General features: G+C 44.5%; 9 protein-coding genes, 5 long non-coding RNA genes, 1 other non-coding gene and 8 pseudogenes across 21 annotated transcripts; 14 read left to right on the top strand and 9 right to left on the bottom strand.

Annotated features, from left to right (window-relative positions):
• The first annotated feature begins 4,902 nt into the window (after positions 1-4,902).
• Positions 4,903-7,434, top strand: LOC100831177 (nifU-like protein 2, chloroplastic). The gene is made up of 4 exons (XM_003577721.4): positions 4,903-5,096; positions 5,180-5,276; positions 5,943-6,253; positions 6,937-7,434. Exons 1-4 carry the CDS (start codon positions 5,025-5,027, stop codon positions 7,126-7,128), a joined length of 672 nt encoding a protein of 223 aa, XP_003577769.1. The 5' UTR covers positions 4,903-5,024; the 3' UTR covers positions 7,129-7,434.
• A 348-nt stretch (positions 7,435-7,782) lies between these two features.
• Positions 7,783-7,855, top strand: TRNAR-UCU. The gene has a single exon. It is a non-coding gene; the product is annotated as a tRNA-Arg (tRNA).
• Positions 7,856-10,434: 2,579 nt separating this feature from the next.
• LOC104585049 (BTB/POZ and MATH domain-containing protein 1) lies at positions 10,435-11,052 on the bottom strand. The gene has a single exon (XM_010240961.2). It carries the CDS (start codon positions 10,963-10,965, stop codon positions 10,435-10,437), a length of 531 nt encoding a protein of 176 aa, XP_010239263.1. The 5' UTR covers positions 10,966-11,052.
• A 405-nt stretch (positions 11,053-11,457) lies between these two features.
• On the top strand, positions 11,458-16,213 carry LOC100830870 (short-chain dehydrogenase TIC 32, chloroplastic). Its single transcript, XM_003577720.4, has 8 exons — positions 11,458-11,654; positions 13,461-13,692; positions 13,805-13,884; positions 14,119-14,272; positions 14,365-14,443; positions 15,412-15,493; positions 15,594-15,649; positions 15,794-16,213. Exons 1-8 carry the CDS (start codon positions 11,537-11,539, stop codon positions 15,962-15,964), a joined length of 972 nt encoding a protein of 323 aa, XP_003577768.1. The 5' UTR covers positions 11,458-11,536; the 3' UTR covers positions 15,965-16,213.
• Positions 16,214-17,945: 1,732 nt separating this feature from the next.
• LOC112268518 lies at positions 17,946-19,201 on the top strand (annotated as a pseudogene).
• Positions 19,202-20,632: 1,431 nt separating this feature from the next.
• LOC100832269 lies at positions 20,633-22,851 on the top strand (annotated as a pseudogene).
• Positions 22,852-26,039: 3,188 nt separating this feature from the next.
• Positions 26,040-27,375, top strand: LOC100830561 (annotated as a pseudogene).
• A 626-nt stretch (positions 27,376-28,001) lies between these two features.
• On the top strand, positions 28,002-29,989 carry LOC112268572 (annotated as a pseudogene).
• A 1,151-nt stretch (positions 29,990-31,140) lies between these two features.
• On the top strand, positions 31,141-32,421 carry LOC112268549 (BTB/POZ and MATH domain-containing protein 2-like). Of its 2 annotated transcripts, none has more exons than XM_024462998.1 (2): positions 31,141-31,372; positions 31,463-32,421. In XM_024462998.1, the coding sequence occupies exons 1-2, from the start codon at positions 31,179-31,181 to the stop codon at positions 32,277-32,279; spliced, it is 1,011 nt and encodes a 336-aa protein (XP_024318766.1). In that variant the 5' UTR covers positions 31,141-31,178; the 3' UTR covers positions 32,280-32,421. The 2 variants fall into 2 exon arrangements, with proteins under 2 accessions (XP_024318766.1, XP_024318765.1); XM_024462997.1 differs by having other exon boundaries at positions 31,451-32,421.
• A 378-nt stretch (positions 32,422-32,799) lies between these two features.
• LOC100831668 lies at positions 32,800-34,325 on the top strand (annotated as a pseudogene).
• A 1,552-nt stretch (positions 34,326-35,877) lies between these two features.
• Positions 35,878-44,556, top strand: LOC100831367 (annotated as a pseudogene).
• A 1,802-nt stretch (positions 44,557-46,358) lies between these two features.
• Positions 46,359-49,326, bottom strand: LOC100830254 (methylsterol monooxygenase 1-2). The gene is made up of 5 exons (XM_003577718.4): positions 48,778-49,326; positions 47,665-47,987; positions 47,427-47,574; positions 47,287-47,319; positions 46,359-46,772 (listed from the first exon to the last, which is right to left on the bottom strand). The coding sequence occupies exons 1-5, from the start codon at positions 49,105-49,107 to the stop codon at positions 46,710-46,712; spliced, it is 897 nt and encodes a 298-aa protein (XP_003577766.1). The 5' UTR covers positions 49,108-49,326; the 3' UTR covers positions 46,359-46,709.
• Positions 49,327-51,720: 2,394 nt separating this feature from the next.
• Positions 51,721-52,698, top strand: LOC112272444. Of its 2 annotated transcripts, XR_002966229.1 has the most exons (3): positions 51,721-52,284; positions 52,392-52,488; positions 52,558-52,698. It is a non-coding gene; the product is annotated as an uncharacterized LOC112272444 (long non-coding RNA). The 2 variants fall into 2 exon arrangements; XR_002966228.1 differs by having other exon boundaries at positions 52,392-52,698.
• Positions 52,699-63,769: 11,071 nt separating this feature from the next.
• On the top strand, positions 63,770-65,099 carry LOC112268872. Its single transcript, XR_002960361.1, has 3 exons — positions 63,770-64,234; positions 64,304-64,784; positions 64,871-65,099. It is a non-coding gene; the product is annotated as an uncharacterized LOC112268872 (long non-coding RNA).
• A 2,169-nt stretch (positions 65,100-67,268) lies between these two features.
• On the bottom strand, positions 67,269-67,937 carry LOC104585048 (BTB/POZ and MATH domain-containing protein 1). The gene has a single exon (XM_010240959.1). The coding sequence runs from the start codon at positions 67,935-67,937 to the stop codon at positions 67,269-67,271; it is 669 nt and encodes a 222-aa protein (XP_010239261.1).
• A 1,562-nt stretch (positions 67,938-69,499) lies between these two features.
• On the bottom strand, positions 69,500-70,575 carry LOC112268759. Of its 2 annotated transcripts, none has more exons than XR_002960194.1 (2): positions 70,331-70,575; positions 69,500-70,239 (listed from the first exon to the last, which is right to left on the bottom strand). It is a non-coding gene; the product is annotated as an uncharacterized LOC112268759 (long non-coding RNA). The 2 variants fall into 2 exon arrangements; XR_002960193.1 differs by having other exon boundaries at positions 69,500-70,231.
• Positions 70,576-71,517: 942 nt separating this feature from the next.
• Positions 71,518-73,264, bottom strand: LOC100830761 (annotated as a pseudogene).
• An 850-nt stretch (positions 73,265-74,114) lies between these two features.
• LOC106866842 lies at positions 74,115-81,709 on the top strand. Of its 4 annotated transcripts, none has more exons than XR_002960513.1 (4): positions 74,115-74,845; positions 75,746-78,235; positions 78,351-78,411; positions 79,024-79,220. It is a non-coding gene; the product is annotated as an uncharacterized LOC106866842 (long non-coding RNA). The 4 variants fall into 4 exon arrangements; XR_001407837.2 differs by having other exon boundaries at positions 74,119-74,845; positions 77,925-78,235; XR_002960514.1 differs by lacking the exon at positions 79,024-79,220 and adding an exon at positions 81,458-81,709 and having other exon boundaries at positions 74,115-78,235.
• A 739-nt stretch (positions 81,710-82,448) lies between these two features.
• Positions 82,449-83,860, bottom strand: LOC100830450 (BTB/POZ and MATH domain-containing protein 2). The gene has a single exon (XM_024455296.1). The coding sequence runs from the start codon at positions 83,079-83,081 to the stop codon at positions 82,449-82,451; it is 633 nt and encodes a 210-aa protein (XP_024311064.1). The 5' UTR covers positions 83,082-83,860.
• A 3,680-nt stretch (positions 83,861-87,540) lies between these two features.
• LOC100830139 (7-deoxyloganetin glucosyltransferase) lies at positions 87,541-90,090 on the top strand. Its single transcript, XM_003576175.4, has 2 exons — positions 87,541-88,223; positions 88,896-90,090. Exons 1-2 carry the CDS (start codon positions 87,677-87,679, stop codon positions 89,852-89,854), a joined length of 1,506 nt encoding a protein of 501 aa, XP_003576223.3. The 5' UTR covers positions 87,541-87,676; the 3' UTR covers positions 89,855-90,090.
• A 505-nt stretch (positions 90,091-90,595) lies between these two features.
• On the bottom strand, positions 90,596-101,647 carry LOC100829223 (BTB/POZ and MATH domain-containing protein 2). The gene is given in 6 exon segments (XM_024454603.1): positions 90,596-90,648; positions 91,189-91,663; positions 91,823-92,100; positions 100,498-101,331; positions 101,414-101,464; positions 101,467-101,647. Coding segments are annotated over 6 exon segments (1,797 nt in total). The 5' UTR covers positions 101,573-101,647.
• Positions 94,800-98,448, bottom strand: LOC100829524. The gene is made up of 3 exons (XR_732430.3): positions 97,837-98,448; positions 96,823-96,910; positions 94,800-95,071 (listed from the first exon to the last, which is right to left on the bottom strand). It is a non-coding gene; the product is annotated as an uncharacterized LOC100829524 (long non-coding RNA).
• A 2,643-nt stretch (positions 101,648-104,290) lies between the features above and the next one.
• Positions 104,291-115,603, bottom strand: part of LOC100828925 — an 11,859-nt pseudogene continuing 546 nt past the window's right edge.

Below are 115,603 nucleotides of genomic sequence, written 5' to 3'. Positions count from 1 at the left end.
GACTAGACCGGAAGATCTAGGGTGGACAACTTGTCCAGGGTCCGTGCGCGGGGGTACCCCTGCCCCTAAAGCAGTGGTAATTTGATTTTCTTTAAATGATGGTTTTCCTAGAAAAGTATCTTAAATGTGGTGGTTTTGTGTAATTTTTTCTATGGCGGATGTACACAATTCTTCTTCTAATCGTTGAACTGAGATGTGATCGTTTTGTTTTCTTCAACGTGAAAAAATGTTCGTACGATTATCTTGTCAATACCATCAATGATTTTGGAGGAGAGGTGTATTTCCCGAAGAAACAAAAAGAGGTACCAGAAACATTAAATGGCTTTCGAATTGAAAGTGCTTTTGGAATGAATAGTGAAACCATAAATTGTCACATATTCAACAAAAGAAAAACAATCTAAAAGAGTAAATAAACATGGTTTCTTACATATGCACAAAACTAATCTCTTATTGTAAAACTTTACAAGAACACTTTTATTTTTCGATAAAGGAAACTTTATTGAACTAAGATGTCGTATCAAGACATGTACGTTTGTATGCAAGCCCCCCCCCCCCCCCCAATATATGCATAGAACTTTACGCGAACACTGTGCACAAAACTAATCTCACAAAAGGATGAAGATGGAAAATGAAACATCTAGTAAACAAACGACTGGATTCTAGTTGTAAAGTCGCCGCGCAGTGGAAAAAATTACGTACAAAAACGTCATCCAAAAACATAGCTACAAGCCTCAATAAGCCACATTATCATGCAATGTGGAGGCCGTGACTAGTATGACACCGATGTTGTCTAAATAAATCATGTGCGACCCTCCATGCAGTTTCACTTAAACTCCATGAAAGCCCAAGTGAGGGTAATTTAAAAACAACACATTACTCATCCTTGATAAGAAACCTCTAGTTCTAAGAAAATTAACAACATGTGCCTTGAGTAGCTTCTAGAATGTATTTTCCACGTCATGGTGTTGTGGCACTCTTGCAAAGGTTTGTCGTGCAAATGCCCCTACAGAGATGTTGGCTATAAATAGTTGAATATGTACTGGTGTCATTGAGAAACTTATGCTTTGAGAGAAATGTCGATTAAGATATAACCGCATACTACACCTATATGTACCACTGCACATATGTATTCACACAAATTTAGTGGAAAATAGAATTAGAAGATATCTTGTAAGACAGTACTAACAAATCAACTTTCATGTGCGAAATGATTATGAAGTCTCTGGAGTAACGATTAAAGAGAAGATACCATTAACCTAATACCCAAAATGATGGTATCAGAAAATCAAATCAATTTGCTATATGATAAATTATCTAAAGTACAAATATAAATGGAATTGTACTTTACAAAAGGTTATATGTCGCAGCATGATTGGCCTGAAAACAAAAAAAAACTAATTAAAGTAATGTATTAAAAAATGATAATATATAGGAAAATGAATGTGGGTGTATTCACTGACCCAAAAAGAATGCATTTCTAGTTTGAATTCTTTCACTTCATCAACTTGAATAGAAAATAAGTCATTCGATACAAATGCGAATAATTGAATTATGGATCTTTGGTATTTAGATCGCACAGTTTTTGGATTTTTAAGTATCAATATCTTTCATGTTGTTTTTACATATGCTTCCTATGGAAGCAGCCCATCACATAGTTCTCCTCTCCCATGACCGAAGTCAGTAAGTCTAAGAATGAGGCGTAGATAGATCTTCATAATCTGCGGAAACGGATTGTGTCGCAGAAGTTGACCACAATTATCCTGAGAGGACGTCCCACATCCTTATGATCATGTCTACGGAACCAATATAGTGTATCAAAAGTATCACTGCAGTAAATCCTGCAATAGATCATAGTGATTTTCTGAGAATGAGAATACTTTTGTTGCTTACTCTAATAAATTGTAGGATTACATGTCATCATTATTTTTAGTCACGAAGCCCCTCTGTCCCGAACATCTCAGGACGATTGTCATAGATAATTGATATGTCTATGCACGCTTGCCATTTTTTTCTCGAACACGCCGATCGACATGTCATCTTCATTGAGAAAAAAACCGCAAAAAACAAATACAGACAAATGCAAAATAAAACTAGAACCTAAATTGTAATAATTAGTAGAAACAAAAATACTCCCTCCGCCTGGTATTAAGTGTCGCAACTTTTTTAGATACGAATGTATGTGCACAGTAAAACGTGTCTAGATACATGAGTATCTAGACAAAATTGCGACACTTAAGAGCATCTCTAGCAGATACCGAACTAGGCAGCCCGAACTCGATTTTCAGTTTTGGGCTAAAAAAACGGCCCAATCAGCTACCGAAAACTGGCCTGGCCTGGAAAAATCTTTTCGGGGAACCAAAACGCCACCTCCGAAGCACGTATATCTACGGCATGGAGGGGGATTTTCGGTTCCAAATCCAAAACCCCCTCCGCTGCCGCCCAAAGCCGCCGCCGCTGCCGCACCCCATCTCCAGCGACCTAGACCGAAGAAATGGAGGTTCAAGACTCCTCCCCCCCACCCCGCAGTCCCCGTCTCCACCATTTCCGGCAACCCTAGGTTGACGGAGATGTTGCTCCCGGCCCACGACGACGATTCCTCTTGGGACAGTTCGTCGGAAGACGGAATTGCCGACGAGGACGAGGACCCCATCGAGAGGGCCAAGGAGTTTTGGATCACCCTCATCCTCGATGACGTCTCTTGCGAGACTCTGGACCGGGCGAGGGTGGAGACGGCCGTCAGCTTGTTGCTCGTCCACGAGGACGACGCGGCAGTCATCGAGGCCACGGCGAGGTCCGAGATGACGACGTTCCTGGAGGATCTGCATCGGGCGGAGAAGTTCACCATCGACATGTGCGAGGCTGTCCTCCGCTCTTAGAACGACAAGTAGCTCGACGTCGGCGACGAACCCCTCCGCGTTATTTATTTATTAAAGTATTGTATGAACTTCGCTTATTTAGAACTTCGGTTTAGATCCACCGTGTGAACTTCGCTTAATGTCTATGTGTGTTCATTCTATCTATGTGTGCTCGTTCTGTTGTTTGACGAATTGGAATCGGTTTTGTTGCTATATTTGACGAGAATCAACGCGCGCTTCTTAGTTTTCGAAATGTTCGGATCTTGGTATGGTTTCTGTTCTGCCCCGATGCGACCTGTACTGAAAACGTGAATTCAGCTCAACCGAACTCGCCGAGTTCGGGCCAACCAAGATCGGTATCTGCTAGAGATGTTCTAATACCGGACAAAAGGAGTACTAAAGAGTAGAGGTAAGAAATGTACAATTGATGTTTTTACCAAGAGATCAATGAACCCATGGATTCTCTATGATGGTTCTTTGGCAATAACTCAATGCACTTAATGAAAAGATCTATACTAAAGTGCAATATTTTTTTTGTTAATTATAAATGAGTATAGGATCAAAAACATGGCATTGAATTAAATCTATCCATGGAATGCAGTAATTACATCAAAGGTTTATAAGAGCGTTCCCAAACAGATTTGTGCCAACTGGGATTAAATCTAAAGTCTTATCTTATTTAAGGAAGAGAGAGAAATATGGCTGCTAAACCCATGCAGCAGCCAACAGGAGGGGAGCGTTGATGTAGTGCATCATTTATTAGCTGGACTCACCGTGGATATGGTCCATTAAAGAGGTTTTTCTTCGAAAAGAAAAATAACCTTGGCTTCTGCCTCGAGACTGATGCACACAACCATATATTATTAGGCTGGTCACAGTGCATGGTAACTTAGAGTAGTAACATGTTTTTGCTACTACTGTAAGTTATTACCTTCATAGTGGTTAGTAACATATATGTGGTGTCATATATTATGTCATTTATTAGGTTGTAAATTCATCTTGTTTTGGTTTGTGTGATGTTATGATAACATATCTAATTACCACAAACCTCTCTCTCCTCATTAATAACATGCCACATCACCAAATTTGCTTAGTTGGCACTTATTTTACCACCTTTGTTACTCCCACTATAACTAGCCTTAAAGTCAGGCAAACACAGACAGCAAAGCCGAACAAAGTTGACCAAAAATACCCTCCACCAAACTACCACTAAAGAGCTTTTCCTTTAATCAAACTACTGCATCAAGGATTGCTCGTAGGATCCGACATCGGACATGATACCATCTTATGCAAAACACTTTTGTTGCAAATAAAGGGGTCACCTAAGGCCTTGCTTAGCAGTAGTGTATTTTTTTAGTCACTAATGTTTTGGTATAAGTATATTTTTTTTAGAAGGGGGGTGTGTGTTCTTCCAAAACACTAGTGTTTTTAAAAAAAAAACTAATATGAGAAGTGTTTTAAATTGGTTTAAAAAATGGGTGTTTCGTGGAGAAATTAGGGATAATCTCATCTAATCATTTCCTGCCAAACAACCATTTGAAATTTCATTCTCACTCCGATCCATATTATTTGTCTCAAATTTGCCCAAATATGGATGTATCTATGTTTAAAAAGTGTCTAGATACATGTAATATTTCGACAAGTAACATGTGTCGAAGGGAGTAGTGTTTTTTCGAAAATTGGAGTGAATAATACCTTAGAAAACACCATAAAACACCCATGCTACCAAAAAAGTCCTAACTAGTTTTTTCGTACATCAAAATTCGAAATGACAAAAAAGTTGTAGAAATAAACATGGTAACGGACTTTTTTTGCATCAAGGTGACCAACCTTCTACAGTACTCCTTCTGTTTCATAATTCTCGTCGAAATATTAGATGTATCTAGACACTTTTTAGTAATAGATTCATCCATTTTTAATCAAATTTGACACAAAAATTATGAAATGGAGGGAGTCGTAAACAACCATTTTCCCATCTTTTATGAACGTTGAAAAAGGGTAAGAAAAAGGAGAGTAAGAAAAAGGAGAGAAGAACAAGGCAGAGCACGGGTCTTCACCCAACCACAAACCAAACACATATTCCCCATTCCATCTCCAGGGTCGTCCAGAGTCCAGCCAAGAACCGCCGCGCGCAGGGAAGAACAGGAATCCTTCTTTGTTCCAGCGGCGATGCAGACGGCGGCGGCGTGGGCGCCGAGCCCTTCTCCGTCCACCTCCTCCTCCTACGCCACCCCTTTCAAGGTTATTAGGGTTCGCGCCTCTCTCTCCTTTAGAGGACGATTTCTTGGTCCTATCGAGCTGACGGGTTCTTGTTTGGTCTCCAGGTGGGGATTGCGTCGCCCTATGGGACGGCCGCTCATGCCTCCTCCGCGCCGAGGCTGGTCGCCACGCCCGCTCGCCGCTGGCGCCGGCGGCGGCAAGGTGAGTCCGTTTGGTCATGGCCTGGTCCTGCTTGTTTCCCCCTTGTTCTTGCGTTGTGTAGGAATTTTCGGATTGGTAGTCTAGCTATTTGGGACCATAAAACTAGAATTAAATCGTTGAGACGTACCATGGAATTTTGTTGGAGTAAATCTGGCAATTGCCTCGGCTAAAGAAGAGTTTTTGGCCCCCAAATCGTGGCGCTGTAAAGCTCACCTTTCCATTGGTAAGTACTGTAGATTGTTTGCTTATGTTTCCCAGCTAGGACTAGCTCGTTTGGGCTTACCCTTTGGTTCTAGGTGTTGATTGCAAACCCTCGGTATTATGTGTTGTCTGTAGTAATTATGCATCAATGAAAGTGAATGATGGCACACCTCACAGTTAACCCCTAACACAAAGATTTATAGCAAGTACTTATGTCGAGATACCCCATATTAGGGATATTGGGAGCTTACTGTCATATGGCCTCGAGAGTGATTCTAGCTTCTAAGCCTGTAGCAGCAATTTTAAAAAAGGTTAACCATTCCTGAGTTTGGACCAAGCAGGAACATATCCTAGGTTTGCTTTAGTAAGATACGGGGGGCATACTAGTATCCGACATCCTTGTATTACTGTAACTTAAGGGATTAAGGTGTCACGGTGATAAAACGGAGTATCCTTCTCTGGCAGTTGTTCAGGCTATTGCGAACCCAGATCCAGCGGTCGAGCTGCCATTGACTGCTGAAAATGTTGAGCTGGTGTTGGATGAAGTTCGACCTTACCTAATGGCCGATGGAGGCAATGTCGTGTTGCATGAGATTAATGGAAATGTGGTGAGGTTGAAGCTACAAGGAGCATGTGGATCATGCCCGGCTTCAGTAACGACAATGAAGATGGGCATTGAGCGACGTTTAATGGAGAAAATACCAGAGATCGTTGCGGTTGAACCCATTGCTGATGAGGAGACTGGTCTTGAATTGAATGAAGAGAACATAGAAAAGGTAATTGATTTTATGTTATTTAAGTGGATTTAGTGATTATCCATACTTGAAGACTTGAAAAAAAAAGGTTTATATGCTGTAGGTTGATTTGGTTAGGCAGCTCTCTCTGACCTTAGGTTGAGTTATTGTAAAGATGTTTTTGAACCATGTGAATATGCTTGAACAATTGAAGTATAGAAGCTTGTTATAGTTTTGATTAATTATATTTTAAGCTGAAAACTTAGTTAATGCATTTTCATAAATGTATTGCCACTTTGAACACTGCCATGGTCTCTGTAGTACAAGTTTGACCACCAATTTCTATTACAATCAAATATTAAGTTTGTACAGTAGAGCACGCATTTGGGACGATTTACACATGGGGAGGGAGGGAGTATTCATATTTGTGGTCCATGGAATATCAGTTTATGATGTGTTAATTTGGTTGTTGATACCTTCACTGTGTTATGTTTTTTTCCTGTATAGCAAAGATTTGCTCTGCGCGACTGTTTGTTTCAGAGGCTCTTAACTCAAGTAGTGAAATATACTGATTGATGCCATATTATTTCTTCTATGAGCCTATGAATCCAGGCTCTCACAAAACATTAGTTCTTTGAATTTCATGTTTCACTATTTTGGATAACTATGTTGAAGCAAGAATATTTGGAGTGACCAGCTGCTGACTCCTTTTCACGGAATATCAGGTACTTGACGAGATCAGGCCATACCTTTCAGGCACAGGTGGTGGTGAGCTCGAGTTTGTGTCAATCGAGGAACCTATCGTCAAGGTCAGGCTCACAGGCCCAGCTGCTGGTGTGATGACGGTCAGAGTAGCCCTCACTCAGAAGCTCCGAGAAAAGATCCCCAAAATCGCAGCTGTCCAGCTATTGTCGTAAATCCTTGATTCAACACATTTTAGAAGCTAAGTCCCTACCATGTGATTGTGCCGCAACAATAATCGTCAGGAACGAAGTTGTAATATCTCTGTATGTGTAGCCTCCTGAAGCTATTTCAAACTCTCTATAGCGATGGTAGATACGAAATGTGGGTTCATTCACGACAGTTTTGAGGTTCCTACCTTGTACAATGTGTGAAATGCCACTTCTACATGTACAATACTTGATTCTGCAAAGGAGAGTAGATATTACTGATCTGCTACTCACCTTGCAAGTTTTTAGAAATACTTTAAAATAATAGGTGTATCTGGATTTGCGCTTCTAATTGTCTGATTTCATAGACAACCTAGAAATCTCAACACCCTCGGACAGATACTCGAAGTTTGCACACTTTCTTTTTCCATGCCCATCGTACTAGTAGGCTATATGAGCGCATTAGAAGTAAATACAGTACAAACAGCAAGAACATGGTTAATGGACTCAAATTCAATCCAAGAAAACCATAGGATCTCATCAGGTGGAATCTATGTAGTGCACGGAGAGCGGTCACATCACGTCAGTAAATCCCTAATTAGTTGCACTACCATAGTACCATGTGGTGTTGAAGAGACACAATAGAGATAAATTACTTACTGTCGTATGGTAGACACAAAAGCGCCCGTGGCCTAATGGATAAGGCGTTTGACTTCTAATCAAGCGATTGTGGGTTCGAGTCCCACCGGGCGTGCTTCAATCTTTTTGTGCAAATTTTCCTTTTCCACGTTCGCTAGTTTTTCTCTTTCTTTCAAGTCTCATATATTTAAGCACTTAATATGGTTACGATAAATTTGGGGAATATTTAAATCTCAGTCTTCCCTTTTTTGCGAAAATATTCACGAAAGCTTCAGCTGACTGCGATTATAAATCTGGTTAACCGAGCATTAGCTGACAAGTTTCTTTTATGGTTCTGCTAATTTTAAGTCTTGTAGAATTACGTAAATGTTGATTGCCCAGAATTGCGCATTATGGAATCTGAAAGGTTAAAAAAAAAATACTGACTGCGATTATAAATCTGGTTAACCGAGCATTAGCTGACAAGTTTCTTTTATGGTTCTGCTAATTTTAAGTCTTGTAGAATTACGTAAATGTTGATTGCCCAGAATTGCGCATTATGGAATCTGAAAGGTTAAAAAAAAAATATGCACCAATTTTAACCGAAAACTGGTTAGTTTTTTGTCTGAAGGAAATATATGAACCCAGGGGTGCATGTAAAAGGTTGGATGTGGATTGAAATGCTTTGCAAGGATCTATGCGATCTAAGAAAAAACTATGATGAGCTCAACTCTAATATGTATATATGTAGTATATACACGGAATTATATTCCTCACCTTTTATCTTAAATCACATTCTTTGGAATTCAAATCCGGCAAGGGCAGTACCTGGTACAAACAGAAAAGTGGAAGCAGCCACACGAATATGGATCGTACACAGATAACCTCAATATTTATGTCGGATATCCTATGAAATCGAAAAAAGATATAGCATATCACAATAATCATGTAATATTTTCAAAATCCAACTATACCATTTTCTTTTCAACAGGCAAATATAGACTAGAAAATATTCCGTAGATGATTTCCATTTCATATCTGCAGTTAGCCATATATAGAGGTAGAAGTCAATGAATTAACACTTGCAACACCATGTAGGAAGATGCTATCGAAATCGTAATTGATATTCCACGATATTTGTTATATATGATCTGACCCTCATACGGAGAACAATGGGGAAGCCAAACTTGGATACAAGACAAGTAATTTATTTAAAGGACTGTGCTATGGCGCGACCGGTCGGAACTGTTATCTCACAACTGCGTACACAAACAAAATCAAAAGCATGTTGTCTAGAGTCTGCATGGATGCTAGCTTTGGAAAAATAAATTTCAAAATGTTATAACTCTTAAACCGTCTATTCAATTTACGATCCGTTTTCATGGTTAGCTTTGTTTCGACGAGATCTTTGAAACTAGATCACATGTTAGTATGTTTTGAAAACTTTTTTTCGACTTTATAAGTTACCACACACGAATATATCAAGTTGTCATCCTGTTAGCAATAAGTTACCGTGTTGTAACTTCGTACGAAATATGATGGTAAATTTGCATTAAAATTACCATTCAGTAATATACGAAATTGCCCTCTGTTAGTAATAAAATTAACATCGATTAATATACGAATTGCCACCTTATTAGTAATAAATTACCATCCAATGATATAAGAAACTATCACTTTAATAGCAATAAAATATCATATGTAAATTTCTTACATATTATTGTAGTAAATTGTGCATTAACTCATGGTAACAAAAGAGACTGAAAAAAGTTCATCGAATGATTAATACACTACCGATAATCCGCAAAGAAAATACACTAATGATAAGCCATGCGATGTGAGCAACGAAGACATTCATGTGTGTAACAGACTAATATATGTGCATGCATGCATATACTTTTGTCAAAATTTAACACTCTCAAATGTTTTAATTTCTAAACCGTGTATTCACAAGACCTTCAAAACTAGATCTTGCATTGGAATGTTTCGATAATGTTTTTTATGTTTCAAAGTTACCACCCAATGATAGATGAAATTACCAACCTCGCGAGTAATAAGTTGTCATATGAAATCGTCATACTAAACAGGATGGTAACTTGTGAGTTAAAGTTACCATCCGAGAATATATGAAGTTGCCACCCTTTTCGTAACAAGTTACAGTTACCATCCTGTAATATATGAGTTTACCAGTGTTTATCAACATAGTTGACACATGGCAAATTCTTTTTGGTAGGATAGCAACTCGTGCATTATCCCTTGGTAACAAAGAGTCCGGATTTTTTTTTATCAAAACCTACCGAAGTAAGATCTAAATTTGAAGCACTCGTCGATACGAAGCCAATGGTGAAAACGGATTATGAAGCGGGTAGACAATTTGAGCTTAAAAATGTTTTGAATTTCCAAAATAATTTAGTACAAAAACGCTCATGCATGCTTGTCTGCTTTACATGTTGTCCTACCGAACTCCATGCTAGAGCACGACCCACCGCTACTTTTCGCATGCATGAACAAAGCTGATGGTGACATTTCCTTCGCTAAAATCGTACACGCGTACAGACTAACCTCCGAACGGTCTTACTCCGATGCCACGCTAGATGACGGGGCCAATGTAAACAGTACGCGCAGGGCAACAAAATAAAGAACGTCAGCTCTTTATGATTTAGGTTTTTTAAACCGATTCCATATTACATGTAATCTCAACCATATATCGCATCTCTAACACTTCTTTCCCTTCGTTTCTTTGCTACGGATCCACGCCACAACGGTGATATCGCACCTGATCCTGAAACTATCGCCTCTCAGATGCGCCGACCCCTCCAAATCCTCTTGCTTCACAAAGTTAGCGACACCCCAACCTGAATCTTTGCCTCTGAATGTATGTTCTGGGACTTCATGGCTGCACGACGCCACCGGCTCCCCATCCTTGTCAAGCAGGCTGAACCGGGCTTTCGCTCTCACATCTCCTGCACCAGCCGAGGCAAGAACGAGGTAGAGGGACATGTAACCAGGGACGTAGCCGGCTGCTTGCCTCGAAGAGTTTGGGTAGTACTTGACGACCCAATCGTGGCCTCCCACACTGAAAGGGATAGAGGTCGTGTAGTGGCCGCTCTTGAACAGCTGCTTGAGCTTTGAGTAGCCGTCGATCTTCATCACATGTGTCCTTGTTTCTTCTGAAGCTGCTGCTGTGGAGGAGGTGGCAATCGGACGACACTCCTTGACTCGTGAGGAGCTCAGTTGCGACCCCATTGATAGAGTTTGTGATGTTGCCGTGCTGCTTTGGAATTGATTCTGGCTGCCGAGATCTTAATTTATAGTACGTCTCTGTTCCAAAATAACTGACGTGTATTTGTATAAGAATCTCTCAAAATAAGTGATATGAATTTGTATAAGAATTTCCGTTCCAAAATAAATCACTTATTTATAGACGGATGAAGATTTTTATACAAATTCACGTTACTTGTTTTCGGAGAGAGCGAGCAGTAGATCAAATCAAGGGATTGACTCCATGGCTTTGCTGTATTTGGCTCGTATTGTAAACCGAGTAGGATTTGGGCCGGCCCAAATTCTATGTTACTAAAAAAAACTTGTCGACGCAAACACCGCATCAAGATTCGTGCGATTTTGCTTCCTCCGATGCACCTCCCTGAGCGCCGCTCCTCGGTCGGGCGAGCCAGCCAATGGCGGGGCGCCACGGAGCCGCCGCTATCCATCCTTCTATCTGCTCCGGATCGAGGAGAGGAAGGAGGCCATCAGACGTCGTAGCTATCGCTGCTGCTGACCAGAGAAGAAGAGGAGGCGGCGGCGGCGGGGGCAGGCGATGGGGATCTGGGGCTGGCCGTGGGGGCGGCGAGGGCTGACAGGCTTCGGCTCCGCGTCCACCGCCGAGGATGTCGCCGCCGGCGTTGACGCCAGCCAGCTCACCGCCATCGTCACAGGTGCCCTGCCCTGCTTCTGCACTACTACCGCTCTGTAGTCTGTATTGTTGGGTTAATGACCATGGCCATTTGGTCCTTCATTTTCTAGAGAAAAAAGGGACAGTTTAGTTCCTCGAGTTTTAGAAGGGAGAATTATGTTGGGATTTACTTTGGTGATTAGAGGAATTTTGCATGCATTAAGGCCTTGTTTGGTTGGGTTTTGGCTTATCTAAAAGCAGCCGTGGACTGTCTGCTGTGAAAAAGCAGCGGTGGGTTTTCTGCGTGAAAAAGCTATAAAGCTGTTTGGCAAACTAGCCGTGCAGTTGTGGCTGTGGAGTAAAATGTCTGGAATACCCTTAGGAAGCGAGATTCTGATAATATGTGCTAATTTTCTGATAATACCGTTGAATTAAGCACACGAAAATTAATACCGTTTCTGATAATATGTGCCCCCTTGTCCTCCACTTTGCATGCTTTGGATATTTCTGATTAGTACAACAAAATTAAGCACACGAGCATATACATGTTGAGTAAAATTATTTTAAACAAATAAGAAAACATCATCACCTGAAGATGATTATTCCACCGGTCATCATCAGCTACAATTGTAGACATCGCATCATTCCACCCAAGTCCAGATGCAGCATTTTTCAACACCATGAACTCAGTGTACTCTTTCTTTAGTAAATCCCATTTATTTTTTAGTTGCTTCTTCACCAGCTTCTGACCAGATTGTTTAAAAAACTTCTCCTCAAGGTTCTTGTAACCTTTTCTATCCAAACATCCCAATGGTCTATTGTTTGCTTCTGTCTCCTCTTTGCATATCTCACAAAAAATTCTAGTGTATTCTGCATTCCAATTTGCCTTCTCCATCTATTGCATCCAATACAATGTCCATACATTAACTACAACAGTACATGGCATTTTGAGTGTGGCAGAAATAAACACATGATAGCAGGCAGCAGCATATGCAGAAGCATCATGCATGGAAGCAACATACAAGCACAAGGGTTCTTACCGTTGACATCAGACCAGGCGGATGAGGGCCGAGAGGAGGCGGCCTGGGAGGGGGCGGGCCGGGAGGAGGCGCTGGAGGTTGGAGGCGGCCGGCGGTTCGTCTCCCTCCGGCGGGCGGCGGTGCGTCTCCCTCCGGCGGCAGCAACAAGGTGGGAGAAGGAGGCGGCCAGGGAGGGGGCGGGCCGGGAGGAGGCGCTGGAGGTTGGAGGCGGCCGGCGATGCGTCTCCCTCCGGCGGCCGGCAACGAGGTGGGAGATGGGGCTCCCCGCTCGGCCAGAACCCTAGCCGCCACTCCTCTGTTCGAGTGGAGGGGAATGGAGGAGATGGCTGGTTTGGGAGGAGATGGTTGTGTTTAGAAGGAGTGGCAGTTTTCTCGTAATTTCGTTTAAACTGGCAGGGGTATAAGGGCGTGGGATTTGTTCAAAGCCACAAAAGCACCTCAGGACGTGCTTTGCCTTCCCAGTGCAAAAAAGCCACCGCACTTTGAGAAAGCCTGTGGGAAAGCCACCCATTTGGTTGGGTTGTTGGCTTAAAAGCTGAGAAAGCCAGTAAAAAGCCAAACCAAACAGAGCCTAAGGTTCGAGCTACTAAAAAATTGTTCCATTTTTTCTATAACAGTTAGATTATTTTGATAGATGTACCATTTTTGCAACAGCCACTCTTGTATAAGCATGTCAGAAGAAAAGTCAGTTAAAAATCACGATGAACAGGACAATTTCTAGTACAGTTATGTTCTTCATTTATAGGACAGTACCGTATGATACAGGAGGCAGAGGGAGAAGGGTCGATCCTAAAACTGTTGATATGCAGGAGCAACAAATGGCATCGGGAAGGAGACAGCCAGGGTTCTTGCACTGAGGGGAGCAAAAGTGATCATACCAGCAAGGACGCTGGAGAGTGGAATGAAGGTGAAAGAAAGCCTTTCCGAGGAGGCTCCAAGTTTGAATCTCCATGTCATGGAGATGGATCTGAGCTCCCTTGAATCTGTCCGCAGCTTCGCACGCTCCTTCAATGTCTCTCACAAGCATCTGAATATCCTCATGTATGTAATCAGACATCATCCAACAGTGTGCAAATGTTTAAAAGATTCCCAAGGTGTGGGTGCTGATGAACACATGCGTTGACTAAGTGACGTGCTCTGTCTTCATCTGAAGAAATAATGCAGGTATAATGGCCTGCCCTTTCCAGCTATCTAAAGATGGGATTGAACTGCAATTCGCAACGAACCATCTCGGTAAGTATTATATATTTATATTTAGAATGTAAACATGACTGTTGTCTGTTCATCACTATATTTAAAGAACCTTGTGAGTCGTGACTGTGCCATCATTCATTGTGTTGCACCCACCATCAATCATCATTCATGTAAACATCAGAGAGTTGTGCCATTTCTGACCCTGAGTTGAGATGAGATGTTCAGTAGTTCCAGTTTATTTAAACACCTGTTGAATTTTAAACTCGCAAGCAGGCCATTTCTTGTTGACAAATCTTCTACTTGACAAGATGAAATGGACTGCCAAAGAGACTGGTGTGCAGGGCAGGATCGTGAACGTATCATCGACAGCGCATAGAAGAAGTGACGGCTCTGGTTTTGATCTGAACAAGCTGAACGACCAGTCCAGGTTAGCAATATGTCATCCTGTACTGATTTTGTTGGCAGGAACTCGGCGTACAATCTGGCTGTAATTCCTTTCAATGTATCACAAATTTACAGGTACAGACCATTCAGGGCATACTCGCACTCCAAATTAGCCAATATCCTTCATGCAAACGAGCTATCGAGGCGTTTTCAGGTACGCAGTTTCTCAATAGTTACATCCTTCTTATTCATCATCAATTAAGTCTAGTTAATTAGTTGATTTCTTTGTGCAACTTGGAACCTCCCACTGAAATTCTGGTACTCCCTCTGACCCATATTACTTGTCTCAAATTTGCCCAAATATGGATGTATCTATGTTTAAAAAGCGTGTAGATACATGTAATTCCGGCCGGAGGGAGTAGTATAAGTTTGCATATCATCATTGTTCAAGAAATCGGTAATCAGTAACTGCTCGGTTGGGTAGGGATTAACGACTAATCGGATTTCGCTCGACCATTAATCGGTTGGCCATTATATTATATAGTATATATAATTACATATTCAGCAAGTAAAACTGCAATCAAGGGAATTAAACATGGTAACTAAAGATGATTGATATTTAGCATCTTAACTCAAGGATAGGAATCATATCCCGCAGATACTTTACTTATATAACACCGTGATTTCAGGCATCTTAATTAGTGATTGTCTACCTATAAATTAGTGATTGCCTATTTGCCTTCTTTACTTTCCTTTAACCAAAGGGACAACATCACCTATAAATTAGTGATTGCCTTCTTTACCTTTCCATTTCTCCCCCTACTTCTTCGCCCGCTTCCAGTTTCCCTCCCAAATTTCCTGCTAGCGCTCAATATGGCTATCGGGCGGGGAGATTTTAGGCAGGTGGCTGATTTGGGCGACAAATCAAATCAGGATGTCGGGCGATTAATCGGTTGTCAGACCGATTTATCAGGCCGGCCGATTTTCTATGCCGATAAGCCTTAATCTGCACAGTGCCCTGCCGATCCAGCGATTGCTGGATTAATCGCTGGATCGGCCGATTTCTTGAACAATGCTATCATATTTTGTGATCTGAACCCGATGAAATGACATATTTGCACAATAAGGTCAAGCACATTGTGTCAGGCCATGTAAAGCTAACTGTAGTTTTCGGAAATCCAGGAGCAAGGATGTGATCTGACTGCAAATTCCCTGCACCCTGGCATCATCGTAACCAACATCGTTCGCTATACCGCAACAAACAGTAATGTCACTACAAACTTAGCACATTGATTCCAAGACATAACTGTTCTTTCCAAATCAGTTAAGCAGTACCCCTGAACCTTAAACTGAATGATCTGCAGGTATGCTGATCTCAATCCTCTCTCTGGCCAAGACTTTCCTGAAGGACACCCCCCAGGTAATTGAATTGACTTTCCAAATCAACTATCTCTCACTTCAAATTACATAGGCACCAGTATTAACATGTCACAAGTAGATTTTTTTTAATGAAAACTGAATTCATAAGAAACTTTTTACCTGACAAGATGACCTTGATGTATAGGGAGCTGCAACTACTTGTTATCTGGCACTGCATCCTGATGCCAAGGGTGTGTCTGGAAAGTACTTTGCCGGTTGCAATGAGGCAAAGCCAACGGCCATTGCAAGAGACGCAGAATTGGCCAAGAGGCTGTGGGCGTTCAGTGAAGAACTCGTGGAAAATAGGCCAAAATGATTTGATCTCGTGTGCTGTGAGAGTATATGTTCTTCTTGCATAGGGAAACTAGCCGGCATCCAAGGATAAATACATGCATCGAAGAGGGTATGTTGCTTTTTTTTTGCTGTTCTTGCTGTAAAATGTAAAAAGAATTAAATGTAAGCGAAATTTATAATTTTTTAGAGGTGCTTTATATTTTTTACTCCTACTGGGATATCATCTTATGGATTAATGGAAGAAGCTCAGCATGCCTCCTTGTGAATATCATACTCTTTCGGATAAAGTACCATGCTCTGTTTGTCTTTTTGGATCAGATGCTCTGCTTGTCCTTGTAGGAGAAATATGCCCATACTGTACATGTTATGACTGGCAGTCACGTCTAAGCTATCGTCACTGTAGTAATGCATGCTTCATGGTGTAAATTGGCGCGGCTAACCAGCCATCCTTGGTGCCGCCGATCCTGACAGTAATCTGGATGTTTCACCTAAGGTTTTACAAGTAGTGGTGTTTGAGAATTGAGAAGTGGTCTTTTTTTTCTCTGAACCTAGAAGTACACCTCTGTCTATTGTAGGAATTGCCCCTGAGAGGCTACAGATTTCTACTTTTAATAGAGGAAACAAATAAATGTTCCATCGAGAAGTTAGACAATTTCAGACCCTTTCAATATTGGTTCGTGTCCATGTTGTACTATTAGACCCGTTCGGATTAAGGATTGGCAGGTTGCCGTTTTATATACGGAAAATTGACAGGTAAATCAAGATAGAATTTGGACCTGCCCCAAAAATCATTACCTACTCGGTTTACTCCCTCCGTCTCATATTAAATGGCGAAATCTATACCTATCTAAAAAATACGTACGGACCGTTCCCTTCACCGCGCGGTTTCTTCGCCTGTCAAACCCCCCGCCCCCCCTCTCCCCTCATCCCGATTCCTCTGCTCTCTTCCCTCTCGCCTCTCCACAGCTCGCCACCCGACCCCAACACCGGCTGCTCCCCTTCCTCGACCGCAAGCTCCCATCCGCCCGTGGCAGGCTGCTCCCGTCGCTGCGCCGCCACATCCCCCGGCCCTCCCTCTCCTTCTCCCTCTACTCTACTGGATCTTCACCGCTTGTGCCTCGCTGCCACAGTAAGAGACGGGGTCGACGATGTGGCTGAGCTCGCCGGACACCTGGTGGCGGCGAACCTCCTCTGCGGAGGTGGATGGGTCGCGGGAGGAATGGAGGGTCGCGTCAGCCTGGGCCCGCTGCTCCTCCTTCGTGGTGGCGGCGGCGTCTCTGCGGCCGCGGACGGCAGGCCCCCGCCAGGCGGTGTGCGAGAACAGATCTCGGGTGGTCGAGGGCGAGCGCATCGGCATTGGAGCATATCAGCGGAATTGACAAAATCTCACGGCTTCGAGTTCTGGGTGATGTATCTAGATCATGCAGGACACATGCATTGTTTATCGTTTTCAGATATCAGCACGTTATCCAACTGTGGCTGATGAACCTTCGAGGATTTCCTGCAGCCAATGATGGGAAGTTGATGGATAGAGTGCTGTGCATCATGCAATTTTGTGTTATCTTCTTCCCTGCTGCAATGTTGCTCTTCTTTGCAGTCCAGGGTGATTCTATGAAATTACAGGCTATTTGTACGCTTGGGTTGTTAGTGTTCTATAAGTTGCTTCCATCTGGAAGTGATTACTTACAGCCATTCTTGTTAGAAGGGATGCAGACAGTTAATAACTCTGTAGATGGTCCAACGGATTATGAAGTTTTTTCACAACTTGACCTGGATTAGAACCTTTATCAACCCTGAAGAAAAAACTCAAGGTCAATACACACTTTTTTGTAATCATGCCTTATAATCAGAGTGAAATTTTAAGATGATTGAGTAGTGCAATTTTGTTTTTGTTTTTCTGGTTGTGAGTGCAAAATAGTCTATTTTGTTATCCCGTTGCAACGCACGGGTATTTCGGCTATATTACATATTTGAACAAATTTGAGTCATTTAATATGGGACAGAGAGAGTACAATACAAGCCAAACACGGCAAGTTTGGTACAGGAACGGCCAGATCAGCCATGGAGTTGATCCCTGCATTGATCTATAAATTAAGATCTCGGCAGAACGGCAATATCGCAATTCTATTCCTGCAAAGGCCGGCCGTTAATGGGGTCACAATTGAGCTCCTCACGAATCAAGGAGCGTCCCGTTGTTACCTCCGCCATAGTAGCTGCAGAAGAAAGGACACATGTGATCAAGATCGATGGGTACTCACGAATCAAGTCGCTGCTACAGACTGGCTACTACACGACTTCTGTACCTTTCAATGTTGGAGGTCACGATTGGGTTTTGAGATATTACCCAAACTCTTTCAGTTGGTTACATCCCTGGTTACATGTCTCTCTATCTGATTCTTGACTCGGCTGATGCAAAAGATGTGAAGGCGAAATTCAGTTTTAGTCTACTTGACAAGAATGGGGTGCCACTGCCGTCCTACAGCCGTACACCACAACCGATTGGATTTTCCAAAGCAAAGGTTCAGGATTTGGTTACGTCGACTTTGTCAAGCACGAGGATCTGGAGGGATCAGTGCATCTAATAGGCGATAGTTTCAGGATCAGGTGCGATGTCACCGTTGTGACGAAGATCTGCAGTGAAAAAACAAAGGGTATTATTCAGTATGTGGAGGTTCCTCCAAGCAACTTGCATCACAATCTTGGTGACCTCCTAAAGAGCATGGATGGTGCAGATGTGACATTCCAAGTCCAAGGGCAGAAGTTCCAGCTCATAGATGTGTCCTCGCTGCCCGGTCATCTGTCTTCAAGGCGGAGCTCTTTGGCGGCATGAAGGAGAAAACCGGTGGTTCTATCAAAATCGATGATATGGAAAGTGATGTGTTCGAGTCTTTGCTGCATTTCTTATACACAGATTCCCTTCCTACTGTGATTGAGACCACGATGACTGGGCATCTACTTGTGGCAGCGGACAGGTACAACATCGAGAGGCTGAAGCTGATATGCGAAGAGAAGCTGTGCGACCACATTGATGCACCACTTTGGCTTTAGCTGAGCAGCATAGTTGCCATGGGCTGAAGGAGGCTTGCTTTGATTTCCTTGCTTCTCCTTCCAATTTGGAGGCCATGAAAACAAGTGATGGTTACGAGCATCTAAAGACCAGTTGTCCATCTGTCCTCAAGGAGCTGATTGCTAGACTCCTGCCGGTTGAACTGAAAGGGGTGAAGGATATCATCATGTCTATTTAGTACAAGTGTGTTACTTAATTACTTTGATCTTTTTAGCAACTATCCCTCCGATCATAAATTCTTGTCGTAGTTTTAGTTCAAATTTAGGATTTAGGATAAGAGGGAGTAGCACGGTGCCTGTGCTTTGCTACAGAATCACCAAGAAAAAAGTTTACATGTTAAAGTAACATGATAATCGTCCCTAAGAAAAACATGGTAATCAGACTATGACCTAATGCGACTAAAGCCTGATAATATTGTTTTTGGAGGTGTTCTATGTTTTTTTGTCCTCGAATTGGGATAACACATTTCTTATGGATCGATTAACGGAAGAAGTGCATCATGCCTTGTAAATATCATGCCTTGTAAATATCATACTCTTTCTGATAATTACCATACTTGGACAAATATGGCAATGCTGTCCATGTCATTGCTTGGGCAACACATGCTTCATGGTGTGAAATGTAGCACATTGGCACAGTTAACCAGCCACATCCTTTCTGGTGCCGATCCTGACAGTAATCTGGATGTTTCACCTAGGATTTTACGAGTAGTGTTGTTTGAGAATTGACAAGTACAGTCTTTTTTTTCTGAACCCAGAAGAACACCTCTGTCTATTGTACGGATTGGCCCTTGGAGGCTACAAATTTCTACTTTCAGTAGAGAAAAGAAATAAATGTTCTATCGAGAATGCAGGCAATTTCAGTATTTACTTGGTACAGAAAATTATGGCGTGAAAACCAAACCAAATCAAAATATGCGAACTAGACATGCAACACAACACTAATTAAACAACCAGTGCCTAAATGTTTTGATTTGCTTAAGTTTTCACGCCATAAATTTCTGGATTAAACTAACAAACCGTGGTTGGTGAGATCGACCAAAAAAGAGCGAAGGAACTTGTGTTGTGTACTATTAGACCCTTTCGGATTAAAAATTGGCAGGTAGCCGTATTTGTGTGGAAAATTGAAAAGTTCGGATAGAAATTGGACCCTCAACAAGTTTCCTACTCGGTCTACAATGTAAACCAAATACGGCCAGATTAGTACAGAGGCCAGATCGGACATTGAGTCGATCCCTGCTTTGATCTATAAATTAAGATCTCGGCACAACCAAATCGGCAACCATAATCCATTGCAAAGCAGTACTGCAATATATCGCAACTCTATTCACGCTGTAGCTGAGAAGAAAGAAGGGCTCCACGCACAGCACAGGGCGGCCGTTAATGGGGTCACAATTGAGCTCCTCACGAATCAAGGAGCGTCCCGTTGTTACCTCCTCCATAGTGGCTGGAGAAGAAAGAAGGACACATGTGATCAAGATCGATGGTTACTCACGAATCAAGGAGCTGATCCAGACCGGTTCCTACACGACATCCTATACCTTTCAGTGTTGGAGGTCACGATTGGGTTTTGAGATATTACCCAAACTCTTTAAAAGAATCAGTTGGTTATATCCCTGGTTACATGTCTCTCTGCCTGATTCTTAACTCGGCTGATGCAAAAGATGTGAAAGCGAAAGTCAGTTTTAGTCTACTTGACAAGAATGGGGTGCCAGTGCCATCATTCAGCTGTACCACCGCTGAAAATACCTTCAAAACTAAAGGTTTCGGTTGGGGTGTCGGTAACTTTATCAAGCAAGAGGATTTGGAGGGATCAGCGCATCTAATAGGCGACAGTTTCAGGATCAGGTGCGATGTCACCGTTGTGACAAAGATCCGCAGCGAAGAAACAAAGGGTGATCAGTATGTGAAGGTTCCTCCAAGCAACTTGCATCAGCATCTCGGCGGCCTCCTGTGAGATCGAGATAGGCAATCAGAGGGGGGTGAATGATTGCGCGGAAGCAAATTAAAACTTTTCCTGAAAGTTCAAACCTAAATCATCTTTCTGTCCGTGATAGTAAAACAGCCGTAACTTTTGATTGGATGGACCAAAAAATACGTATGAGTATAGAAAAGAAAGGTATTAAAATTATCTAACCAACGCAACAAGAATCAGCTCAATCGGACTTACCAATCAAAAGATATGATCAAAATAGTAACAGCTGACAGAAAGTTACGAGGATTAATCTAAAACCAATTTCGAAGAATAACAAGAAAGATGAATTAAACGCAATTTTCTCTTGATCTCGTGATAAACCTGCAGCAAAGTATTATGAACTTGTGATGAACCTGCACCAAAGTATTACAAAGATCTAGCACGAAGATTTCACGAAGATCCGAGAAAAACAGAGATGACACCGCCAACGAATCTCTTTATTGCAACGATGTCGATCGATTACAAAAGATGCAACCATGCATCCAAGAACTCTCCAGAATTGATCTAGATCCAAAGTTTTGAGTTCCCTCACGTCCTTACTAAAACCCTAGCTAGGATGCCCTTTATTTATAAGGGAAAATTCGCAACCCTAAACCGAATCCGAATCCAACACGGACTCCTCTGTCCCGGTTAGTATTTTGCCCGTGGGGCCCGCATACGACCTCGGATTGAGATGACTCCAAAAGCAAAGTTGTTCGTCTCGACGACGCGCACAACTTTCATGTGGATCACTTTTCCATCCGACGCCATCTTGATGACGCTACTGTTTAATCTTTAAACAGCTCTCATCCAGCCACGGCTGGACCTACATATCTTCACCTCGATGTCACTTCATGCCATCAACTCTTCTTGTGATGTCTTCAAAACTCGACCATCACGTATCGAATATCTCCAATACCGTACATCTCCAGTATAAACAACATACGACAAACCGGTGCCCTCCCGGATCATCGTAGCCTTCACTTCCATTGTTCCTTCGCACGAACGTCCCGCATGATCTTGATCCTCGACCTTAGCTTCCCAAGCTTCGTCTCTCGATCCCGTCATCGACCACGTTCTTCTAGCTCCGGCAACACCTGAAAGCGAACACACAAATAACCAGTACGAGCACAAGTCCACGACTTGACTCAGGGTAAGTTTCACACAACTCACGCCATGTTTTCACATAAGAAACTAATGGATCAGCACACCACTAGCAAAGCACTAAGTCCAAACAAGATACATGTCATCACTTAAATATCCATATTATCTAAAGTATCCACATCAATGTTTCATCTAAAACACTTGCCAATGTTACACATCACATATGATTTCACACCTCCTAAAGAGCATGGATGGTGCAGATGTGACGTTCCAAGTCGGTGGGCAGAAGTTCCCAGCTCATAGATATGTCCTCGCTGCTCCGTCATCTGTCTTCAAGGCATAGCTCTTCGGTGCCATGAAGGAGAAAACCGGCAGTCCTATCCAAATCGATGATATGGAAAGTGATGTTCGGGTCTTTGCTGCATTTCTTATACACCGATTCCCTTCCTCCTGTGACTGAGACCACGATGGGTGGGCATCTACTCGTGGCAGCGGACAGGTACAACATTGAGAGGCTAAAGCTAATATGCGAGGACAGGTTATGCAACCACATTGATGTCGACATGGTCGCGACCACTTTGGCTTTAGCTGAGCAGCATAGTTGCCATGGACTGAAGGAGGCTTGCTTTGATTTCCTTGCTTCTCCTTCCAATTTGGAGGCCATGAAAGCAAGTGATGGTTACGAGCATCTAAAGACCAGTTGCCCATCTGTCCTCAAGGAGCTGATTGCTAGACTCCTGCCGGTGGAACTGAAAGGGGTGAATGATATCATCATGTCTATTTAGCACAAGTGCATGCTACTTTGATCTTGTAAGCAAAATGTGGTCTTATGACCTAAATTTAGTACTCCCCAATTTCAGTTTTTTGCTAGTTCTTGATATATTGTTGGTAGCCTTTGTTGGAACAGAACTACTTTAAATGAGGATTGCTTTGGACTTTCGGTGCCTGCTGTAGATAAAAATTACGGATCACAAAGCGGCTATTAATGAAAATGACAAATGCGTAATAGTAATTTTGACTTCTTGGAATCATGATGATCGATTAAAACTCTGTTCATGTTTTTGCGGGAACTAAAATCTTGTTAAACAAATAAGTAGGAGTCGATAAAATGGCAAAATCGGTAGTAGACATGCGTAGGCGGGTAAGCACGCACTGATAATTCAGCAAGTAGACACGCTAAACTCACTACTAGAAATCACAGTTTTTCCTAGGGTAAATTTCTTTACCTAGAGCTTTGAGAAAGTGATACTTTCAGTAATTCGTGTAGTCACGGGAATACTTTTTCCACTAATTTACCAAAGTAGAACTACATAAGTACTACTGGTAGTAGAAACTTTTTTTTTCTGAAGTAGGCACAAGTTACCTTCTCAAGTAAATTCTTTAGGTTAGTTTGTTCATGTTCTTCAGTTAACGTGCTATCGGTAACGCTGATTTTGTTTTGTACGAATGCCAGGCTATTTGTATTGAATGAATTGGATCAACAATATCTACTTCATGACCACAGAAAAGTATATGAGGTATTGTCACTGAAGAATTCATTCACTTCTCTGTTACTCAGTAGAATTCATTCACTTTTTTGATATCTGAATATGCGGCGGCCATCTTTTTCTGCATGTTATCAAGTTAGCCCTTCATTATAAACTTGTAAAAAATAGAAATAAAGCCACTGGGATTTTAATCTGGTTGTCATATGCAAAGCCTTGATGAGTTCATCTCCTCAGCCTTCCACTGCAGGAAACTGAAAGATGCGTGGAACAAATGCAAAATGTACCTAGAAAATTTCACTCTTTTATATCTGGCTATTGATGCTTAATTTTGTTGAAAATGGTTCTCATTAGATTCATCAACTGCAAATTTCTAATCATGTAGTTAGACTCACACGTGTGCATGGAAGAAGCTTACTCCGTACATCCCTATCCATACTCCTAAATGGCCATGGATGCAACCATCTCTTTTAAGATGAACTGACTGCTAGGTTTTTATAAAACTTTGAAGTGTCTGTCTCCTTACTAAAAACATGCAACATGCATATGAGATGATTGTTTTGTAATCTTTACATTGCACCTCTCCTCTCCTCAAATGGAATGCATGGCGGCCCAGAAACTATCAAAAATTGTGTGTGTTGTTGTGTATGCATGTCCTCCATTCCATGTTTGTGGTATTTCCGTCGTCTCTCTCACACACAATCTCACACTTCACTTTAATTCAATTCAATACTGTCATTGCATGAGCTACGTCTGTCCTTCACTCCTTTCCTGTCCTTTTCGTGCGTGTCTGAATGATCCATCCATTTTATCGATGCATCCATCAAGTTTGTTAATTATTACCAGGACCTTTCTAGCCAGCTTTTCGATCTCTGGCATTAATCATTGCTGCATGTGTTTTTTAATTGTACTGATGTGCTCTTAATTTGTCATCTTATTTCAGGAGCACAATATCAACTCAAATGTTTCTTCTGCCACGAGCCTGCTGCAGATCAAGATGGGTTATTTGGAGGTTTCTTCAATGAGTCATGCTGCTCATGAGCAGCCAAATGCCAGCAACTGAATAGGTCTTGCTTATGCAGTTTTTTGGTATTGCAAACTCTATAGCTACATACTCATCCGTGACAATAGTTGACATGTTGAGTCATGTTATTTGGCTTAGCGAACTCTTGCCATTTATTGATTTGTTATGGATGTAATGAGTTTGTTTTTTGGTGTAGCTACAACATTGGCTACTGATCATGAACGTGTTATTTCCATGAAGAGTGAGATTGATTGAAACAATTTGTGTTTTGTGCCGTTTGTATTGGTTATTAATTCTGGCCCCGTTTGAATATATTTGAATTATGGTCATTACGAATTTAAATATGGTCAATATGAATTTATATACGGTGAATATGAATTCCAATATGGTTTCCTAGAGTGTATTTTTCAAATTCTGATTGGTAAAGTCCACTAGGGAAAGATGATGATGTGGCATATGGAGCACCCATGTGATATCTTTCCCTAGAGTTCAAGCCCCTAGGTGAAGAAATGTTTTCCTAGAGCTGTCGAAATGCCCCTAGGTAAAGGCCCATTTTCCCACCATACTATACCTAGGGTTCTTTTCCTAGAGCAATCCCTAGGTGAAGCCTTTACTTAGGGTTTTATGCTTTCACCTAGAGTATTTGGCACTAGGGGAAACTGTGTATTCTAGTAGTGACTGACAAGTATGACTTCGTGATATATGTGAAAATGAAGCAACTTTTTTAGGGACATTGTTGTGTATTGTTAAATTTCTATTTACTATATTGATCAAAACTTTGTCCTCGTTTATATGCGCGTGAAAAGTAGGTGCAATTTAGAAAAAGAAAGAAAAAAAAGTTAGGGGTACATGTGTCCATTTATTTTTGTACCGGTTTTCTTTAGGGTTCGTTCGGTTGTCTATTTCCCGGTTTGGATCGGGAGGGATTAACGGGAATTTGTTCTACAATCTTGAAAATCCGGTTGATCCCCGCCGGGCTGGGACGAAACGAACGGGGCCTTAGGGTATTTGGAGCGAAATATGTATCATCTTGTGGATAAAAGAGAGGAAAAAAAACATCTTCTAAAGAAAATTAAATACGTGTCCTTAAAAAAAAAAGAAAACTAAATACAGGAAACAGAGCATGCAGCAGTGGATTGGTCGAACTCGGCCCAGTTTGGCCCGTTATTGTGCTCGATCGTCCTAGGGCCTATGTCATCCTGGATATCCAATTATCCATGGATATCCAGATCGACCAAAAAACAGTGAAAGCTGGGAGGATCGTCCAGGTTGCCACCGAACTTGGGGACTTGTGTTGTGTCCATGTTGTACTACTACGGAGTAGACCGTTCGGATTAAAGATTGGCAGGCAGCCGCTGTTGTATGTACGGAAAGTTGAGGAGTTAATTCAGGTAGGATTATAATTTAGACCGACCCAAAAACGTTTCCTACTCGGATTAGTACAACTACAGAAACCAGTTGGGCCATGGAGTCGGACCTTGCAATTGATCTACAAATTAAGATCTCGGCAGAACCAAATCGGCAACCAGAATCAATTGTAAAGCACTGCAATATCGATCGCTACTGTACTGTATTGCCTCCAAGCACAGGACACTATTCTCGTTTGACTGGCTTCCCACAGACGCAGCCAGATCGTCGGATCGATTCTAGGCAATCTTCCTATCTTAGGCATAGCTCACAGGCCCCAAGCTAGGTCAATTTAATGGGACAATTGTGCTCCTCAGGAATCAAGGAGCTTCCCATTCTTAGATCCTCCATAGTAGCCAGAGAAGAACGAATTAAGGACACATGTGATCAAGATCGATGGGTACTCACAAATCAAGGAGCTGCTCCAGACTGGCGAGTACACGACTTCTATACCTTTTAGTGTCGGAGGTCACAGCTGGGCTATGAGATATTACCCAAACGGTTGCCGTGAAAGAGCTGGTTACCTATCTGTTTTTCTGGTTCTCGACTCGGCTGATGCCAAGGATGTGAAGGCAAAAGTCAGTTTTGGCCTACTGGACATGGATGGGGTGACATCGCCGACATACAGCGGTACCTTTGAATATATCTTCCAAAACAAAGGTTCAAGTTATGGTTTCACCAAGCTTATCAAGCACAAGGATCTGGAGGGATCGGTGCATCTAAGAGGAGATAGTGTCAGAATTAGGTGCGACGTCACCATTGTGACGAAGATCCGCAGCGAAGAAACAAAGGGTATTCAGTATGTGAAGGTTCCTCCAAGCAAGTTGCATCAGAATCTCGGCGGCCTCCTGGAGAGCATGGATGGCGCAGATGTGACGTTCCAAGTCGGTGGGCAGAAGTTCCCAGCTCATAGATATGTCCTCGCTGCTCGGTCATCTGTCTTCAACGCGGAGCTCTTCGGCGCCATGAAGGAGAAAATCGGCGGTTCTATGAAAATCGATGATATGGAAAGTGATGTGTTTGAGTCTTTGCTGCATTTCATATACACAGACTCGCTTCCTGTGGTTGAGACTGTGATGGCTGGACATCTACTCGTGGCAGCTGATAGGTACAACATTTAGAGGCTGAAGCTGATGTGCGAAGAGAAGCTGTGCAACCACATTGATGCCAAAATGGTCGCGACCACTTTGGCTTTAGCTGAGCAGCATAGTTGCCACGGGCTGAAGGAGGCTTGCTTTGATTTCCTTTCTTCTCCTTCCAATTTGAAGGCCATGAAAGCAAGCGATGGCTATGAGCATCTAAAAAACAGTTGTCCATCTGTCCTCAAGGAGCTGATTGCTAGACTCCTGCCGGTTGAGTTGAAGGCGGTGAAAGATATCATCATGTCTATTTAGTACAAGAGTGTGATACGTACTTTGATCTCTTAATAGTGGTATTATGATCCAAATTTAGTACTATTTCCTTTCTTTCTAGATCTCATTGTATATGGAATTCGGTGCTGATAAATATAAAGTAGTCATAATTAATTAACCTGATAAATATGTAGGTGTTGGTAAGCCGTTTAGGCATGAATAAATTGGCAAGTTGGTGTTAATGAATCGACAAGTAGTTACAGCTAAACTGACAAATAGGTTTGGATGCGGTCGGTAAGTAGGTGTGGATAATTTTGTAGAATTGTAAGTAGGTTTATCGTGTTGATATTTTTTATATTTTTATAGAATTGTTTTGAAACTTTTATAGGTGATTCTTATGAAATTTGCACAGTTTATACAGAATGAAGGTTTTCACATGATAGTCCGCTTGATTAGAACAGGCTGCACGCATATGTCATTTAGATCTCCCCGCCAAATTTTTGTCCAAATTGTATAATGTGCCGAAAATAAGTGCGATTGCGGAGAACAAGAATTAAAAAGGGCTAAAAACAACTCGTGCAGGAAGACAGGCCCCACGCTGCTGGGCCGGACCATACTGTTGCAGTGCTAGTGGGGTGCGTGAGGATTGGTCAGTTTAGCCCATTATTGGCTCGATCGCCCTCGCCCTAGCTAGATGGTCCATCTTGCTCTTCGCTCCTTGCACACCGCCACCCGCCGCCGCTTGTTCCTGGTCCTGGAGGAGCCGCCGCGACATCTCTGATCTTTTTGAAAAGGCGACATCTCCGATCTGTCTGTTACATCTCCACGACACAGGTCGCCGTCGAGAGTCGAGACCACCCCGGCGTCCAGCCTCTCTCCGGTAAGCCCCATGCCGGACGCTTCCTTCTTATTCTTCTTCGCGTGATCGGTTAGACGGTTGTTCCGGCGACCAGGTACGGCGCTACTAAGGAAACAAGTGACGGCAAAAGGCGAAGATTATACGGAGTGCTACCACAAAGCACCGATTTTGACTTGCAGCTTAGGCTGCGTTTGGCATTGCGGTGGATTCTTGTAATTCCGTTCTTTTCACTGTTTTGACTGGTGTAGCTTAGGCTGCGTTTGGCTAACTAACTTTTCCCTATTTTTGTGTGTATTTTTCACGGCAGATTATAAAATAAGTTCAGTGGAACACAATTCCGAATTGCCAAAGTGAACATGGCAAAGCGTTGCAAGATTTCTCCTTCAATCGTAGCAGAATCTGAGCAGAGGTCATACGTGCTCAAGGTAGAAGGATACACGATGGCCAAGAAGCAATTCGAGACGGGCAAGCCTGTGGTTTCTGCACCATTCAACGTCGGAGGCTACAGCTGGGTCGTGAAATGGCACCCAAACGGCGGCCGCACCGAGTATGCTGAGTTCATATCTGTCTATCTGGCCCTTCATTCTGCCCATGCCAAGCATGTGAAGGTGAATTTCTGGTTTAGTGTGCTTGACAAGGCTGGAGAACCGGTGCCTTTGCGCTGCCGTCCCGTCGTCGGACATATCTTCTCAAGCAAAGGTTCAAACTGGGGACACCATGATTTTATCAAGAAGGCGGATTTACAGGGATCAAATTATTTAAGAGTTGATAGTGTCAGCATCAAGTGCGATGTCACTGTCTTGAAGCATATCCAGAAAGGTAGTAAGTTTGTGGTGGTAGCTCCAAGTGACTTGCATATACATCTCCAAGACCTTCTGAATAGCATGGATGAAGCAGACGTGACCTTTCATGTCGGAGGCGAGAGGTTCTCGGCTCATAGGACCGTGCTCGCTGCTCGGTCATCGGTCTTCAAGGCGGAGCTCTTTGGTGCCATGAAGGAGAAAGCCAGAGGACCGATTGAGATCGATGATATGGAAGCTGACGTGTTCAAGTCCTTGCTCCGTTTCATATAGGCCGACTCGCTGCCTTGGACCACTCGTGAAGGCGATGCACGCGGAGATGTGGTGATGGCTAGCCATCTACTTGTTGCGGCAGACAGGTACAACATCGAGAGGCTGAAGCTGATATGCGAGGAGAAGTTGTGCAACCACATTGACTCTGAAATGGTGGCAACCACTTTGGCATTAGCCGAGCAACATAGTTGCCTTGGTCTCAAGGAAGCTTGCTTTGAGTTCCTCGCAAATCCTTCCAATTTGGGGGCGATGATAGCAACTGATGATTATCAGCATTTGAGAAAAAGCTGCCCATCTGTTCTCAAGGAGCTGGTTGCTAGACTCTTGCCTCCTGAACTGCATGCAGCCAAGGATATTCTCATGGCAATCTATTAGTTTGGCTAATGATCGATCATCGCCTCTATACTACCTTAGTATACATGTTTTTACCTACTCTGTATGGTAGCATTCAGTGGCACAGCCATGATTCTATTAAGCCCTGAACCATTGCTCTAAATCACTAAAGTTACCAAGCAAGACTCGGACCAAAACTTCGAATCACCAAAATTTACGAAGAATCAGAACTGGCTTCTGTTTGTTGCACTCTATGTTATTTTTATTTTTTTATTTGCTGGGCTGCTAATTACTTGATGCAAGTTATTCTCTTGCTTCTTGTTTTGTGTTCAGAATTTCAGATTGCAGCCCTCTGGTTGCCCTCTCCTAGTTAAAAAGCTGTATTATCTCATCTGTGTCTGAATCATCCATGATATATGATGTTTCTTCTGGACTTCCAAGTCTTCATTCTTGACCGGTCTATTGAAAATTAGTAGTAGTACCAACTACCAAGTAATCTTGGTATTGGGTCAGATCAAGAAAGCATTTGTTTCCCCGCATCTGAAATTGGTAGTATTACGAAAAGTTCTGAAGGATTGAATTTGTTTGACATTCTAATGTGGGGACATACGACTTCTTATCAGTGACGGGCACACGCTATGGCTGCTGCTGGAATTAGTCTCTCCTTTCCAAATTATAAGATTTTCTAACTTTCTCATAAGTCAAACTTTTTAAATTTTGAGAAAAGTTATAGAAAAATATACTTATATCTACAGTATCAAATAAGAATACTATGAAGATTTATATCATAACAGATTTAATAATACTAGTTTATAGCTGTAGATGTTGATAGATTTTTTTTTGTTAAATTTTAAGAAGTTTGATTTAGAACAAAACTACAACGTCATATAATTTGCAACTTAAGGGAGTAGTAGATATGGATCTATTAGAAGGATATCGTGTCAGTTGACTCACATAACTATATGAATATAAGATGTTGTAGCTTTATACTATGCTCGACTAAGTTTATAGATATATATGGCCTCACCTAAAATAAATCTACCAGAGAGGGGAAGTTAAACTTCTTCCTTTTCCTCTGCATGACAGCCGGCCGCCGGCCGATCTACCACCTACCCCCAAGTAAACTCCGCATCCGGCTCCAGTACTGAAGTTAAACGTAGAGTTTAACTAACCTCGTACTCTCTCCCTACCATATTAAGTGACTTTCTATTACATGTATCTAGATGCTTTTTAGGCATAGACTTATCCATATTTAGTCAAATTTTCAGTTCAAAAAAATTATTTGGTAAATTTGAGTCACTTGATACGTGACGGAGAGAGTATTAGCTAGTCAGCTTCAGCTTCACTTATTAGCAATCAGGATTATATAAATATACCGACAAATATTGCAGTCATTGTCACGACATTTTCCTCGATGCACAGCAGCCGCCTTTGTTCCTCGAGGAACCCGCCGGCCGCGACGTTGTCGCATCTCCATTCTCCTTTGGCAGTGGAACTTACTTCTTCTTTGCTGCTCCCTTCCACTGCTCAAGGTACGTCAAACTTCCAGCCTACAGTAGTATCCATTATCCAACACGAACATGGCAGAACTTCGTTACAATATTTCTGCGGCCGTTGTGGCCGAAACTGAGGGGAGTTCATACGTGTTTAAGGTAGATGGGTACTCAAGCGCCAAGTGGAAACTGAGGAATGGCGAGCCCTTGGTCTCTAAGCTCTTCAGCGTTGGAGGCTACGATTGGGCTGTGGAGTACTACCCAAACGGTGGCCGCTATGAGTATTCTGATTACATATCTGTCTATCTGGTTCTTCATTCTGATTCAGCCAAGGATGTGAACGCGATTTTCACGTTCAGTGTTCTTGACAGGAATGGGCATCCGGTGAGTAAGTACAGCCGTACCATCATCGGACATACCTTCTCAAAGAAAGGGTCATCTGGGGGGTACCATGATTTTATCGATAGGGGCGATTTAGAGAGAGCGCTTTATGTAAGGGATGATAATTTCAGCATCAGGTGTGATGTTAGTGTAGTGGTGAAGGATAATGATCAGCAGAAGTGTAATCAGTCTGTGGTGGTGGTGGTGCCTCCAAGTGACCTGCTTCGGCATCTAGAAGGCCTCCTGAAGAACATGGATGGAGCAGACGTGATCTTTCGTGTCAGCGGGGAGGAATTCTCGGCTCATAGGGCCGTGCTCGCTGCTCGGTCGACGGTCTTCAAGGCGGAGCTATTCGGCGCCATGAAGGAGAAAGAATGTGGTCTGGTTGAAGTTTGTGATATGGAAGCTGATATTTTTAAGTCCTTGCTCCATTACTTATACACCGACTCGCTGCCTGATGATAGGACATGTGGAGATGGTACCATCGGAGATGTGGTGATGGCTGGCCATCTACTTGTTGCTGCTGATAGGTACAATATCGAGAGGCTGAAGCTGATCTGCGAGGATATATTGTGCAGACATGTTGACTCCAAGATGGTGGCCACCAGTTTGGCTCTAGCAGAGCAGCATAGCTGCTATGGTCTCAAAGAAGCTTGTTTACAGTTTCTTGCTTCTCCTTCCAATGTGGAGGCGATGATGGCAAGTGATGGTTACGAGCATCTGAAAAGCAGTTGCCCATCTGTCCTCAAGGAGCTGGTTGCTAGATTTCTGCCAGCTCAACTGAAAGCGGTTCTTATGTCAATTTAGTCGCGTGTCTGTATCCATATAGCGAGTAGAATGTGGATTGATTGGGTGCCTCCAATGAATTCCCTGGGATGAATACATGGATGTCTGTATTTAGTTTCTGCTTGGTGCAGTTTCTGTTATGTTTTGTGAGGTCTTCAATTGAGTTCTTTCTTGTCTGATGATTTATGCTACTGCTTTTGGACTGCATATGTTCAGGTAGGAACTCCTCTGTACAATACAAACTGAGTGCGTGATAATCTGATTCTGGAATCTCTGTTTATTTTTATTTTTCCTTTAGTGCGATACAAATTCTGGTTGAAAATAATCTTGCCAAACGGCTGTGCCGTGCCAGCCCATGGGCTTAAGGTAGAAGCCTTGGTACACCCAGGCTGATCACGGGCCGGCACGACCCTCATATTATTCCCAAACCGGGCCTGGCACGTCGGGCCAGTGGGCTTTTTTTAAGGCAGGGCCCAGGTGGCCAGCCATACCTAAAAAAAAACCTAGGTCTCTTTGCTCCTTGTACACCGCACCCGCCGCTTGTTCCTGGAGGACATCTGTTCCATCTCCAAGAAAAGTCACCGCCGAGACCACTCTGGCGTCCACCTTCCGTCCGCTAAAGTCTCCGCGGCGTCCGCTTCCTTCTTCTTGTCATCGCTGGATAGACGGTTCTTCCAGCGGGCGCCAGAACGCGACGAGGCTGCCGGAATTTTGGCCGGACAAGGCAGGGCGGCACCAAAAGGAAGACTATACAGCGGCCAAGCACGAAGAAGAAGATGGCAAAGCGTTGCAAGATTTCCCCTTCCATCGTAGCAGAATCCGAGCAGAGGTCATATGTGCTCAAGGTAGACGGATACACGACGGCCAAGAAGCAATTCGGGACAGGCAAGTATGTGGTTTCCGCACCTTTCAGTGCCGGAGGCTACAACTGGGTCATGAATTGCTATCCAAATGGTATGAGCACGAAGTATACCAATTACATACTGTTTATCTGTTTCTTGATTCTGCCCATGCCAAGGATGTCAAAGTGAATTTCACGTTTAGTGTGTCCTTGACAATGCTGGAGAACCAGTGCCTAAATACAGCCGAACCGTCAGCGGACATGCTTTCTCAGGCAAAGGTCGAAGCTGGGGATACCATAATTTTATCAAGAAGGCGGATTTAGAGGGATCAGATTATTTAAGAGATGATAGTTTCAGCATCAGGTGTGATGTCACCGTCTTGAAGCATATCCAGAAAGGTAATCAGCTTCAGGTGGTACCTCCAAGTGACTTGCATCAGCATCTCGACGACCTCCTCAAGAGCATGGATGGAGCAGACGTGATTTTTAATGTCAGTGGGGAGAGATTCCCTGCTCATAGAGCCGTGCTCGCTGCTCGGTCATCGGTCTTCAAGGCGGAACTTTTCGGTGCCATGAAGGAGAAAGACGGCAATCCGATCCAAATCGATGACATGGAAGCTGATGTATTCAAGTTTTACTCCATTTCATATACACTGACTCACTGCCTGAGGCAACTCGTGAAGGTGATGCATGCGGAGATGTGGTGATGGCTGGCCATCTACTTGTTGCAGCGGACAGGTACAACGTAGAGAGGCTGAAGCTGATACGCGAGCATAAATTGTGCAAACATGTTGACTCCAAGATGGTGGCTACCAGTTTGGCTCTAGCTGAGCAACATAGCTGCCAGGGTCAAGGAAGTATGTTTACAGTTTCTTGATTCTCCTTCCAATGTGGAGGCCATGATGGCAAGTGATGGTTACGAGCATCTGAAAACCAGTTGCCCATCTGTGCTCAAGGAGCTGGTTGCTAGATTCGTGCCAGCTGAACTTCAAGAGGTTCTTATGTCAATTTAGTAGTGTGTCCAATGATCATTGATCATCAGGTCACATCTAAACTTATTTAGTTTATCTATTTTGCCGCTGAACTGTGAGTGGCAAGGGTTATCATCGTAGCAATCTAGTAGTGTGGGTGTGGCTCATAATCACCGCATCTGAACTTAGTTAGTATACATGCATGTTTCTACATTATACTTTGTTCTCCATATATTTCTCAGCACAAAACTGTTATCTTCTATATCCATATTGCTAGTTGACTCTTGTGTCTCGAACTGTGAGATGCAAAAGATATTATCAGTGTGCGTTGAGTGAATGTGCGTTAAGTGAGTGTGGGTGGCCAGGTCGGTCAGTGTGGTCCTTAGTGCGGTCATGTTCCATGATGGCGTTATGGACATCTGTTACAATTTTTGCCCGGTTTTCCATTGATTAACAACTCTATTCTACTGAAATAATGGATCGAGTCCTTCGGACTCCGGTTCGAAAAGAAGAAGAAGAAGATATTATCATGGTAATCTAGTAGTGTGCCTAATGATCATTGCATCTGCACTAAATTAGTATGTTTGTTTTTACTTTTTTCTCTATTGATAGTTTTTCTAGGCTGCATATCCGGTGAAGAGCCTCATTCAATACAAACACCATACAAATCATATACTTCCTCCATCCAATATTAGTTGTCTCAAATTTGTCCGAATATGGATGTATCTATGCCTAAAAAGCGTTTAGATACATGTAATATTTCGACAATTAATATGGGACGGAGGGAGTACAAAGTTTTTAAAAAATCCACAAAAATGCCATATGTTGGAGGTATGGTGCTATACAAACATGCAAAATTCAAGTTGAAAATCAAATGCATTCGGAAGTAATTGAAAAGAGACGTATACGAATGAATAATGACAAACAGTGAAGGACCACTATTTATGCTGAATTTGTTTTTCTCGATGCTACCAACTGCAATTGAGTTTGGACTTAAAAATCTATACATATATAAAACATTACTTCTCTAACAAATATAATTTTTTTTGAGAATTTTTTAATAATTTTTTATGGATTTTACAACGGTTTGCACCGTAGAGGTGGTTTTCACCTGATTTGCCACCAAATATCTATCTATGTCCACATAGCAAGTTGAAAGCGGACTGATTGGGTGCCTTCTATGAAATTGCTGGGACAAATAGATGGATCTCTGAATTGAGTTTGTGCCAGAAAGATAACAAAATCAGATGATAGAAGTTATCCGTGGTTTCACTGTCTCTCAACACCAAATTGGTTGTCAGAGATGAGGAAACTATCGAAGATCAAATATTTCTCCAAAACCAGTGGTTGGGGTTTTTCCGTCTTCTTCCTCACTCAACGTTTTTGGAAGACAAGTACTGTCATATGCTACCTCCCTTCCTGTATATATAAAATATTAGTTTTGTCCCAAGACGAACCTTTTCAAGTTTGACCGAACTTATAGAAAAAATAGTACTCCCTCGGCCGGAATTACTTGTCGAAATATTACATGTATCTACACATTTTTTACACATACATACATCCGTATTTGAACAAATTTGAAACAAATAATACCGATCGGAGGGAGTAATATTTATAATATCAAATAAAAATTACACGATGTTTTTAAGTTTTTATATAAATTTACAGAAAAATCGATTTAAAACAAATATAGAACATCCTATATTTAGAAACGACAGTGCAGGAAATAGAGGTTTTCGAGCAGTAGCGGGCTGGGCTAGGTCGGCCCAATTTGGCCCGTTATGTCACAGCAATTCGGCGCCGTAGGTCATCGTGCTCCTTTGCTCACAGACGACACCACAGCCGCCTTTGTTCCTCGAGGCACCCGCCGCAACGACATTGCCCCCATCTCCATTCTCCTTCTTCCCCCCTGCGCCCCACCAAGGTAGCTGCTCAAGGCCCGTCCTCGGCGACGGGAAGCCAGTCGCTTCTTTCTCAGCTCCGGCAGGGGCGCCTCACGCCCGCGTCGCTGCGGATTCGTCTCCAAGTCAACCTCAGCCGCAACCCCTGGTAGCATTCCGGACCAACTATTGCTGCTGCTGCTGCTGCTGCTACCGTGTTATATATACCGCTGCAAGAATCGGTCTCGTCGACTGTTCTAACTGGCCTTGTCCAACACGAACATGCCCTTGCCCATGATATACGATTTTTCTTCCTCCGTTGTGCCTGAATCTGAGGGGAGGTCCTATGTGTTCACGGTATATGGGTACAAATGGACCACCAAGTACGTACCGGCGCCCTTGGTCTGTAAAGTCTTCTGTGTTGGTGGCCACGATTGGGTTGTGAAGTATTACCCAAACGGTGCCCGCAAAGATTATGCTGACTTCATATCTGTTTATCTTGTTCTTCATTCTGCCAATGCCAAGGATGTGGAGGTGGTTTTCACGTTTACTTTACTTGACAAGGCTGGAGAACTAGTCCCTTCTTACAGCCGAACCATGGCCGGGCATACCTTCGCAAAGAAAGGTTCATCTGGGGGATACCATGATTTTATCAAGAAGGTGGATTTAGAGGGATCACTTTATTTAAGGGATGATGATAGTTTCAGCTTCAGATGCGATGTCAACGTACTGAAGCATAATCAGCAGAAATGCGACCAGCCTGTTGTAATACCCCCAAGCAACTTGTGTCGGCATCTCAAAGACCTCCTGGAGAGCATGGATGGAGCGGATGTGATCTTTCATGTAGGTGGGGAGAAATTCTCAGCTCATAGAGTCATGCTTGCTGCTTGTTCATCAGTATTCAAAGCAGAGTTCTTTGGTGCCATGAAGGAGAAAGCGAGCAGTCTGATTGAAGTTTGTGATTTGGAAGCTGATGTTTTTAAGTCCTTGCTCCATTTCATATACACGGGTTCACTGCCTGAGACAAATAATGGAGATGCACTCGGGGATGTGGTGATGGCTTGCCATCTACTTGTTGCAGCTGACAGGTACAATATAGAGAGGCTGAAGCTGATTTGCGAGTATAAATTGTGCAAACATGTTGACTCCAATACGGTGGCCACCAGTTTGGCTCTAGCTGAGCAGCATAGCTGCCATGCTCTCAAGGAAGCATGTTTACAGTTTCTTGATTCTCCTTCCAATGTGGAGGCGATGATGACAGGTGATGGTTACGAGCATCTGAAAAGCAGTTGCCCAACTGTCCTCAAGGAGCTGATTGCTAGATTCCTGCCAGCTGAACTGAAAGCTGTTCTTATGTCGATTTAGTAGTGCGTCTAGTGATCATCGTATCACATCTAAACTAATTTAGTGTATCTATTTTGCCGGCTGAACTGCGAGTGGCGAATGATATCATCAGGGCAATGTAGTAGTCTGGCTAATTAATCTTTGTCACATCTGAACGTGCTTAGTACAGATGTTTACTTAGTTCTCCATCTAAGGTTCCATGTATATATCAGCACAAAACTGACATCTTGTATATCCATATTGCTTCTAGATTCTTGATTCTGAACTGAAGCTGCAATATGGTAATCTAGTAATGTGGCTAATGATCGCATCAAAACTAAATTAGTATATATGTGTTTACTTTGTTCTCTATCGATAGTTTCATGTATATATCCATGCAAAGCTGATATATATTGATCTACATGCATATAGCAAGTAGAATGTGGATTGATTGGCTACCTTCTATTAGTTTGCTAGGGTGTATACATTGATGTCTGAACTGAGCTTCTGCTTGCTGCTGTTTCTGATATGTTTTGTGATGCCTTCAACTTCTCTATACCGAATTCGTTCCGGCCTGATGTCTTGTGTTCAGATTGAACTTCCCTAGTTCTTCTCCGCTAGTTAAAAGATGTGTGTATCTGAGCCTGACCGAGCCATAATTTATGCTACTGCTTTTGGACCACATAAGCTCGGGTGAGCTCCTCTGTACAAGGCAAACTGAGCGCATGATAATCTAATTCTGGGAGCTCTGTTTTCTTTAATGTGATACAAATTCTGGATGGAAACAATCTAGCTTGTTTAACAAAGGTTTTGGAATGAACTTTTTGAGTCAGTTGCATGCCTTTGATTGAGTGCAATTGCAACCATAAAGTTATTGACATGATTAATGCAAGCATGCTGGTGTGGATGCAGGTGAGGTGACCTGTGATACCTCTTGGCAAGAAAATTTACGCCAACAATCATGCCTGTGAGAAAGGCAAGCCCATGGCAGAAAAACCAGTGAGAAAGGCAAGCCCTGAGCCCCATTTCTTCCTCTGTAAATTAACACACTACAAAAGTGATGTACAGAACCGTTCAGGCTGTTGTGCCGAAACAGGACAAAAGGGGATTTGTACGGTGCTTCATCACACATAGCAGTAACTTGATTGGATAACTTCATCATACAGAATAGCGGGGTTGAGCAGGATTTCGAGGTTCGCAGTATGAAAATTTCGTTACTAAATAGATCATTATTATGTTATACAAAGTTTTCTTTGAATTGGGCTACCCTCTTTGCCATTTGTGAACTGAAACAACGGTCTGTCGTACAAAGATCCTTAGACGATTCTTAAATATTTTTGCCAAAATAACATAAACATAAACCTGCATTTTTGCCAAATAATAACTGGCTATTTATGTGTTTTTTCACTCTATATTGCTGATGCAGTGATCCCTACGCAATTTCATATAAAACGAAATTCTGAAAGAAGCAGAGTGTGTCTTCACAGTTTTCTCCTTGTTCGGTTATTCATTCTTAAATATCTCAAAACTGTTGCAACAGTATTTTGTTGCTATGTGTTTAACTGATAGGTATTTTTTTTACGCAGTACCTTATTTTAGTAAAAATGAGTCTATTTATCTTTTAGTAAATGTCACAAAATCCAACAACTTGGAAAATTTATGATTGATGCAACACGATGTAAGCAAAAGACGTCTCATAGTGCATTTATCGGATTAGAATGGAAGTTAAAAAAAACTGTTTGCATAGTTTCAATCTTGGATATCAAATACTCTTCCGATCCATAATAACTGTCTCAAATGTAGTACTTTTTCCGTCCAACAAAGAATGTCTTGACTTTTACTAAGTTTAATGTATATATACACTAAGTTATATGTCTAGATACATCCAAATTTTGATAAACTAGAGACATTTTTTGTTGGACGGAGGGAGTAAAAAAGTTGTATTAAATCTGAGACGCTTATTATGAATCGGGGGTACTCCCTCCATCCCAAAATAAATGACGTGGATTTGTATAGATTCTCGTATAAATGCACGTCACTTATTTTGAGACCGAGGCATGAGTAATTTAGACTGCTCGCAATTTAGTAATTGAGAGAATCCCCCAACATCCATTTCCTACGGATATGGCCCTAACGACGCGCCGTAATGATGATAATTGTAAATCGAAGTAGGAACAAAAGTAAAAGCAGATAAAAAGCCAGGCGTTGCTGATGACGTTGCTGCTGCATCAATGTCCGAAATCGCCGCGAGCTGCTGGTTGAAGAGCCGAGCCGGACCGAGCTATGGCTGCCCGCGAGCCACCAAGGGGAACTCGGCTCGTCGGGCTCGTCCGAGCCGACTCCATCTCGGCCCGAAGAAAAAACGAAATGGTTTTGTGGGCTTACCTCGGGCTGGATGATTGATGGGCTTGGGGCGATCTAGGCCGAGCCGCGACAAGCTCTGGTGGAGCCCAAAAGCTCGGACCTAAAAAAACACCTTCAAAAAATAAAATGTTTCTCCCGTTCCTTATTTTTTTGTTGGAGCGAACTACGGAGCGGTGTTCCCCACATAAGAACCCCCAGCAGCACAGTGCGCCCGCATCCCACGCACGCGGCCGCCTAGCCCAGCGCTTGCTCAGCCCAGCTAGGAGCTAGCCTAGCAGTGCGCCAATGAGGCAACGAGCTCATCTCCAGCCCAGCCCTTCTGCTGTCCGGCATGCTTTTTTTTTTTAGAAAACTTGAGCTTCACCAAGAACACGTCAAAGACCATCATTACTCGTTAAAAAAGCACATCGTTACACTATCCAGCTCATCCCATCCATTAACTGGATACCAACGCAAATGTGTAAAATAGTGTACCAATTGTGCGGTGGGAAAAAATGACACGACTCAACAAGCAATTAAGGCCAAACAACATGGCAATTAGGACCAAAATACATGGCAACTAATAAGTAAACGACATGGTTTGTGCGACTCAACATTATAGCAACTAGGTAGTACACGATATCCCGACTACGAGCATCACATGGCAATTAGGACGAAATAACATGGCAATCATGCATACTTGTCAGGTTACCCTTTGCCAAAATTTTAGGTTACCAGTCCCTAAATGACAGATTACCGGTTCATATTTGTCAGGTTACCGGTACATACTTGCCAGATTAGCCATGCCTGATTGACAGGTTACCTTTGCCTAAATTTTAGGTTACGCGTACCTAATTGCCAGATTATGCATACATACTTACAGGTTACTGGTGCCTAATTGCCAGGTTACCGATGTCTAATTGCCATGTTGCATGTGACTGATTGCCAGGTTACTCGTGTCTAATTGCCAGGTTAGACATGTATACTTGTTAGATTAGCCGTGCCTGATTGCCAGGTTAGTCGTGCATACTTGCCAGGTTAGCCTGGTCTGATTGCCAGGTTATCCATGTCTCATTGCTAAGTTAGTAGTGCATACTTACCAGGTTAGCCCGACCTGATTGCCAGGTTAGTAGTGCATACTTACCAGGTTAGCTCTGCCTGATTGCCAGGTTATCCATGCCTCATTGCCAAGTTAGTAGTGCATACTTACCAGGTTAGCCCGACCTGATTGCCAGGTTACCCATGCTTCATTGTCAGGTTAGTAGTGCATACTTACCAGGTTAGCTCTGCCTGATTGCCAGTTTACCCGTGCCTCGTTGCCAGGTTAGTAGTGCATACTTTGATCAAATTTGAATGCATCTATATAGTAAATCATGTCTAGATAAATCCAAAATTTGACAAACTTGTGACATGTTCTGTTGGACGGAGGAAGTAGCAACTTTTAGTGAACAAAATTTTAGTGTGTGAACAACACGTCAATTACGACCGGCATCAGCGTCGACACGGGCACGCCAATCTTCACACAATCATTTCCTCAAACACCTTACTTGCAAATATATTTCCTTCCTCAAACACCTCTCTTGCACAATCGTTTTCTCATTTCTCGAATATTTTGCTTACACTTTCTAGTTGCAACACCGTCAAGAAAATTTATACGAATTGCTCGCCAATCATTAGTTTTCTAGCAGCCGACAGCATAGTTGTAGGCTTGCATGGGCATCTATCTCTACTGTTCTCTCTCCGGAGGCGGCGCGTGCGAGGCCCTGGACGAGAATGACGGCACCCTGCACCAGCAGAACGAGGATGAAGGTGCTACCGGTGGCCTGCGCTGCCGCGCCTCACCCGCCGTGGGCCGCTCCCCGTCGCCGCTTGGCTTGAACCTGGGCTGCGTCCTCTGCCGAACAACGACACGAGACGAGGTAGCACATGTTGTAGGAAGGAGGCAGATAGGGAGGAGCTGCCTGGCTAGCTTGACGGAGAAGCCAACGGCGAGAGCGGTGGCGGCGATGGAACCGAACCCTGTAGTGACGAAAAGGGAATCCGCGGCCGAGTGGGGAATCAGCGGGGCCGAGAGGGTTGACGAGGGAGGAATCGATCGGGGAGGACGAGGCGATCGGACTGGCAGTGCAGGACGGGCTGGACGAGGGATGGTCGGGAATTCAGGAAGGGAATCGGTCGGGTAGTAGAATTTGGCCGCCGCCCCGTAAGACTATGTGGGGCATGTGCCCCACATAGATTGTCCCTTTTTTTTTCCCGTACCGTGTTAAGTGATCCGATTACCGTCCTGGCGGCCAGAAGACCAATTAATCGACAGAAACGGCATTAAAACTACTGGTACAAAAAAGTAAATTATCTACTTCCTCCGTACTGAGATTCTTGTCGCCGCGGCATTTTTGCAAAAACCTCCCTATGTTTTTTACAGCTGAGCACCGCAGTCCCCAACCTTATATACTCTCTGTGCCCTCATCCCCCCCCCCCCTCTCCCCCCCCCTCCTTTCTCCGCCCCGCACCACCGGCCCCCCTCCCATCTCTTCCCCGCTCTGCCGCTCCCCCTCCCATCTCCTCGCCGCTCCCCTCCCCTCTCCGCCCTACTTTGCTGCTCCCCGGCACACTCCCCTCTACCTTCCCCGCTCTACTCTGCGCCACTCCCCTCCACCTTACCCGCTCCCCTCCGCCTCGTGCCAAGAAAGCCATCTTTTCATGGCGGGAAGCCCGGATCCGGTGCTGGCGAGCATGGATCCGGTGGCGACGAGCCCGGATCGGGTGGGGGCGAGTCCGGATCTGGTGGCGACGGCGCAACAAGAGAAGGGGAGGAGGAGCAGCAGGACAATGAATTCCGAAGTCTCCCTTTCTGGGCTGTAATTATGTTAATTCCGAGGATGTTTTTGTAAAAAGGTTTTTGTGAAGTGGTTGCGACAAGAAATTCTGAACAGAGGGAGGAGATGAGAACTCCGTAGTTGCCATCGCCAAGCCCTAGAGGTTTGAGATCTTTTCCAATTTCCATGACTGAGGTATCCGCATCGGTTCAGATCGACGTGGGTCATCTTAACTCAGAATTCCTCGGGCAGCAAATAAAACGTGTCTGCAATTTGGTGCAGTTCAGCGATTGGCCCTGCAAAAATTACATCTACCGCTGCCAATATATAGCTAGCATATCGACGACTGATCTCGACGTAAAATCTCCCATGGCGTCGTCGGCCAAGCGTTGCAAGATCTCCCATGACGCCGAAGACCAATCGGAGAAGATGTCAGCCGTGCTCAAGATAGACGGATACACGCACGCCAAGGAGATCCTGAAGAACGGCGACTGCATCAAATCCGCCACCGATTTCTCCGTCGGAGGCCACCGCTGGGCCGTGACGTGTTACCCCAACGGCAGAAAGCCGGAGCACGCCGACTCCATCTCCCTCTACCTCCGTATCCTCGATTACTGCGTCGTGCAAAACGTCAAGACCAAGTTCAAGTTCTCGCTTCTCGAGAAGACGGCGAGCCCGTGCCGGCCTACAGCTTTGCCAACAATGTGCATACCTTCTCGACCAAGAGCTCGAGCCGGGGCCACCCTGATTTCATCAAGAAGGCTGATCTCGAAGCCTCTCCGTATCTGACGGATGATTCTTTCAGCATCAGGTGCGACTTCACCGTCGTGACGATCAGCAGCAAAAGGAGTAGAGGTGGTAATAAGTTTGTTGATGTTCCTCAGAGTAACCTGCATCTGCATCTCGGCGACCTCCTCAAGAGCCAGGAGGGAGCAGATGTGATCGTTTATGTTGCCGGGGAGAAGTTCCTGGCTCACCGGTCCGTAGTCGAGGCCCGGTCGCCGGTCTTCAAGGCGGAGATCTCTTTGAGCGACACGGCATTCGTCAGCGCTTCTCATTCTATTGTTGAAATCTGTGACATGGAACCTCGCATGTTCAAGTCCTTGCTCCACTTCATGTACACCGACACGGTGCTCGTTTTGCCGGAGATGGCTCGTGGGAAGAAGAAAGGCGAGCCGCGTGGGGATGTGGTGATGGCTGGAAATCTGCTTGTCGTGGCGGACCGGTACGGCGTCGAGAGGCTCAAGCTGATATGCGAGAGGAAGCTGTGCAACCACATTGGCTCCGACACGGTGGCCACCAGCTTGGCTCTAGCCGAGCAGCGTGGTTGCAGTGGTCTCAAGGAGGCTTGCTTTGAGTTCCTTGCTTCTCCTTCCAATTTGGAGGCCAGGGTAGCAAGTGATGGCTACAAGCACCTGAAAAGCACTTGCCCCACTGTCATCAAGGAGCTGATTGCTGGATTCCTGCCGGCTGAACACAAGGCGGCCAAGTAGATCGTTATGGCTATGGCTATTTAGTAGTACTTGTTTTTGTGTTTGTGGCAGTATAGTGCAGCATTCAGAAAAGCAGTTGCCCTTCTTGCGTTTGTGTTATGCGTTTCAGAAAATTCAGAATCCTGTCTTGTGAAACTAGTATTTGGGGACAGGAAAACGGTTCTGTCTGTTATGTCTGACTCTGGCTAATTGCGTCGTGCAGGTACACAAGTTTGAAAATTTTGACAGGCAAAATCTTCATCATATTATATCCGCCGTGTTTTATGTCTTTCTCCAAAAGGGCGCCCCCTTGGGTGAACGCCTAACAGATAAAATCATACTAGTATGAAGTACCCAATTCTACATTTGAACTTTGAAGCATGAGTTTAGAAATTTCTCTGACTTCTGGACTGCATAAGTTCGGTGATCTCCTAGTTGCAAATTGCAACAAGTGGTTCACACACAGTTCCTGTCTGTTCTTATTCTGGAAGTGAAGGTATCATGTATCCCTCTTCTCTTTCTGTATTTTTTTCTTTTTTCTTTTTTATTTAATGTGACATCACCAAGTTCTGGATTGTCTAGCATAAAATTCTATGAATTTCAAGGCAATTACACTCCTTTTGTTGAGTGTGACTCCAAGCATAAACCTCTCGACCTGATTGTTGCAAGCATGTTCTCCTCCTGGGATGCAGTTGCAGCTATCTAACTGAATCTGTTTCTGTGGGAGCAGTTTTTCTGTTCAACTTCAGAAACCATAGCGAGTGCTGGCTGGGCTTTTTTTTTTTATCTATGGGCTCTAATTGCTCTGCAAGAAAAAAAACGTTTTTTAAAAGCGAATGTCCCGGCCTCTGCAAGAAAAAAACGCAGTGCCAACTGTAGAACTGGAGTGGTAGTGTTCATAATTCAGAGTTCTGTCTAGTAAAAAGAGCGTGTTCAGACTGTGGTGCAGAAATATGCTGAAGGAGGTGCATCAGCAGCTGTTTATACATTGTCGACGATAGCTGGAAGAGCAACATTATGCACTCCCTCACACATTAAGTGCCGAAATATTACATGTATTATACGTCCATTTTTAAATAAATCTGTGTCTTTAATATGGAACGAAGGGAGTGATTAATTTGGCGCCACCACGAACGATTAACTGCTCCCAAAAAGAAAAACTTAGCCATCGATCGTATCACAGTAAGTTAGCTCCGTCTCGTTTCCCTTGGAAGTTGGCGCCTGAAAACAGTGATGTTATTGCGAAGTTCTAACTGAAGGTTGTTTGACAATTGACATCTCGGCCTTGATTTGCTTGATCGATCCAACTGATTTGATCTTACATGTTGTCACGGTTTGGTTATCTGCTTTTTGCCTCCACTTAAGTGGAAAGCACGTTGGTAATTAATTATGTGGCTGTTTCAAAGGATAACCCTCATGTGGCTAGGAGGTGCTTTTGAAAATGTAAGGTGGACGGACAGCTCCATGCTCCGGCCTACCAGCAGCACCTAGCAACTTTCGCCACGTATCCTCGTCCTTGCCAATTGAGAACATACAAGGATAACGTGTGTGTGTCGCCTGTATACATCACATAACAAGATAGAGTAGATTAGAAACCGTAAGCTTTTCTGGAAGAGCTCTGGTGGAAGCTCTAGTGCCGAACCAAAACTGTCATGATAAGAGACTTATCCACCTGCATGGGCCGGTGAACTCTGCACTACGGCTAACCGACCTTGCGTAAGATAACCAAAGAATTATTTAGCTCATCCATCATTACACTTTGCGTTAATCAAAGCAGGAATTGGGGGGCTCCACGCTGCCTGTCGATGCCACCTACGTTTCCTCTCATTGAACAACAACGTTACTCTCTCCCACCCATATTACTTGTCTTAAATTAGTACAAATATGGATGTATCTATGTTTAAACAGCATATATAGATACATGTAATATTTCGACAAGTAATTCCGGTCCGAGAGAGTAGCTTTCACATTCTGCTAATAAAACCCGTGACCCGGCGTCGCATTTACGGCGTCAAAAAAAATGGGTTCCACGCACACTGGATTGCAACAAGGGCAGAGGGCAGAGGGCACTGTCAACTCAATCACACGCCATGACCATGAAGATTATATATATACTACTCCTACTTTGAAAGAAAAAAAAATAGCAGGGTTAACATCCCTTCCTTTGGTCCATCCGTCCATGGATAGTCGTCCCGGGCTCACATTTTCTAATCGTATATGCTTTATGTATATTCGCATTTTCTTTTTCTTAATTTTCCAGGCCATATAGCTTTCACACCCTGCTACGTGGTACACACATTAATTTGCCCTCTCTGAGTCTCTGTGTACTAAAAACACCTTGAGAGTGACACAATAGATGGGTGTCGGTAGGACGGCGAAAGTGACGCAATATAGTACTACTCCGATTAAATGTAGGACGAAGATTTTATATTTTTGAAAGGCATAGGACGGAGATTGATTCTCCAATTATGTTCGCGGCATCTCATACTAAAAATACAGAGGGAAATGCTCTCGACTACATCTTAAATATTTTTGCACCTGTAAGTGTTCCCTTGTATACAGACACTTTTGAGCACATGCTATGGCTTATGATTGAGTACACCATTAGTTACATCCGAAAAGCAGTGGAGCACAGGAAGTTATTAACACTTGGAACTCTGCTGATGGCTGTTCACGAGTCACTCAACCTTGATGACTGGCATCAAACAAATTATTTATGCTAGTTTACTCCATCATGGGGATATCAGGAGCTTACATGAATTTAGGGATATTATATCTTGGCAGCAAATGAGCAAGATCGAGTCCCTAATCCTTCTTTCCACTGCTTAAATCTTCTTTCTGGACGTTGTTGCCTGCCAACTCCTTCAGCTGTTCCATCCAAAAATTTAAGCAAATATAAAAAGAGGTGTTAAAATAATAGTAGGCAGGTGCTCTGTTTTTCTTCTACTAAGCATGTAGTTACCCTTGAAAACAAGTACTCCCTCTGTGTCCCATATTAGGTGATTCAAATTTGTCAAAATATGAATGTATGTATGTCTAAAAAATGTCTAGATATATATAATAGAAAGTCACTTAATATGGGACGTACAGCACAAGAAAAATTTAGCCTGCAGATTTTGCTCCTACATACCTGTTGAGTCCGTGTAGCACAAGAAAATTTTACTAATATCAGGAACTATTCATAACTTAATTAGGAAACTGAGAAATTAGTGGAAAGTCACACCGTGAGAATGACACAAGTTTTTAAGCAAACAGCCAAAATGTCGAAATCACACAATTGTAATGGTTGGCCCTGAAGCATTTATTATGTTCTATCATAGATAATGTTCTTTGTTAGACATGCTTATTTGCAAAGAAAAATAAATAAAGAAGAAGTGGCTACCTTTGCTAGAGTCGCCTTATGATATCTGTAGCCCTGAAAAAAAAATGAACAAATTGAGATGACTTAGTGTATATATCTCTCACATGAGCGCTTAATTCACATGCATGGTTTAATGTAAGATTGCACAAGCCTGTACGCACTTTGTCGGTCCCGTAAATGTAGTCACAGTGGGTGAAAACGGGAGCAAAGTTGCTGTGGCTCTGTCCTCCAATGTAGTGATGGTAGTCGTGATGTTCTGCTCCTCCATAGAATGGTATATAATTCTCAAGGTTGAATGGCAGCTTAAACCTGTAGTTTTCAACAATCATTCATGTAAAGCCACACAATAAAATTTTACTCTACACAATCAGATTTTGAAGTGTGAGTGATGTTAATTACCCGCTGTGTATGTTGAGGCTCTCTACCAAACGGGCTACAAACCAGATCCAGAGCGTAGTGACATGGCATGGCACCATGGCCGGTCCTGCTAGGGAGGGGACGGCAAGTATGAGCATCTCAGCCCAGTGTCCATACCAAGCAGCATAGGCCATGGGCGCCGTGAACTCATGGTGAACATGGTGTATCTTCTCGTAGCACCATTTGGTGTGCAACAGCCGGTGGAGCCAGTAGTTCAAGTAATCCTCCACCAGAAAATACACTGTCAATTGGGCCAGTATCTCCCCCATCGACGGGAGCGGCAGTCCCGTTCGAATGTCCATTATCTAGAAAGGAAAAGATGTATATGTGAGTTGAGTTGTTTTGTCTAGGAATTAAGTTTTGTTTATGCACTTGAATAAAATATCATAGCATACATGGGCGTTAATTCCTTTGCAACTTACTCTTGATTAGTGTTTTTACCATGGTCATTGATTGTGATGTCTAATTAATTAATTACATTAGCTAGAATTATTGTTATGCATCACATCACTTGGATGGATAGATGTTCCATGTATCTGCCAATTTTAGCTAGTTAGCTAATGTACTTGTGTAGATAAAAGGCCTAAGTGACATCTCTGAACCTTTATCCAGTGAGGCCCAGACTGCGGTTGCTGAACTGTACTGGGATGGACTTATTCTATAATCTTCTGCGTACAAATAATCACAAGAATAATAGGAAAAAATTGTTAGCCAAATAGTAACATCATAATAAATCACTCCAACAAAAGATTATAATATATATCTTCAGTATATTTGCATGCCCGTTCAATTACGTGTCCATCCAGTGAATTTTCCAATCTATAAACCAATTAAAATTTCCACCTCCTGATTAAAATTAAAATTAACTCACGCAAAGCTTCCAGTACTAATTAATCCACGTGCAATGTCCAACAGCACTCATCCAGTTCCATTTATTTATTACTATTTCCCCTAAAGGAAACAATTATTAACCGTTCATTAATTTTCTTCAAGTTCTACGGAAGCCATGTTTAATTAACAAATTAATTAATCACAAATGGGAAGGAAATCAGAAGAGACAGAGTGCATCAGCAGATAAATTTTAAAAAAAAAGACCTTGGCGGCAGGGTAGGAGATGAGCTGATACGGCCCGATGATGAGCAGGGAGACCTTGACGGCGTCAAGGTAGCACCGGAGGAACGCCGACGGCGGGTGCTGCACCTTGGGCTGCAGCTTGTAGGGCGCGGCGGCCCGCGGCGCCGCCAGGTCGAGGATGGCGAGCGGCAGCGGCGCGAGCGTGTAGACGACCAATGTGATGGCGATGTTGGGCCAGTGGAGGTAGCGGTCCGGCACGGCGGCCGAGTAGCGCAGCCACGCCGCCTCGGCCCACGTCAGGGCCCGGCCCAGCGCCGCCTCCGCCTCCCCCGCCGTCGCGTACGGCAGCATCCCGTATGCCCGGTGTTTGGATCGCCGGTTCGCCGCCGCCGGTGGGTTAATCGGGATATTATCTAGGGCGATCCGCTCTGACCTTTTCCAGGTCCTGGGGATCTTCTCTTTTTTCTGTTGGGAGTAGTTCTGCGGGGAGAGTTCCTCTGATTTGCCAAGTGTGTGTATATATATCAGCTCCACGGGACGTGACGGGGTGAGCGGGGTGGTTGCATGGAGCCCGTATTTATAGTGCCTCGATTCGTGTTCTTGTTGCTCTTCTTTTCTTTGCCCAAATTTAATTAGTAACATAATTAGTTGCGTAACATAATTAATTGCGTGGCTTGAGAGGTTAATTAATTGGCTCGGTTCGAGTTGATCGCCCTGGCTAGGATAAGTACCGGCCGGACGGTTTTTATATACTCCGTATTTTTGTTGTTGTTATAATAAATAGATAATGATAAGGATCGTCATGGGATGTGGCCGTCTTTCTTTAATTAGCTTGTGGGATGATGACCATTTTTACTTTACGTGTCTAACTAGCTAGGATGTATGTTACACATAGAGAGCTTTGCCACATGTTAGCTCTTTTTTTTTTTAGTTTGGCGTCATTCGTAAGGGTGCGTATTGAATGACACATAAAGACATGTGTGTGACATAGATTCCTTGGTGGTCAAAATTGTCTAGATTTTTAGCAACCTCCTAGTGTGTTTTGAGGATGATGTGATCGAGGGAGGTTTGGCACGCGTGGTAACCGGGTCATCACGAAAAAATAAATTATCCAAAATGGATGAATCAGAAGGAAAAGGAATATTCCAGAATGTTTAGTAACTTTTTTTTGGAATATGCCAGTTTTTTCTTTGTTTTTTATTCTTTTCTTCACTTTTTCTGTTTGCTGCCAATTGTGCGAAGCATGCAGCCACTGTCAGTGGCACAGGGATTATGTCTGTATGGTTTTGACACTTACGAAACCAAAAATATCTAATCTGGAGTGTTGATAGACCAAATTTAGGCTTTGGCAATAATTGAGAGAGGAAATTAGACTTTTTCCATTTTTAGTGGCAATGTAGTGATGTTCTAGTGGTAATAAAGGAGCATTACCATCTCTATCACCAAAAACGCCTTTAAGGTCCAATTATACTGCACGCCATAGTAGGTAAACAAATCATCAATTGTTTTTAACCAAATGAGAGACCATTAGGATCTTGGTAAAGTAGAGATATTCTTGCAGCAATCACACAAAAAATCCTTGTTCGGAGCACTGCCATGTGGGTCATGTAGCCCTGTAAAAAAAATGGTTTTACTATAGAGAAATTGACTATTTCTTAGCTAGAGATAAGTCGATATATGTGCAGCCTGTTAGATCTTAATCCAATTACAGCATGTGGGAGATTGGAGAGCACGAATGAAAATCAGATCATAATCGAACAGCATGTGAGAGTATACTTTTTTCCATTTTTAGTGGCAATGTTGTGATGTTCTAGTGGTAATAAAGGAGCGTTGCCTTCTCTATCACCAAAGATGCCTTTAAGGTCCAATTGGCTTATGGCATCCGCAATGGCTGACTCTTAAATGACTCTTCTTAAATGACTCTTATTTAAAATTAGTTGATGTAAGGAAAGAAAAATAGGAGAGATAAGAATTGATTTTTCGTGAAGAGTCAGACTTTTAAGGAAAAAATCAACTAAGAGTTAGCTAAGAGATAGGTATGAGTCAACCTTTTAACCATTGTACAACGTCACATTTAATACTAACAAATCATCCGGAGTCAGTTTAAGGACACAAGCCATTGCACATGTTATTTCATCGTTGACTCTAGATGACGTGGAGAGTCAGTACTGACTCTACTATTGCGGATGTCCTTATACTGCACGCCATAGTTGGTAAACAAATCATCAATTGTTTTCAACCAAACGAGAGACCATTAGGATCTCAGTAAAGTAGAGATATTCCTACAGCAATCACAAAATTTCCCTGTTCAGAGCACTGTTATGTGGGTCTTGTAGCCCCGTAAACAATGGTTTTGCTATAGAAAAATTGACTGTTTCTTAGTTAGAGATAAGTCGATATATGTGCAGTCCATTAGATCTTAATTCAATGACAGCATGTGGAAGATTGAGGAGTGAGGATGAAAATCAGATCTTAATCAAACAGCAATAGTGCGTCAACTAAGATTTATTTTTCTCAAAAATCAAACGAATGAGAAATAATCACAAAAGAGAAAATCAGTAACCAGTATGCATGCTGCTCTCATGTCACCTCAAGATTGTGATGTTCTTTTTACATCGTGAAAAAAGAAGATTGTGATGTTTTTTTACATCATAAAAAAGAAGATTATCATGTTTTTTTTTCTACTTTTGACAGTCTTAAATGTGCTACTGCTTTGCAATGACAAACATATATATACTGTTTTCTTAAATAAAAAAAATATGAGTAATACGTTGCGCACGAGGACGAGCTACCATATCTGAATCCAACTCCATATCTGAATCCAACTCCATATTAGCATTGAATATGTTACTTCCTCCGATCCATATTACTTGTCTCAAATTTGTCCAAATATAAATGTACTTCATATCTATGTTTAAAAGTATTTAAATACATGTAATATTCCGATAAGTCATATGTGTTGGAGGGAGTATCAATATCTGAATCCATGCCCCTGTCTTTCTGGAAAAAAGAATAATTATGGTAGCGAAGCCGTGAACAACTTTCTTTTTTCGAAAAGGGGAGCTTTCCGGCCTCTGCACACAGCCAGCCGTGAACAACTGGCCATAAAATACCCTGAGCGAAGAAGCTCTGGGGGGAGAGCATGTTCTCATCGTCCAACCAGCGGATTTTCTCTCCCTAAAAAAAACAGAGGATTTTCTCTGAAGTTTAAACGCGCAAACGCTGGGAAGAAGAAGAAAGAGATCGAGATGGCATCCGGAATGTCCGAATCATTCTCTTTCGCAAATGTGAGAGCAGACGTCCCCTTCGCTCGATCCAGGGCTCGAGCAACGTCGCCCTCCGTCGATCTCCGGCGACGTAGTTCTGTGTGGCCTAAGCAAAGCCGTGGGGGACACCTGTCCGGCGGCCATTCACCACTGCGCAGATGTCGACGAGGCGCCCGAAGTCGACCGGGGCGGGGACGAGTTGTCGCATGCACGGCCACGTACGATGCATCCGGACACCGACCGGCCTGCTCTTGGTTTCCCGGTAATGGCTAATCCTCTGCTTTCACTTGCTAACAGGCAACACAATCTCAGCAAAAGTAAATTCAGGACGCACTTCTGAACTCGCTCTACCGGTGTACCAATTTTCAGATTTTACTAAATCCTGTCTAAAATGCAGCCGAAAGGTGAAGTCTCTGACAAATTTTAGGGGGAAATGCAGAGGCAAGGAGAAGTTAACCATAATAAAGTACGGTGAGAATATCTTTCTCTTTTCTCCCCCCCAGACCTTTCCTGATGTCTATTGCTGAAAATGCAGGTACCCATCACGCATTGATTTACTCTTGTCATGGACTAAAACAACAGTTTTGCTTCTCAATCACGTACACTTGTCTCACGTCAGACACTGATCTTTTATTTCTTAATTTTCTAAGTAATAATGGGTCGATAGAGTTTGATACTGATCTATCTATCGCCTGCGCGCGCACAAAGTTACAACAGACAGCACGCCGCTCACCCTTCACTGTAGTACACATTGTACCGTATGAGACGTACAGTAGGGAACAAAAACGTCAATTACTTCAGAAGAAGACATATCAACAGCGATCTTTCGTTCCCCGTAATTGCAATATGTACTTCAAAGATATGGTAAAATATGGTAATCATTGAACGAGAACGGGAGTGTCACAAGGAAAGCCATCCATTAAGTGGACCTTGAGAACGCCGGCATGGACCGTTGGATGTGAAATATAAGACCGAGATGAAGCCGCCTGTTCGAGCCACCGTGGCCACATATATATAATAGTTTACATTAGACCGCCTTTTCATCGTGGTGATTTGCTCCCTTTTTTTACAAATTATAAGATGTTCTAATTTTTGCCTCGAGTAAAAATTCGTAAAGTTTGATCAAATTTATATAAACATTTATCAGCATCTACGACACTCAATTTTTTTTTCATGATATATATCTTCATAGTATATTTATTTGATATTCTAGATATTGGTACACATTTTTTTTATAATCTTGATTAAACTTAGGAAATTTGACTTAGGCAAAGTTAGGACATCTTATAATTTGAATATTTGGGTTCACAAATATTTAAAGCAACATTAGGGTGCACGGGCATAGATGATTATGAGACGCGCCACCGTACGTAGCCCCTATCCGAACCTGATAGGACGTTTCGTGATAATAAAACTTGTCGGCTAGTTATGTTGGTTGACGATCAAATCCAAAGATTAGACTCGTGTAACAGTATCTTTACCTCCGGTGAGGCACGTAGCGGGTGCTCGTACACCTGGTCGTCTGATAGGCCTTCATTGGTCGTGAAGGGACCAATGGCGTTGAAGGTGGAGCGTCGTCGAGTCTTTTCTTAACGGATTGAACAAGATCCAATAGCTTCTACTCTCGGAAAGTGGCAAATGAGCTAAAGTGGGACGAAGAATGGTCTTCGGATGGCCTCTTGCGTGTAAGGCGTCACTTGATTGCAAGTGTCTACCTAGTCATTGGCCCTCTATAACCATCGAAGTTCGGGACTTTTCTCTTGTTTCTTCTGTGGTGGTGGTTGTTGTTATTCGTTCACTCTAGTCGATTTTTTTCTTCACAAGATTGTCCGTTTTACATGTTAACCTTGATTTTTTTTTTCTTTCGTGGCTGAGTTTCGGCAACCAATTTATTTATGAATAATATGTTGCTACAAAATTACAATTTCATCACGAACATTTGTAAAGCATTTTTTACATACTTTTTGTACCAATCAAATAAACATTTCCTTTCATGAAAATATATTAAGAAAAAGACATTTTCGGGTGTAGTCAAAATCAACTTTTTTTTCTTCCCAATATAACTTTTAGGCCGACGCCACCTCTTCTCCTCCTCTCGCAGCCACTCGAGCCAGCACCTGGGTACGGCTTGGCCACCCCAAACGCTGCCCGAGAAGCCACAGCCAAAACCCGGGGTCAGGCCTGGTGGTCGCTGTCCCGGCTGTACGTCTCCACGAGCTGCACGAGCCCGAGCTTGTCCTCGAAGCCGCCAGATGGCCTCCGCGTGTCCTGGGCGACAAATGGCTCCGCTGCCCGCAGTCCCCACACTTGCGCACCTGGCGGCCTCCCAGCGATCTTATCAACATCGAATACCCCGGAATTTTGGCCGAATCGGGCCGCGGCATATTCCCGGCCTCTGAGAGACTGAGATCCATCCAAGTCGACCGACAGCCCCGCTTTCGAGGCCGGAAGAGACGATTGGGCTGGGCCCCAGCAGGCCTGGCCTGCTGCCGGCCTGGAGCGGAGCGGCATGCATCGTGGGACTGAGGCGTCAGTACGTGGTACTGGCGTTTGATCGGGATGCGATCCCGGGTTCTCGGTGTGGGTGTGATGACAGGGTATTTTTGCGTTTCCGGTGCGTGGAGTCGCCCTCGCTCGCTCTATCCGTGGTGCGACGGGGGAAAAAACGCATGCGGCCTGCGCGGCCGCCGCGTCGCTCCGTTTTGTTTTTACGTCGCTCTCGACAAACCTTTCGCCATCGCCTTTTTTTTTTTTCACTAACTGGAAGGAAAATGCTCAGATGGCGAATGCCCGGGTTGTTCCATCTTACGTACGGATAATTCAAGCATGCAAACTAAATAAATGGATGAATTACTTGTGTTCATCTTATGTTTAAGCGCCCTTTTTATTTAAGCAACCAGAACGCATGGCTAGCACGTAAAAGTAACAACTGCACGGCAGTACAAAATAATGGATGGGAGATTCTATAGTAGGTTTCAAAGGGACAATTCAAGAAAGCCTGCCTATTGACAGTAAAAGTTAAGGTTCTCGGTAAGAATATATATGTGGGAAAAAAAGCATTATCGAAACGAGAGAGCACAAATTCATCGGCGATTACTACGAAACAGACCACGGGCCGTTGAAGGTGACAACTACTGCAGCAAGTAAAACAGAGCCGTTTGTCGAAACAAAAAATTACTAATGCTTCGTTTGGATGTTGGTATTGGGCTTTTGGAATTGAATTGGAATGTAATACCAAATCAGCTTGGTATTAAAATGGACTATAATTTCAATTTTGCTGTTCGGCCGTATAGAGTATTGCTTGTTGAAATCAGCGGAGGACACAATTTCATTTTCTTGTTTGGATGTAGAAAGCATTGAATCTGCCTTCTTCCTTCCTGCACCTCACGAGCGGCTCCTCCTTGTTTCCAATTTCCCCATGCATCTGACCTCCACAGCAGATTTCCCAGGCCTAGCGAACGACCTCCCAGACGGCGCTGCAGCTCTGGCATGTTCCCCCAATGATTGTCCTCCTCCCAGACCAGACACCGGAGGCTAGCGGTACGCCAGAGCAACAGATCCATGGCGTTCTCCCAACGGCCGACCTTCTCCCCCGGCTGCCGACCTCGTACCCATCGCCAGAGGTGGAGAAGACGGCGGAAAGAAGGAATATGAGATGGCGGCAGCGAGAGGCGTCCAAACTCCGGGAGTGGCGACCGACCTCGTACCCAACGCCGGAGGTGGAGAAGACAAAGAAAGGGATGAACATGATATAGCGGCAGAGATGGTGGCCGAACACCAGCAGGCGGCCAAACTTGGCAGCTCCGTGGTTGGTAAGTGGTGGTGAAGAGGTCGGTCGTGCTCAAGAATTGCAACAAGATATGAGACGAAGCCAATTCAGCCCAATTTGGAGGGGTCGGGCTCGGTTTTAGGGACTGGCTCTCTTAACTACGGTCAATTCCGTGGAATTGCCTTTCAATTCTATCTCCCAATTCATGAAACATCCAAACGGTAGAATTGGGAAAACTCAATTCCAATTCCGAATTCTGGCCTTCAATGCCAACATCCAAACACACTGTAAATGTTTTCAATTTTGGTACCCCCCCCCCCCCCGAAGATTATGCATGTCGATGATCAACGCGATGCTTCAAACAACAACTGAGATCAAGTTTGTTCACTTCTTGGGTCAAGTTTTTCCCATATCGTTCGCAATAAAAGGAAACAACGACATGAAAGAAGAAACCACCATGACAATCACGATGAATCAAAGATCACATATCATACAACCAATGGACCATGAAGGTCACTGGTTCGACGATAGGGACACAAATTATGGGTTAACTTTTGAAAAAGCGTTGTGGTCAATTATTATGCATCCATATATCATCTCCCGCCATCACTTTGTGTCAGAGATGCCGTGTGTAACATGCACTTTGTTCTAGAGTATAAGCATATGTTTTGTTCACGAATATAAATGTACCCTTATATGGGAAAGTAGTGTGATGTTTCTTCTACATAGTATCTCCTAAAGATGCGGTGACTACATTTATGCTCTCTTTTTTGGCTTTGAATATTAGTTTTTTTACATTAGAAACGCTTTAATATTTTTATGGATATCCATGACTTAGATAGATAAAAACACGAGAGAAGAGGACAAAGGGACCGATGTGGTGCTTCATGCATTTCTTGACTACAGTTCTCTTCATCTATTTTTCATGAATTTTCTCTTGGTACTAATTAAAATTCGTTGATATTATCTTATTGCCCCATCGGTTTTCATAGTTTCTCAGTGCACTTTATTTAAGCAACCAAAATTACACGGTTAATAAAAATACCTTACAATAAAAGTATCTGCAACATGTAAACAAGAAAGTAAAGCAAAGAGATATATTTAGGTTTTATAGGGGCAGTTTGGAATACCTTGCCTAGTGACAGTGAAAGTTACATGGTGTTCTTGGAAGATAAATGTGAAGGAAACATGCCAAATGTTACTAGAAGAGTGTAGGAAATCATTATTGGTGTTAGCAAATGGACTATGAGGAACATGACAACTAGAGACTACTGCAATGAGTGAAACAAAGTGGACAATGTTGAAATGGAACCTAAATGTTCCCAATTTTGGTCTTGTTTGAAAGATCATGCCAATGATATATAACAGGATACCGTAAATGAGTCGTGATCTTTTTTAGTCCTTGTCAAGTTTTTATAACATCATAGTCAGTGCAAGAAAATTACCATATGAAACAAAGAAATCGTTATCGTTACAAAATTAAACAATCAAATATCTTATGACTAGGAACACGATGGTCCTCGCTTCAACGATAGGGACTCAAATCATGGGCTAACTTTTTGAAAAACGTTGCTCAATTGTCCTGCATTCTTACTTTGTTCTAGAATATAGGTAAATTATTTTCTTCATGAGTTACATCCCTATGTTTTAGTGAAAATATTGTCATATTTATTCTATTTCTCTCCTAAGATCCGGCTGACTATATATATATGCTTTGAATATTAGTCATCTGAAAGATAATTACTTGGAATTATTTAACTAGCTCAGTTAATTTGTGGTTGCTTGATCAACTATGATATTTGTGACTTATTTTATAGTCTGATATGAAAGGATACACACGAGAGCAAATGAAATTATCTAGCCAAACAATAAGATATAAAAGTAGGTGGAACGGATGGTATCCACCGCAATAAAATCTTAATATTCTTTTAACGTATATCCTTGACTTTGACTGGTAAAAACAACATAGAAAAGGAGAACGGAACCGATGGTGGGACATCGACATTGGTGCTTTAATAATTTCTAGACTGATATCTTATTTATCTATTTTCTTTGGGAACTCATCTCTTTTGTCCCGCAAAATAAAAGGAGAGAATAGGATATAGTTTTGCTCTAATCGCAAAACCTTTTTTCATAATAAAAAGATGTTTTACATTTTAGCAGGAATGCACTATTTCATTAATAGTTTTCATTAGAGAATGGATATGCTTTTCTTTCTAAAATAAAAAAATAGAGAGGTTCATCGGATCCTCCTCGAGAAGGGTCAAGACGGCGAGTAGCAGTGTGTCGATCATGAGCGAAGCACAAAACTAAGTTGAGGTAGTGCGAATTCGTATAGAGGACATATATATCATTCAATGCTTATTTTATGATTGCAAATATGAATTCTAATATGTTTACTTTGTATTTTTTTAATAATTATTACAACGTTTTGTTTTTTAACATTCAATATTTGTATGGGTGGATTTGCTTTATTTTTAGGATCCAATTTGATATTTGAAATGTTTGCAAGCAAGTTATACTATCCTAATCTCATGCAAGTATAAACGGTGTGTAATAATCTTGGTGATATGTATCTTTTATCCAGTTAGATCTTTATAACAATAAATATATAGTTATTTTTGTTTTGTTTCCAGAAGCATCTCCATACTTACATACTTTAAAAAATAGATATTCGGATTTGCTATATATAAGTCGAATGGTTTTTGTTAGAGATAAGTTTATTGTTCTGCCGTTGGATCTAGATTGTTTTTTTATATTCAGAACAAAAGAGAAGGGAGTGGCATTGGTACTATCGACTACTCCCTCCTTTCGCGAAAGAGTGTACGTTTGGGGCTTTCCAAGAAAATTAAGCATTGAGATAGAAAAAAATTCTAGTCTAAAGTGCTTTGGAAAGAGAGAAATACATTATTTTGTGGACAAATTTTGAACCCAAACGTACACTTATTTGTGGACGGAAGGAGTTAGAATTAAACCTTTTGCTTAAAAAATCAGGAGCTTAAGATGTGGACACACATAATAGATATTTGGCATGGTAAATAGATGTTTCTCAACATTGATATTGTTACATTAACAACAGTACAATAAGTATATCACAAACACAAATATGAGGCCTTGCGGTGGAAGATGCTTTTTTTGTCATCGACCTTGCGCGAGTGGTGAGATATCTCCCATCCATAGCGCTTGAGAAGACGACTGGCGGCGAGGAGGGTGAGATTCTTCTTGAGGAATGGTAGCACCGAGACCAGGACTGTGTCCACACAGAGGCCGACCTTGAAGAGGCGGTCAACCCTTTCGACTGCATCCGGGATCAACCCATGTTTAATTTCTCCATCCTCTTCTGGAGAAGTAGGAACAGAGTTGGGGCGTGGCGCATCTCCACGAAGACGAGCCTGACGACCGGGCGAGTGTTGACGTGGGCATCCATGTGAAGCATGGCGTCGTAGAGGCTTTTGATGAAGATTGCGATTGTGGTCTCCCCGCCCGCCACCGCCCCGCCGGCCCCGCCGCCGTCGGCCTCGTCGATGGGGACGAACACCTCGAGGCCTGATATCTTCTCCTTCTTCAACGCCATCGGGAACTCTCTATCTCTACTTCTTTTGTGACTCTTGATGTTGTGAGCGTGAAGAGAATGGGGAGCAACAACGCAGGCCTAGTTTTGTAGGTGCCTTGACTTTTGTGGAATGCACAAAACTGACCTTCCGTGAAATGCACGAAAGTGGTTTTCCATGGACTTTGTTTCGGTGGAAAAGAAAGAAAAACATCTTCACGAATGAAAAACCTGAACCGATTCCATGGTAGTGCAAGCATCCGAAATTCATAACCACTATTTCAAGCTTCTTTGTTAGGCCCAGGTTTAAAATAAATAGATAAGTATTAAAGGACAACTATCTCGTGGTGCTTTAGTTTGTGAAGGTAAATTACCGTGGACCACAAATTATTGTAAACGTATAGAATACTATAATATGCACTACCTACAGGAGCCATGGCTAGTGGTGCTGAAATTTCTCAACAAACTTGGAAATAAACATGCACTTACTTGATTTTTCACCATCAAAGGGCTTTATATATGAGTGCATATACAGCCAAAAATGCACTGTAAAAAATTACAGAAGCTGTTCATGCAAAGCTGAAACAAACTGAACACACCACACCACCGTGGACAAGAGCGGACAGCTCCGCAGCGAGCCCGGCGGCCGAGGTCCTGACTAGAGGCCATCGCACCACTCCTAGCACTGGCAAAGCTCGCCGAACGCACCGTGCGTTCGGCGCCGTAACCGCCCCACACATAGGATCTGACCACACCAAACCAACCCCAGATCTGGCCACACGAGCAGCAGAACAGGACATCATGGCCATGGCCTGCCAGGCCCAGATCGGCCCCGCGCCTGCAGGACCACACTCCTCGTGCTGCCTCGTCCCAGCGGCCTCCTCGCGCTGTCGCGCCCTGCCCCTCGCCCATAGGACAGCCGCCACCTTGCGCCAGGTGCAACACCGAGCGAAAACGAGAGAACTCCACCCCGTCGCCACCATCCCTGGGCCGGCACGTCCTCCGGCGACGGCGATGCGTGGGAGGGAGGGGAGGGGAGCCTAGGGCCGGCGACGGCTAGGGTTTCCCCCGTCGCCAAAGGAGGGTGACATGGGGACTTCCTGCTGTAGGGTGTTCAGATTTTAAGAATTTGTAAATGCAAATGCCGGCACGTCCTCCGCGATGCGTGGGAGGGAAGGGAGGGGAGCCTAGGGCCGGCGACGGCTAGGGTTTCCCCCGTCGCCAAAGGAGGGCGACACGGGGGCTTCCTACTGTAGGGGGTTCAGATTTTTAGAATTTCTAGATGCAAATGATTTTTTTTAGGAACACGGTACAACCGCAGACGCTCAGAACACGCACGTACACTCACCCCTATGAACGCACACACATGCACCCTATCCCAGGCGCCTCGTTATTGACAGGTATATACGTCACCTACCACCGAAAGAATAGCGCCAGTTAAATCCTGGAATAATCCAGAAAATGTGACACCCATGTAAGTCTAGGACTTGAACCTGCGTGGGTTGGTTCCACCACAAGGAACCAGACCACGTGAGGTAGGCTCGGTTCACAAATGCAAATGATTTCTAATGGTGCTTGCTTTCATTACAAAGGAACTGAGCAAAGACTAACGTTGTTTGGTTCATCTTTGTACAATTTATTGTATGGAAGCACATAAGAATAAAAAAATAAACCTATTTGTTCCAATGCAAAGGATTGAGCTGCTTTGAACTAGGTTTTATATTAAATATTGAATTTATCAGGTATTTTTTCGAACTGAGGCCATCCCCATTTCCATTGCCGAGATAATGGAAATACAGAGTTATAAAAAATGCAAACGGCAAAGGAAACACTAGAAGTAGCTAGAACAAAAGCACCTAGAAACACAGACTACACTAGATTCTACCACAAGGTAAGGACCCTAACCACAATCTACTGCCAAAGTACCACATATCATTACAGAAGATCAACTCAAAACACAGAATCGCCAATATCTTCACCTGGAGGCGTCTGGATCTTCATCTCCACCTTGTGCTGAGGCACGGAGTAACTTGAATTCACCAATCAGCATTTCAGAGTAAAAAAAAAACGTAAAGAAAAAAAGAATTGCATAGTAAAATCTCGAGACACAGAACCACCAACAGGCAACAGCTTCACTTGGAGGACTCTAGATCTTCACCTCCACCTTGTTCTAGTTTCGGACTCGCTTGATGTCATCAATCTTCTGATTCTGCTTAGCAAGAAGCTTCACTGCCATCTTGAGCATTGCACTAACTCCATCAATCAACACTTCTTCATCCTCTCCATCATAGAGACATGCCCATAAACGCATCAGAGCACCAGCATGACGTACAGTTTCTACTGGATTTTGAAGCAGCTTGACCTCAAAGCAAGCATTATTACTGGCTTTCCAAATTGCCCAACTTTGCAATACCAAAGACGAATAACTTTTTTCCTTAGGTAGTCATTTCTCAAACCATCTCCAACTCTGTTTTGGTGAGCAATGAGCATCAAAAGCTCCAATTGCTTGAGCAACCATGGCCCAAACAACTTCGGCCACACAACAGGTAAAGATAATATACAGAATCTCTAGATGATCACAGAAGTATCGCCCTTCCATTTTCTACTAAGCCAGTAACCCTTTGTGAATATTGCATTATTCTCAACAGCCACATAAAGATTTTTATTTTAGCAGGGATCTTTCCTTTCCAGATATGTTTGTATGAATGTACACTTTCATTATGAGTCAATGCATTATAGGTGGATTTGACACAGAATTTTTCATTCTTACCCAATTTCTAGCCAATCGAGTCATTTTCCTCCACCAGATTGACTTTTATAAACCAGTTAAGATGCTTGTACAGTCCTTATTTAGTTCCTCATTAACCATCTACTGGTGGTAATGTCGTACGGTGTTTTTAGTGTTTTTGCTGCCGGGGAGAAGCAACAACAAAGCTAAATAACATAGTTGCTCAACTATTCCGCATCCTTACGTTTGTTCCAAAATGTTGGTATATATTTTTTTGTAAGCCATATCAGTACAAGAGTGATGGGAACATATGGGTATAGCTTCCTTTCCACCCCTTCATCGTTGCCCCCACTATAAATTTTATCTGCTGTTTTTTTTTAGGTGAAAGACTGTAAGCAAAAATGCGTACAGTCATATATTAATAATAAAAGAACTGTACAGAAAAAAAGATTACAAGATTATCTAAAATGTGCCAGCCAGGTGACAAAAGCAGCAGATTCTTTTCTTTTTGCCTTATGAAAAACAAGATTAAGTTCTTCTTTAAAAATCTGTCTGCATCTTAGAGACTGGGAGTCTTCATGTTGAAAATAAAATCATTTCTGATCCTCCAAATTTTATCTGCTGTTCATTTGGAGACATCTGATTTTTTGGATGGTAGGTATGTTGCACCTGAATATGCGAATAGTGGCATGCTGAATGAAAAGAGTTGTGTTGTTGGAACGTGTGACAGCTAGGGATCCAGTTGATTCCAGTAAACCTGCAGATGGGGTACAGCTTAGAACTTTTCCCATTTCAAGTAATTTGGTCAAATCGGCCTTTGTATTAGTTCTTACACCTCTTTTCTCTGTTGCCTCAGGCGAATCTTGTAGAGTGGCTTAAGATGATGGTTAGCAATAAGAGGTCAGAGGAAGCATATCACGAAGTACTTTTCTAATCCATATTCTCTGTTCTTGTGCTTCCTAATTGGCACAAATTAGTTTCATTCTTGGAGCTTTTAACTTTCATATCATTACATAAATAACTACATGTTTTTTTTTGGTAAAGGAAGGACCTGAAAAAGCACAGCCAGATGGGCAGCATTGATATCGAGTCGCAGCAGTCATTAGAGGAACTGTCAAACAGTGCCGGCGTCTGAAGCTATAATTCTGAACAAGCGCACAAAAATAGGGCTCCTGAAGTCATCTCTACTATTATAAACACACAGTTTACTCATTGCTCACCGTCCACTGGTTATGAGCCGTCGGATCTGGTCCACCCAACGCCTCAGATTAACCCGAAGAACTCCGGAGCGAACGGAAAAAAAAAATCTGTCGAAACAACCCGCATCACCGCACGCACGCCCTCTAGCTCTCTCTTCCTCCAACCACCACTGGTCGCTGCGATCCGCACGCCACCCACCAACCGCCGGCCGCACGCACGCCCGTCTCTTCATTCGTCTGCCGCCGATCACCCACCCACCGCATGCCCCGCTCGCAGATCGAGGGACGCCGCCACCACCGCTGCCCTCTTTGCGCATCGCCGCCTCGCCCGTAGATGGAGGGGCGCCACCACTGCTCCCTCCGACCGTCGCCTCTCTTCCAGCACAGCTTGTGACGGACTCACCCGCAGATGGAGGAATGCAGCCGCCGCTGCCCCCTCCGACCGGCGCCTCTACTCCGGCACGACTTGCAGGGTGGCTCTAAAGGTAAGGAGGATGGGAAATTGGGAGGCCATGAGAGCAGGAGAAATTCCTGGGGCTTCAAACATAAAAGCAGATTAAAACATCATCAAATCCCAACCAGTCAGGTGAGACCTTGTGGTTGGGGGCACGAAGAATCTGAATAGAATTCTCGCATGCTGAACAAGGAGCTGCATCAGACCTTATACGGTTAATCATTTGTGAGGTAGACTGGGCTGATGTGCGTGGCATTAATTATATGAATAAACTTCAGATATTGCTGCTTAATTTTATGAGTTTGCATTGGCAACTTTTACGTGATCATGCATGCGTACTTCACTTTCTGCTGTTGTAGACTGATACATCAATGGCTCTGGAAGCTAAACCATGAAGAGGTAGGAATTTGATATTGTCGATCAAACTTCATCTTTAATCTCTTCTTGTTTCTCAGGAAATCACTCTGAGAGTCAGATCTCGCAACACTGCTTTAACAATACCTCTCCTAAAGGTAAAACTGTTGCTCATATGCCTTCTTCTTGCCTGCAAGTACAACCTATTTATATGCTTTGCTTTACAGGATGTATTTTATGATGCTCCAAATGACTTGTTAACACCCAAATAGGACAGCCAGAGTGTACAGAGCGATGATGCATGATGACTCTAGAGGTTCAATGTGTTTAACTTTTTTTAATTTTTTAATTTTCTGGGTGCAGCAATTCAGATTTTTTTATCGATTACCCAGTGATGGTTTATTTGCTCTCCAGTTTCGCAGAACTGGAGTTAGATTAGTCTGTAGTCCATCTTCTTTAAACTGTAGAATTTGTACGCTTATATTTTGTTGTTCCTTAACTTTATAGTTTAGATATAATTTCTGACTTTTGTTACTTGGAGAGCGTGAGGGTGCATATGGCAAATGCACTTGAAAATGCCACTGATGATGGATTAAATGTATCTGTTGGCTGGAGGGCCATAGGGATCACAAATCAGAGGGAGACCACGGTTATGTAAATATGTGAAGAAAATCCACAGGCCTTCTGCTGTACAAGCTCCATTTGCAGGTCTTATTTTTTCCATCTTCCATTTTATGTTAACGTAGTAGTATTATGTATTGCTTTTTATCAGGCTTGATGCTTTGCCTCTTTAGGAAATTGGAAGATAAGATGGTGGGTGGTAGAACACACTTTGTGGAGACATGTGGATTACCAATCAGTACCTATTTCCTTGCTCTGAAGCTATTGTGGTTGATGAAAAATGTTGGTGCTATCAAAGTATGTAGTTCAGGCTAGTGATTAATTATTTTGCACGATTGACACCTGCCCGATATGGAATCTTTAGGTCATAAAACTTTCTGGAATTCCTATCAAAATTAAAGCCTTTCGGGAGATAATTCCTAACTTGGTTTGCCCCAAATTCTTTTCTTTACCCGAATATAGTAATTTGCAGCATTGGTTCACATTTGATTACAAAAATCTGCATCTTTGTGTAGTATCTTTTGTACCTTAAGGACAGGGAGAAAAACTATATGTGTTTTGAAGATTAAATACCCATTCAGGGTGAAGGATCCAATCTTGGCATTTTTCCTAAAGAGGAAATTAATTTCTTTGTTGGTTTCTCAAGCTTTTCAGTTCAGACTTAATTATCTAAATAGACCGGCCTAATGTATTTCATTTATTGATGTCTACATGTATCGTGTTTTGCAAAGTTGCGCTGCGTGGGCGGCAACGTGAACATGGCGAGACAAATCTTTGTGTAGATTTCCCTAAAACAATAATCTTTAAAAAAAATTGCGCACAAAAAAATCATCTTTATGCAAGATTTGATTTTAGTTAAATGGAATCGTTTGTGGTGGCCAGAGGAGCATGGTGCATAGTGAGTTACTCGAAGCCCACGAGTGAAGCTATACACTATCATTCTATTTATGGATGTTCATTGTTGTATCAAAACACGATTCAAACAAAATCTAGATAGTTTGTTGTACAATTTAGTGGTGACGTTTGCACTACATGTTTCTACATGATGACAAAATGGAATGGTTTGTCAACTACGTTTTGAAAATAAAAAATGTTGCCGCTTGATGGACATGTGTAACGTATATTTCGCAATTGACAGTAGCGTGAATTATTGGAATATTTGTGTGTCCGTTGCAACACACGGTCACTCAGCTAGTTTGGTAGTAAAACTGCTGATTTGATCGATGTTGGATACTTTCATTTTCTAATGTATAATTTTTTTATATAAAATCATATTAAATTAAATCGTAGGATGCATTGGGCCCGTATACTGGAATGGTGGTAGTACTAATTTGGTGGCATCAAAGCTCCGACGTGGTGCGCATCAGTAAGCACTAAGCACCCAGTTGACAGTTTTCGTTCTGATGTTGGCAAGTACCATACCGGCGTAGTAAAAATTGTTTTAACATTTCAACAGGAATGCAACAAGAAGTCATTATTATTTTTCTGTTGGAGGATGAATATGCTGTTTGTCCGGCGGTTCTCTCTCTCTTTTTTTTTAGGAAGTCCGGGGTTCTTCTCTCAGGTCTCAGGAGGACGAGGAGGGGATTCATCTCGGCCCAGCAGGCTAGCAGAGTGCAACAAAACAGAGCTGCTGAATTCTCTTTAGATCCCGGCAGACTCACTGCCCATTTATAGTAATCTAAAAAATTGTGGCCTACTCAATACAGCCCCCAAGCGGGACCAGGCCTCGTAAGGTCTACAGGCCCGAAACGAGACAACAGCCCAGGCCAATGCTTGGAGGATGCGCGGCCGCCGTTGAGTGCTTTTTTTTTCGAAGAGGAGGATGAATCTCCCGGCTCTGCATCAAAATGATGCACATATTTTTTTGTTATACAATAAATCTGATAAATAAATATATTGATCAACCCAAAACAATCTTTCTGACGATAATTGTCGGAACACCAACAAACTTGACGAAGGAGGTGACCATGGTCGGGCCTCATGCACTGACTACACATCAACACACATCATCTAAATCCATTAGCCACAGCAGGGCACAATCAGTCCAGCAGATCCTTAGCGTGCACCGCATGCGCACGCTTCAGAATGAGCCGCCACCATATTCTACCGACCCATCTTCAGGACAGGGATCAAAGCATTAACCTTGCCAGGCCTGCCATCGACGTCACCATGATGCAAGACAGCGCCACCGCCCTGCACGCGTGCATCATGCGTCCGCCACCGAGACCCCGCTGCACCACTCTGTCGAGACCCTCCGTCATCGCTGCAGAAGCTGCCACGCTGCTCCACCTTGAGACCCTACCAGCTAGCCCTGCTCCAAAACGATGCCCGCAGGAAGGAGAAATGGTGCCGAGCGTCATCATCGTCCGATCCGAGGAGACCCAGATCCAGGTTTCCCCCGGAGCAGCCTGAGCAAGCGAGGGGGCGAGAATTGTAGGAACGATGCCTTCGACAAGGTAACGGCGCATGGACGCCGCCATCGTCATCCATGACCAAGGTCGGCTTGGTTTTCACCGGCGGTCGCGCCTCCCCAAACGCACAAATCATCCTGGACGGTCGAGCACCGTGTCAGGATGCCGACAGCTGGGACGCACGACGCGCCCAAGAACTGCGATGCAGATAGAGCACGGACCGATGAGCCGAGAACTTCTCCCCGGCAACATAGAAGATCACATCGGCTCCATCTCGACTCTTCAAAAGGTCGCCGAGATGCAAATGCAGATTGCTTGGCGGAACATCGACAAATCTCACACCTTTACTACTCCTCCTTTCGCCGGCGATCTTTAGGACGGTGACATCACACCTAATACTGAAAGAATCCTCCCTCAGATACGGAGACGCTTCGAGATCAGCCTTCTTGATGAAATCAGGGTGACCCCGGCTCGAGCTCTTGCCGAAGAAAGTATGAACATCATTGACAAAGTTGTAAGCCGGCACGGGCTCCCCATCTTCGTCGAGAAGAGAGAACCTGAACCTGGCCTTGATGTCGCGGTAGCAGTCGACAAGGCGGAGGTAAAGGGAGACGGAATCTGCGTGCTCCGGCTTGCTGTCGTTGGGGTAACACGTCATGGCCCAGCGAGGGTGATCTGATCCCACGGTGAAATCGGTGCTGGATTTGATGTAGTCGCCGTTCTTCACGGTCTCCTTGGCGTGTGCGTATCCTGAGATCTTCAGCACGTATGAGCCTTTCTCGGAGTGGGATACGGTATCGTGGGAGATCTTGCAGCGCTTCGCCATGGGGGTGCGGTGTTGCGGTGACTGTCATGGTGGTGTCACGGCAGATGTCATAGGATGGCTTATCTTGGGGCCAATGGACGAAGAAGGATCCGGATGTGGGAGGACGTGAAGAGAAACACGCACAAAACACACAAGCACACGCAGATTTACCCAGGTTCGGAGCCCTCTTGTCGAGGTAAGACTTCTACTCCTGCTTTGTTGTATTAGCCGAGATAAGCAAGCTCTACAATGGCACTCCTTTAGCTGTATTCTTGGGAAAGAAGAAGAAGTAAAAACCCTAAATGCCTAAGTGTTCTCCTCCTAAGCGCCCCCTTTCTCTACAGAGGGGTAAGGTTTTATTTATAGACCGTCCATGTCACACTGACACGTGGGCCGAGTCTAACGTCATCTTCCTTGGGCCCTACGGGGCATGCGGCTTGGTTCCCTCCAAGCAGTACCGTAGGGGACAAGACTTTACTTTTTCTTGCCAGTCTGCAACGGGTACAACTATTCTCTACCGGTTTCCGTCAGAGATTTTCTTTCGGTGCTTCTCTAGCGTGGTCACCTGACACCGATACGCAGACGCTGACCGCTTTTCTAAGATAATGATTGCTTTACTTTAGTTTGCACCGCGTGGTCACGATAAGACCGTTGAGAGATCTCGGCTATCGTCGAGATTAAAGTGCTCGTTCTTATTCTGCAAACTTATAAGACAAGATAGTCATGCCGGCATGCGCTCGGGATGCCGGCTTAGTATTAGTTTAATTTTATGATGCCGGCATACGTAATTATGCCGGTTTTGCCTTCGTTATCTCGGTTAGAGTTGTGTCGTCGTGATCCTAGCTGGGTCATCCCCCGACGGTGACGAAGATGCAGTCATCGAGATCGTCCATGGATCCGGTGCGTTTGCTGGAGCTGTTGGCAGCGGTGTATGTAAGCGGTAATTAAGCCCGAGGAATTCTGAGTTGGACTTGGAGTCTTGGACGACCCTCGGATGTGTATATCGTATATGAACACGCATAGTACGTGACCAGGAAATATACGACTCGATCGGACTCCACGTCTGGACCGATGGGGATACGAAGAGCTACTACCAGCGGCAGAAACCTTTTTGTTTTTCTGGAAGTCTTTTCCTTTCATGGATTATTAATTTAGCACAATAGGTGTATCAGATGCTAAAGAAAATATAATCGTTCAAGATATATCAAATTTTATGGCGCGATGTGTATATTCATCATATGTAAGCTGAAAAAGGAAAAACAAAGAGAAAGCACGAAACTTCTGGTTAAGCATGATACTTACTCTAAAAGCGTTTATACTACTGTAGGATTTTATCTGATGCGTGTTTATACCGCGCTAGAAAAGAGGATTTGGACTGTTTTTAACCATCGGCAACTTGATGTACTCCTACTTACTAAAATTACCATCCAGCCAAGCTTTAGGACCAATGGCATATTAAAACTACTACCAGAAATTAAAACTAGCAGAAATTAACACCTACACCCAACAGGCAGATCAAACATCGTCAACCAGAGAACAAGTAGAGCAAGTATATCATGGCAACAACATTAGAAATCTGTAGATTTATACCAAAAAATATAGGCATTTAATCAGCCTGACAGCGATTGATCGGTCTGACAACCGATTAACTGCCATTTAATCGGCCTTACCAGCTAATGCACTTGCCGAGTAGCGATTAACTGGCCATTTAATCGGCTACTCGGCCGATTCTTGAACAATGCCGACAACCTCTCCCCGCCGACATGAAAGACCACGTCTGCTCCGTCCATGCTCTTGAGGAGGTCGTCGAGATGCCGATGCAAGTTGCTTGGAGGAACCACCATAAACTGTTTACCTTTGTGGATGTCCTTCTTTTCCATGGCGATATCACACCTCATGCTGAAACTATCGCCACATAAATAAACCGATCCCTCTAAATCTGCCTTCCTGATGAAATCTTCGTACCAGTCATGAGAACAACATTTGCTTGAGTAGGTATACACAGGGGTGGTAAAGCCGTGTGCCGGTAGTTGCATGTGCTCCGTCCTTGTCAAGCAGACTAAACTCCATGCTCACCTTCACGTCATGGGCATCAGCAGAATCCAGAACCAGGGCAACACTGATGTATTCTGCATCTGCAAAGCCGTTTGGGTAGTATTCCATAACCCAAGTGTGGCCTCCGAAACTGAAAGGCGCGGAAGCCACGTACTCTCGGGTCTCGAATAGCTCCTTGGCTCTGGAGTAGCCGTCAATCTTGAGCACATACGACCCCTGCTCGGATGCAGCTACAGTGGCAGCAGAAATTGTGCAGTGATCTGCCATTCTGGAGGAGAAGCTTAGGATGGAATAGATGGAACAGTGGCAAGATGGAAGATTTTTCTGCGTCTGTATCATACAGAATCGAAACGAATCACCTGCGTCTGAAGATTTATCTTCGTCTTTCCCCGCTGCAGGCAGGGTAGCTTCTCCCGCGGAAGACGATGATGGTGAAGTCTCAATGGGTTGGGCCGAGATGGTTGGTTGAATGGCGCGCCGTGGGCACCCGATGAAGGAAGTGCTGTCGCTCGTTGCCCGGCACGAGTCCTCGCCGGCGCGAGCAGAGGAGGCGGCGGGCGGCGGCGGCTCGGGGTGCTCGGCCGAATCGGGGGGAGACGAAGGACTCGGGTGGGTCGGCGGTTTACTGGGGGAATCGGAGTTCCCTAAGTACCTAAACGGGCTGGGCTGGGCCAAGCGAAGGAAAGGAAGGCCCACAGAACCGTATGTTTCTGGGGAAAGCTGAAATTAAGCCCAAAACCATGGGCCTTCAAAGGTCCACGAAGCTTTTAATCCCCACACATTACCAAAGTACTCATGCTGATGCTGCTCTAGGTTGCACAAATTTTCGGATCACAGAAATTTTTAATGAACCTAAGACTTTTACTCCCCATGCGTTTTTTCTTTCCATGCCTGTTCACCACTCATGAAGCATTTTCGGATCTAATAAAAAATAGATAAAAAAATCTCATCTTCCTGTCTCCTACTTCCTGCATGGATTGTAAATCGAAGACTGGGGTGGATAAATTTCTGCAGGTGCACAAGATATAGTCCGTTTATCCTTTGTCCATGATTTTCTTTAACTCGAAATAGACACATAGGTGAGGAGGAATTAGATTTCAAAATAGAGACCGGGTTGCAATGAGAACACGTTGCAGTGGACACAGAAGAGACCTACACAGCAGTTAAATTGTGCACAATCCAGGCATCACCCACACCACAAAAGGAAGGAGCCACCCAGAAGCAGACATTCCACTCTTGCATCAGCAGAAGACGAAATGCTACTAGTACTAAATTTGGATCACAGCGATCAGTTTAATTGTTCACAATCCAAGCATATTGACCCAACAACAGAAATTCTACTTGCATCAGACATTCAGTACAGACATATTCAAATCGATAGAAGTTTTGTAGTAGCTATAAAAACATGCAGACATACATGCATTGAGAACTAGGAGAAAACGAAATACGGAGTACAGTACTAAATTTGGAAGACAGCAGCATACTCTTTCACAAAAACCAGGCATGCTGACATGTATGCATGCGATATTTTTTCGACAATGATAGATTTACTGAAATATGTATGCATACACGGAGAACCATCAGAAACATAACTAGTGAATATAGATAAGATTATAGCAATATCACATACATAAGTACTAAATTGACATTATGATATCTTTGGCCGCTTTGAATTCGACAGGAATGATTCTAGCAACCAGCTCCTTGAGAACAGATGGGCAACTGATTCTCAAATGGTCATACCCATGACTCACCATCATCGCCTCCAAATTGGAAGGAGAAGCAAGGAACTCAAAGCAAGCTTGCTTGAGTCCATGGCAGCTATGTTGTTCGGCTAAAGCCAAACTTGTGGCTACCATGTTGGCATCAATGTTGCCGCATAACTTGTGTTCGCATATCAGCTTCAGCCTCTCGATGTTGTACCGGTCCGCCACGACAAGTAGATGGCCAGCCATGAACACATCTTCATGAGCTTCACCCATGTTGCTATCCATCTCAAGGACTGACACGGAGTCGGTGTATATGAAGTGGAGCAATGACTTGAACACATCAGCTTCCATGTCATTGATTTCAATAGTATCACCAGAATTCTCCTTCATGGCACCAAAGAGCTCCGCTTTGAAGACGGATGAGCGAGCAGCAAGGACAATTCTATGAGCTGTGAACTTCTGCCCACCGACCAGAAATGTCACGTCTGCTGCTTCCATGTTTCGTGAGGAGGTCACCAAAATGTAGATTCAAGTTGCTTGGAGGAATAGCAACAAACTGATCACCCTTTGTTTCTTTGCTGCCGATATCTTCGGTAATGGTGATATCGCACCTGATGCTGAAACTGTCATCTCTTAGAAGCACTGATCCCTCCTCAATGAAATCAGAGAAGCACATATGAGTTGTTGACCTGTTGACAGTTTCTGCCAAAAGTAGGTACCACCATTGACTAGTGGTACTGGTACCCCATCCTTGTCAAGTAGACTAAACTTGGCCTTCATATCCACATCACTGTCATCAACAAGGGTAATAAGGTGAACAGCAATGTACTCTGTCTCATCGTAACCGTTTGGGTAAAATTCCAGAACCCAGTCGTGACCACAAGAACTGAAAGGTTCAGAAATCACGCCCTCTTCTTTGTTCGCTAGCATCTGCCATCTTGAGTATCCATCTATCTTGAGCACATGAGACCTCCTTGTAAGAACCCCATGGCTCTTTTCCTCGCCATCGCCAACAGCGGCAACAGAAAGCTTGCAGTGCTCTGCCATTCAGCGGAAACCCCATTTGGCTCTCGGGATCCAGTGCTCCCTGTAGTTCAAACATCACGAAAATTATGTTTTGAAGTTTCAAAAAAATCTGAATTTTCCATATTCATTCAGGTGGTACCTAGGATGGATGGAGGAGGCCAGAGCAGTGGGGAGGACCGGAGGAGGGAGGTGGTGCGGCGGCTGCTGTGGCAAGGAGAAGGTGGTGCGGCCCTGAAATCCGCGGAAGATGCGCCCCAGGCGAGGGAGCGGGCGGTGTCAGGGAACCGGAGAGGAAGTGGAGGCTGCGTGAGGGAGAGGAAGGCGGCGGCGGTTCTACGATCCAGCAGCAGGAGAGCCCGACGGCGGAGGCTCCAGGAACCGCCGGCGGAGCAAGAGCTAGCTTCGGGAGACGGCGGAGCAGGGGCTTCAAGCGGCGGCGAGGGCAGGCCTTCCGTCGGCTCGAGAACCCTAGCCGCACGATGAGTGACGGAGGAGCTAAGGGATGGTGGCGGATGCGGCGGCGGCGTCTGCGGAAAGGAGGCGCACCGGCGGCGGCTGCTGCTGTGGGAGGGAAGCCCTCCGGCGGCGGAGGCTTTTTTTTTGAGAGAGGAGAAGAGTGTGAGAGAGAATTAGAGTGGGTTTGGAATATTGCTGGACAACAGGCCGACTCAGGCTGGCCCGCGTCTAACCAAGCTTAGCCGACCCGTTAGGCACGTTTGTAAATGGACCGTGCCGTGCCGGCCTTCTCCGGCCGAAACCAGGCCCAGACACGGCACATTAGCTCGGCCGAGCCGGTCCGGGCCCGTTTAGCCCAGTGGGCTAAAAAAACCCGATCATATCTGCCGTCGAGCTCCATGCATCCCGCCGTCCGATCCGCTTTCTTCTTTCTCTTCCTCCAGCTCTCGATCCGCCGTCGAGCTCCACCTGCCTCGTTCGCCCCGCCTCTGATCCAGATCGATGGGGATTGGGGGGAGCCTCCTCGCCCCAGATAGGGGGAGGGGGGCCTGAGCTATAAAGAGGATGGGAGATGAATGGGCTGGGTTGGGCTAGAAAGAGGAAGGAGATGAGATGGGCTGGGTTGCGCTGAGAGGTAAAAAAATAAAAAATGCTAAACATGCCATGTGGTGCCGGCCCACAGGGTCGAGAGAGAGGCCCAGACACGGCCCCGAGCAGGTCGCTAAGTTGATAGCCACAACACCGACATGCCTAGTTAGAGACCCACCGACGGGTTTGGTCAGCCAGTCGAAGGTGGTGCCTCCAGTCTCTAACTAGGAATAAGTTTCCGTCGTCGGTCCGTGCGTCTTCGTCCGTGTCTGGCGCCTTCGTACAGACAAAACGGATTTCGTACGTCGTCGTCCGTCACGTTCCACCGCGCAAATACGTTTCCTTCGTTTGCGAGAAACCTCACGCGTGACCGTCTCCTTTTTTCTCTCTGGCGACTACTCCTTTCAGAATTGACCCGCGCGGGTTCTTTTCTCCGCGGCCTCCCCCTGCGAGCCGTCATCGTGGGGCTCCTGCCGGCCGGCCGCTCCTCTAGCGCGGCGCTGCTGCTCGTCGCACCTCCCCTTTTCACTTGCCGCGGTAGCCATAGAGCAGGAGGTACATGTTTCCGTCGTCCGGGTGCCTTCGTACGTCAGCAGCGTTCCTCCCGGTACCTCCTTCATCGGGCTGAAATCGCCGCCGGCGGCAACCACCCAGCATCGTCGAGCCCGCCGAGACCCACCTCGCCCCTCCCAGACTATCTCCGAACCGATTCCATGCCGAAATCGAGGCGGCCGGCAGCGCGCCCGAAGGCCACTCGAGCTTCACCGTCCCTGCCACGATCGAGTCAGTCGCCGGCCCGATTCAATCCGCCGCCGCCTCGATTCAGTTATCCGCCACACGATTCAGTCCGCCGCCAACTCCGACGTCGTCCATGTACTCTTCCGCTTCGATTCAGTCCTCTAGCGGTGGCGCGCCCAAGTGGGAGGCGGCGGGATGCGAGCCCCCGACAGACGGCATGCTCGGTCAGGCGTGCGTTGGGCGTCGCCGCGTCGGGTCGCACGCACGGGTTTTTCTCAGGTGAGAAAAAAATCTAATGAAGAATCATGGCGGCTTGCGGTCAGGCTGATGGTGCTCCCCACAGAATCATGGCCACAGGTAAGCTTGATTTACTATTGTCTTACATTGCATAATTCATCAATTAGCCTACCTCCTGAGACCCACAGGCCACACCACATGCCTGAGATTAGTATACTCCACACCTTTTGTCGAAACACTCAGTGTTACCAACAACGTTTCTATCAATTGAGAGTCTCACAGACTGGCTGTCTTCTGTGACCATGTGCATTTACAAATTTGTTTGGCACTCTGTTAACGCAAAAAAACTTGTAATGCTTGCTAAGATTTGTCAGATCCAGTCTGCAAGTGTTTCGTTTGCTTTGTTCGAACACAGAATTGAACCATAGCTATGCCTAAAAGCTTTGCAAAAATTTTTATCCGTTTTAGTTTATATATTACATTGAATCAAATACTCCTCTAGAGAGTAGGCAGGAGGCATCGCAAGAACACACGACAACTAATTATGGATGACTGCAAGAATTATACATCCAGTAAGAACTTGGTCTACAATTGTGAATGGGCAGACTAGCAGTACTTTTATGTCAAACGAATTAAACGTAAATGTGGTTCTGCATCTTTTTCCAGCAGCCGGCACACCACTGAAAATAAAATCTTATCAGCATAAAAGTTGAACTCTATGCAATATCTCATTTGTTTTGCTGCTCTCTTGCATTACAAACTTGGAGTCTTTTACTGTATTTGTTTCAAGTAGATGCCAGTTCAAAATTGAAACAATCTTTAGTACACAACTTTGACAACAATTTTTCTATCGAAAGCACAAATGATTTAGCTAATTCCATGTAAAATGTAGTGTTTCCGTAATAACCATACCAAAAATGGACCAGACATCGTTTCCACCCTTTTTAATTAGCTCTATCTTCAGAAGAAGTGAATTGCTACAGCTTAACTTGTCAGTTAAGACAACATTTTTCTTCTTAGGGGAAGCTGGAACGATGGCGAGTTATTTTATCTGTCGCTATGCGACTTCGCTGTGCTACGTGTCTCTAGATGAGATAGAAAGATGCATGGAAATAGGACTACTGTGCACCCAAATAGAGCGGGGAGACAGACCCACCATGCCGGATGTTTTTGAGATGCTAAATCAGTAATCTGCAAGAATAAAAACAGGGCCTGATCAGGCAAATTGATTTTACAACCGGGGTCGCTTGTCCTCCTTGATTGGGAGTACCACTCAGCAAAATAAAGATCTCGCTGGGATATATTTGGAACCTGGAAGGATGTGTGTGAAAAATAACACTTTTGGATGATAATTTCATGCTATGTAGGAGTAGAATACTTCATCCCATGACCTGCTTTTAGGATGCAAAGCTCTGTTTTCCCATCAGGAAAACGAATATATATTGATACCGTCTGGAACATATTTTTTATGTAACACAACACTTTTTTTTGCGAGTATTTATGTAACACTTTTTATGTATAGGAGGGAGTATAATTTTTTTTAACACAACACTAACAAATTGAAATGGAGTTTTAATGTTTTGGAATACTATCAGGTTATCTTTTATACACATGTGAATTTTCACATTCATTATGCGCGATCATCATCGTATATGTGAAACAACTGCAGGGTAATATTTGTCGCAGCCGGTTATAAGCGATCAATGTTTCTATCTGTGATTCCGTCGTTCCGTAGCAACGCTCGGGCATTGTACTAGTCAGTGGCGGATCTAGGTTTTTGAGACAGGATGGTCCAATGTATAAACTTTTATCCCAATATAAATTATAACCAACAATTTTTTTACCTCAAACATACTACTAGTAGTATTGAATTTGGGGAGAGAAAAAAAACCGGCATTGGAACAATTTTGCGATAATTTCAATTCAATCAATGAGCAAATCTTAATTCGATTCATTGAAAGACCGAGAAAAATGTCGCCGGCTCCATGTAAGCTACTGCCCCGTCGCATGCTCGCGCTGATGAAGCGTATGTTTGCCGTTCGCTGGCAGTCAGCGATGATGATGACGAGAAATACAATGCGATGTTAGCTGCTCATGTTCGTCTGCTCGGCAAAAATACGATACGATGCCAACTGCTCGTGACGATCGCTAGGCTGCTACAAGGCCCGATCTGATGTGGTGATGCACACTACACAACAGAAAGAAAACGAGAACTGGCCAGGAAGATAGGCTATTTGCTCGGGCTGATTTTGCTTTTTTGGTGGATTTAAGATACACTAGTGTATATGTATGCGGGCTATATTTCCAGGGTGGTCCTATGGATCCGCCGGTGGTACTAGTCACCACTTAGGATCCTTATACATGACATGCCATCAATGATAAGGACCGTCAATGGTAATAGGTCATCAGATTCGTGCCATTGGGAGGTGGCACAACCACTCACCATTGCAATTTTACAATAACCACTGACAAGCTCAGCCCATAAGAAATGAGTCTTTAGGCGAACGAGCTTCTAGCCTAATGGCTAGAGGTTCTAGTAGCACCCCTTTGGTTCTGGGTTTGACTCCCCATTGGAGCGAATTTAGGGTCTAAGGCCGGCTTTGATTTCACGTGGCGCCGCGGTGCCGCTGTGTATGGGTGGGCACGAGGTTCGAAGATTTTCCCGGCCAGTGTGTGAAGGCTTCTTCTTTCATGGATACCAGGGGTTTCTTCCCCCCGCAGGCCTAGTTTTTTTTTAAGACGAGTCTTTAGTGACACAATGTTCTATAATAGTAATGCACTTGCTTTTGCCTGTAGCATGTACATTTTTGAAAGAGGACTTTTACGGTAGGGACTAGACAATGTGAGCCATCCATCAAGCTAATCCAAAAAGGCCTAGATTTATCAATACCAGAAGGCAAAGAGAGTAGTAGTATTTGTTCAAAGGGCAAATATAGGAAGAGATCCCTGGCAAATCCTACAGATCCGAGAACAAAAATTATTGAGGAGGATATGGTGGTTTTTTCTAATTAGTATCACGTCACCTATTTTTACCATATACCATATGTAGTTACTAATGGCTAGAGATTCAGTGTGCTGACTTCAGGGGGGTGTCGAGGTCTTATGAAAATTACATGTGTTTAGAGTTACAGGGTACCATTGCCAGGTGGCAAGAACCAGAAATTGACAGGTTTGTTTCAATGCTTGTTGGAATTTGCAGGTTGTGTGAAGGCTCTGGATGGATTTCTTGAGGGAAAAACAGTAGGCCAAATGACCTACCGTAATTAAATTAAGGGAAAACCAAAAATTGTCAAGTTTGTTTCAATGCCTGTTGGAATTTTAGTTGGTTCCCCTTTGGTGTCCTGGCCTGGCATCTGTTCTTAACTTTCCCTACAGATCTTTTACTGATTATTATAGAGTGCTAATTATGGTGCTAAATATTCTCTTGGGTAGTGGGTGTGCTTGTGATTATAAACTGTTGATTGTCGCCTTACTCAGAACTAGCAGTTACAGCAAGAGCAACAGTCCAAGGTATATTATTTTTTCTTTCTGATTTAAATTAATGATAGCACGAAAGTATCAAATGACTCTTAATTTGATTCATGTACTAAGTTTGATTGTTTCGTATGCATGCCCATGCGCCTAGCTTCTTCTGCAAGGCTGGTGCAGCAACATAATTCCTGTCTTCCACTTTGCGCCAGACCAAGGTGACAACACATCCAATATTTTTCAGGTTCTCATATGTATGTGAAGCATCTTTATTTTTTATCGAATCGTTGATGTTTTCAGAGCATAATTTTCCACTGAATGGATTACCATTTGCTGAGACTAATGATTTAAACTTGCATAAACAAGTAAAGAACTTTTAACCATTACCAGATGCTGACACTATACAGATCATGTTGTTTAGTAAAACTATCGTAACAGATGCAGGTGGAGGGTCTTTAAGTAAGTAACCACCTAATACCATTTTTATTGAGATCCATCTTTCGTCTAAGAAGTTCTGAAGATGGTCAAAAACATAGTTCAATAAAATCATCTGCTTCTGTTGACGCTTCCCTGTACTATGCCCAAAGTTTGTACTGAGTGTTGCATATGTTTCTTTAAACGTTTAGTTCTATGTCGTGCCATATCATGCTTATCATTAGAGCACGACCTGAATGTTTCAGTTGAACTATATATCAACTTGTCTAAAGAATGCTTACATAAGGTATATCTTGATAATTATACAGTTTTTTCTTTCCAAACGACCTTGCGATTGGATTAGATAATTACATAGTAGGCGCTAATTTCTGTTCTTCTGATTTGAATAATTTCAGGGTGATTTAGAGAAGCTCACCAACCAAAATGTGCCTCATTTCTCTTTTTTAAAGGTGTATTTGCCTTTCTGTTTAATGCAAATAGCTACCATGAAGAATGGAATATGAATCTAAAAGTGAAAATTGCAGTTGCTGAACGGAACATGAGCATGCTAGGAGTTGACCTTTATTTTTTATTGCTAAGGTGCTTTGTTTCAGATTGTATTCTCACTCAAGTATTTTTATTAGGCAAACTAGCTCTATTTCTTATGGATACTTAATTCCTTATTTATTAAATTCCAAGTTAGGGAGCCTGGTCGTTGTCAAAATTTACTGTTTTGGAGCACTACGGCCTGAATAGATGTCATAAAAAGGAAAAGAACACTAACTTATTGCTTTTTATGCCATGATTAATATTGGAATTTTAATTTTCTTTACAGAAATAAGCCTTCTAATTATCTTTAGGATTTAAAATAAATTTATTGTTTTCTTCTTTCTGAACGAATCTTATAGCCTTGTGTTTGTGAATATTTCTTTAGACTTGAACACATCTTAATTACTTTGTGCATTTACCCATATCAAGTGTCAACAAATCCCTGTTCCTAAAAAACCAGCAAGTGAGATACCAACAAAAGAATATCGTGTCGTTGGTTCGCAAAAATTTCAGCCAATGATGGAGTTTCCTCTAAATTTTCAAATTAACCAAACGGAAGAACAAGACTTGACTTATAACAAAACCATTTGTTTGAACTTTCAACGTGGCCTGAATTCAAATACCACCGAGGGATTGGAATCAATGGATTTTACACACTGTGTGTCAAATACTCGACCCCATATGATAATCAAACAGGAAATCTGCTAGAAGCTTGATCGCGCATCTACCTGCTAGCTCTTTGTTGGTTTAACGAAACACAACAGCTCCGTTGCATATGATAATCAAACAGGAAACCTGTTAGAAGCTTGAGCGTGCATCTACCTGCTCTGTGCCACCTCTGACCGAGGCCAAGGACCACTCATGTTGTTGTCTTCCTCTGTCTTAATTCCTTGCTGGGCACAACCGTGTGCCGCAAACCTCCAACGATGCGACAGAGAGATCATGACGCCCGCTGCTAGGATGGAGTTTGACATAAAAAGAATTATTTGCCCCATCAAATCGCTAACCCGTCTATTTTCATGTCAAGTTTCTTATTTTATAAACATGCATATGGAGACCTGTAATTATAGGACGTGCGTGCACGTGCATGCTTACTAGTCAATAAAGCACTCCTAATGCCTCGCAAAGTCTCAAGTCGTGATCCGCCGTTTTGGCTCGAGAAAATGGGAGGAAATTTTAGGGATAACACATATCCACGTGGAATCTTCGGATATAATTTCGTTGGAAACCGTTGGTTAGCTACTTGCGTAAAGTCTCGCGCACATCGCCTTTTTTTTTACCAGCACCATACATCGCCTATACTAGACCGGAAGAGCTCACCAATACACCCACCGAAATGTTGGATATGTCATCGTACGTGTTGAACTTTGTACGCGGGAATGCGGGATGACGGATCCTAGTGAAGTGCGGCCTTTGGTTACTTGCTCCAAATTTGACAAATTGCACATTCGGATCGATGCCTTTTCTCTCCGTCTTAGTTCTCTCGATTCCTCAAATAATCAAAGATTGGTTATTATGTTTGCCATCTTTACATGTACTCCCTCTTGTACCCTTGATATCAAAGACAAGACTGAAACTAGTTATATTATTGCGGTTTTTGTCTCAAGTTTCTCACGAAACCACAGTTAAGACTAATGTCTCAAGGAACCACAACTTTTGGGCAAACCTTCTCAGAAAACCCTAATATGAAAGATTAAACCATTTGACACGATTTCCAAACAGATGTGATCCATTGTCAGGTGTGTCACGTGTCAGCCCTAACCCGTTTCATTTAATTTGCCACATGGGCTTTTGATTTTAGCGGGTCGGGTCGGGTCGACATCATGACGGATATGTAGAATATCATGTACTCCATCTGATCCATAATAAGTGTCTCAGAGCTAGTGGTGATTAGTACGTGAACTAATTGTGGCGCGACGACGTATGCCACGTACAATTATCGTCCACAGTACCGAAATTTCTCACAAAATAAGCAGGAAATGTTATCTTTTTTCTTCTCTTTCATTAAATTTTGTTTTCCTTCGCAAAAAAATAAAATAAATTTCGTTTTCCTTTCATAGTCTTTTTTTTCTTTTCTCACGTTTCCTTACCTTTTAAGGTAAAAAAATGTTTAGTTTTTATTTATACTTCTTCTTTCATAATTCTTTTCGTTCCTTTTAAAGTTTCTTGTGTAGTAATGTTTCATCAATATATATTTTCTGCCGGCTGATCTATGTAATGTGATAAGCAACCCTAATTTTTGTATATGAATAAAAATAAACGCAATATTTTTAACAAGGGTATAAATATTTTCTTATACAGATAACAAATCTCATGGATGGTAGAATCTCACGTCTGAGATATTAATGACCTAATTAGCTTCTTGTGAGAAGACCAACAAATCTAGAGATGGAGAGCCTGATGGAGAATGTCTATATATAATACAGATCGAATCAACGTTTGATCTGAATATACTACTCAATCCTGGCACAGGTAAATTGTACCGTAAAAGTGCTCTACTGCTCTTTTGAAAGGCTCTTTTTAGTTCTTTTTGTGTAAATCTAGTCATCTACCCTGTCTAATAGCTGAAAATTTTATCTCCTCCAAATTCTAATGCCTAATGTATCCTAGTGAAATGTCCTCTAAGCAACATGTGGCACCTTTGTATTAAATCCAAATTATGAATCTGAGGGAGTAACAAAAAAGGGGGCGACATAGAATCCCCATCGGCCCATTGTACTGTTTGCTCTTCCAGCCGGGAATTGGACCATCACCTTGCTATGTCCCATCACCGGAAACGACGTAGTTGCCTTGTCGGTATTGTCTTCTCTTTTGCCGTGGATTGCAATCGCTAATTATACAGTTATCTGGTGGAACTTGTGGAAACAACATATACATTTGAAAACAACGCGCTCATGGGCGATGTTGTCGTCAATCTCATCAAGGAAGAATTAAAACAATTTGTTTTAGCTCACAACACGCTTAATGATAGTAGCACGTAAGTACGTTGCAATTTGTTTGGTTATAAAACTCTCTGCGTACTTTACTTGCGTGGCGTGCAATCCGAACAAAAGATCACGAAGGGCTGAAAAGAACGACACTCATCTACACACACAGAGCCGTTTAAATCTTCAGAATCCATAACTCGAAACACAAAATGCAGAAAATGTTCAAAACCCATTCTACTTGCAACAATAAATCAATGATAGATAGTTTACAGTTTCATTCTGACAGACAAGCAACAGACATGGAGAACTAGCGGAAATTGAAATACTGCTAAATTTAGATCACAGCAGCACATTATACTAAATGTCTAAATTTCCATGATAATATCCTTCAACGTTTCGAACTCATCAGGCAAGAGTCTAGTGATGAGTTCCTTGAGAACAGATGGACAACTTTTTTTCTCGTAACCATCGCTTGCCTTCATTGCCTTCAATTTGGAAGGAGAGGCAAGAAACTCGAAGCAAGCTTCTTTGAGTCCCTTGCAGCCATGCTGCTCAGATAGAGCCAAACTGGTTGCCACCATGTTGGTGTCAATGTGGTTGCACAGCTTTTCCTCGCATATCAGGTTCAGCCTCTTTATGTTGTACCTGTCTGCTGCAACAAGTAGATGGCTAGCCATTGCCACATCTCCATGAGCTTCACCTTCGTTGCTAGTCATATCAAGCACCGGAACTGAATCAGTGTATATGAAGTAGAGCAAGGACTTGAACACGTCAGCTTCCATGTCATCGATTCCAATAGGATCGCCAAGATTCTCCTTCATGGCACCAAAGAGCTCCGCTTTGAAGACGGACGAGCGAGCAGCGAGCACAGATGTATGAGCTGAGATCTTCTCCCCACCGACATGAAAGGTCACATCTGCTCCATCCATGTTCTTCAGTAGATCGCCGAGACACCGATGCAAGTTGATCCTAGGAACCACTACAAACTCCTTATCCATTGTTCCTGCGCTGCCGATATCTTTGATGATGGTGATATCGCACCTGATGCTGAAACTACCATCTCTTAGATGCACTGATCCCGCCTCGATGAACTTACATACTCTCTCTGTCCGCGAAAGAGCGTGCGTTTGGCTCCATCATTTGTCCGGAAAAGACTATACGTTTGGATGTCAGTTTTGCGTTTAGCCTCCCGTCACGATTTCAGCCCAGCCAAGACCATCCAATCCATCCCCAAACTCTTCTTCTCTCCACCGCATCCTCTCTCCCCCGATCCAAATCCTCTCCACCGAATACTCAGGCATCCAATCCGGTCGATCCAACATGCAGTCCGTCGATCCGGCCTCCAATCCAGTCGATCCGGCCCTCCCACCCAACGATGTGGCTCTCATCCCCACCCATGGCAGCCACTGCGGGGAACCCCATGCTCCCGGCTTCTCCTCCCCAGCGTCTCCGGCGACGCCCGCAGCAGCTCCTCCAGGCTATACCTCACCGTCGTCACCCCGCCGCCACAGAACACTAGCTTCCCCCATCCTGCCCTCCCGCTCCCATGAGAACTCCCTGTCCGCCGTTGATGGTGGTGGTGCTGCTGCTATTGGTGGCGGCAATGGCCACGTGCTGCTTGCTCCCGAGCCCTTGCTGTGGTCCTCGTCACCGGCCACGCACTGCCTACTCCCACACCCCCGCCGCAACACCATTATTACCGCCGCTGCTAACACACGAGCAACACCACTCCAGCCACCGTGGAGCTTGCAACAATGGGTGCCTTCTTTCTCGCACCTGCGGCGGCTGCTGCTGCTTGAGGAGGAGCCGGGCAGAGGGAGCGGCGAGGAGGCTGCCCTGGCAGGGGAGAGCGGCACGGCGGCGTCGTTGCAGGGCATGGGGAACGGGGGCATGGGAGTAATTGAGGGGAGAAAGGGAGGAGGGTGTTTTTTGCAAAGTGCTTAATTTTCTTGGAAAAGCCCAAACGTCTACTCTTTTACGGACGGAGAAGTACAGCGGTTGAGGATTCCAGCCAGTATGTCAATACTGGTACTGGTATACCAAGTAGACTAAACTTGACCTTCACAATTCACATCCACATCATCTGGGGGGTCAGGAGACAGGAAAACAATAGGGTAATCTGTAGTAGCGAAACCCTTTGGGTAAAATTTCATAACCCAGTTGCGACCTCCAGAGCAGAAAGTTTCAGAAGTCACGCAGTCGTCCTTCTTCTTGCATCTTGAGTATCCACCTATCTTCATCACATGAGACGTAGTTTCAAGAATCGCATGGGACTTCTTCTCGCCACAACAGAAAGCTTGCGATGCTCTGCCATTCAGCTGGAGCAGCTAGGATGGATGGAGCAACGGGAAGATGGAAGATTTTGCTGCTTGTGCTTCTGTTATAAGGAGTGTCCGTGGGAAGTTTGACCGATTTGCTGTCATTTACTACTCGATTGTTTATCTTCACGATGAGACGCAATTGCTCTGCTACTCGTGGGAACAGCCGAACAGGCCACGATGGAGCATTGGGAGATGAAAGGATTCGCTTCTTTTTCTTGGTATAAATAAACTAAAGGAGTACTAGTAGATGAAAGGGTTTGATTTTGTGTTTATACGGTGCTAGTAGATGAAAGTGGACTAACCAGTCGATTTGGGTCGTAATTTCTTCTCAGAAATGTAGTTCATTATCGTTTTAGCCCGTGTCGGTCTTGGGCTGGGTTGGGCCGGGGTAGGGCCATGCCTGCCTGTTCAGCGTCACCACCGGATCCGTGGTCATTGGGGCCCCAAATGAGTGTTGGCTCTCTGGATCCAAGGCGCGGGTTCGTTTGTGGCTCTCGTGGCTTCCATTCTGCTCCGCCATGCGTGGGCTTGTTGTTGCCGGGAGTTGCTTTGACGGATTTTGTGGAGATGCTTGGGTGTGGGCGAGCCAACGAGGGTGGCCAGTTGCGCTTGCCGCTTGCTCCACTCGGCTGGGCTTTCTAAAAAACCCGCTGGCCGGGCCCGGCACACGGCTAAATGGGTTGTGCCGGCCTGCGACCTGGCTTAGGGCGTGCATGGGCCTCGAGCCGGCAGGCCGGCATGGCCAGATCCTTTTAGCGTTTTTCTTTTATATTTTTACATTTTCCTTTGTATTTTGCATGGGCCCTGCCGGGCTAAACGAGCACAGACTAGACCGGCTGATGGGCCTGCCTTCATCCACGGCACGGCTTGTTTATATGCCCAATTAGTAGTGGAACGGGCCGTTGGCAAGCTATACTTGCTGGTAGCGGAAGAGATTGGTGTTTTGGATGCGAAAGAAATTCATATTTCACCCTCAAATATATTTCTGTAGCCGTATAACCTCTTGAAGTCCAAAACTGATTATTTAAACCCCTGAATTTCGTAATACCATTTAAATCACACCCCTCAGTGGTTTTGGGCCGACGTGGCACATTTGGAGAGGTTTTAGAGGCTGAGTAGGCAAAGTTGGTTCTTGTTTGACCGATGACATGGCGCATCAGGATCTCCATCGTCATGAGGTCGGTTAATGTCTTAACCTCGACGACGCACATCCTGACCATGGCCACCGCGAACCGGCGCTCCCCGAGCACACTCACCCGCGCGTTCTCCTGCACCATCCCCGCCGGCGCCATGAGCGCCGCATCGGAGTCGAACAACACCTCACACCCCAGCACGTTCTCGTAGTACCATGCATCGAGCTCGTCAGGGTCTTAAAATCCTCCATCACCATGGACTCCCCGCTCCTGTTGCAGTGCGCCCGCAAAGACCTCACGAGCTCCGGGTACATGTCCATGGCGGACGCTGGCTCAGAAGCGTTGGGCGCGGCGAGGTGGGTGGAGAAGGAGGAGCAGCGTCCGTGACCCCCCACCCCATTCCTCCTCAGAATTTTGGCCGGCGGCGACCGAATCCCGCTCCCGACGCCGCGTGCCGCTGCTTGCCCCCAAGAGATCCGCGCCGCTGCCGAGCGCGAAGCCGTCCTTTGGTGCTCCAGCGCACTGGAGCGACCCCGCAGCGGAGCCCTTCGCCGCCGGCTGGACCCATCATGGCCAGCCTCCTCCCTGCGCCGGGTTTCCATCTTCGGTGCCATGCGCCTCTCCGTGCCGGCGAGCACACGAGTAGCACCCCCTGCGCGACTCGCCCTGCCCCGGATCTTCTACCCCAATCTCTCACGGCTTGCACCTCCACTCGATTCCATCGGCTGGGAGGTAGAGGGTGATTACGCGGAGCTCACGGGCTCGGTCTTGAGGCGCAGCGAGGCCTACGGCCGGGGCAACGCTTGGCGGCGGTGCGCGGGCACGCTCAGGACGACGTCCATGCCGCTCGCGTTCCGGCTAGAATAGAGCACATGAGGAGAAGCAGCTAGCGGCGCTAGGTGAGGCATGCCTAGGAGATTGCATTGGTGCGTTCTGTAGGTCGAGGGGGAGCACGACGGCATCGCCAACAACGACGGAAGGGTTGGCCAGAGAAGCCAATGCCACAACATCGGTCAAACAAGAGCCAACTTTGCCTACTCAGCCTCTAAACCGCCCCAAATGTGCCACGTCAGCCCCAAAACCGCTAAGGGGTGTGATTTAAATGGTATCACGGAATTCAGGAGTCTAAATAACCGGTTTTGGACTTCAGGGGGTTAAGCGGCTACAGAGATACATTTGAGGGTGAAATATGGATTTCTTTCTTTGGATGCCGGGACGGCAGCCCTCGGTGGTGGGCATTGCGGCGATTGGAGGGCAACAAGATAGGTGACCGTGCATGAGGTAGTCGGTCGTGGTACATGTGTTGTTTTTTCGTTCGACCGCTCCTATCCCGATCTTGGGTCCTTCCTCGTCATGGTTCGCATTCTAGGATATAATTATAAAATCAGTTTTGCTGTCGAGAAGTGGCCTGTATTTTAGTTAGAGGTCAGTCAACACAGTTGGTTGTCGGATCTTAATCCAATGACTCTAATTCGTTGACCTAGATTTAAACCTTTTTCTTCAGAACCAAACCACGCCCTTATAAATTTTTTAAAGAACTGATTTGTGGTCAATCTTAACTTTCAACATAACGGACAATTTTTTGATGTTGCCATCAACTTTGCTGCAAGAAAAAGTAGTTCTCAAGTAGTAACCACTAAGTTGATTGTCAGTTTGTCACCTACTTGTACTACTACTGTATTGGTGAATTTGTTTATGCATTTTTGTCAAGCTTGATCTGCATAATTTGTGGAGAAGATATATATATATATATAGGAAGCAGACTTAGTGCCGTTAACCCACCCAGGGACGATCTATATGGGGCAGGCTCGAAGATGGATATCGCTAAAATATTGGCGCATGCATGCATGTCAGTTTTCCCCAAGTAATCAGATCTTGAGCATAATTTCCTTGTCGAGCGTCAGCATCAGCATGGACCACGCGCGCACATGCACCCTTCCAACAAAACATGAATATATGTACGCCGTACAAAGAGAAATATCAGCACAACAGTGTACGTGAATCTCGAGGCAACGATCTCAGATCGGCCAGCGACAAAGCTGTCGGAGCCATGCATCCCCTTTTGACCAGCTCAACCGAAGCAAATCGAGAAGTGTGAGAGCAGTTCAGTACTTGAGCATTAAGCTATAGCCATAAGCCATGGCGTCTTTGCCGGCGCCCGAGAGCGAGAGGCCGCCGCCGCCGCCGCCGCCGCACGCCGTGATGATCCCGTTCCCGGCGCAAGGCCACCTGACTCCCATGCTTAACCTTGCCAAGCTCCTCCACTCACGAGGCTTCCACATCACCTTCGTCAACAACGAGCACAACCACCACCGCCTTTCCCGCTCTCAATCACAGGGGGGCGCCGCCGACGGCTTAAACAGCCTAGTCCCCGGGTTCCGCTTCGCCGCCATCGCCGACGGCCTCCCCCCATCCGTCAACGAAGACGCCACGCAGGAGATCGTGCCGCTGTGCTACTCCACCATGAACCTCTGCTACCCGAGGTTCATGGAGCTCATCGGGAAGCTCAACGAGGAGGCCCCGCCGGTGACGTGCGTGGTTGCTGACGGGATCATGACGTTCGCGCTCCGGGCTGCGAGGGAGCTCGGGCTTCGGTGTGCCACGCTCTGGGCTGCCAGCGCGTGTGGCTTGATGGGGTACTGGCACTACAAGGATCTGGTGCAGCGCGGACTCATTCCTCTCAAGGGTATGTGCTTTCGTGGTTTCGTCTGTTTGATTTTTCTTGGGGCTCGATTGGGAGGGATTTTATTGCTTTGGGTAAAGAAGAATAGTTTTCCCTTCACAAAAGAAAAATAATCAGCAGTGAGATTTACCTCGGTCTGGAAGTTAAGGTTTGCTATCTTTAACTAGCAAGCAAAGAAGCAGAGCAGTAGAGTTTCTTTAGATATCTCTGACATATATGTGGTTCAGATCTTGGTGTTTCTATTTAGGCCTAAGCACAAGGCATTTGGGTTTTGGTAGAAATTTAATGCGGCTATAGCAGCAGCCAGGGGTTTTTGGCTTATATCTTGCTCGCATAACAATGGTCTGATGTTAGTCTTTTGTTTGTAAAACCCCACGTAGGATAATTGGTGACATGAAGGTACTACTTCCGTTTAATAATTTTTGTCTCAAATTTGCTCAAAAGTGGATGTATCTATTCCTAAAAAGCGTGTAGATACATGTAATATTTCGACGAGAATTATGGAACGGAGGGAGTATTTTTTTTATGCTGGCCTCTTGTAGCTAAGAGATGTTCTTTTAGCCATCGTCATAAGCATTTGTCTCCAATTACAAGGTGTCATCTTGTAGTGACACATCTTGGAGTAAAATTTAGTCATTGAGTTGGGTTTAACATAAAGAGGTTCTCCTTCCGCAGACGAGGCACAACTGACCAACGGATACCTGGACACGACCATTATCGACTGGATCCCAGGGATGCCCAAGGACCTGCGGCTCCGCGACTTCCCAAGCTTCGTGCGAACAGCGGACCCCAATGACTTTCTGCTCAAATTCTGCATCCACGAGGCGGCCGGCATGTCGCAAGCGTCAGCTGTGGTCATCAACACCTTCGACGAGCTCGACGCTCCACTCCTGGATGCCATGGCAGCGATCCTGCCACCGGTTTACACCGTAGGGCCACTCCATATAACAGTGCGCAACAACATACAAAAGAGGAGCCCGATTGCCAGTGTTAGGTCTAATTTGTGGAAGGAGCAGGATGCGCCACTCCATTGGCTCGACAACCGTGCCGCACGCTCCGTCGTGTACGTCAACTTCGGGAGCATCACCGTCGTGTCGAAGGAGCATCTGTTGGAGTTCGCATGGGGTCTGGCAAACACCGGCTACACCTTCCTGTGGAATGTGCGGCCGGACCTTGTGAAGAGATCAGATGGAGATGGTGATGATGAAACACTGGCGCTACCCGCGGAGTTTAATGCCATGATAGAGGGGAGAAGCATGCTGTCGACATGGTGCCCGCAGGACAAGGTGCTAGAGCATGAGGCCATAGGGTTGTTCCTGACGCACTCGGGGTGGAACTCGACGCTTGAGAGCATCTCGGCCGGTGTGCCAATGTTGTGTTGGCCCTTCTTTGCGGAGCAGCAAACCAACTGCCGGTACAAGTGCACGGAGTGGGGAATTGGGATGGAGATCGGCGACAAGGTGACAAGGGCCGAGGTGGAGGGCTTGATACGGGAGGCCATGGAGGGTCGCAAGGGGCAGGAGATGAGGCACCGGGTGATGGAGCTAAAAGAGGGCGCAGTAACCTCCGCGCAGACTGGTGGCAGGTCCATGCACAATTTTGATCGTCTTATCGCCGAGGTGCTGCTCGCATGAAGGTTCTATGTGTCGGTTCTTTGCGTCAATTTGTATATCCGAGTGACAAGATTTTCTTTAATGTAATGTATGTAGCTTTTGGCTATCTTGTATGTTTGCTATTATTCACTTAACTAGCAGAGTGGCCTGCACAATTGCACGTACACAATTTTGATGTCTTATACTACTCTCAACATAGAAGTTTTGTAAAGTCATCTGATTTACTCTATTACGTGTCTATCCGTATTTTTTCCTAATTTTTAGTGAACATCAATCAAATTGTGAACCTTGTCTTAAGCCACATGGCTGTCGGATGAAGTCCACATTGAGATTGCGTGATAATTTGTCGCTTCAAATTTGGCCTGTCCTTTTTGGGAAATAAAATTATCTGTAGACGAAGTAATGACCAATAGGTAAATATTAAGTTCCTCTAGTTTCAACATTGTGGGTTATGAATAACAGAAAAGCAGTGTTTCTCTCCTTGACATTGGAAAACCAAAAAACGCTGTTCAATATGCATTCCCAACTGTCCATGGAGAAGACCCAATATTTTATATCATGAAATTACTTTCCAATAAAAATTAAGCATATCTTACTTTTTAGTGCTCAGTCTAAATATTTTGGAAGATATAAAGTCAAAGCTACTAGAGTTTGACTGGACTATTGTAGAAAATGTCATCTTTTTGCTAACTCAACGGGCACTGGTCAGAATGTTTTTTGAAGAACTGGAGGGTCGATCTCCGTCATTCGATTAGACACTGGTCAGAATGTGAGTAATTGACTCAAAATCTTACCGTACAAACAATATTTAAGCAGGTTTAGGCACATACAGTACAAACTTCTAACTAGAAATAACAACCTCCGCATAGAGCAGTTTAACTAGAGATTGCAATCTGAACAAAGGATCACGACATGCAAAAAAAGACTAATCTCCACCATAGAGCAGTTTAAATGTTCACAATCACAAATCACAATCCAGAACCCAAAATAGAAATGCAGGCAGGAGTCTAGGCACATATACTCATTCTACTTGCATTACTAGATATGGATTTGTAGCAATTTAGTTCCGAAAGAGACGAGCTGCCATGCGCTGAGAACTAGAAAAAAACAGAAATAGTGCTAAATTTAGATTACTATTATTTTCAAACTATACTAAATTTAGATGACAGGAGCACATTTTGCTCAAAAGATCAGAGTAGCAAACTTCTACTAAATATCCATGCCGATATCCTTCACCACCTGCAGTTCAACTCGCAGGAGTCTAGCAAGCAGTTCCGTGATAATAGTGGGGCAACTCCTTTTCAGGTGCTGGTAGCCATCACTTGCTACCATGGCCTCCAAATTGGGAGGAGAAGCAAGGAACTCAAAGCAGGCCTCCTTGAGACCATGGCAACTATGCTGCTCGGCTAGAGCCAAGCTGGTCGCCACCATGTCGGAGCCAATGTGATTGCATAACTTGTCCTCGCATATCAGCTTCAGCCTCTCGATGTTGTACCTGTCCGCTGCTACCAGTAGATGTCCAGCCATCACAGTGTCAGTCACGGGCAGTGAGTCTGTGTATATGAAAAGGAGCAATGACTCGAAAACATCACTTTCCATGTTATCGATTTGGATAGGACTATCTGTTTTCTCCTTCATGGCGCCAAAGAGCTCCGCCTTGAAGACAGATGACCGAGCAGCGAGGACATATCTATGAGCTGTGAACTTGTGCCCACCAACTTGGAATGTCACATCTGCGCCATCCATACCCTTTAGGAGGTCTCCAAGATGCTGATGCAAGTTGCTTGCAGGAACCTCCAACGGATTGCACTTTGTTTCTTCGCAGCGGATCTTCATGCCGACAGTGACATCACACATAATCCTGAAACTATCGCCTCTTAGATGCGCAGATCCCTCCAAATCCTCATGCTTGATAAAGTTACTGAAACCCCAATCTGAACCTTTGCGTGGGAAAATATGTTCGGTTGTGGTACGGCTGTATGACGGCACTGGCACCCCATCCTTGTCGACTATATTAAAACTGAATTGGGCCTTCACATCCTTGGCATCATCCGAGTCAAGAACCAGATAGACAGATATGTGACCAGGGATGTAACCAGCTGCAGCCTTGGAACCGTTTGGGAAATATTTCATAGCCCAGTTGTGACCTCCGACGCTGAAAGGTACAGAAGTCGTGTACTTGCCAGTCCGGAGCAGCTCCTTGAATCGTGAGTACCCATCTATCTTGATCACATGCGTCCTTCTGTCTTCACCGGCTACTAAAGCAGAGGTGGTCACGATGCCACGCTCTGCCATCAGATTTTGGGGCGGGAGCTCAGCTGGCTAAGATTCTGTGTATGTAGATAGAGGCTTCCGTGGGAGATTGAGACACGATGGAGTATTGAAAGATGAAAAGTTTGGTTGTGCTGAGTGCGGCCTGGAGTCGAGCTTCAAGATTGAAGCTCGGGTAGCATCTCCCGCGGAATGGAATCGAAGACGGTGATAGCGAACTCTCCTTGGGTTGGGTGGAGATGGTTGAACGGCGGCGCGGGCACCCGAGGAAGGAGGAGCTCTGTCGCTCGTTGCCCCGCACGAATTCCTCGCCGGAGGGAGGGAGGGAGGAGAGCGGCGGCAATCGCGCGGCAGCGGTGAGCGTGTGGAGATCGGCGGCGAGCGAGCGCGGTGTGCAGCGGCTGGAGGGAGGAAGCAGCGGGCGGCGATTTATTGGGCAGCGGCAGTGGCGGCGGCTCGGCTGAATCGGGGCGAGACGAGTAGGGTTGTCTAACGAGCACGCTCGGTTCGTTAAGAGCTCGGTTCGTTAAGATCGTTATCGTTAACGATCCGTGACCATTGTTCGGTTCGGTTCGTTAAGAGCTCGCGAGCGCTCGTTAAGCTCGTTAAAAACTTGTTAAGATAAATAGATGGCATGTTGGTCTAAATTTTTTGGCATTAATTATGTGTTTGGGATAAATTTTGATAGCAAACAAAATATATCAAAATCCGAACAACACTATAAAGATCGGAAATAACATAGCAAAAGAGAAATAACAGCAAAATTCCAACAGCAAAATAAATTCGAGTAGTCATTCACAAGTGACGTACGAGACGAGCTCGCTTAACGATTTGAAAAGAAAGTCCTGTTTGGTTCTTTAGTTAACGAACCGAGTCCTTAACGAACCGAGTTAGCGAGCGTTCAATAAGATTGTCGAACTTCGATCTTTTTGTCCAGGCCTAGAGACGAGAGGACTTGAGTCGGGTCGGGTCAGGCGGCCGGTACATATACGAGATGGGCTGGGCCAACAGAAGGGAAAGCAAGGCCCACAGAACTTTGTGTACGCACCGAGCCGAGCGTGCTTGTGGGGCTGCTGGACTGAGACGAGTCCCGCTCAGCCCGACGTGTACATTTCGCTCAAAAAAAACGAGCATGGATAAGATAGTTGTTCGCTAAAAAAACGAGCATGGATAGATTCTAAAAAAAAGAAGCAAGATAAATGATGACACGGAAAGAGATTTTTATTTTTACATGTTGGAGCATGTACAATGCAAAATGCTTAGTAAGGTGCTTAAAAAAATTATCCTTTTTTTTAAGCACGCATACTTATTTATAGTAGCCATCTCTCCTATACAAATAAGCACCGGTGCTTACGTAGATGTTTGGTTTATTTTCGTAAGCATCCGTCTAAGCATCTTTCATTGTACACAAGCAATGCAGGTGCTAATTAAAACAGGTGATTAGAGAAAAAACCGGTTTATTCTTAAGAAGATGTTCGCTTAGCACTCGTCCCAAGGCATTATTTTCCCTTGACTTACAATGTGTCATCTTGTAGTAACATATTTGTCGGTTATACTTTAGTGACTAAGCTGGGTTTAACATAAGAGTTGCTCTTTCCGCAGACGAGGAACCACAGACCAACGGATACTTGGGCACGAACATGTTCGACCATCGACTGGATCCAAGGGATGCCCAAGGACCTACAGCTATACGATTTCCCAAGCTTCGTACCCACCGCAGACCCGAACGACATCCTGCACAAATTTTGCATCCACGAGGCGGTTGGCATGTCGCAAGCATCGGCGGTGGTCATCAACACCTTAGACGAGCTCGATGCTCAACTTCTAGATGCCATGGCATCGCTCTTGCCACAAGTTTACACCGTAGGGAAACCCCATCTAAGAGTGCGCAACAACAAACAAAAGGGGAGCCTGATTGCCAAGCTTTAGGTCTAATTTGTGGAAGGGGCTGGATGTGCCACTCCACTGGCCTGGCTCGACAACCATGTGTGGCACGCTCAATCATGTACGTCAACTTTGGAAGCATCACCATCATGTCGCGAAGGAGCATCCGTTGGAGTTCGCATGGGGTTTGGCAAACACCGGCTATGCCTTCCTCTATGGAATGTACGGCCCGACCTTGTGAAGGGATCGATCGGACGGCGATCAAGCGGCCGTGTTGCCCGCGGAATTTTACGCCATGACGGAGGAACGAAGCATGCTATCGACATGGTGCATGCAGGAGAAGGTGCTAGAGCATGAGGCTGTCGGGTTGTTCCTGACGCACTCCGGATGAAACTCGACGCTTGAGAGCAGCTCGGCCGGTGTGCCAAACTGCCAATGCTGTGTTGGCCCTTCTTCGCAGAGCAGCAAACCAACTGCCGGTACAAGTGAATGGTGGGGGTTGGGATGGAGATCGGCGATAAGGTGACGAGGGCTGAAGTGGAGGCATTGATATGAGAGGTCATGGAGGGTCACAAGGGGTAGGATATGAGGGTGATGGAGCTGAAAGAGAGTGCGGCAACCTCTGCGCAGACCGACTGCCGAGAGAAGCAAGAATTTACCCGGCAGTTTGCTCTCATATTCCGGCAATCAAACAGCCCTCAATTAAATTCCAGGCAGTTTTGGCTCCCAACTTCCAGTACACACCCGATTCTCTCACAGATTCACAATTCAATGTAATTTTCAAAAAACAGATATCATTCACGCACACTGCTCATTGACAATCTCAGAACTTCATTAATTAATATGGTTTATCATCCAAAAGTCACATACATAATGTTCCTGGAAAGCATACATGCAAGTACTGTTGATCCCAGAACCAAAAGTACAAGTTCACATCAGACTCAACAACTCCACAAGCTATTACTGTTGATCCCAGAACCAAAAGTACAAGCTAAGATCAGGCTGGGAACCAAATGCATGAGAACTTCAATGATATTGAACCAAATCATCAGCAAGCATCAATCAGTGACTTGTGTTGTTAACCTGTAAAAAAGAAAGTGAAATGAGAGCTAATAATGGTGCAAGTAAATGGCGAGAAGTTAGTGTAGAAAAATGAAAAAAAAAATTGTGCAACCAAGAGTATTTGTATTTGTCAATGCTAACTACTAGCCAGATACGCACGCTTCGCCGTGCCGTTAGCTGATGTTAGTGGTTGTCCCGAGTAATCCCAGCCTTGACCGTATGCATGAGTTTATTTTTCCCTTTTCCTTCTATTCAATCAAATTGTTGATGATAAACATGTGTATAACCAGAAATCATACTAACTGACCAAGAGGTATTACTAAGTACGGAGTACTTTCCTATAAACCTTTCTAGACTGATATCTCAACAGAGTGTAGTTAGTTCTTAAATCAACATAACGTAACCACACGGGGAAGAAAATTTACAACGATGATGGAGCCCCGTCCCATACAAACAAAAAATATCATCTCATAATCGAGATGTAGGCATGAATTCTACATAGATCGCTAAATCGTGCACACAAACACTATTAAGTCTGCAATTAATTGTGACATGCTTGAATTAAATGGCAGGATAATTCCATTTAGCGCTTGCATCAAATACATTCACAGCCTATCTATATGCCCACGCCATCCCAACAATTTTCTATGGACCTCGAGCTCGCAGGCAAAATCTCAGCAAAACCTGAACCTTTAAATATTTTAAAATCATCACTCGCAGCAAAGAACATGAACCACCCAAAACAGGCAGTGGTTCACTTGCAACATCATTGGATCTCATATACATAGATAATAAACCATAGTTCAGTTGCCACAGCAGAAACAAATGGGTAATGGGTAAACCATGGAAAATTATGTAGTGCACATGCTTATGAAAGAAATGGCTAATCAGCTTGAAAGCTCACTTGTTTTGGCCAAAATGCATTATACTATGAGCTCATAATTAATGAGCATTACAACAATTAAACTTAATAAACCTAGTTAACTACCAGCAAATTCAACTTTATATCTTTTTGCAAGGAAGAAAAGACTCCAGGGAACTGGAGTACTCAACGCGAAATCCTTGCCAACCATAATGAAAGCTCACTTGTTTTGACCAAAATGCACTATAGTATCAGCTTTATAATTAATGAGTATTACAGCAATTAAATTTAATAAACCCAGTTACCAGCATATTCCATTTTATCTTTTTGCAAGGGACAAAAGACTCCAAGGAACTGGAGTACTGAATGTGAAAAATACTTTTCAGAACAAAGACACACACACACCCCTAAACAAATGAAAATATTTTGTTTTAAAGGGATATGGGCCTTCCAAAGATCCAGCATCACCAAATCACGCACCCCACTGTCCTTCATAGCTCGATAAAGGGAGATAGTCGAATAAAGACGATTCCTAGTTAGGCCCCAGTAACTGTAAGCACAGTCATTTTCCTCGGATAGCTGAACTGAAGACAGCAGCCTACACAATTTATCCCAGTCGTGTACTCACACATATATCATGACCAGTAAGCACAATCATTTTCCTTGGATAATTGAACTGAAGACATCAGGCTACACAATTTATCCCGGCCCAGTTGTGTACTCACACATATATCATGATAAAAACCAGGCAATTTGACGATACAAACAGAGGTACACACAAAACATGGGCACAAGTAATACTACTAGTTAACTACATATAGTAGGAAAAACCACCAATCCATCACCATGCAACAGCAGCCAAAACCAGATTTTAGAAACCACCATAACATCATGAGAAGAAGCTACAAACCTTCAATACTTCCAAGGAAACGCACTGAAGTTCAATCCACTTGTGGCGGTGAAGCCGCCTTAGCCATGGACTTCTGTTCCACCTCGAGCTACATATGAAATAAACAATATCTAAAATCTTCTACTAGCAAGATGTATATACCAGATGCTGCTATCAGCCCCAACATCTCTAAAATCTCTGTACTACTACTTCACCTTTACCCCTCATCAATCTACATTCCCCTTTTAACAGTCTTTTGTGCTATGATGTAGTCTGCTTGGTAACAGAAATTTTCAAGATTAAATTAACAGTAAACAGACATAAAACCCATATATCTCTGTGGGGATGACAATTGACATAATAGATGTATATCAGAAGTAATATTTCTCAACTGTTAACACAAGCAGAAACTGATTCAACTGTTCAACATTAAATGAGAAAATTATTGATTGTTATACTACTACCTTGGTGTTACATATTTGTATTGCTATACTGCAAAATGTACTTAATGGTAACTAGATGCCAAAGTATACTGACCGTTAATGTACTAGACAAGCTAATGACTTCAGAGGCAGTTCACAGAACAAGCTAATGAACACTTTATTATTGATATGCTCAATTTAGAAGCACAACTTGACTACTGCATTGTGAAGCCACTAGTATAATGGTATTGTTACTGACTGTTAGTAGACAAGCTAATGACATGACTTCAGAGGCAGTTCACATCACAAGTTAATGAACACTTTATTATTGATATGCTCAATTCAGAAGCACGGTTTGACTGCTGCTTTGTGAAGCCACTAGTATAATGATATTGTTACGATGGTCTTGAAATGCATGCTATTAGATCTAGATAATACTCCGTATACAGTTTCATATCAGTACTATCCCACATGTATTTTTTGCAGATAACACTGGCGGATAACATAGTTTAGCCCCAAATTTGCTGCTCTTCCTTCATATATCATAGAAAGACACTGCACAATTGATTGGGATACGAATTTCCATTGAAAAATAAATCAACCCATTCCTGACCTGCTAGCCGGCGGAGGAAGTTTTGGAGGTGCTGGTGGTGGTGGAAGATGACGAGGTCCACTGGGAGGAGGAAGCGTAGTCTGGGCAGCAGGGCGACGGTGAGCTCAGCTTCGTCGACGTGTTGACGACGAGCCTGGATGGGGGGTTGGCGTCTCAGGTTCCTGACTCGACGGCATCACTCGCCGTTGCTGCAGATCTATGGGTGTGGTACGGCGACAACAACGCGCATGGTCGCCTGGTTCGCAATGGGGTACAGCAGGGGCGGCGGGGGGCAGAAAATGATGGGCGCTACGGCAGCTGTGGGAAGGGATGGGGCGGCAGCCGTGGGGAAAGGAAACCGCAGCAACGGAGTGGAGGACGGAGGCGGGGACGACGTAGATGAGGTTGGAGGCGGTCGCGGCCGTGGGGAAAGGAAGCCGCAGCGACGATGTTGAGGTTGGAGGCAGCGACGACGTAGATGAGGTTGGAGGCGGCGACGCCCTGGGGAAGGAGGCGGCGGCGCCCTGGGGAAAGGAGGCGGCGGCTGAAACCCTAGATCGGGCACTGGGGTTGAGCACGATGAGACACAGAAGCGAAGTGTGGCCTTGGAGTTTCGGAGTCCAGTTGGAGCTTTATCTTTAAAAAAAAAGCAGCTAAAATTTTCTGGACTCCACATAGGCATGTCCCGGCGGATCATCTGCCCTTCACTAGTTATGCCGGCAGATGATTTGCCATCAAAAACCTATACCATTGCCGGCAGTAAACTGCCCCTGTTCCTCAACTTTTACCGGCAGTTAAACTGCCCTGGCATATTTTTGCCGGCAGTCCAATTGCCTCCATAAACCTACTTTTCTCGGCAGTTAATTGCCCTCATGTTTGGTCCATCGTGTAGTGTAACTAGCTAGCAGAGTGGCCGACACAATTGGGAATACAACACTTTGATGTCTTATGGTACTCTAAGTATAGAAGTTTGGTAAAGTCATTCGACTTACTCTATTACGTGTCTATCCATCTTAATTTTGTCAAATTATGTTGAAGAGTAAAATGCACCATAGGTCGTAAAACTATTCGGGGTTGTGCCAAGTGAGTCCTAATTCTATCAAATTGCATAGTTGTACCCTAGTTCTTTGTAAGTTGTTCACGCGTGGTCCTAATCGAGCCCGAGCCACTGCTGACAGGCCATGTGGCAAGTTGACTGCCACGCTGGCTAACTGCTGGGTCGCTGAAAATTGCAAATATATAGGCCCAACCTTTTCATTTTACTCATCCCCGCGGTCCTTTCCCCGATTCTTCCCATCCCACTTGAAATTGCAAAATGGAAAGGTTGGTGATGTGGTTGCTCCACGGCAATGCCCATTGTTATGGACTTGTGTTTTCGAGAGAAAGAGGTGTGGTGGCAAGTTCGTCTGCTAACAAGGAGACAGGGGCATGATTTATCTAGGTTCGGAACCCTCGTGCAGGTAATACCCCTACTCCTTATTTGAGCTGGTATTGATAATGAATTACAAGTTCGTCGGGCTATGATGCGCAGATTGGATCTGGCTTGATGTGAATGCGAGAATAGATGGCCTTCCCGGTTCCCCCTCCTAGTCCTTTATATAGAAGTTTAAGTCTCCAGTATATAACCCGGCTTAGTTACATCTAAAGATAAATCATAAGTTGGTTTTCTTATCTTCACCCGCAATCCAAGGTACCTGGGCTTCGCGGATTGTAATGGGCCTCCGAATGGTCTTCCCGTTGTGCCGTAGCAGGTACACCAAATGTGAAGACCCGATATGGTGTAACCATGTCAGTTGGGCCTATTTGTAATTTCCAGCGACTCAACAGTTAGCCAACGTGGCAATCAACTTGCCACCTGGCCGGTCAGCATCGGCTCGATCACTATCGCCGGGCCGGCCGCCTCGTCGAAGGCTCTAGCTCCCTGCTCCAAAACATCAGGCAGGCGCGAGGGCGCCATCACCTCGGTCCTTCTCCCAGGATGCGTACGCATGCTCCTCCCCCGATGCTTCTTATTTGGCACAGGATAAGGAACGAAAACGATTCCTTGTTGCGAGCGACGAGAGGACGAGCGAGGGACGTCGGGCGGCTCGATCGGCCATATGGGCCTGGGCCGAAATTTCCTGCAAAAATGTATTTTCTTTTGGGATTGCTGATTTTTCTCCTCCACCTGCTACTACTCGGTTTTGATAGTCCTAATTTTACCATAAGTACAAATCAATATGAGCCTTAGGATCTAATAAAACGGATGGCTCATATAGATTTAAAGGTACCGTAAAAGTCTTCTTGGAAAAAAAATGTCATATTTCCTAACTCAACGGGTGCTGTTATGAGTGGGAGTATTTACTCAAAATTCACACCGTGCAATATTAAGCAGGTGTAGGCACATACAGTACAAGATTTAACTAAAGAGAACAAATGGAGGATTGCAATCTGAACACAGTATCGCAACATGCAAGAAAAGACTAGAATCGCAGTCCAGAACCCAAAATCAAAATGCAGGAGTTCAGGCACATGTACTCATTAATTCTACTTGCATTACTAGAAATAGATTATAGCAGTTTCGGTTCTAACAGTGACAAGCGACCACACACTGAGAACAAGGAAAAACTGAAATAGTACTAAATTTAAATGATAATAGCACATTTTGCTGAAAGATCAGAGTAGCACATTTCTTCTAAATATCCATCATGATATCCTTGGCCGCCTGCAGTTCAACCGGCAGGAGTCTAGCAAGCAGCTCCTTGAGGACAGAAGGGCAGCTGTTTTTCAGATGCTCATAACCATCACTTGCTTTCATGGCCTCCAAATTGGAAGGAGAAGCAAGGAAATCAAAGCAAGCCACCTTCAGTCCATGGCAACTATGCTGCTCGGCTAAAGCCAAATTGGTCGCGACCATATTGACATCAATGTGATTGCATAACTTGTCCTCACATATCAGCTTCAGCCTCTCGATGTTGTACCTGTCCGCTGCTACGAGCAGATGTCCAGCCATCACGGCGTCAGTAACAGGCAGCGAGTCTGTGTATATGAAATAGAGAAAAGACTCAAACACATCACTTTCCATATCATCGATTTGGATTGGATCGCCAGTTTTCTCCTTCATGGCGCCAAGGAGCTCTGCCTTGAAGACAGATGAACGAGCAGCAAGGACAGATCTATGCGCCGAGAATATCTCCCCACCGACTTGGAACCTCACGTCTGCACCATCCATGCTCTTTAGGAGGTCACCGAGATGCTGATGCAAATTGGTTGGAGGAATCTCTACATACTGATTACGCAAAGTCTGTTCGCTGCGGATCTGCATCACGACGGTGACATCGCATCTGATCCTGAAACTGTCACCTCTTAGATGCGCTGATCCCTCCAATTCCTTGTGCTTGATAAACTTAGTGAAACCCCAATCTGGAACTTTGCTTGTGAAGGTATGTTCGGAGGTTTGGCTGTATGACGGTACTGGCACCCCATCCTTGTCCAGCAGACTAAAACTGAATTTGGCCTTCACATCATTGGCATCAGCCAAGTCAGGAACGAGATAGAGAGATATGTAACCAGGGATGTAATTTGTTGCGCCTTTGCAACCGTTTGGGAAATATTTCACAGCCCAACTGTGACCTCCAACACTGAATGGTATAGAAGTCGTGAACTTGCCAGTCTCGAGCAGCTCCTTGGTTCGTGAATACCCATCGATCTTGATCAGATGCGTCCTTCTTTCTTCTCCAGCTACTATGGTGGCGGTAACAACTGGAGGCTCTGCCATTAGATCTTGGGGTCGGGGGGCCTAAGGTAGGATACGGAAGATTGGCAGGATGGAAGATTTTGCTGCGTGTCTGTTTATATAGAGGCGTCCGTGGGAAGTTAGACCGATTACTTTCACATTCAGTCAAACGAAAATAATGCCCTACTCTATGGCTGTGCCTGCCCTCCATCTAGTACTACTCGTTTATCTTCACGAGGAGACACGATGGAGCATTTGAAAGGGTTTGGTTGCACGTTCATACGGTGCTGACTAGCGAGAAAGGGGGTGAAACTGATCTGTCGATTTGGGTCCTACAGCAGTATCTGAAGTGAAACAGTCACCGGTGTTTTGTTTTTGTTTTTTTAGAAAGACGAGACCGCCTACTAAATTAACTGTAGTCTCTTTCTTTTTTTATGAAGAACCGCCTACTAATTGTATCTTGATATATTTATAACTCATATGTTTTTTCAAAATAGTTAAAAATATCTACGCCATGAGTTATTTGCCAAAGAAAAAAGTTCAATTTTAACCGTCAAATGTAGGTCATCGGTTACATAACTGCCCCTTGAAATCCTATATGGTTAGATCTGAAACCTGAAATCCTTCAAACTGGATTCACCCTTTAAAACGGCTTTAATTAGTGGCACATTTGAGGCAGTTTTAGAGCTGATTAGGATATGCTGACTTTTTTTCTAACCACATGGCACATGGCAAAATCAGTACCAGAAAACATTACTTTGGCGTGTGACCCAAGCTTTGCCGAGGGCCAACGAAGAAGCACTCGATAGAGCACTCCCGAGACAAACTGGGCGAGAGGCACTCGATCGGCAAAACCATGGCCAAAGAAAAACTGGCGTGAGGCACTCGGCAAAATTAATAAAAAAACACTCAACAAGGAAAGCACATGACAAAAGGTCGTGTACACCTGTCCCGGACAGTCGTGTGGTTGACGGCAAGGACAAGGGGAATCCATCTTTGCCGAGTGTGTAAAGGATACTAGCTCGGGACTGTTCGTTACATTTTTCATTTATGCAAATTATGATGTAAACTACACATTTTTTTTATTTGAAATTTTCACTAGGCCATAGTTCTTTAGCATTAATGATGCGTAGTGTGAATTAAATCGCAACTTCTATGTAAAAATAATAATTTACCATTTTCTGTAGTTGTTTAATAGAAAAATGATATACTAGTACTTAAAAATTGGTGGCGTTATTTACTTAAACACCATAATATATTTTACACCATGCTTCCTCTTACTGTGGTTGTTCATATTGAGAAATCTAGTAGAAAATTCCTTTGGAGTGGAAAGGATATTAATAGGCATGGCAGGTGTTTAGTGAAATGGGATCAAGTATGCCTCCCGAAATCTGCAGGTGGACTTGGTGTTCAAAACCTCAGAATTCAGAATAAAGCCTTGATCATGAAAAATCTATGCAAGTTTTTTAACAAACTGATGTGCCCTGGGTTCACCTTATCTGGAATGCTTATCTTTTATATCTAAGTAGAAGCAACCCACTATTTGATTTTTTCTAAACATGCAAGCATGTCACATCATCACATAATTAATTTGTTCAAAATTATTTAGTGGAAAACCTCATACTTTTGCACATGCATGCATGTTACTTACAATTTTATTATATGTTTTCAAATTTGAATACTCTTTATGTTAATTAAAAATTTCCGCAACAATGTGAGGGGCATCGTCTAGTTATGGCAATGGTGACCTCCCTGACAAATATGTTGGCTCTTTTTGGTGGACGGACCGTTTATCACTTTTGGACAGCTTCAGAGATCTTACCACTTGCAAGGTTTCGTCTGGTGACACTACTAATATTTGGGATGATCCCCTCAAAAAAATAATATTTGGGATGATAAGTGGACCGAGCCCACAATCCATCACAGCTTTCCATAATTACGTTCTTTTGCTAAGCAGCAGATCTTGTCAGTTAGTAGAGCTAGAGAGCAAGCAGTTGAAGATATTTATGAGCTTTTCGATACTCCATCATCTAGATAGCTGCTCAACAATGTCAACAGCTCTTGGCATATCTTAATGATATGAACCATGATGGTAAGGACACTTGGTCATTTGACTGGAATGGTGATAGATACACAATTGCTAAAGTTTACAAAGCCATGATCAACGCCATTCCAGCTGAACGCCATGATCAATTGCTAAAGGAAGTTCTTATCCTTGGATGCTGGGCTTTGTGGAATCATAGGAATAACATCTTCTTTCACAATGGCATCAGCGATTCCAACAATGTTTCTAATCTATTCAAGGAATAGTTTTTTGATGGTTAGGCATAAAGCCAAGCCTAGTTTGACGGAGGGCATGCAGGCCTGGCTCGACACCTTATAATTTGCAATTCTTTTCCATTGTAAATAACCATTGTACATAACCATCTTATATAAATGAAAATGACACAGCAAGGAAGGACCTTCCCTGATAATATATTTTACGGTTTTGCTATTTCTAAGGCGACCGAGAAATACTATTTCTAAGTCGATACTAACAACCGTCTGAGATTCGTGAAAGATCAATACAAGTACAAATGATGAGAAAATCTTGATCTTATGGTTATGATTGTTGAGTGATAAATAACTATTTCTAAGTCGACTGAGAAATAGACACTTCCTGTATTTTAAAGCTACTTTTTGCAACAAAAATGAAAGGTATTTTTTTAATGATTCAGCAGCCATGTACTAAGCATTGATAAAAACTTCTTTCTAGTAAATTTATACTCCGTCAGTCAAATATTAATTGCAAAAATAGTACATGCATCTAGACTGTCACTTAATATGAAACTGAGCCGGAGGGAGCAGTATACTACTCTCTGTAAGGGGGTTCAGGGGTTAGATAGCACAGCTTTTAACAACTCTCGGCAAAGAGCAGATTAAGTTTAATTGTTCACGGTCACAATCCCATGACTCAAAGACTAAATGGAGAAGTAGCATGAACTGAAATGGCACTAAGATCATAGTACCACTAGCACATCTTGCTCAACAAAACCACCGTACCACTCCGGTCCGTACTAAATGGACATGACGATATCCTTCGCCACCTTCAGCTCAACAGGCAGGAGTCTAGCAATCAATTCCCTGAGGACAGCCGGGCAACTGCGCTTCAGGTGCTCGTAACCGTCGCTTGCCACCATCGCCTTCAAGTTGGAAGGAGAAGCAAGAAACTGCAAGCAAGCTTCTTTGAGACCATGGCAGCTATGCTGCTCAGCTAGGACCAAACTTGTCGCCACCATGGCAGAGTCAATGCAGCTGCATAGCTTCTCTTCGCATATCAGCTTCAGCCTCTCGATATTGTACCTGTCCGCTGCTACGAGTAGATGACTAGCCGTTACAACATCTGCTGGTGTTGCACCTTCATCGGTTCCTTCACGGGTCATCAGGGGCAGCGAGTCTGTGTATATGAAGCTGAGCAAGGACTTGAACACCCAAGCTTCCATGTCATCGATTTTGATCGGATCACCAAGATTCTCCTTCATGCCACCAAGGAGCTCTGCCTTGAAGACGGATGACCGAACAGCGAGCACGGATCTATGAGCCGAGAATGTCTCCCCGCCAACATGAAAGGTCACATCTGCTCCATCCGTGCTGTTCAGAAGGTCGCCAAGATGCTGATGCAAGTTGCTTGGAGGAACCTCAACAAACTGATGACATTTCTGAGTAGGATCCTTGAAGACGTTGATTTTGCACCTGATGCTGAAACAATTGTCTATTAGATGCCCCGATCCCTCTAAATCCCGGTGCCTGATAGCATTAAGAAATAAGACCTGATCTGAAGCTCGGAAGACACGTTCGACTGTGCTACGGCTTAACGGCGGCACCGGTGTTCTTCCATCCTTGTGAAGCAGATTAAATCTGACTTTCGCCCTCACCTCATCCTTGGCATCAGCAGAATCCAAAACCAGAAAAAATGATATGCAACCAGATGCGGTCCTGCCGTTTGGGTAATACGCCACAAACCACTGGTGACCCCCAACACTGAAAGGGCTAGAATTGACGCTCTGTCCGATCTCGAGCAGCCTCTTGGTTGCTGAGTATCCATCGATCTTGATCACAAGAGACCTTTTCTCAGCTACAACGGCAATTGAAATGTTGCTGCGCTCTGCCATTTGTGGGAAACGAAACGAGAATGCCGTAGGCTCCTTGTAAACTGTCGATTCGGGTCATAAACTCTGTGCAGCTCGCAGCAGGTCCTCAGCAGCAACAGGTCACGCAACAGGACAGCAGCAGGCAAGCAGCAACAACAACCTTCAGATTTCGGGGGAGGTGGGGGGAGCTCCTTGTTTGCCGGCGCACGCGGATGCGCCGCCCGGGTGGCGGCGGGTGGATGCGCGCGGGGGCGGAGACGGCGGGTGGATGCGCGCGGGGGGCGGAGACGGCGGCTAGATGCGAGCGGGGCGACGCCGGCGGCTGGATGCGAGCGGCGGCGCCGGCGGCTGGAGCGGCGCCGGCGGCGGCTCGATCACAGCTCGTCTCGTTCGATCCTTTGGTGCGTCGGGACTCGGGACGGGGGATAAAGAGACAGAGGGCTGTTGGGTGGGCTAACGGGCTCTCAGGAAAGAAAGGAATGAAGGCTGTCAAGTCAACCCAACGGATCTACTTGGGAAGCCTGCGAGTTTTGGGTCGCCGAGTTGGGCCGGCCCGATGCTGGCTCGGCCCGATGTGCAAACGAGCACAGAAGGCCGAGTCGACCCTGGCCGAGAGAAACCCTAGCCGTCAGCCGTCGTTGTTATAAAAAATTCAATCTACCCGTGGTTCTCCTGACAAACGATCTGACTTTGAGAGGCCAGAAAAATCACAGATCAACTTCTGACATTTGTTTTGTAATTTTTCTAGTTAAGTTTGTGTGTTTTTTAGATTGACTTCTGCGAGATGCTGTCAAAGAAATCAGAAATTTCATGATTGTTTCTTTTACGTGCGGCTCCATCATACCTCTGATTGCATCTGAAAGTAACTGAGTGAGTATAACATGGTTGTCGTTAGACTTCATGCCAGATAGCTTGTGACTCTTTATGTCAACTAGATGCTTGATGCTCGACGAATAGTTCGATTGGATTTTAATGCCTTGCAGGCACTGGCACATCCTATGCAACTCGTCTTTGTATAGGTTGTAACATGCAAGACGACACCGCGTGGTCACCGTCACGAAACCATTCACGGCTGCCTTCACTTGATCTTTGCTCACAACTCTTTTCTGATAGACATGAGTTCCAGGTCCTTCCGTGCATTGGGTCCATCTTTCGTCTTCTCTGGAATGTTCATCAGCAATTCCAGCACGCTATCGCATACATTTTTCTCCACGTGCATGACATCTATGCTGTGGCGGCATTCTAAATGTGCCCAGTACTTCAGGTCCCAGAATACGGACCTCCTTTTCCACATAACACTTTCAGGTTCCTTATATTTCATCGTAGCAATCTTTCCCATCGTTTTCGCCAGCTCTGGCGTTTTCTTCTTGTATCTCAATGCACCGCATATGTGGCATCTCTCATGGTTCTCGTACTCTCCAATGTATACCATGCAGTCGTTTGGACATGAATGATGTTTCACGCAATCTAATCCAAGCGGACATGTAATCTTCTTCGCATCGTATGTGCTCTTGGGCAACTTGTTTGGCTGTGAAAAACCCGAAGTAAGATAACTCAACAAGTCCGTGAAGCCCTTGTCTGACCAGCATGATGCTGCCTTCAGCTTCAAAAGTTCGAGCGTCACTTCGAGCACGTTGTTTTCTTCGCCAGCTCCATCATGCAAGGGTGTGTTTGCGTCCTCCAACAATTTTTTGAACTGAGCACACTCTGCCTCATCTTCGGGGTCCTCTAGCTGGTCCTGTAGGTACGGGTCATCTAGCATTTCAGCAATCCTGCCACGTGGAGCTCATTAACGTTCCACATTAGCCTCCTTATCGACACTTGTTTCTTCCTCGGAATCATTCGCCAGATCATACCGCAGGACATCATCATCTTCGCTACCGCTACCGACATCAACCGCATCCTCCCCATGACAAGTCCAGCGAGAATAACCTTCCACAAAATCCGATGCCAGCACGTGCATCTGAACATTTTCAGGTTTCATCATGCATGTGTTTTCGCATTTCCGACATGGACAACGCATCATCATAAGTCTTTTTCGCTCCATATCACCTTTCGCGACTCCAAAAAAGACCGTCCATTCGGTTATCTATCGAGCATTGATCTTTCCTTGGCGTACATCCAAGAACGGTCCTTCGATCTACAACACAATACACAAGAAAACACAAAGCAAAATAGTTAGCCTAATCATTGACAACGGGATTAAGGTGTTAATTAACCGGGGCTAATTAAAAATTTGAAATTATAGACATTCGGAGAGAAATTGGAGGTCCGTGAGAAAGATCGGGAGGGAGAGAGAGAGCTCGCAAGGGAGAGGGAAGCTCCGGGAGACGAGGAGGAGGCCGCATTTTGGACGGTGGCGGGAGCTCAAAAAATTTGAAATTGGGGAACTTCGCAGAGAAATTGGAGGCCGGCGAGATTGATCGGAAGGGAGAGAGAGCTCGCAAGGCAGAGGGAAGGTTCGGGCTCGAAGATCGGAGCTCGCTGGCCGCCGGAGCTCCAAAATTGGAGCTCGCCGGCCATGCAGATGGGGGCCGTCGGCGCGTGCGGGGGGAGAGAGGAGGAAGGGAGAGGGGTACCTGTGGGGCTCGCCGCCGGCCAAATCGGGCATGGCTTCGCCATCACCAGGGAAGAAGGGCCGCAGCTGGTCTGTTCCGATGCGCAGCGCGGCCAGCTGTGGCTCTGTCCCGACATCAGTAACGGATGAGTGATACATCAGTAACGAGGCCGCCTTTTACTGATATGTACCACACATCAGTGGCGGGCACGTTAGGGTGACCGTTACTGATGTGTGGTACATCAGTAACGGTCGTCTCTTACTCGACCGCCATTGATGTCTCTCGCGAGGTATGATGGTACATCAGTAACGGTCGCCTCGCGCGACCGTCACTGATGTATGGCTGGGCGGGGACGGGCAGACCCCGCTTTGTTTATCAGTCACGGTCGCGGCAGCGACCCACCGACACTGATATTAATCATCAGTCACGGTCGTGCCGGACTCGTTACTGATGTGCCGTGACATATAGACCGTTTTGTAGTAGTGATTCTTTTAGTGAATTTCTTTCCTTACATTGTTCTTGTTAGTAGAAATGTGCGGATAGATGGTCTAGCAGCTGTGTGTTGGGCCATTTGGAAATTACCCAATAGAGAGTGTTTAGAAAAGAAGGTGATATCATCCCTAGATGAAATCATTTGTCTGGGGCTGGACTACAAGCTAGTGTTGACGGTGACATACTGAGAGAGGAAATCGACTGGCATTCTGCAAACCCATCTCAAGCGGCGTTGGATGCGGGAGGATGATTGGAGAAAGACAGCCTGACACTACGGGAAAACATGACGTTGCCGACGGCAACACGCTTTGCCGGCTGCTTTCTATCGGGGCCCCGGCAAAGAGGCATAGGGTGGGCCGCCGGCAAATCCTCAGAAAGGCCGTCGGCAAAGGACGGCTGCCGGCAAAGAGACCCTGCACGTGGGCCCGCGTGCGAGGTTAACGGCGGGAGAAACGGCCGGCGCACCAAAAAAAGCCGCCGGCAAAGTGATTCGTTTTTCCCACGACGTTCCGTTCAAATTTAGACACACGCGTACGAATTAAAAAAAACAGAAATAACACTTTGTCGGCGGCCCTGATAAATAGCCACCGGCAAGGCCAATTTTTTGTATTTTTTTTCCCAAAAGTCTCCCGTTCGAATTGAACCAAACGAAAATAAAATAAAATAACTCTTTGCCGGCGGCCCTGATAAATAGCCGCCGGCAAAGGCCAATTTTTTTTATTTTTTTTTCTAAAAGTCCCCCGTTCGAATTGAACCGAACGAAAAAAAAGAAAAGAACTCTTTGCCGGCGGCCCTGATAAATAGCCGCCGGCAAAGGTTGCTTTGCCGAAGGCGCGGAGAATAGCCGCCGGAAAGCATTTTTTTTCCTTTTTTTGTTTGTTTGTGATGTAAATCAACCATATTGTAAACACATAGAGCAATATATATTTTTGTTTAGATTGAACCCAATTTGCACTTATAAAATAAAAAAAACTAATTACTCTTTGCCGGCGGCCGTGAGTTAATTGGTTACGGTCGGTTCATCGACGCATGAAATGAGGAAACAAATGGTTTCCCGGCTTTCTCCTTGTGCATGGTGTGCCATGTATATGTAAATGAAGGGCGTGTTAATGGTAAAATCAAATCGATAGCCCTGATGTGGCATTTCCTTTGCAAACAATACTAGCGAATGTGCATGAATGTTCCACACTTGAGGGGAAAAGTCTCAATTCAAACCGACGGGACATAATTTATTCGGTCCATGGGGTAAATGTTTCTTTTTCATGTTTACATGTCCTAATACAACACTATGGTATAGTAAAGTGACATGAAAACCCAAGTTTTGGTGAAAAGCTAGTAACAAAACAATAAGGAACATTAAAACCCAAACCCTAGTGAGGAAAACACGCAATTCGGACGGAGGGAGAAAATTTTGTGAGGGCTTTGGATAGATTTTTTGTTTTACATGTGCCCATGTGGTAATAGAACACCAAGTAATAGCAAAACATCAGGAAAACCAATGTTTTGGTGAAAAGCTACCCCGTAGACGCCACGAGGCCCGCAGGAGGGGTCGATGCCTCAAATCACACGACGGATGGTCTAGAGAACTTGGAATCTTGGATGATGTCATAAAATGGGTACCTAAAGATGGTGTTAAGAGGAAAACACAATCCAAGTATCTGAAGTTGCACTTCCTTCACAAACTAGACTAATGCGCACGGAAGTTCCAGACTAAGGGGGGAAAGTCGCAATTCGGATGGACGGAGCAGAATTCTTTGGGACTTGGGTAGCTTTTTGGTTTTTCATGTCCCCCAAGTGCTAGTAGAACACAAAGGTAGAGTAAAGTGACTTGAGAACACAAGTTTTGGTGAAAAGCTAGCCCGCAGACGCCACGAGGCCCGCAGGAGAGGGCGATGCCTGAAATCACACGACGAATGGTGCAGAGAACTTGAAATCTTGGATGATGTCATCAAATGGTGGTACATAAAGATGGTGTTAAGAGGAAAACACAATCCAAGTATCTGAGGTTGCACATCCTTCACAAACTAGACTAACCCGCACGAGCGTTCTGGAATTAGAGGGGGAAAAGTCGCAATTCGGACGAATCCCTAGAGTGAGGAAAACACGCAATTCAGACCGAGGGAGAAGAATTCTGTGAGGGCTTGGGGTAGATTTTTTGTTTTACATGTGCCCATGTGGCAATAAAACACTAAGTAATAGCAAAACATCAGGAAAACCAATGTTTTGGTGAAAAGCTACCCCGTAGATGCATTTTTTTTTGCCATTTGGCACATTTATGCGACCAAGGCACCATCTTGGAGCCAAATGAGTCATACTCGCTCCAAAATGGTGCCTTAGTGCCATTTTTTGAGCCAAATGAGCCATATTTGCTCAAAAATGGTTCCATGGTGGCATAATGTAGCCAAATGGCTCGTTTTCGAGCCAAGATGGTGCATTGGTGGTATTTTTGGGCCATTTGGCTCATTTATGTGACCATGCCACCATCTTGGAGTCAAATGAGCCATAATAGCTCCAAAATGGTGCCTTGGAGCCATTTATGGCTCATTTGGCTTCAAAATGGTGCCTTGGTGGCATTTCTCGTCCATTTGGCTCATTTATGTGACCATTACACCATTTTTGAGCCAAATGGCTAAGTTCCGCTTCAAATACTACAATTGTCACTTCAGTGACTTTATTTATATCTAATTACGCTATTCCAACTCTATTTCATAGGTTTCTACTGGTGCAATAGGTGGTGGATGTTGAAGGTGTCCGAGTCACCTTCTTTTCATGTATGAACACTTGTAATATGTTGCTACCATGTGATGAATACTTATAATACTTTTGTTGTGAGATATGTGATGTTTTCGGACTTTCATGAGATGTTTATATGCTTGTGATGTGAATGCTATATGTGGATGCGTCTATGATTTTGTGTGGATGTATTGCTGTGATGTGTCTGAATATATATCTATACATATGTGCTGTCAAAATATTTCTAATTGCTGCGATAAAGAAAAATAAAAAAAAACCTTTGCCGACAGTCACAGTCCTGGCCGCCGGCAAAGGCTGAGCGCGGGCATGCACCAGATCGTGCCGCGTGCAAAACCCGATGCCAGCACGTGCATCTGAACATCTTCAGGCTTCATCATGCATGTGTTTCCACATTTGCGACATGGACAACGCATCATCACAAGTCCTTTTCGTTCCATATCACCTTTCGAGACTCCAAAAAAGATCGTCCATTCGGTTATCCATCGAGCATTGATTCTTTTCGTGGCGTACATCCAAGAACGGTCCTTCGATCTACAACACAATACACAACAAAACACAAAGCAAAATAGTTAGCCTAATAATTAACAAGGAGATTAAGGTGTTAATTAACTGGGGTTAAGGCGCTAACTAAAAATTTGAAATTAGGGACATTCGGAGAGAAATTGGAGGCCGGCGAGAAAGATCGGGAGGGAAAGAGATCTCGCAAGGGAGAGGGAAGCTCCGGGCGACGACGAGGAGGCCACATTTTGGCCGGCGGTCGGAGCTCAAAAATTTGAAATTGGGGAACTTCAGAGAGAAATTAGAGACCGGCGAGAAATATCGGGAGGAACAAAGAGCTCGCAAGTGAGAGGGAAGTTTCGGGCTCGAAAAATGGAGGTCACCGCCGCCGGAGCTCCAAAAATGGAGCTCGCCGGATGGGGGGCACCGCCGGCCATGGAGATGGGCGCCGCCGGCTGGGGTAGAGAGGAGGAAGGGAGAGGGAGGAGAAGAGGCTACCTGGGCTCGCCGGCGGCCATCGCAGCCGATTTGGGCAGCGCTTCACCGTCGCCGGAGAAGAAGGGGCCGCAGCTGGTCCGTTACGATGTGCAGCGCGACCAGCTGCGGCTCTACCCATTGTATTTAAACCGCGACAATCATCAGTGGCGGTCGGGACATGGGGGACTGTTACTGATAATAGGGGATACATCAGTAACGGTTGCTTTAATTTGGCCCGTTATTGATGTACCACACATCTTTAACGGTCGGGCCAAGAGCGACCGTTACTTATATGTACGACACATCAGTGGCGGGCACGTTAGGACGACTGTTACTGATGTATCACTCATCAGTAACGGTCGTCTCTTAATCGACCGCCACTGATGTCTCTTGCGAGGAATGATGGTACATCAATGGTGGTCGCCTCGCGCGACCGTCATTGATGTATGGCTGGGCGGGGACGGGCAGACCCCGATCTGTTCATCAGTAACGGTCGCGATCTTGTGAGGAATGATGGTACATCAGTGGCGGTCGCCTCGCGCGACCGTCACTGATGTATGGCTGGGCGGGGACGGGCAGACCCCACTCTGTTCATCAGTAACGGTCGTGAGATATAGACCGTTTTGTAGTACTATCGTTAGCCCCCCCCCCCCCTCGTTCTCCTCCTCTTCTCCTCACTCCCCCTCCTTCTGACTTCTGCCGGCATGCTGACTTCCGCAACGAGGAAGGAGACGGCTGCCATCGGGATTAGCGAGCGAGCTGCTCTCCTCGCCGCTGCCGTAGCTACCCCTCTCTAGCGAGAGCCTCCAGTTGCTGACCACGCAGCCGGAGCGCCTGGGCGGCGGCGCTGAGTGGGGTGACACTGTGGCGTCGGCGACCATGACCGGGCTCCCGTGCAACCTATGGGGGAACACGAAGACCACGCGGAAGGGACCCCCGCGACAGCCGTTGTCCGCTGCGCAGACCCTGGCCCCGTTTGCGTCGCCGCCCTTGAACTCGGGGGGCGCCGCCACGCACCGCTGGTAGCCCGTGATTGGGGTCCCAGACGAGGAGGTGGTTTCCGCGATTGCCTTGGGCGAAGACAAGCGCGTGGCCGTGGCGGCAATCGCGCTGGACGGGGACGGCGAGGGGGAAAGCGGAGGCGGTGGTGGGGACGAAGCTAGGGATGCGGTTTCGAAGAAGTTGTGGAGGAAGCCCATAAGAAGGGTCTCCCCGTGGCGCGTGTGGAGGAGGCGGAGGATTTTGGGGTCGGAGAGGCCGCGGCGCCATGGCTTGCAGACGGCGGAGGTGCGGAGGAGGCACGCCGGCTCGTCCGGCGGGAGGCGGAGGAAGATCTTCCTCGAAGAGCTCGTCGGGAGCGCCATGACCTGGCCTGTGGGCGGATGAGGAGCGATGGCTGGATTTAGGGTTTGGGCGATTGGATTCGGGGTGCGCCGGCCATGGGGAAGAACGGGGCAAAACGGGGGGAGTGAGGAAGAGGAGGAGAATGAGGTGGGGGCCTAACGTGGTGGAAGAGAGAAGAAGACATGGTGTTATTTACAAAAAAATGTTCCACGTCGGCACCTGACGAGTGGGCCCAAATAGGCACGTAGGCACTAGGCACGCGCCAGAGCCACCATAGTACCTGGGATGAACCAGTTATGAAACAATTAGGACTCACATGTGCAGTTTCAAAGATTTAGAACTAATTTGGGACATTTGTGAAAGAATTAGGACCTCTGATGCCTTTTACTCTATAGGAAATTGTGATAGTCACAAATTTGACGATAACAGATTTTTTTTTATCAGAGATATTTTTTTTGTTGAGAGGATTTGGCGACGATAGATGGGCCTTTGGAGGGAATAGTGATCCAAATTCACAAATTTTATTTTACAACGGTCCAATATTGCCCAGTATGTTGTCTTGGAAGACCCCCAAAAGAGACATAATTTCTGCCCGATAAATCTCAAAAAATGTTTAGAAGGCTATAAGTAACAACTTAACAACGTCCAGAATAAAATCACCATTTTATAATATTTTAGTATTAATATGAATTACTCACATAACTTAAAACCTTTTCTATTTTGATCGAATACATAATTGCTAATATTTGAGAAGCCTGTGTAGAATACAAAAGCAATGTTGTCAATTATCTAATTCACTAATTCTCAGTTCCTGGAACTTTGGAAAATCTTAGCCCCGTGAATTACGAACACTAAAATTAATTGCACATTTTGAATATGTGTAACTTTAGTAAAATGGAATGTAGTTTTTGGTTCCAACATTATTAAATTAACAGTTTTTTTAATGGGCAAACTCTAGTCTAGAAGAAGGATATACTTTGCCCATGCTCCATTGATCTGCTGGCTCCAGCAATGATTCCACACGGTTCATGTGGTGGCTTTGCCCTAAGGATTAATCGCAATAAAAATCACACAGGGATGATAAAAGAACTTTTGGCCAAAACCCAACCTGTGCTTTCGTTTCTAATTTCCCTGAACTCAACATCTCAATGTTCGACAGAATACAGGAAGTTTTGTTCCGAGAGACATGCATCCAACCATACATGGAGAACTAGCAAGACTTAAAATGGTACGGAGTACTAAATTTAATTTAGATCATAGTAGCACATTTTGCTCAACAAGACTACAGAAGCACACCTGTACTAAATAGCCATGACGATATCCTTCGCCACCTCCAGCTCAACAGGCAGGAGTCGAACAATAAGCTCCCTGAGAACAGCCGGGCAACTGCTTTTCAGGTGTTCGTAACCATCGCTTTCCATTCATCGCCTTCAAATTGGAAGGAGAGACAAGAAACCGCAAGCAAGCTTCTTTGAGACCACGACAGCTATGCTGCTCAGCGAGGGCCAAACTTGTGGCCACCATGGCAGAGTCAATGTTGCTGCTCAGCTTCTCTTCGCATATCAGCTTCAGCCTCTCGATGTTGTACCTGTCCGCTGCTACGAGTAGATGACTTGCCGTCACATGGGTCATCCAAGGTAGCGAGTCTGTGTATATGAAGTTCAGCAGGGACTTGAACACGCAAGCTTCCATATCATCGATTTTGATGGGATCACCAGAATTCTCCTTCATGGCGCCAAGGAGCTCTGCCTTGAAGACGGATGACCGAGCAGCAAGCACAGATCGATGAGCCGAGAATGTCTCCCCACCAACATGAAATG

Source organism: Brachypodium distachyon, chromosome 4 (genome assembly GCF_000005505.3).
Source record: "Brachypodium distachyon strain Bd21 chromosome 4, Brachypodium_distachyon_v3.0, whole genome shotgun sequence".
Classification (NCBI taxonomy): Eukaryota; Viridiplantae; Streptophyta; class Magnoliopsida; order Poales; family Poaceae; genus Brachypodium; species Brachypodium distachyon.
The sequence above is the reverse complement of the archived record's forward strand: the minus strand, read 5'-3'. Positions and strand labels throughout refer to the sequence as shown.

Coding starts and splice junctions, on each gene's coding strand:
- LOC112268549 (XM_024462997.1), top strand. CDS start 31,179: ATGGCAGAACTTCGTTACAATATTTCTGCGGCCGTTGTGGCCGAAACT. Junction 31,373..31,450: donor CCAAACGGTGGCCGCTATGA/GTATTCTGATTA, acceptor TTTCACGTTCAG/TGTTCTTGACAGGAATGGGC.
- LOC104585049 (XM_010240961.2), bottom strand. CDS start 10,965: ATGGGGTCGCAACTGAGCTCCTCACGAGTCAAGGAGTGTCGTCCGATT.
- LOC100830254 (XM_003577718.4), bottom strand. CDS start 49,107: ATGCTGCCGTACGCGACGGCGGGGGAGGCGGAGGCGGCGCTGGGCCGG. Junction 47,988..48,777: donor TCTCCTACCCTGCCGCCAAG/GTCTTTTTTTTT, acceptor TTTCCTTTCTAG/ATAATGGACATTCGAACGGG. Junction 47,320..47,426: donor ACATTTACGGGACCGACAAA/GTGCGTACAGGC, acceptor TTTTTTTTTCAG/GGCTACAGATATCATAAGGC.
- LOC100830139 (XM_003576175.4), top strand. CDS start 87,677: ATGGCGTCTTTGCCGGCGCCCGAGAGCGAGAGGCCGCCGCCGCCGCCG. Junction 88,224..88,895: donor CGGACTCATTCCTCTCAAGG/GTATGTGCTTTC, acceptor CTCCTTCCGCAG/ACGAGGCACAACTGACCAAC.
- LOC100831177 (XM_003577721.4), top strand. CDS start 5,025: ATGCAGACGGCGGCGGCGTGGGCGCCGAGCCCTTCTCCGTCCACCTCC. Junction 5,277..5,942: donor CTGGCGCCGGCGGCGGCAAG/GTGAGTCCGTTT, acceptor CTTCTCTGGCAG/TTGTTCAGGCTATTGCGAAC. Junction 6,254..6,936: donor ATGAAGAGAACATAGAAAAG/GTAATTGATTTT, acceptor ACGGAATATCAG/GTACTTGACGAGATCAGGCC.
- LOC100830450 (XM_024455296.1), bottom strand. CDS start 83,081: ATGGATAAGGAGTTTGTAGTGGTTCCTAGGATCAACTTGCATCGGTGT.
- LOC104585048 (XM_010240959.1), bottom strand. CDS start 67,937: ATGGCGAAGCGCTGCAAGATCTCCCACGATACCGTATCCCACTCCGAG.
- LOC100830870 (XM_003577720.4), top strand. CDS start 11,537: ATGGGGATCTGGGGCTGGCCGTGGGGGCGGCGAGGGCTGACAGGCTTC. Junction 14,444..15,411: donor AGCTATCGAGGCGTTTTCAG/GTACGCAGTTTC, acceptor TCGGAAATCCAG/GAGCAAGGATGTGATCTGAC. Junction 15,650..15,793: donor TCCTGAAGGACACCCCCCAG/GTAATTGAATTG, acceptor CTTGATGTATAG/GGAGCTGCAACTACTTGTTA.